The sequence below is a fragment of the Podarcis erhardii genome, assembly GCF_964252035.2.
Source record: "Podarcis erhardii genome assembly, chromosome: 13".
Lineage (NCBI taxonomy): Eukaryota > Metazoa > Chordata > Lepidosauria > Squamata > Lacertidae > Podarcis > Podarcis erhardii.
In genome coordinates, this window is record NC_138502.1 from 27,233,241 (window position 1) to 27,376,444 (window position 143,204).

The 143,204-nt window shown below is 44.6% G+C and overlaps 4 protein-coding genes and 1 long non-coding RNA gene across 11 annotated transcripts; 1 reads left to right on the forward strand and 4 right to left on the reverse strand.

The window, feature by feature from the left end:
- Window positions 1-696: 696 nt before the first annotated feature.
- On the reverse strand, window positions 697-60,228 carry IKZF3 (IKAROS family zinc finger 3). 6 transcript variants are annotated; one of them, XM_081837028.1, is made up of 9 exons: window positions 60,051-60,228; window positions 58,181-58,240; window positions 46,894-46,947; window positions 46,144-46,257; window positions 33,657-33,920; window positions 32,750-32,917; window positions 30,211-30,327; window positions 20,994-21,110; window positions 697-1,481 (listed from the first exon to the last, which is right to left on the reverse strand). In XM_081837028.1, the coding sequence occupies exons 2-9, from the start codon at window positions 58,185-58,187 to the stop codon at window positions 766-768; spliced, it is 1,557 nt and encodes a 518-aa protein (XP_081693154.1). In that variant the 5' UTR covers window positions 58,188-58,240; window positions 60,051-60,228; the 3' UTR covers window positions 697-765. The 6 variants fall into 6 exon arrangements, with proteins under 6 accessions (XP_081693154.1, XP_081693153.1, XP_081693155.1 ...); XM_081837027.1 differs by having other exon boundaries at window positions 58,181-58,245; XM_081837029.1 differs by lacking the exon at window positions 58,181-58,240.
- Window positions 60,229-60,283: 55 nt separating this feature from the next.
- Window positions 60,284-70,501, forward strand: ZPBP2 (zona pellucida binding protein 2). Of its 2 annotated transcripts, none has more exons than XM_081837051.1 (8): window positions 60,284-60,439; window positions 61,702-61,782; window positions 64,319-64,444; window positions 65,057-65,218; window positions 66,517-66,735; window positions 67,797-67,882; window positions 69,049-69,226; window positions 70,379-70,501. In XM_081837051.1, the coding sequence occupies exons 1-8, from the start codon at window positions 60,433-60,435 to the stop codon at window positions 70,474-70,476; spliced, it is 957 nt and encodes a 318-aa protein (XP_081693177.1). In that variant the 5' UTR covers window positions 60,284-60,432; the 3' UTR covers window positions 70,477-70,501. The 2 variants fall into 2 exon arrangements, with proteins under 2 accessions (XP_081693177.1, XP_081693176.1); XM_081837050.1 differs by having other exon boundaries at window positions 60,288-60,535.
- LOC309327656 (gasdermin-A3-like) lies at window positions 70,500-86,424 on the reverse strand. The gene is made up of 11 exons (XM_081837038.1): window positions 86,395-86,424; window positions 83,194-83,472; window positions 81,385-81,559; window positions 79,435-79,597; window positions 78,731-78,830; window positions 77,680-77,733; window positions 77,009-77,041; window positions 75,416-75,555; window positions 73,939-74,116; window positions 73,506-73,579; window positions 70,500-71,791 (listed from the first exon to the last, which is right to left on the reverse strand). Exons 2-11 carry the CDS (start codon window positions 83,402-83,404, stop codon window positions 71,558-71,560), a joined length of 1,362 nt encoding a protein of 453 aa, XP_081693164.1. The 5' UTR covers window positions 83,405-83,472; window positions 86,395-86,424; the 3' UTR covers window positions 70,500-71,557.
- A 19,233-nt stretch (window positions 86,425-105,657) lies between these two features.
- On the reverse strand, window positions 105,658-120,896 carry LRRC3C (leucine rich repeat containing 3C). The gene is made up of 2 exons (XM_081837063.1): window positions 119,081-120,896; window positions 105,658-107,617 (listed from the first exon to the last, which is right to left on the reverse strand). The coding sequence occupies exon 2, from the start codon at window positions 107,508-107,510 to the stop codon at window positions 106,728-106,730; it is 783 nt and encodes a 260-aa protein (XP_081693189.1). The 5' UTR covers window positions 107,511-107,617; window positions 119,081-120,896; the 3' UTR covers window positions 105,658-106,727.
- A 6,924-nt stretch (window positions 120,897-127,820) lies between these two features.
- On the reverse strand, window positions 127,821-130,765 carry LOC309327685. Its single transcript, XR_014150625.1, has 3 exons — window positions 130,722-130,765; window positions 129,899-129,985; window positions 127,821-128,825 (listed from the first exon to the last, which is right to left on the reverse strand). It is a non-coding gene; the product is annotated as an uncharacterized lncRNA (long non-coding RNA).
- Window positions 130,766-143,204: the final 12,439 nt, after the last annotated feature.

Sequence of the window (143,204 nt, forward strand, 5' to 3'; positions counted from 1 at the left end):
GCAACTCCCCCCGCCCCTGCAAATGTTTGGGCATGGAGCTTTTAAGTGCAGACCTGTGCCTGGAAGGAACAGGGAGAAAGGTAAGTGTAGATAAGCCCTCTTTTTCATTGCCAAGGCGCCAAGGGAAGAATGTGGGTTGGACTACTTTAGGAGGCCTGCCTTTGGGAAGGGAATCAATGGACTGAATGCCCTCTGACAGAAGACGCTCCCCACTCCCCTCAGGAAAACAGCGTGCTTGGGAGATGGCCTGCAATCTAGACTTGTTTCTGGCATGTTGATTTTCTAAATGCAAGGTGCTATTTTGCGTCCCTAGGGTGAACCAATCAAACATGTGATTCCCACAGGCAGGTGGGACATTTATATACCGCTTAATTTTTCACGTTTCTGGAGGGTGCTAAGGGTGATGTGACATCTGGGCTTGGGGCCTACAGATTCCTCACCTCTGGCCGAACCTTTTTTACAGCTGGTACAGAAAAATGTCAACGAAATCTCTCCACTTTTTTTTTTTTAAGGGTTTTAAAAATCTGACTACACTACAAATGTAAACTAGTCTTAAACTCCCCACATTCCTGGACAAGGAACCCTGAAGACTGTAGCTCCATGGAGTTAAGGAAATACCCACAACATCTTTACAAAGTTATAATTCCCCACCCACACACCCCAGGTTGTTTGGTAGAAATCACACAATACTCGAACTTGGTTTCGGACTGGTTTTAGGTTACGGTGCATGAATCTCCCCAGAAACTGATGGAAGAAGTTCTGCTCTCATTTCAGTCCCATTCTGTGCTCACCACGGACTATGTGGGAGGAGAACTCATATTTGTCATGGCTACGGTGGCCGCACAAATTACACTCGAAAGGGTCACGGAAGCCGTGGCATCCCATGTGGATGGTGAACATCACATAATCCAGGAAGAGGACACGGCAGTGGTCACATCGGTAGACCCCAATGGGTTCGCCTTCCTTGTTGAAGACTTTCAAGACGTCACGAGGACAAACGACGGGCGGCCTGAAGATCTCGTAGGATCTGGGGTGCTCCTTGTAGACCAGGAGCCCATTACGGGCCTGCAGAGGAGGAGGAGCCGCTTGGTTCTGGTGGTAGGCAAGACTCTGGTGCTCCTCTTGGTTGCTGTCTGAGTCTGTGGAATCTTGGCCACTGTTGTTTGGAGAAAGGCCTCTGTCGGAAGACGTAGCCTTGTCTCTCAGCTGGGCATGGCTCTTTTCCACTTCCTGCGGGTTGCCGTTGGGCACTTCAGAGCGGGTGAGCGCCAGGGGGTACAGGCTGCTGATCACGGGCACCATCTCCGAGGTCGGTGGTGCCGGGTTCTGCACAAGCGGGCGCAGGGCTTCTGCGCCAAGGTAACCCATGGAATTGTTGATGGTTTGTTGGTCCAGCAGGCATCCTTGCAACATGGCCTCCCTCTCCTTCTCGTACGCAAAGCTGGGGTTGTAATTCACTTCAAAGCTGGAGCGTTTCTCACCTGTGGGACAGAAGGATGCATGAGGACGTTACAGGGTAAAGTTCTAAAACCGCCTTACATTTATACTGTGGCAGCATAAAATACTTTTATAAATACATTTTGCGTACAAAAGCATCTCTGTGCCACCATGTTCTATTTTTTTTTTTATAAATATTTATTAAGGTTTTTAAATATAAATGCACACATAATAAACAATCTTACTTCTTTTACAACAATTTCATCACTTCTTTGGACTCCCTCACGTCTCCCGCTCCCATTTACATCGTTAAAATTTTTTTCCAAACAAATTATCAACTTGTTTACAATCTCATGTCCACTCATTCAAATATAATCTAGCACTTCTTCCAAAAAATTTTTATATTTTCTTTAGTCTCACTTATCATCAAATTTAAATCTAGTTTAGTGGTGGCCAGTTTTTTATAATCTAGCATCCTTCTTAACATTCAACCAAATTACAATGTTTTTGTAGATACATCTTAAATTTCTCCCAGTCTTCCTCCATCTTCTCTTCTCCCAGATCACGGATTCTGCCGGTCATCTCGGCCAGTTGCATATAGTCCATCAGCTGCATCTGCCACTCTTCCAGTGTGGGTAGATCTTGAGTTTTCCAGTTTTTTGCAATGAGAATCCTTGCTGCCGTTGTTGCATACATAAAAAATGTTCGATCCTTCTTTAACACCTTCTGGCCAACAATACCCAGAAGGAAGGCCTCTGGTTTCTTTGTGAAGGTATACTTAAATACCTTTTTCAGCTCATTATATATCATTTCCCAGAAGGCCTTCACCTTAGGGCATGTCCACCAGAGGTGAAAGAATGTTCCTTCATTTTCTCTGCATTTCCAACATTTATTATCAGACGAATGGTATATTTTGGCAAGTTTAACTGGGGTCATGTACCATCTATATATCATTTTCATTACATTTTCCTTCAGAGCATTACATGCGGTGAAGTTCAGCCCAGTGGTCCACAACCTTTCCCAGTCCTCAAACATAATGTTATGCCCAATGTCCTGTGCCCATTTTATCATAGCCGATTTAACCATTTCGTCTTGTGTATTCCATTTTAGCAGCAAGTTATACATTCTAGATAGTACCTTGGTCTTTGGTTCTAACAATTCTGTTTCTAACTTCGATTTCTCCACCTGGAACCCTAACTTTTTGTCATTTTTAAAAACTTCTTTAATCTGAGCATAATGTAACCAGTCTCGCACCTTATCCTTCATTTTCTCCAAACTCTGCAATTTCCAATTGTCTCAATCTTTTTCTAATATTTCCCAATATTTTGGCCATTTGGCCTCCATATTGGGTCTTTTTCGGGCCTTAGCCTCCAGAGGTGAAAGCCACCTTGGAGTTTTATTTTCCAATAAGTCTTTATATTTTGTCCAGACATTAAACACTGCTTTCCTGACAATATGGTTCTTAAAGGCCTTATTGATCTTAACTTTGTCATACCATAAGTATGCATGCCAACCAAAAGCATTGTTAAAACCTTCCAGGTCCAGTACGTCAGTGTCTTCGAGAAGTAGCCAATCTTTTAGCCAGCAGAAAGCTGCGGCTTCATAGTACAACTTTAAGTCTGGCAGGGCAAAGCCCCCTCTTTCTTTCGCATCTGTTAATATCTTAAACTTAATTCTGGGCTTTTTGCCCTGCCAGACAAATTTAGATATATCTTTCTGCCACTTCCGGAAGCACTCCGTTTTATCCACAATCTGTAATGTTTGAAACAAAAACAACATTTTTGGCAATACATTCATCTTAATAGCAGCAATTCGGCCTAACAAAGAAAGCTTCAATTTTGTCCAACTATCCAAGTCTCTCTTAATTTCAGACCAACATTTTTCATAGTTGTCCTTGAATAGACTCAGGTTTTTTGCTGTTATGTTTACCCCTAGGTACTTTACCTTTTTAACCATAGTTAATTCTGTTTCTCTCTGAAACCGTTCTGACTCTATATCTGTCAAATTTTTTCCCAGCACCTTGGTTTTCTGTTTGTTTAGTTTAAATCCCGCCACCCGACCAAAGTCCTGAATCAATTGTAATACTCTTTTCGTACTAGATTCTGGCTCCTGCAGGGTCAAAACTAGGTCATCTGCAAAAGCTTTAAGTTTGTATTGTTTCGCTCCGACCTGAATCCCTTCCACCAACCGGTCCCCTCTGATCATATTCAAGAGCACCTCCAGAACCGAGATAAATAACAAAGGGGAAATCGGGCAGTCTTGTCGCGTTCCTTTTTCAATTTTGAACTCTTCTGTAACCACATTGTTAACTATCAGTTTAGCCTTTTGTTCTGAATATATTGCATCAATCCCATTCTCAAACCCCCGTCCCACTCCCATTTCTTTCAAATTTCCCTTCATAAATTTCCAAGAAATGTTATCAAAGGCCTTCTCCGCATCTATAAAAATTAACACTGCTTTTGTATTTATGTCTGTTTGCAAAAGTTCCAAAATGTCAATAATGTTCCTAGTATTAGCAAACATATGTCTACCTGGGAGAAAGCCTGCCTGGTCTTTATGAATTACTTCATTAAGAACTCTTTTTAGTCTGCTTGCCAAAATGTCTGCAAATATTTTGTAATCCACATTCAGAAGGGAAATGGGACGATAGTTTTTGAGTTGTGTCTTTTCAGTTTCAGATTTTGGTATCAATGTGATAAAAGCTTCCTTCCACGATTCCGGCGCCTTCTTCCCTTCCATAATTTCATTACAAACCTCCATCATTGGTTGGATCAGATAGTCTTTTAATATCTTGTAATACTTGGAAGTCAGGCCATCTGGCCCTGGAGATTTGCCCAGTTGCATGTTCTGAATGGCTTGTTCAATCTCTTGTTGTGTTATTTTGTTGTTCAGGATTAATCTGTTTTTTTGTGACAACTTTGTTAGTCCATTTCTTTCCAAAAATTGTTTAATCTCAGCCTCATCTTGCGGCCCTTGAGTGTATAATTTTTTGAAGTATCTCTGGAAGCACTTTCTAATTTCCATGGGGTTCTGAATGTTTCTTCCTTCAATTTCTAGGTTTGTAACTGTATTTAATTTCTGTCTCTTCTTCAACTGCCAAGCAAGCAGTTTCCCACATTTATTCGCCGATTCAAAAGTTTTTTGTTTCATTAATTTAATCTTCCATTCTATTTCTTGGTTTATCAGTTTGGAATATTGTGCTTGGTATAGTTTAATTTCTCTCAGAATTGGCTGTGACTTCGGATTTGATCTTAATTTCTTCTCCAATTCTTTAATTTTCTGCAAGATCTTATCTTTCATTTCATTTTGTGTCCTTTTCTTTACGACGTTCTGTTGTATCAAGAACCCCCTCATCACAGCTTTGCTTGCGTCCCAGATAGTTCTTTTTTCCACCGTAGTGTTCATATTTATTTCGAAATAGTCCTTCAGAGTTTTTTGGGCCTTCTTAATAATCTCCTGGTCTCTAAACAAGCTATCGTTCATCTTCCATCTAAAGGAGCCGGTTGGCAAAAGTGTCATATCCATCTTCAGCGCGTTATGGTCGGAGCAGGTCTTTGGGCAGATTTCCACTTTTCTAACCTTGGGTGCCAGACCTCTAGTTATCCATATTTGGTCGATTCTTGTCCAAGTCAGCTGGGCTTCAGAGAAGAATGTTCCCTCTCTTCCCAGGGGGTTCTTAGTTCTCCAAATGTCAATCCAGTCCATATTGTCGGTCATTTCAAAAAAAGTCTTTGGTAGTCTGCCGTCTTTTGTAACATTTTGATTTTGTGACTTATCCATGTTAGTCGATACGACCCCATTCATGTCTCCCATCATAATGATGTTGTTGTAGTCCAGATAGTCCAGCATAATCTCATGCAACTTCTTATAAAATTCCGATTTCCCGTCATTTGGTGCATAAATTCCTAATATCAGAATCTTTTCTCCTTGATGTTGTATCTCAATTGCTAAGATTCTTCCATGTTCATCTTTAAATAAAAATTTAGGTGACAGGCTCTCTTTTGCATATATCACCACTCCTCGCTTCTTTACTCTATCCGAAGATATAAATTCTTGACCAAGTCTTTTGTTTATTAACACCTTTCTATGGAGCCTAGTCACATGTGTTTCTTGTAAGCAGATAATGTCCAATTGTTCTTTTTTTAGTATATAAAAATTTTTCCTCCTTTTTTCCGGGATGTTACAGCCATTAATGTTCCAACTCAAAAGTTGCAGAGACATCCTGAATAAATCTGGTTATTTTTCAAGGGGTGGTACCTTATTTGAAGGATCTTCAGGGTCCAAGGGTGCAGGTACCTCTGGTGTTTCAGGCCCTGGAAGTTGATCAATTCCTTTGTGAAGGTCCTCTCCGTATACGTTCAGAAATTTATCTCTATCTTCCAATGTTCTGATTTTGATCTTCTTCCCTCTAAAGGTAAAAGATAGTCCTTGAGGAAATTCCCACCTAAAGATGATTGAATTCTTCCTTAGTAATCTTGTCAACTCCAAGTAGTTAGATCTAAGATCTAACAGTTGTTTAGGAATATCCTTGTAGATCTCAATTCTTTTGTCCAGAATGTCCAGTGACTTTCCGTAGTGTAGGCCCAGAATCTTGTCCCTTTCCTCCTTTGACCTCAATGTTATCAAACAGTCTCTGGGCTTCTCTTTCTTTATAAGTCTTCCGAGCCTAAAAGCTGAAACAATTTTAAAATCCTTTTCCTCTAAGCTCCAAAATTTGGAGAATTCTTTGGTCAAAAACTCAGCTAGGTTGCCTTCTTCCACTTCTGGTATTGCTCTTATCCTTAAATTGCTCTCCCGGTTCCGCAGTTCAATCATAGATAGATAGGTCTGGTGTTCACCTACTTGTTTGCAGAGTGGTCTTACCTCTTGTTCTAAATTTTCAAGTTTTTGGCTGGTATCTTCAGCCAATTTCCGATTTTCCCCTGCAGCCTCCTTCAATTCTCCAATTGCTTGAGTATTCTGTGCAACTTGTCCAGATAATTTATTTAAACATTCTGTGTTCTGGTCAATTTTATATGTTTGCTCATCAGCCTTCTTGTCCAAAGATTCTACTTTCTTGTCCAAAGATTCTAATTTTTCAAAAATTTTCTCTAGAATAGCAGTGCTTGCCCCTGAGGCCATATCTTCCAATTGTAATTCCTCAGTTTCTCCCTCCCCTGCCCATGGCAGAGAGGCAGCTTCCTCCTCAGAAGGCAAAGTAGGCACAGATGATCTACGTGCCTGTGAGGCTGCGGTTAAAGTTATCAAAGTTGTTTGTTTAGTTCTTCCTCTCCTTCTTGCACCACTCATTCCAAGTTATCTAAAAGTCAAGGTCAAGCTGAGTTGTTCCCATGAGAAAGCAGCAGCCCAGATGGTAACAGTCAACAGAGGGCCGGGAAAAGGAAAGTAAAATACGAGTCACTGCTATAAGTCCCAAATCCTCTAGGGGGAGTTTAAAATATTTCAAGGAAGAGATCAATTTCAGTTAAAATAAAGTCAAATTTCTAAAGTCCAAGAACCTTCAATAAAAATTTTTTCAGCAGAGTTAGGGTTTAATACAGCAACAGTGTTTCTGGTGGTGCAAACTGGTAATCCAAATGCCTCAAAGTAGCAAGTTCAGACTCTCTCAGATTGTTTCAAAGTTCAGATTCAAAGTATCCAAACTGCAAACTGCAAACTGACAGCTCAATTTCTCAGGCAGCTCCAGCACCTGGGGTTTTTAGTTAAAATGTAGCTCCAAGAGAAGAAAGATATCCCCATGCAGCTAAAATTTATAAAGTCCAGTACATAAAATTGTTATTCCACTTGAGATAAAGTTCAATGGGTGCTCAGATCAAATAGTTTAAAAGGTCTCTCTTTGCCTCCACTCCTCCAGCTCTTTGCGTTCAAGTTCAACGGGAGCGGAAGACGGACTTCCTGTTTTTCGTCACTCCGCTTTCAGCCAAATTTAATGTTTTAAAGTTCCAAATTGCATACAGTCAATTATTTACTCACGGGTTGTTGTTTTCAAAGCAAAAATTTCAGGAAGAAAGGTCAGCGCTCACTGGCAACAGCTACGCGGCTTCACTCCGCCGATTGCGGAACGACCCTCAGCGCCGCAGCCTCCTCCACGATCCGGAGCCCCTTACGGGGTTCCTTCAACGTTTTGGGGGCCGCTACTGGCGCCCGCCGGGTCCCAGGACCGCAGGCTTCTGCCGCCTGCGGGTTTCCGTTGTGGGTCTCCGCTTTCGCCGTAGCGGACGACCCTTTCTCGAGCGGAGCTCCCTTCCCGGTTAGGAAAGGGCAGCCATTACCCTTCACGCCGCCTCCGGAAGTCTCTGTGCCACCATGTTCTAAAGTATCAGGGCAGTGCACAACATCACAATATAAGATACTATTAAAAACAATACATGGGGTATTGAGGCCCCACCCCTATTACAAATTCTACTCTGTCTCGACCTGCCCTGTTGCTTTCACTAGCATTCCCTAAACACTTTCAGGTCTAGCTTACGGATTATTTTATTATTTATTTATTGAATTTATATACCTGGAGGTCTCAGGGCGGTTCATGAAAAAGATCACAATATATAAAATCAAAATAAGAACAATATCCCAATAACACCCCACCCCAAAAAAGAGCCACATTTTAAAATGGTCTAGGGTGCCCATCAGGTCAACCAAAGGCCTGGTTAAAAAGGAATGTTTTTGCTTGGCACCTAAAGGTGTATAATGAAGGCACCAGGCGAACTTCCCTGGGGAGAGCATTCCACAGATGGGGAGCCACTGCAGAGAAGGCCTGTTCTCATGTTTCCACCCTCTGGACCTCTCAAGGAGGAGGCACATGAAGAAGGGCCTCAGAAGGTGATCTCAGGGTCTGCGTAGGTTCATATGGAAAGAGGCAGTCCTTGAGGTATTGCGGTCCTGAAACCTGCCTTTTTTAAATAGGATAAAACGGAAGCTGACATTTTCCAGCAGCTGAATTCTGCAGCCAGTTTCTGCACTTCTCTGGTAAAGTTATAGTACCATGGAATCCATTCAGCCTTGGCCATAAGGCAATGGAATTCTGCTGCCACAAGCAACATTTTCACACACAGCAGGCAATGGCGTTTTTCATATTAAAATCCTCTGTGCTTGAAGGATAGAAACCAGAATGTCAAACCCTTGAGATATTTATCACTGGCAGTACTATGACTCAAGGACCACGAAACTTGGCAGGCTGTTTCAGTGGATGGGTTTGAAACCAACCACTCACGTTTCTTTAGTAATGTGCTTGAGAACCCGCTGACAAGATTCTCTGTCAATCTTGTGATCCATCTGATAGATAAAAGGAATTTTAAAAAGAAAAAATCCCCCACAGAATGACATTTGTCTATGACTCAGATGCCAGTTCTAGAAAAGATGAATCAAAGAAAATTAGCCCCGTTTCTCAAGGGATGCTGAAAGTTTTCAGTTTCTTGTTTTGAACTCATGAATACGATTAACTAAGAAAATATCCAGCGTTAGGGCGGGCTCTGTGCAGGCAATAGGAAGACTTATAAATATTTGGTATATTGTATTGCAAGCCCCGGGAAGTTACTGTGTGTCTCTGTACATTCTGCAGAGATAAACTTTTGGGATTTTTGACTACGTGCTATCTGATGCAGCTTCCCACAAAGCAATTAAGAAGTTGGCCGAAGGCCAAGGAGACTGAGCAGAGGGAGTTATTCTTCCTAGAGATATGGGACCTTGGATACAACTCTGCTATTGGTTGAGGTCTCCATATAGGCATGATGACTCATGGCATTCCTTGCTGGATAGTTGGTTGGTCAGTGTGGTGTTCTGAGAGTCGTTTGGAGTTTGTTCAGTGAGAGAGTTAAGATCCGTGCCTGTATCCCGTACATAGTAACTTGTAAAGTCTGCTGTAAATAATAAACACCCCTAAGTAACCAAGTTACTGGTAGCAGCGTCTTGTTCCTGCCTCATCCTGCCTGCCTGCAACTGATTGCTTCTGAAAGTCTTTGTATGCTCTGCTATATTCAACTGGGTCTAGCTAAGATCCTGCAACAGGTTAAGGTTGCGAAACATCAATACAAACTGAATTCCTATATGAGAACTGCTAGTGCAGTCGTTGCAACTCTGTTTCAGGGATGGCGAGAAGATGCTGCCATTGCTACAATAGTGTTCTCATGGCTGTGCTTTACCTTTGGCACTTACAGAAGGTGCCACTGGGGGTGGGGAGCTATCCCTGGATCATCCCTGCCTTTGGTCATCCCAGCCATTAAGATCCAAAGCTTCTCCAATTCGCATGGCTCCCTCTCTTCATCTGCACAGTCCTGTCTTGGCTATTGCTTTTTCTTGGTACCATTTGAGGACGAGAGAATGTTGGGAATGCTGACTTTTTCTCTAAGATTGGATCCACAGTTCAAAACATCTTGATGTTTTTTAGCATTCTCTCTTAGAGGAAGCTTAAAACATTCTGTTCACCACACAACGAAGGCAGTTTGTCCTATCCGTATGAAACTTTCATGGTGAAATTACATGGTGAATAGGTATTTCTGGCCACAGTTCGGTGAAGAATGGCTAAGTTGCAACAGTTCAGCTATTTGCCTTGAAAAAATATATGCCCTGAAAAAATATATGCTTTGAAAAAATATATGCTATGTTTCTCCTTCTGGCTGTGGGAAAATGTATGCTTTGCATTTTAAAATGGACCTTACAACACATGTTTAGAATGGAGAAATATGAGGATTACCAACCATAAAGTATTTTATTTACCCAACCAGTAAATTTGCATTCTACTAGATAACCACTATTGTGTTTGAGGGGGGAAAGGAAAGTCTAGATTCCACCATGCTTTGCATATGACTCACTAGCCCTATCCTGGTTTGCTGTATTCCTCCAAGCACTGCACTGGCTTTGATACCGTTCAGCAGAATCAGTAATTCTGAATTACAACTTTGTAATGCTAAGGTGCTCTTGGATTCCTGCTTGATCCAAAATGCAAGGGTAGCTCCCCTCCCCCTTACATATAGCTTCGCTCTCTGGATATTCCAAATGAGTGCTCCTCCTCTCGTGAGTTAACACTAGGCCTGAGCCGAAGGGGGGCGAAGCTTTCAAAAGCTCTAAAAACACCTCCTGTTTGGGGGTTAGCACTGTGAGAGAGAAAAAAGTGTTTGTGGAATAGGGGTAGTCAGAAAAGGTTCACCTTTGGTATATAAGCAGAAAGCTGGTAGGGAAAGAGATAGCAGAGGGTGAAATATTTCCACCCTGTGGCAAACCCCAAACCGGAAATATTTGAGTCACTAAGTAAAAAATAGGACATATAGGAATTATGGTTTCCACCTGCTCATTTGTACCCAATCTGATCCACTTAATAGCACAGCGGCGGCTGCAGACACTCAAGGGTATTAATCACAGGTGGCAAACCACAAAGTGACCCAGAAAACACTGGCACAATTTCAAGTGTGATCAAGAACATGGAATTAAACGAAACAACAACCCACAATGCATACGCTTATAACATTGTTTTGGGCTGGTGTAGAGTTGTGGGTGTCATTTCAGCGATTTCACCCTCTCAATTAATGTTTTTAATTGACCTGGCCTTGTTCTATGAAGCTCATTGCCCTCCCTTGTTTCCCAACCAGGGACTGTGGGGCTTGAACAGAGAACTGTGGCCTACTCTCCACATCCAGCAGGGTGAGGGGCAGGAGTGAGAAAATCTGACTACCTCGGTTCCTCACATTTGCTCATTTTCCCAACCTTAAGTTCAATTCTCCACACTTCCATATATGTTTGCAATTTCTTAAAAAAATTAAAATGTCCTGAAAATCCACCAGCTTTTTAGTGCAATTTTCTCCTAATATGCACATTTCTGCAAAGCAATTTCTCTTCCTTTACATAATGCGTTTGCATCCTATTTTCACTAATATGGGCATTTCTATGCATGCTCCCGGTACATGCATTTTTGCACACATTACTTGGCCGCAGAACGGCATTGCAAAATTCAGCAAAGTGTACGTTTTTGAAAGGATGGCTGTGTTTCAGTTTGTGTGTTTGTTTCAGAAAGTGCAACTTAGGCTCCCTTTAAATGGATATTGGATTGTATTTCTCTCCCGTCCTAAGGTGGTAGCATGGCCTGTACCTCTTCAGAACTCCAGGTAGGAATGCCATTTTCCCCCAATATGTAACTCCATTTCCGTAAACTATCAGAGAAGTTGTGAGATCAGCCCAGCCTGCTTCTTCCAGTCCTAGTTTCTACTTGCAGAAAATGGTCCCCCCTTTGAAAATATGCATTTGAAAATATGGTCCCTTGCCTGTCTGGTGCTGTCTAAGATGGTACAGTCCAATTTAGTACCTCGGGGCTTTACTATTTCAAAGATGACAGTAACACCATCACGCCACTTGCTGTTCTGTCATTCCCTGGCAGCAAGGCAGGGCAACACACAGAGTAATGATGTCATCTCTCAATGTCTAATTAAGCGCCAAGTCGTAAGATCGTGAAATGGACTGTACTACTTGGAAGAGGTGAAGGTTGGTGAATGTGACCAGTGCCAGATTTATGTATAAGCTAAACGAGCTATAGCTTAGGGCCCCACTCTCTTGGGGCTCCCCCCAAAAATACTTCTTCTTAATTGTATTTCACTATTAATATACGTCTTCTTAATTGTATTCCAGTTCAACAATCACTTTGATAATATACATATTTTGTTATGTGCAAATGGACATATTAGGTCCATAAATTACCGTATAGCATATATTCAACATGAAAAACAGTGACAATTTGTTGCTGACAAAGGACAGCTGGACATATAAAGGGCCTCATTACCTTCAGTAGCTTAGGGCCTCATCAAACCTAAATCCGGCCCTGGGTGTGACATTTTTAAATGCTTCTGTAAGGAGGCAGAATCCTCCTCAGCAGAGGACTAGCAGAGCAGGAAATGAGTACTGCTAAAATGGTTCTCCGTATTTTAGCATGAGAAGAAACTCTGCCATCTGAAGATGCACAGCCTACCACCTCTTTCATATCGATTCAAGACTCTTTGGCTCCTTATTCCCACCATGCTTTGCTGTGAGTGTAGACCAGGCCCAAGTTCTACACCAGATAATCACCTCAGTTTCCCCCAGAGAACAAGCATAGGACCCAGAAATGGTTATCCATTAATATTATTGTCCAGTTCCTGGTATCTAACCCTCTGCTACTTGAGTTAATGCCTATGTCTGTGTTCCCCAACCCCGTGCCTTCTAGAAATTTTGACTACAGCTCCAACCAGCCACAGCCAGAGCATCTGGAGGGAACCAGATGGGGAAAGGATGATCTAAGTAGGAAGAGATCCAAACATCTTCCTCCAAGCAATTTTTCGCTCTAGTACTTAATGAAAAGTCAGCTTAAGGTCAGACAAGAGGCTCATGGGAGTGTGCCTTGGAGGATAACAGAGAGTGAGTCACTTTTAAAAAGTCACACTATATGAAACCCCACCGCATGGAGTAATTTAATTTTTTTAATTGACAACAACAACATAGCGTCAGAAAACAGTGCTGCGGTGACACCCGTGTTTCCTTCTTTCTTAACCCACTCTTCAAGAAACTGTTTGCCAACCTGTACCTTGCAGAAACTGTATCTTACCCCAATAAGGCAGGTGCAATCGCAGCTCAGTTCACATTGTTGAATTCCCCCCCCCCACAAAACACACACACAATCTTCCACGTGGGTACACAAGCATGTGAAGAAAAGCTAGGCCTCACACATCTCCCCTGACAGCCGGGGCCTTAAGATCTATGGGAGACGCCCTACTTACATTCCCACTAATGACAACAGTTTTTGGACAGCGTCATGGAACATGACATGACTCTGTTACGGCATCCCAGGTACAGAACTTGATGTTTGCTTTATATTGCTAGCTTTATGAGGGGAGGGGGTTATATGGACCCTTTGAATAGGAGGGTGGAATAAAAATTCAGTACTAATACCAATAATGTGACCAGGATTTTGCACACCTTGGTCCACGATCATGGCTGCTGGCAAAAGTGTACAAAGTTGCATGGGGAAATTCAGCTGTGTCAACTACTCCTTAGACGCTGCATTGCCTGATACCTCAAGCAGGTAATGTGTGCGACAAGTACATGTTTGTAAACACTTATTTCATCATACAGGTCCATTGCATTTGCCACTGGCTTCATCTCCCTACTGAGTGTGCACCTGTTGGCTCAGGTTTGCTGGTGTTTTAATTGGTGAAAAGGACTTTGTTTTCTTCGTTGAACACTACATAGCACCTGTACTTGTGCCTCTTCTTAAACATGCTGCACATGTTACACAACAGCAAACCTGAATTTGCTATTTGCTTATTGGGGAAGCAAGCTATGTTCAGTTCCAGCTCCTAGGTGATATACTCGACTAATAAATATGTTTTGCAAACTTGTGTTTGTCTTTTAAAAAGTTGAGAGGGGTAACTGTTTTCATCTGTTTCAGAAAATGCCGCAAAAATTCTTGAGGCGATTTAAGGACTATTAGATTTAAGCAGATCCATCTCTATGCAAAAAAAATGAAATGAAATGGACAGCAAAAGTGACAACGTTCAGAGCCCACTGCGAGAGCATTTCAGTTACCCCAAATGCTGTTGTGAAAGTCACAATCCTTTAAGAAAAGAGAGCATCTAGAGTAGGTATTAGAATTTATCAGGGAATATTTAAGAATTATATAAGATCATATTGTACCAATCACACCATATTAGCAGAAATTTAGTGATACTTGTAAACACAACAAATACCGTTTGTGGAGTAGACGGGAACAATATTAAAGAATATAAAACTGCGCGGAAAAAACAATGACAATATAATCAGCACAATGAGAATGATAGGAAGACTCGTTTTGTCAGAAGTCTTTTTTATCTAAGTGTTTAATTAAGTATTAATTAGGAAGATTAAGGTTTTTTTATGTACGCAAATTTGCTTTTTCTTCTTTATTTTTTCTGTATTTTCTTCTTTTCTTAATTGTTTTTTCTTTAATTTTTTTGGTAGTATGAGATTGTAAATTCTTTGTAAATTCTTTGTATAAGTGTGTATTTTAAATTAATAAAGATTATTTTTTTAAAAAAAGAATTTATCAGGGAATTAGATTTCATCCAGACTGAGGATTTCTTCTCCTCTTCAAATTTTCAATTCGTTTTAGTATTGCCAGGAAGATTGTGTTGTCACAAATTACTACTATAGATTAAGGTCAGTGTTCCTATCTTATACGCATTTGATCTTTGCACAGAAATATGGAAGAACTTCTGTGTCGATTTCATGGCCTTTTTAGCCATACCTCTTTAAGCAAGAAACCAAGTCTTTAATGTCATCAGTGCAGTCCTGTGAAAGACTTCACCAATGAAGATTCAGCAGGTGCCTTCTGTGCCAACTTTTAAACACCTGTTGCAAACTGTTCTATTCCACTAGTCCAGGCATATCCAGCTCCCAAGAGACTGTGATCTACTCCCAGTATGGAAAAAAACTGGCAGTGATCTACCCATTGGCATTGGAGGAAGGAATAGCGTGTGTGAGGTGGGTGGATTGCCCAGAATTGTTTAGCTTTTTTTAGGCGTGAAGTGCCCAGAGTTGAGCTTTTTGGGGGAGGATTGCACAGTTTTTTAGCCTTTCCCCCATGACTTTTTGTACACGATAAGGATCCCATGATCTACCAGGATCAGCCAGGGATCTACCAGTAGATCACAATCTACTGCTTGGACATCCCTGCACTAGTCCTATGCAGGCAGTTAAGAATACATCCTCTCACCGTGGTTAATAGGTGTTTTAAACTTTTTAATGGTTTTACTGCTGTAAACCACGTTGATATATTTTTTATGAAACAGGGCTATAGAAATTTTTTATATATAAATAAATAAGTAAAATGACATGAGTACTAGTCCATAAAAGTTTGTGATGCTTGATGTGTCAATTGTCATGATTAAAATGCATTTGTTGTATTATTTAGTAAGTTGGCAAGCTTAATAAAGCAGAAGAATATTTGACAACCTTGTAAGTCAATGGTTGTTTGAGGTATTTATGCTTATGATATGTACACATTCTTTATTGCATATAATGCTTTAAAAACATGTATCATTGCATTACCCATTTTTTTCTGTCTTGTCCTTCGATTTTAAGTTAACTGCTTTTGACCCAGATAGACTAAAAAATTAGCATAATAAATGAAAGCTTTGCAGTTTCAACTAGCAGCTTGTTTCAACTTGAAGATAAGAAGCCTTAGCAACTGCATCGCAACCACAGAGCAGAATGGATATATTTATTTGGGCTTGTGTGTATATGAATGGTTTTTGCTTACAGAGGCTGGAAGCAGCAAAACAAGGTTGGGGCTGGTGGATGTGAAGTGTGAAAATCAAGCCAAAACTGTGGTGCAAGCAATTTGGACTTTGCTAGCTAATATGGGGGGAGACTTGTGGCCTATGTATTGGGATTGTGTTTCCCAGCACGTGAAGCGGACAATATTGAGACATTTTTTGATACCTAGAACCTGTATTTTGGTAGTGTTGCTTTTGCAACCTTGTGGCGTTCTGGATCCTGTGGAACAGGACTTTGCCTTCCACCCCATGTCTCTATAAAAGCAGTTTTCTCGCTGTTTGAATTCGGAGAAGACTATCCAGCCAAACCCCAAGAGGCAACAGATGTCTGCAGCATCTCCTTCTCCCGTGCCTCACCTTTTCCTAGTTTTGCTTGCTAGAAGGATCCCTGGCCAGGATCCTTTGTGTGAGTATCATCCCACCCTTGACATATATATATATATATATATATGATCAGTCTATTTTGGTGGGATAACTGTTCCTATCAGGGAAGAGAGAGGGATGCCCTTCTCATGAGGGAGAGGGCACCCTAGCTGTGTAAAATTTGGGTAGGAAACAAAGCTTCTATTTTGTCAGGTGGTTTAGTCATACATCTTGCATTCCCTTGAAAATAAAGGTGCCAGGTTGTGTGTCTCAGGCCTGATCACTTTAGCTCACACAGCAAGGCTGTTGTTTGGGTCATAACACATTACATTTTTATGTGCCTTAACCAAGTGAAGCAGGCTCCTGTTAACAGGTCGTAAAAGCTCAAAGGGCGTATCTACAAAATTAACATACGTTGTTTTTATGTCAGTTGTCATGGCTTCCCCCAAAGAATTCTAGTTTGGTGAGGGGTCTGTGTCTCCTCAGTTAGACTTCTGTTCCTCCTCTCAAAGAACTACAGCCCCCAGAATTCCTTTGGGAGAGAAAATGACTTAAGCTTGTTTAAAATTTGTGCCATGTTCTCTCACGATACCTTGCCTTACTTGTCTGCAACTCTTGCCACCACTCCACCTTTTACTCCATGTACTGGGAATATTTATACTCTGGCTCTTCTGGGAGGGAAACCCGTGCTGTGGATGAGTCAAGAAATAAAAAGAGCCATTCATCCACAACCTTCCTTAAATGGTTGATTCCCACTTGCAGCCCGCCGCAGTACAGTGATACCTCAGGTTAAGTACTTAATTCGTTTCGGAGGTCCGTTCTTAACCTGAAACTGTTCTTAACCTGAAGCACCACTTTAGCTAATGGGGCCTCCTGCTGCCGCCACGCCGCTGGAGCATGGTTTCTGTTCTCATCCTGAAGCAAAGTTCTTAACCTGAAGCACTATTTCTGGGTTAGCGGAGTCTGTAACCTGAAGCGTATGTAACCTGAAGCTTATGTAACCCGAGGTACCACTGTAAAGTGCATTCCAACATTTCATTTTGACACGGAACATTTTTATTCTGCCCTTCCTCCAAGGAGCTCAGGCAGGGCTTCACCCATTTTATCCTCGGCAAAAGACAGCAAGGTAGATCAGGCTCAAAGCAAATAATGTACCAAGCTTTTATAGCAGAGCAGTGGTTAGAACCTGTTTTTTCTCTGCTCTATCACTTTGTTCACAACACACAATGGTCCTACTGAGTAGTTATTGCATATAAGCAATCTCGCAGCTGAACTCTGTGAACAAGCATGGATTGGTGGGTGAGTGAAGGGGCCCAAACCCTGTGAAACCCACCAATCCCAGTGACAAGTGAGCATCACCTGCTGCCTTCATAATCACAACCTGAGCTCAGGTAGTGCTGCTGGTTCGCAATGTAGGGAAAGGATCTTGTCCATCAAAGTTGTGCCGGCTGTAGGTGCAAAAGCTGCAAATCCCACACACCATTTTTGCACAGGTGACTACTGACTCCTGTTTGTAAATGTCAGAGAGAGCCTGCTGTGGTTACGGTGAACAAATGTTCCCCCTCTGCTTTTGCAGAGTCTGGGGTGGTTTGGAGAATTAAGGTCAACTTTATTTTTATTCAAGACATTAAAAGAGAGAAGATGGCAGTTAGTCTCAGGGCATTTGCAGCAAGATCAGATAAAAAAAATACAATAACAGAGAGATCTCGGCTTATAAAATTTGATTTTGAAGGAAGGCTCAAAAACGGTATTACACTAAATATACAAACTGGTACAGAGCCAGGAATTGAGGGAGCCGGCGTACAGCTTCCGGGTCATGTGGCCAGCATGACTAAGCCACTTCTGGTGAACCAGAGCAGCACATGTAAACATCGTTTACCTTCCCACCAGAGTGGTACCTATTTATCTACTTGCACTTTGACGTGCTTTCAAACTCCTAGGTGGGCAGGAGCAGGGACCAAGAAACGGGAGCTCACCCTGTCACGGCGATTCGAACCGCTGACCTTCTGATCAGCAAGCCCTAGGCTCTGTGGTATAACCCACAGCACCACCCACGTCCAATAAGAGGATACATGTGACTTAATAATTGTTCCCGTGAAGCTTACTGAGCGACCTTGGCCTGTCACTGCCTCTTAGCCTAATATACCTCGCAGGGCTGTTGTGAGGATAAAATGAGGAGAACCATGTACACCATTCTGAGCTTCTTGGAGAAAAAAGGTGGGATATAAATCCATAAAATATTTGGCTATGTTAAAGACATAGTATTAAAGGAAGATTGAACTGGTTCAGCATTTACTGACTGCCAGTAGAATAGTTATCTGTTATAACTGGAAGAAATCAAAGGCACCATCCATGTATAATTGGGTAATCAAAATTTGGGATATTGTTTACAAATACCTGTAATAATATAATTAAATAACAACAACGGACAAACTCACAAATATGGTAAGTGCCAGAGAAGGCAGACAATCAGGTGATTACATTTTTGAGGGGTGAAGAATTGAATGTCTTTATAATTTACTGGATTGATAAGGTCCAAGATATTGTAAAACTGTGTATACTGCTTGGACATTTATAACTTGATATTATTATATTATTACAGCAGCATTATCATAACAGAATTTTACTTTAAATTGTATTATTTAGATTCTCCTCTATTAAGTCTCTCTTCTTTTTTTTGTATATGGAATTCTCAATAAAAATTCTAGAAAAAAATAAAAATAAAATTATAGTAGGTTCATGCTTAACTTGAGCTTGAGGTAAAGAAGTAGAAGGGGAGTGTTTGGCCTCGGACATTTTTTACCTGAAACGAAAACACCCTGCTCTATTCCGAAACTCATTTAGAGAGAGAGAATGAATGATACACAAAGACAGGTTGAAGACAAGAAAACTGGGCGTCTTGGGGTCCAAAGGTACTGCTTTTATCGCGTAGTGTTAGAGACTCATAGAGATTGAAGGGGACCTTCCAAGAGTCATCTAGTCTAACCCCCTCCAATACAGGAATCTCTACTAAATCACCCATGGCATATGGCCTTCCAAGCTCTTAGTGTGCTGTGGGCTAAGTGTTGTTGTTTTTTAATAGCATGGAAACATGCAAGGTAACTTGCTAGCATCAGACAGCTGCTTAAGGCAGAGCTACAAGTGAATGGTTGAAAAGTTGGGGGACCAACCTTCAATTCAGTAAATCAACTAAAAGTTTAGTGAATTACTCCATGAATAACACTATTTTAATCAGTGAGCACAGGCGTTAAGTGCATGCTCGTTTATTAATTTCTTTTGCATCCCAGTATGATAGAAATCCAACACATCCTAAACAGCTTCATAAATAAACTATGCCCCTTCCCCCGGCCCAGTAATGTGGTAGTTTTTGTTGATAAACTGTTTTATCAATTTCTTTCAAAGGCTCCTAAACTGAGATTTTGATAATATGTGAATAGATGTAAATGCTAATAGACAAAATGAATCTGTTATTTGAAGATTTCCAGTTTTTCCACTTGTCTTTCAAATGTGTTTTCTTTTGCTCTTACAAATTGCAAACTGCATAAGCTCATTCTGCAAATTTTTGATAAGCATATCAAAAATATAACATTATAAAATATCTAGTAGAATTAAGTAGAATTAAAATATCAGTATTTAAAAACAACAACAGTATAAAGACTAGCAATACCAACAGTCGTTCCAATATTAACCGTACTAATATTTTATTATAAATAATGGATGGTATTCAAGTATGTTTTACTCAGAGAAGAACTACAGAAATTGAAATTAATGTTCAATGGGATTGCTCTGGGTAAAACTTAGTTAAATACTGCCCAATAGTACTAAGTAATATTAATCTTTCATGGGATAACTTGGCAAAGTAATTACTGGAAGAAGTTTATCAGAACCGTTCTCTGTATTTCATATTCAAAATATGTCAAAAACAGCAAAGCTAAAAGCTAAAGGAAACCGCTTCTATAAAGCCACCATTCATGTGTATGCCCTTTTTTGTTTTGTGCACCTATGTGCAAGTACAGGCAGAGAGGCACAAACATATCGGGTCCTCATCCGACACACAAATGCCCCAATTAATAGTATCCGTGCAATCAAAAACACAAAATGGGTTCAATCATAAAGTGGTATAATTAGCAGAGTAATCTAATCTGCAGGAGCCATCTTTAATTGGCAAGTGAAAATTTTAATTAGAGGGGCTGTGAATTAAGGGCACAATTGTTTATTATGCTTAACCCTATTTGATCCTTAGGTGTGGTTTCAATATGGAATGGAAAGGAAAATATTAAAACTGCAGTTCCCTTCTAGCAATTGTAAGTTGCTACCTGCTTACTGAGATTTTGGAAATATGCAACACAGTTAAAGTGGATCAATTTTTTTTTTAAAGTCAATCAATCAATCAATCAGTTATCAGGCCATCGGGCAGCTAAAATATCTTTCTGCGAAGAATATATGCTGTAACAAAGGCTGCATCCTGCCTTAGGGTAAGAATTATGTCTATTGCTTCATAGGTACTCATACACAAACCAGTAGCACAACCCCAAACTATGTGCCTCCTGAATCACAGCTCTCTGGGTTTGGGCTATATATTGGACCAGTACTGATCTCACTGGAAATCAATCCAATGCTCTCTTGAAGTCTCCAGAGTTCGAATCAGCAGCCTTAATAGCTTTCCTAGTCTTTTCAGGGAGAATCCTGCAAATGCACGTAAAACTGCCCACTTCATTGAAATGAAAGCGGGGAGAAGAGGAACAAACAGGCACCAACGAGCACTTCATCAGGGATCTGGTTGTGAACGCAACTTCCTGTACAAGGTACGCTACTAATTCCTGCACCAACATAAGCTTTCGAATCATCCCAGGCAGAACAAACATGTGAGTTCCTCACCAACACAACTCCAGTGCGATTTCATGATAAAAGCATGTTTTCTCTTACCAATGAATTTCTGAGGCATGGAACTCTTCCGTTTGGCCACGTTGCTCGCTAAGCGGTCCAGCACAAGGGCCCGTTCAGTTCCCATCTCGGATTTGATGTGCCTTCCCTCCACGCTTTCTGGATGAGGGAAAATGAAGAGAAAAATCAGGCTGAAAAGAGGGGAGAACGAAAAGAAAGGGAGGGAGAGAGGGAGAAAGAGAGAGAGAGAGAGATAGTAAAGAAGGGGAAAAGAGATAGTTGCCCTCAACACTTCAGCCAGGAAAGCTGAGTGGAACTTGTGGTAGAGTAGTTGTTTTCTTCTTGTTGTTCTCAAACCTCTGTTTCACCCCTGTGGTCAGCAGAGCTAAGGGGCAAAAACACCACACACACTGAAACCTTGCAATTTCTCAGACTCACAAAAGGGGAGCAAACAACCTAACGGAATTAACATCTTGATTGTACACTTCCTCTTGCTAATGAACAGTCTGGACCTTGTAGTTTGCGAAACGCAGAGGGGGACTTTGTCCCGCCCATCTTTCCATTTGATTTTGAGTAAGACTTGCAAGACACCTGCAGGCAGGCCCAGAACACATGAAAAGGCAAGTGCGAAAGGGGAGCGTTCAGCCCTTTGATGGATGTGCTAAGAAAAAAATGTGCTTTGATGGAACCACAACATCTTCACCCTTTGAAACATGCTTAGTTTATCATTAATATTAGCACTGTTAGAAACAGAATGCTTTATTGTGGAATGCTACTGTTCAGTGCTCCAGCCAGTCATAACCTCTCCGCAAGACACCATTCAATTCTCCCTCCCCATCACTTTTTACTCCCCAGCCCACCCAAACAGATACTTAGCATTCTGTGATCACTGAGCATGCTCACTGGGGGGGTTTGGGGGGGGGGGTTAGGGATGCTGATGTTATTTTAGCCTTCAAAGTTCCCCCTTCAAAGTACAAAATATTCTTTGTACTTCTGCAAATTCTGGGATTCCTCTAAGCATGAAAAGTCCTCTCTCTTATTTCTCAGAGGCCCTATTTTGGATACTATCCTGTTCAGAAGCAACTCGCCAGGTGGGGCAGAACCATTATGTTAGCTTCCTAGCAGGCAGGTTGCTATTGCTTTCCAGGAGGCAGGGAGTAGAGGGAGGCCAGTGCAGTGAAAACTTTCTGGCAGGAGTGCCAGATTGGCTTTGCCAGTGCGTTTTTTACTGCACCAACTTTCCTGCTGTTTCCACACTCCCTATCTCTCTCTGGGATGCAACAGCAACCCATCTGCTGGGAAACTAACATAAAAGCTCCACCCTACCCAGCAAACTGCCTCTGACCCTGTTGGCACTCAGCAACTGAGTTTGCTATTAGTGGGAGTGATCATTATTTATTAAATTATACAGAGCAACTGAGGTACATGACACATACTATTACATAAGGTGTGTGTGGTGGTGGGGGGGGAGTCTCTGCCTTGAGGAGTTTATAATCTAAAGAGGTGACAGCGAAGCAGAAGGGAGGGAGGGAGGGATGACAAGGAAAGAGTATGTATGCAAAATGGTCCATGTGGTGAGCCCCCTTTTTCAATGTGGCTGCATCATTCTTACACAGCCTCCCCCTTTGCCTGAGGCGTCACTATGGAAAAGAGGCTCCTATGCAGCTGCAACTCAAGAGCATCCTGATATGAGGTGCAAAGGGGTCGACGAAAAGCTTCACGACAAAGGACTTAGTGGAAGAATTGTGCTTTACAGAAGAAGGGCAAGACAAAGGCAGCACCTTGTGAGGGGAAGCAGGAGAGAATGGACAGTCTGCAGACATATCACACCTTCTGGTGGCCGAGGGCAGCAATGGTGGAAGAGTGAGAGTCATGGGCATCAATATATATAAGATATTTGGAGAGCAAAGCCCAGGAAGGCTTGGAAGACAAAGACTTAAACTGAAAGCAAGGAAGCAGTTATTCCAACGGATCTGTGATTTCTTTCTTTTTAAAAAACAAAAGCACACAAAACAATGCTTACTGGCTTACAAGGATCACAAACTCTGAAAAATGCTATAAAGAGAAAACAGCAAGGAAAGTTTCAATGCAGAAAAATCCCCTTTGTCACTATGTTATGTTAATAAAGCAAGACAGAACAACAACAATGAGTTAATTCTCTCCATCCCAATGGGAAGTAAAGGGTCCAGTTAGAGGACTGCTAATATTCTTAACGTTCTGTCTATAGATCTGGCCTTGTATCCAACAGGAATAAGTGGCTCACCAGGTGAGGCCGAGCCGCTACGCGAACTTCCTGGCAGGCGGGTCACCGTTGCTTACCAGGAGAGAGACGAGGCGTCGGGGTGTCAGCACAGTGCAAACACACTGGCAGAGTCAATCTGGCACTTCTGCCAGAAGATTTGCACTGCGCCACCCTCCCCACCGCCCTTCGCCTCTCCCTCCCACCTGCTAGCTTTGTGGCTCCACCCCACAGCAGCCTGGAGAAGAGATTTTCCAACTGTGTACTCTTCAGTTTGGAGCCATGTCACTATTTCTTGGAAGCTTACTGCTAGCTCTTTAATGAGATTGCTGGGATTAACAGGCAACTTTTCTGAGAGGCGTCTTGTTCTCAATGCATTTCTCCGCACAATATGTAGAAAGGAGAAAGTGCTGGGTGTGTTCTAGGTCACACAGACTTCATAGGGTAATAGTGGGTGGCTCTGATAGTACTGGCCACAACCTCACACAAACCTAGAAGATTTCTCAGAATTTTTATTTTTATTTTAAAAAGAGGAAGGACAAATTTGTGGCATCCTAAATACTCAAAAATACATTGTAGCTGCATAAACCCACTGCATCTGATGTTTTGGTGATCCCTGAAAGCTTATGTCACATTGAATGCAGGCCTTTTTTACAAGTGCATTTTTAAAAATTTATTTCCATTTAATTTTTTTGCAAAACAAATGAAGTAATAATAAAAATTCACAGTACCAAAAAATAAAATGAAATAAAATTCAGGTAATCCCTAGCAACATTTTAAATTGACCTGAAAGATGATTCACCTTCATGAATTCAGTGTCTCTATGAACCCATTTAGGGTTCATAGAGGTCTGTATCGGGGCACTGCCTTGAATTCCATGATGCCAGGTGATTGACAGATGGGTGGCTCCCGCCCACCTGTTAAAGCCGGCCTGTGGAGTGGGGGGGGGGATAATGATCTCGTCTGCCAAGCTGGAAAGGTTCCCCACCCCCGGGGATAATGTATGAAAATAAATACAGTGGTAACTTGGGTTAAGAACTTAATTCGTTCTGGAGGTCCGTTCTTAACCTGAAACTGTTCTTAACTGGAGGTACCACTTTAGCTAATGGGGTCTCCCGCTGCCGCCGCACAATTTCTGTTCTCATCCTGAAGCAAAGTTCTTAACCCGAGGTACTATTTCTGGGTTAGCGGAGTCTGTAACCAGAAGCGCCTGTATCCCGAGGTACCTCTGTAAATAAGGAATAAGAGCCCCTCTGAATAATATTGAAGGTTCCCCCTAATCCAGCATCCTTCTTTTAACAGCAGATGGCCACAAGGTCTCTCTGTGGCTTTTCCAGAGAGCATAAAATGATAACCTCTTTGAAATTTGTCCCAGAGGAAGGTTCCCATAATGAATAAAATGTGTGCTTAAATAAAATAACACAGCATTAACCACAAAGGCGTGATAGATGAAACTTGCAGCATTGTAAGTTAACCCTTTCGACAACTTGTTTTGACAACTTAGCTTCAAACTCACCTCAGGCATATTTGAATCGGCACTGAAATTAGTCACATACACACAAAAAGGGCCATAGGCAGATTACTTAATTTGCTTGCTTGCACTTTACACAGCATTTTGAAACTGAAGGCAGAGGGCCTTCAAAGCACTCCTGTCCCAAAACCGCAGTACAGAAATTAGTCAACATGGATGAGGGGGAGGGGGCCTGGTTAATCACTGCTGGGACTGTAACACGTTGAGGACTGTTGTCCTGATTGAAAAAAATACTGGCCTCAATAGGCAAGGTGTCGCACGTGCCACAATTCTGTGGAAGCACAGAAAGTGCACATTATGTGATTGCGGGCGCAAAATTCAGTTTCCTAAGAAACTCATGTTTCTGTCTTTCCTTTTTCGTTTGCTTTTTTGGAAAAAAAAGAAAGAAAGAACAGGTTTATAAACCTTATGGCTGGGGTGACTTAATGCAGCTTTTCTCAAAAAAGAATGTGGATTGCCTGATGCAGAATTTTAGCATAGGGTACAGCCTGGTCCAACCATTAGGTAGTGCAAGGCAGTTGCTTGAGGCAACAGATTCTGGGTGTCATGAAAGGGCAGCAAATTGTTTCATGTATTCTTATTGCATTTTTACTGTGAGGGAGAGGCACTTGGTGGATTTTCTGTCTCAGGTGCCAAAATGACATGCTTAGTCTTAGATACCATGCCCCTCATTTTTTGAGGGGGATCATGTGCTGTTCTGTCTTAGGCAGCAAAAAGTCTTGGGCCGGCCCTGGCTGCAGGGGCTGTGCATGTCAATACCCAGTGCCTCGCCTGTGAGCCTGGAGACCGATATAGCACAACGTGTAGAGTTATGCATAGGAGATTGGGTCATGGGGTGTGTGAGGATGCTCCCAGATGAAGGCTTATTATTGCAAATGGGTGTTGGCAACAGAGCTTTCTGGATTTCCCCCAGAAAGAGGAAATCTGAATTAAGCAGGGACGGGTAATATGGGCTTGCATTTTGACTCCTCTTCCATGCATACAGCTCACAATAAACACCTGTCTGGAAGCACCCTGAGGTTTTTTGCATACACATAAGAGTACGCTTCTGTACACATGTACAAGCTTGTTAGTGCAAATGGATTTCACTCTCTGGACTAGAGGGATAGTAAAGGGAGACTCAGGCTTCCCTAAAGAGTAAAAGTAAAGGGACCCCTGACCATTAGGTCCAGCCGTGGCCGACTCTGGGGTTGCGGCGCTCATCTCGCTGTATCGGCCGAGGGAGCCGGCGTACAGCTTCCGGGTCATGTGGCCAGCATGACTAAGCAGCTTCTGGCGAACCAGAGCAGCGCATGGAAATGCCGTTTACCTTCCCGCCGGAGCGGTACCTATTTATCTACTTGCACTTCATGGTTTTGAACTGCTAGGTTGGCAGGAGCAGGGACCGAGCAACGGGAGCTCACCCCGTCACAGGGATTCGAACCACCAACCTTCTTATCAGCAAGCCCAAGGCTCTGTGGTTTAACCCACAGCGCCACCCACCTCCCTCTGTCCCAGGCTTCCCTACAGATACATAAAAGAGGGAAATAGGAAAGCAGAGAGAGAGAATTTAAAGAACTTCTTGTGCACAACAGGAATGCTACTTAAAAACGGAACTTTCAGTGTCTATTTCTACATTCTAAGTGCATTTTCAGCCTTTGCTAATGCACAGGAGAAAGTGGGAGAGAAGAAGCATTTGTAATGCAAATGGTCATTCTGCCAATTGTAGATTTCACACATTGCAGAGCTGATGGCAGCAACAACTGCCTTAAGCCTCAGTGTGAAAACACCTCAGCAGCCTGAGCTCTAGGATAAGCGAGGCTAGGGTGTGCCTCTCCCTTCCTCCCTAAAACAACAGGGCTGTAAAAGTGCTATGCAACATCTTTCTGTTTTCAGTTTAAGGATGCGGGAGGCAGGAGGGCAAAAAATTAATTTGAAGCATGGCAGGGGAAATGGAGGAGAGAACACGTGAGCCAACATCCAAGTCTGGTTGTGTTTCGGGAATGGTGAGAAATAAAGACAAGATAGTACTGGGCTGTGTCACATGAAGAGACTATTCTGGGCTTTGAATAGTAGTTTGCTACTTGAAAGAACTTGCTAACAGTGCAATCCAAAAGTAAAAACTAGTGAAGTCAGTGGGGCTTACTCCCAGGTAAGTAGGGTTAGGATCTTCGCTGAAATGGTCAACCCGAGACTGGGCTGTACCAATCTGAACTACAACTGGCGGGGAGGGGGCAAGATAAACAAACAAACAAACAAACAAAAACCAAAATAAACGAAACCAAAATCCCTGAGTGTATTGTGAACTAGCAGAAGGCAAAACTAGAATCCTTCCCTCGGACACAGTAGCTTTATGCGTGTAGAGTTGTAGAGTTGTGCTTTTCTTTGTACGGATGCCACATCCACCTGCAACCTGCCTGGTGGAGATCATCACCTGAGTTGCAGCCAAACTTACATGCACAATCTGCAGCGCAGTAACACAACAGCTCTCTAACCATGAAATAATTTTAGCTGATTAAACTGTACTAAATGGCAGGCAATTAGTAAACTGATTGATTGATTGATTGATTGATTGATTGATTGCATTTAATTATATGTGAATATTAGCCCCCAAAAATTGATTTGTGACCACTATTCTCAGATCCACCAATTAAATGGGACCCAGTGACTAATCAAAGAAAAATCACACTACTAAGCAAGTCAATTAAAGTTTGTAGCCCAAACCTTTTTTAGTCTCAGTTTCATCATGGAAAATCTTCCAGGGGCAGCATGCCGGGGGGGGGGGGGGGAGAGAATCAAAGGCCAAAGTGGGGGGAGCAGCAGGTGTAACTCTTACGTTTACACAGCTATTTTTCAGCCATCTTTTTTTAAAAAATGGTTTTTTTCCTATGCACCCCCACTCCCCCAACATCTCCACACGGACAAGCAATAGGCATTATCAGAGCTCAAGGACACATTTCAGCCAGGCAGAGGTGCTCGAGGAAGGCATGGGTGAGGGGGTGTGGCTTGGGGAAAGCCCCCAGGGCCAGACAGAAAGACCTGGAGGGGCTCCATTCACACCTAGGAACAAGGCTCCCCACCCCAGATCTTATCACATGTGACATTAGCTTCCCCAGCCATTTACTTACTGAAGTGTTGCTGTGATGCCAAAGGTTGTACAATCTAAATGTGGAGTGGGGAAGGGACTGTCACAAAATGTTAATACAGATAATGTGAGGGAAGTGAAAGATCGGTTTCGATGGTGGTAAGGAGACCTCTTGTGTGGCCTAGGGACAGAAGGATCCCTGTACAGTGGTACCTCGGGTTAAGTACTTAATTCGTTCCGGAGGTCCGTTCTTAACCTGAAACTGTTCTTAACCTGAAGCACCACTTTAGCTAATGGGGCCTCCTGCTGCGCCGCCGGAGCACGATTTCTGTTCTCATCCTGAAGCACTATTTCTGGGTTAGTGGAGTCTGTAACCTGAAGCGTATGTAACCTGAAGCGTATGTAACCCGAGGTACCACTCTACTGCAAGTGAGCAGAGAAGGAGAGGGTAAAGGGGAAGCAGAAAGCAGAAAGCACCAACTTTTGGGGTGCTCTTATCCCTTCCCCAACCCCCCTCTCTCTCTCTTTCTCCTTTGGTCCTCTATTCTAGCAACGTAGCAACGGCATGCCTTTTCGGGCTGCAATTCAGGCTGTTCCCAACATGAGACTTCTGTCAGCCCAGGCCTTAACAGTTTCACATTTCTCACAGCGAGAGGGTTTGGTTAACATAACCTCAGAAGTGCTAAATGAGACCTGAATGAGCGGCCTTGCTTCCTGTCACACCAAATGATGTGGTCATTAGGGGAATGGAGTACGGAACAAGACAACTGATTAGTGGCCCGATAAGGATCTCTGATCAGGCATGGGAGTCACGTTTGAATTACAACGCTGCATGCAGGGTTTGGGGTATTAATTTTTTTTTCTTCCTTCCCAGCCATGTGGTCGCAAATGCTAACCTTTTCAATCAATGGCAAATTCCAGAGGAGCAGTCAAAACGCAGATGAGACGCCTCAGAGAAGACAAACACGGAGCAAAATCTCCCACACTCACTCCTCCGAGTAGTTCAAGCTAGATTCAGTACGCCCACAGATCCTCCCTGCTTGCAACAACCACGGTCGTTTCCCTTACACCCTCTAGTAACAAAAGGAGTACATACACACACACACACACACACACACACACACCTATCAATCTCTATCTATCTATCTATCTATCTATCTATACATATATATCCCTATACTGACATCAGTTGATCGTACCAATAAATCATCCTTTATGCCACCGTTTTTGAAATTTACCCAACATTTACTGGCAAGTTTTTGAAATTTACCCAACATTTACGAATTGCACCAAAAAGTTCAAGTGAAATTTAAAATGTTGAATGTGAGTTCATAAACATGTTGTTCTTTATTTGGGGCGGGGTGTTATTTATTATAAGCCGCAGCCTAATCAACCAATAAGATCTACAGTAAAAACAACAAGCGCGGCAGGAAATTCCATTACGAAAATTCAACGAATTAAAAAGCTTGGTAATAAAGCAAGCTTTAAACCGGCATTGTAAAGATAATCTAGAAGGTTCCAGCTGTGCTTCTGTGCAGAGTTGTGTTCCACCTTTAAGGTGCCACCACAGAAAAGGCCCTGAGCCTAAATGCCCATTTATTTTCAGACTACAATCCGATATATTTCCAATTGCAACTTCTCTGCTTAGCTCCTTGGCCACATCCAAGCCATACATTAAAAGCAAATTTATACCACATTAACAGCAAAAAATCCTGAGAACTGTTGTTTTTAACCCATCACAGAACTACAATTCCCAGGATTCTTTGGGGAGAGCCATGTGACCCATATGTGCTTTGAAGTGTATGGTGTGGCTGTGACCCTATAAATTGGGGTGGGTGTTGCCAGGAACTTCCCATCCACCTTGTACTGCAGAAGCAACAAACCGGAACGGCACAAGTTCTCTGTAATCGAAGTCATCTGAAACGGTTTACCTGAATGCGCAAAGATCCCAGGCAGCCCTTTAAAATGCCTTGAGACAACTGCTTTGCTTTCCACCCCATCCCTCCACCACTACCCTTGGCCTTCCAAGGGGACTGTGGGGTAAAACCAGGGGCCGGATTTGTACAACAGGTAGAGTGGATTAGAACTGGCTGAGGCTACTGGTGGAATGGCAGCTGTATCCTCTCCCACTGCCTTGTGGCATTTATATAGACTTTTTTTTGTATAAAAACATGCCTGAATATGTTATTTGAGATTGAATTCATTCCTGGTAATAGGATCTGTTTATAGCAACTATGCACAAAATTCGCCATGATGGAGGAAGGTCTACGTGCCCGAAATTATTTGATTCCCCAGAGCCACATGGATTTCCCTCGCAAAGGGAGGGAAACAATTCTTCATGGAACTCTGTTCCAGGATCTTCCCCTCCTCGATACTCCAACATAATTCAGAATTCTCTGCATCTAATTAATTTTGAGTGGCTCACCAGCTTCACCAAGGGTAGCGTTCTGCAGGTAAGTCCGACATCTCTCTTTGTGTTCTTCCAATGAGCTTCTTTGTTTGTAACTCCGTCCACAGAATTCGCACTTGAATGGTTTCTCCACTAGGAGGAATAAGCAAGCAAACAAAAGGACTGTTATCTTTCTGTTTGTGTACTGTGTTACTGACACATCAATTTTAATATGTAAACCAGTGGTTTAAAATCATTGCCTTGTACGGGTAGAGATTCAGGCCAAAATAATATCTGACCACAACCCAATAAAGATGGAACTGAAAGGTCTGGAAGAAGGTACTTTTAGATGGAGAACCTTGGGCAAAAGACTTTGGATATAATATACAGCTTGAAGAATGGGAAAGGTTGTGGAATGAAAGGATAAAATTTACAGCCTGTAATGCTTTGAAAGAGAATATGATGAAAATGATGTATAGATGGTATATTACACCAGTGAAATTAGCTAAAATGTATAAGACAAATAATAAATGTTGGAAATGTAAAGAAAAAGAAGGAACATTTTATCATATGTGGTGGGAATGTAAAAAAGTAAAGAACTTATGGGAAATGATATATAACGAGATGAAAAAGATGTTGAAATATACATTTTTTTAAAAACCAGAAACATTTTTACAGGATATTATAGGTCAGGCTATTAATAGGCAAGATGTTAAATTGTTTTTATATGCAACAACTGCAGCAAGAGTATTGTTAGCCCAGAAATGGAAACAAAAAGAAATTCCGACGAAAGAAGAATGGCAGACAAAATTAATGGACTATGCAGAATTGGACAAAATGACAGGAAGGATTTGAAACCTGCGGGACCAGAGATTTACAGAAGATTGGAAGAAGTATATGAGTTATTTGAAGAGCAACTGTAATCAACAAATGACGCTAGGAGGACTACAATAAGTTTTGTAAGGAAAAATATACGAAGTGTTACAAAGTAGAAAAAGATAGAGATATTGGTTATGAGTTTGAAATGTAATAGGGAAGATAAGAAATGCATACTGAGAGATTAGATTGGAAAATTTTCAGACAGGACTGATGGAAGTCAAAAATTTGAATAAGATGTAAAAGTATGTTTAATTATTCTTGAAAATGCTATGTTAAAAAAATGAATATTATATATATATATATATATATATATATATATATATAAAATAATTCCAGATACCCAATTGCGCAGTGGACTTAAATATTTGACAGTGACGTTGAATATTTCCCCTCCAATCCCAACTGTACCCATTTTGCAGTTGAAGGAAAATGCGGAAGAGCAAAGTGTGGGTCCATGGTCACCAACAAGATTTCTCTGTATGGCTCGTAGACGCCAGTCTCCCAAACCTCCCTTATCTGTCCACTTTCTTCTTGCCAACGGTACATAGTTCCTAATGTTCCAGGGCTCTATGGGAGCTTTTACCCCAGTCCTGCATTCTCCATGACTACTCCATGTCTCCGGCACCCATTCTGTCCTATTTTCTTCAGCCTTTCTGCCTAGCCCTTCTCATGCTTCATGTACACAGCTCCTGCTGTCCTTATGCACTTTGAAATTTCCTCAGAGCCTCCTCTCTCATTAGCCTCCTTTCGTCTCCCATCTTCTCTCTCAAATTTCCCTTCTCCTTTTAGCCTTTTAGCCTGCTCTGCACACATCCTTCAGCTATCTTGCTTGTATGGCTTTAAAAGAGGGGTAGTCAAATTCACAAAGGATAATAACAATGGCTGTTAGACATGATGGCTATGTATGTTCTACTTCCACTGTTGGAGGAAATTGAGATCGCTGCCCTGCAGCGGGTTAGACTAAATGACCCTCAGGATCCCTTCCAACTCTACAATTCTCTGATTCTATGATTCCACAAAACGGTGTGACTTCATCACAGTTTCCTAGATAAGTACGACACATCAGCATCAATGACTTTGATCAATCTTGTGTGGTTAGTTGACTCTCACGCACTATTTGGATGCAAAATTAATTACTCATGGCAAAGGGGGTGGTAAAGAGTTTGAAAGTCTGAAAGTGAAGAGGAAAAGGAACTGGAGCTGTTTGATGAGGGCAGGTGGGGGGGAGGGGGAAACTACCAGTTTTTCCCGTATATGAGATGCCCCCATGTATAAGACGCCCCCTAATTTTGGGGACCCCAAATTAAGAAAATGGGGGAAGATGGACCAAAGTTGCTGAACCTTTTTTCAGGAAGGATTGCCCAGATTTGTTGAACTTTTTTGGAGGGGAATGCCCCCAAAATCACACACACAAGTGCCGCACCAACAGCCAATCCTCAGCAACCCTTGACGCAGCCACCAATCAGCCACTCACTGTCGCACCAACAACCAATCCTAAGCAGCACCTGCAGCAGCAACCAATCACCCACCCGATCGCCGCTGACAAGCTCCTGCTCGCAGCTGCAACAAATTGCCTGTCCTGCATTTGCACTATCGGTGTATGAGACGCCCCCAATTTTTAACCTTATTTTAGAGTAAAAAAAAAAACCCTTGTCTTCTACACAGAAAAGTACGGTATTTTTTTGAAGTCACTTACCAGAATGTGTCCTTAAGTGACCAGTGAGCGCATCTCTCCTTTGACAGGCATAGCTGCAAAGGTGGCATTTGAATGGCTTTTCCCCGGTGTGAAGTTTAACATGGCGGAGAAGGTTGCCCTTCTGAGTAAACGAGGCCCCGCACTGGTTACACTGGAAAGGGCGCTCACCTTAAAAACACCATGGAAGGAGGAGGAAAAGGTATCACTTAAGTGCTATCATGCAGGCAGTATAGTCTCTATAGTAAAAACACAAATTATACATAATTCTGCCTGAAGGCTGCCAGGCAGGGCTTCAGATGCCACACCACCCAGCAGTGGCCAAAAGAGGGAACACAAGGGCCACCCCACAGACATAAAGTGTGTGTGTGTGTGTGTGTGTGTGTGTGTGTGTGTGTGTGTGTTGCTGGTGGTGGTAAGGTAACAGCCAAATAAGAGTGGCATTACCCTTTTTTTTGACAGTCACACCACACTCCTTCCCTGAATTAAACTTAGTGGCATTCTTCGCCAGGAATAGCAAGAGTCTTGTGGCAGCTTAAAGACTAGGTGTTGCGTGCAGCGTAATTCTTGCTTGAAGCAGATCCACTGAAATTGATGGACAGGACGACCAACTTAGAGGCATTCATTTCAGTGGGACCACTCTTTTTGTAATCACAATTTTTGGTTGGAAAACCGCACTGCAAAATTCAGATAAGTGCAACTCTTGAAGGACAGCTGTGTTTTGGTTCTCATGGTTTTTTTCCAGGAAGTGGCAATGTGATAAATTTGGCTTAAAATGTGGACTGAATCAAATTTCTCCCCCCAACTCAACTCCCCACTCAACTTGACACAGGGGTGGTAAACTTAGTGGGCCCAGATCAAATGCATTTATAACACCGGCCTTGCCTTAGAAAGGACTAAAAGTAATTACCAGTGTGGCTGCGTTTGTGAACCATCAAGACATTGAGGCTGACACAGCGCAATCCACAAATGTGGCAAATCAGCTTTCCACTAGATGGCCTGATGAGGTCGTACGGTCCGGAATGCCTCTCTAACTCGATGCTCTCATACTCTCCATACTCCTGCTGACAGTTATAAAGGCTCCCAGGCTCTCCTCGGTTTTCCATTGGTTCAGAATTCAAGACGCCATCTTCTTTTTCAGTGTATTCACCTTTGCCTTTAAGCAAGCCATCCTCTGGAGGGGTGGGTGCAGGGAAATGGAAGACAGGTCCCAAATGTGAGGAGATGGATAAAAATTGAGAATCCATAGAAAGAAGTTAGCCATGCTTCCCCCCCCCCCCAATTACAGACAAAAATAATGCAAAATGGTTTTTTCCTTAATTTTCTTGTTTGCCTTTTCCAGATCTTAAAAATTCTTTTTGGGGGGGGCGGGGCAGGGGGCAGATTGAATTCAAACTATTATAGGTTATAAGCCATTTAGACCAGGGGTGGGAATTTTGTTCATCTCCAGTTCTCATCAGCCCCAGACAGCACATTCAATGGTCTGTGATGATGGGACCTGGAGTCTGATAATCTGGAAAAGCAGTTTTCCCATCCCTGATTTAGGCCAGAGAAAACCATTTTTTAATGCCCACCCTCTTTCAATTCCCCACTGCCCACCCCATTCACAACTGCTCACAGTATGAAGAAACCAGAAAAAGAGAAGGAAAAATAGGAGATAGAGATGAAGGCAGGGCAGAGAAGAGAAACAACAACATGAAGACAAGATGGATCCATTCAAGATCCAGCAACTCAAGAGATGGCTCCCAGGTAAGATCAGGAGTATTTCATCACTGTTTCCTTGACGCTTAATTCTAATATTTCTTCCACCCACTGAGCAATCCATATCTCTATCTTATAAGCTGTCATTCTGGAGCCACTTCTGGGCTCACCTGAGGCCAGGAAGTGTTCTCGATTTCTGAGCAGCTGCAGGAGCAAGAAAACACTCAGCTCAATGAACTGCTAGAAATGCCAAAGGCAGCTGCTTGTGGCATTAGAGTCACCTCTGATTGAAAGTCTTTAAGCAGCAACCCATTGTACACAACCTTGCAATACCAGCTGGGTCGAAGGGATGGAGGCTACTTCTGTGTGCTGGCTTTTCATCACATGGCCCTAAAAATACTGGGGGAAAGCTCCACCGAGCACTTCAGAATTAGGTCTCTTTGAGTCTTGTTTGTTTTAACTAGAGGACATCCAGAACCAAAATGATCCAGGCACCAGGAATGGAATTTGCTATTTATCACAGGGACGAGGGCCAGATTTAGGTTTGATGCTACTGAAGGTAATGGGACCCTTTATATGTCCAGCTGTCCTTTGTCGACAACAAATTGTCACTGGGTTTTTTTGTGTGTGTGTTGAATATATGCTATATGGTAATTTATAGACCTAATAGGAGCCTACACAAAACAAAACACTGGTGTAGGTTTTATTTTATTTGTTTTTTATCTTATATTTTGGAAATGTACATCCAGGTTTTTTCCTTTAATTTTTTGGGGGGAGAGTGGGGCCCTAAGATATAGCCTGTTTAGCTTATACATAAATCCGGCACTGACAGGCATGGACCAATAGGAGTGTTGGTGGGAGTATGTGTATGGTACTTAACTCTTCCTCTGCCAGATATTGTTCCGTTCCAAAATCACCTCAAGGTGCCTGCTTCCCCTCTCAGGGCTGATGCATGTGAACCCTGAAGAAGGAAAATCAACTTGTGGGCAGGATCTGAGCCAGAATAGACGACAGGGAAAGCCCTCCCTCCCACATTCTCCTGAGACTGCTTGTCATTTTTTCTTTTTTTAAAGCCTCAACACTAAGACTTCATTAAACACATTTGTTTATAATGGATGAGTTGCCCTGAAACGCCTCATGCTTCATTTAAAAACAGCATCACACTGTAGCTGTAAAGGTAATATTTCTGTAGGTAGGGGAAAGCCCATTTCTCGCTCTATGGCCAGCAGAATGAATTAAGCAAAAAAAATGTAAACGATGCAGAATTACACGAAATAAGTCGTGCAAATTCAATTTACATAATATATACATGAGCACAGTTCAACTTCTCTATGAAATAAAATTTAATTTGCCCCCCCCCAGCGAAGAGTTACACGTAGCCCTTCCCATTGCATGCAAGTCTTTGAAAAGCTATGGGGAGTCTATGCAACTGGGACCTGAAAAAAATTAAATAACTAAATAAATGCTGCCGTGTAAAGTGTGTCTGTTCAGGTTCCCAATCATTTCATTTCTTTCCCTCCCAGTTTTCCATTCCCCTTCCTGTCGTTCTGTGCCCACTGAACACGTTCGGTCCTCATTGGACTGCTTTGGATTTTTGAGAAACCTGCCTAGAACACAAATCATGGTGGAAGCTCCATAAATAGGTCGTCTATTGGCTCATAGGATCATTTCCACATAAGGCAAGTATGGAGAAGCTGTGGACCTCTAGATATTGCTGAACCATAGTTCCTGTCAGGCCCACCAAGGCTTACCAATGGCCAGGGATGATGGGAATTGTAGTTCAGCAGCATCTGGAGGGCCAAAGGATCTGTGCTTAAGAGTTGCACATGGCCACTACCAGAGAACTGACTACTTTGGAAGCAGCTGGGAATATGACACAGTGCATCCATCACCACAACTGTCTTGAAACAAACAAACATGCAAAATCCTATGCATGTTTACTTGCTGGTAAGTTCCACTGTGTTCATTCAGTAGGGCACACTCCCATGTAAGTGGAAATAGGATCACAGTCTTAGTAACAATTGTGGAGTTTACCATTCATTGCCTTTCTGTAGCAAATGAAATTTGAGGGACTCCATAATAAATGCACATGCAGGACAGCTGGTATGTTGAGCTTGTTGAAGAAATCTTGGGTGGCCAGGAGTGGACTTTTGCATTAAATGATCATTTAATACAAAGGCCCAGTACTGGCCACCCAAGCTTTCTTCATGTCAGCAGCCCAGTTTAGATGTAAACGTTTTCTTCTTCCTATCATTGAGCAACTAGGAGTCAGAACAGGGGTCAGCAACCTAAGGTCATTCAACCGGCCCATGGACCTCCAGTTCGGAGCAGAGCAGGGACCGCCTTCCGTGATGCTGGCTGGCTTCCCATTGGCTGCAGGAAGCTCCTGCAGCCAATGGGAAGCTGCGCATGCCTCCTCCGCACCAGAAGGAGCACCAGAAATAGTGTTTGCGTGTGAGTGTGTGTGCACACACTCCAGCCCACCGCGGCATCTGCAGGACTGTGAACTGGCCCAAGCCACAAAAACTTTGCCGACCCCTGAGTCAGAAAGTCTTTGCCAGTGTACTGCAAACCACACAGAGAGATCTACCAGTAGATCCCAAACTATCTTCTGTCTGCCCCCAGCTCTATGGTTTGAGAAAAGTAGTGTGGGGAGTGAATGTATCAACTTCTGAAGATATGCTTTGATTGCAGAATATGGTTTCAGACATCCTCACTGGATATGCACAGTGACTACCTCTTGACTACCTCTTTGTATGGGTAGAGTTTACTAATCGTATGTGTTTGGTTGGGGAGCATCTGCATGTGTGGGGCCAAAGGAGAAGGATCTTGGCAGTTGGACGAAACCAGTCAAGGAGAAACAAGTTTTTGCAGCTGGCTGATAAGAAGGAGCCTTGAGGGAAAAAAGGCTAAGCTGTTGGTTTTTGGAAACCATACAGACCAGCACTGGGCACCTGGGTGCTTGCCTTCCTCCCAGTTTGCACAATGCAAATAAGTAGATGTCCTAAATAAGGGTAGGGAAATCTGCCAGTTTCAGTTTCTCTGGTTTCTAGTTTCTCCAATGTTAAGTTCTTTTCTCCACATTTCCACGTCACCCCTCAGGAAAAGTCATCGGCATTTTGCTATGAATTTATCCGAGCGCACACACATTTGTATACATATTTTTGCAAAGCAATTTCCCCTATAGTAACACATTTCTGTATATTGTTTTCACTAATATACACATTTTAATGATATTTTATCCCCAGCATATGCATTTTTGCACACATTTCTTGGCTGATGAACTGCATATGCAAAAACATCAGAGAAGTGCAAATTTCAAAGAGTGGCTCTGTTTGGATTGTACTGTTTTGGAAATGGCAAATTAGATAGGGTTGCCTTTAAATGCGAACTGAATACCCTGGCATCCCTAGTTACAAAATCACACTACACAAGTCCACAGCACTCTCCACTCCCAAGGAAACTGACTGTGCAAAAGGCTGACCCAGGTTGGGGAAGTGGAGACATGAACAATACAACTCACCTGCTTTGGGATTCTGCCTGTGGGAACCTCTTTGCAAGATTCTTACTGAAAATTCCTCCTAAAGAAAAATACCCGCCTTTTGCTTTTCCTTCAGGCCATCTGCCTCTGCGTAGTGCATCTCTCTGCCCCTGATTCACTTTTGATAAGGAACTGAAAGGATGCACCTGAGCCCTCCTGACTGAAGCCCCCGCCATGCTCTAGTGCTCGAAGGTTCCCCCAAGCAAAAGCTTGAGCGATTTTTCAGTTTGCACGTAGGTGCTTTCTAAAAAAGCATGACGGGAAACATGCAGACCAACATGCAGAAGGTGCAGAAAGCAGAAGCTGTGAGAAAAGAGCAGTTCGGTGACAAACCTTGTCTTCACTGGCAGGAGGTAAAGGGAAGAGAGAATAGCCCAGCCTTGCTCAGTGAGGCTTATATTTGTCTTGAAAAAGCAAGGCTTGATTTGAAAGCCTTTCACTTATGCCTGGCTATGGGTTAAGGCTGGCACGTCCAAAGTCCATTTCAGGGGCTTAATCTGCCAGTCGGTTTAATCTGGCCCCTGTGCCAGTTTATTTCCTGGGCGTAAAATCCCTGAAAAAAAAGCTCAACAATTTCAACCCTTAAAAAAGTCAACAACTTTGGTCGGCCCTCACGCATGTTCACTTCATCAAATCTGGCCCTCTTTGAAAAAAGTTTGGGCACCCCTGTTCCCTGTTAAGCTCACCAGGAGAGCTCTGCCTATTGAGAATTCCAAATATACCCTCCCCAACAGGCCAAGGAAGCTGGAGGGGACAGAAACCACACCCTTACCTATATATTAATTTACTCGGTAAGAAGTGTCACACAGTTCAATAGGATTTACTTCTGTGTAGACAAAGGGACACTGGAAGCTGCTTTATTCTATGTCAAACCACTGGTCCTTCTAGCTCTGTATTGTCTACACCAGGGTTAGCAAAGCGGTGCCCTCCAGGTGTTACTGGACTCTGTATTCCCATCATTCTCAGCAAACACAGCCAGAGATGATAGGAGTTGGAGTCTAACAACAGCTGCAGTGCACCATGTTAGCTACTCCAGTCTACACTGACTGGCAGCAGGCAAGGGATTCTCCCGACTCTGCCTGCAGATGCTGGGGACTGAAGCTGGGATATTCTGCATGTAAAGCAGATACTCTACTGCTGCGCTACAGCCCTTCCCAGTGCAGAGGTTTGCATTGTGAGGCTGCAATTCTAAGCACACTTAAATGGTGGTGAGTCCTATTGGAATCAGAGAGCCTTGCTGCCAAATAGATGTGTTTAAAATTGCACCGACAAAGACAGAGGAACTGCTGCCTGCCTTTATCTCTCACCATCTCTGTTCTTAACAGCTACTTGTATTTGCTCCTCACCTTTCCAACTTCCATTTTTTAACAAAAGTCACTAGGATGGTTCTGACTCATTCCGTTTATATCTGGACAACGACATCCATCATTCCTAACCAGGATGGTCAGGGATGATGGGAGTCAGTGCCGTAGCTATGGGGGGTATCCAATTTTTTGCCTCAGGTGAAACCTCCAGAGGGGCATCCTTGAGGCTCCCAGCCTGTGTACAAAAATGTGTGGGGTGGGTCTTTGACCCGGGTGAAATAAAGCCTTGTTTTGCCCCTGCTGGGAACTGGGATTCAGCAACAGCTAGGGATTCGTGGTTGGTCAAAGGCTTTGAAGGCATCACAGCATTTACACACTGAGACCACAATCTAGAGAACTGAATTTCCTCCCTCAGCCCACAGGAGACAGGCTGAAAAAAATGGAGGGGAATGTGGCACCACTGGCCACCTTTCTACAGCTGGTTAAGAATCTCTGTTTGACTCATCACTCCTTAGCATGAATCGTTCAAGTTGTTCCCACTCCCAAATCCTGGGTAAAACCAGTCACTGAAAAGGAGGGAAGATGAACAATGGAGGAAGGCCGCCAATGGTTCTGTGACCCCATCTAACCATCCCTGCCTGCTAGTATGTACATGTGGCTGTGGAGGGGAGGCTTAAAGTTAGGATTTGCAGCCATCAGAGCCTTTCACACGAGGAAGGCCTTTCACACGAGGAAGAGCCTTGCCACATGCTCAGGGCTGATTCATACATTGGTAGAGCAAGGCAGAAGCCGCTTCTCCGGGGTCCCTTCCCACTCCACTCCACCCTAATGTCAGCGTTTGAAAAACCGTGTCATTCCTTCCACCCATGGAGCTCTGACACATAACTGTTATGGGTGGAGCAGTGTAGGAAGAAAAAAACCAGAGGAAAACGTTACCTATGCTGTTGTGACAAGAGTGTGACTCAGGCCCCCGTCTTGTTAATGCCCCCTCAAGCTTTCCCCAAGACAAAGGGTACATCCACACTAGGTGTGGGTGGTAAATGTGTAATTCCCACTCTTCGTCCCATGAGGGGAAATTGACATGATGGAAGATGGGGCACATGTTGAAGGGTGGGAAGTTATGAGGCTTACTGTGAGAGAGAACAATGAGTGGGCAGTACTAACAATGAGTGGGCAATTGCCAATTCATTTCCGAGCACAATTCAAGGTGTTTAAAACCCTAAACAGAGTAAGACCCAAATACCTGAAAGATCGCTTCCTTCCCTACAGACTTTCTTGGGTGTTAAGATCAGCAGATTAGTCATTCTGTCACCCTCAGAAATTTAGCCAGGGTAGTCTGGGAGAGGGAGTCCTTTATGTCAGCTCCTAGGTCAGAGTTTTTCATGTTGGCGACACACTTTTTAGACATGCAACATTTCACGACACAGTAATTCAGTTTTACTAGCAGACCAGAGGTTAAATGAACCTATTTCCAGCCCCGAGAGGAGCACAACACACCCAAACACTGCAGCTGACACACTAATATGTCGCAACACACACTTTGGAAAGCTCTGTCCTAGGTTGCAGAATTCCCTCAGTTTCCATCATATGCTGAAGACAGACCTCTTTACCCTGGCTTTTGACACCTGATATATGTATTTTCAGAACTTACCCGATTCCTGTAATATAATTTGTTTTGACTGTTTTTAATTCTGAATTTTAAATTGTTGTAACCTACCCTTGGACCTCCTGGTGAACTGTGGGTGATAAATTGATTAACAACAACAACAAAAACAAAAACAAAAACTGAAACATGGGTTAAGAGGGGGATGACTTTGGATCTTGTCTTGTTTTTCATTTAAATAACTAATTTCTAGGGTGCTGCCTCAATGAACCCAGACAGGCGGTGAACACCTGGTGGAAATTTCACTTACTAAAAATACCAACCAAACTTTCCGAATTCCTTGGCAAGGACGAAGGCTTATTGCCAAAAAGCTGGCCTCTCTTAAAAGAAAATAAAAAGCAGGGGAGGGACAAAATAAGAAATAAGCAAACTAGCTGGGGGGGGATTAAAGAAAAGATATTCAAATATTGAGAACTTATGCTTCCATTGTGGGAGGTCTGAAGTAGGGATGGGGAAGAAACCCAGTTCAGTTCGCTCTGAAAAGGCAAATCTACCCAATTCGCACTTCCTGAAGCAATACGTGAACTGAAACAAAGTCATTCTTCGAAATAGGTACTTTTACAGCGTGCACAGAATGCATATATAATATTTAAAGAATGTTAAAATTGCATGGTATTAGGCAAAGCTTTATACATCAATGTGCATATGAGCAGAATCCCACATTAAATGCTGATAAATCTTCATGAGAATTTTTTTATAAAAAAAATTAAAAAAAAGAACTTGCAAGTGATGGGGGAACATGGAGAACTCAGCTTAATGTTTGAAAAATGAAAAACTGAGAAGAACAGCCTAGTTTGAAGGCGCCGGAAGCGATTTTGTCTCAGAAAATACGACCTATACTTGCAATGATTTTCAAATTCTGCACCCTCGGAGAATCCATTCCAGATGAAGTTGTCTGCTGACAAATCCTTGAACACCGTGGAGGGTTCTGGGCCACGTTCTCAGCACAGGTGGGGTTAAGGCATCCCAGGCCACTGGGACTAATTGCTGCCACACAAGAACCCCAAATGTACTCCAGAATATCCCCAGACACTTTGAAATATAAATGGTGCTGGTAGTGGCAGCAGCAGCAGCTGTTAAGCTATCTTCCATAGAAATTTGTCTCCCATTACTAGATCTGTTGGTGAGGTTCTTTGATAAGCCTATGAGGAACCCTAGGAGTCTTGGAAATGTAGCTTGAAAAACACAGCACAAGCCTATTAATACCACCAGTACTTCCATCCAAAGAACCCTGGGAATTATTCTAGGTGGAAAGTTACAGATAGGTAGCCGTGTTGGTCTGCCATAGTCAAAACAAAATAAAAAAAAATCCTTCCAGTAGCACCTTAAAGACCAACTAAGTTAGTTCTTGGTATGAGCTTTCGTGTGCATGCACACTTCTTCAGATACACAGTGTATCTGAAGAAGTGTGCATGCACACGAAAGCTCATACCAAGAACTAACTTAGTTGGTCTTTAAGGTGCTACTGGAAGGATTTTTTTTATTTTGTTTTGTCTAGGTGGAAAGGTTAGGGAACTCTAATAAAGAGTGCATGGAGAGCGTCTGGAGCTCTGTGTCTGTGTGGGCTAGACTGGGCTAGCATAATGCAGCTTCCCAAATTCTGATGTCTCACCTTCTTTAAGGGCCACACTTCAGCGTTTACAAAGTAACAAAAATTGGGCAAAATTCATTAAACAAATCTCTTTCTCTCTCTCTCTCGCTCCTGCCCCAAGACCCCACTGTGAAAGGAGGGACTTTAAAGTGCTTGGAGACAGGTAGCTGCCTTTTTGGGGAGCTCATATTATTCTATAAACAGCCTATATACATGGGCAAAGAGTTAATGCGCTGCATATTTTACCCATGTCATAACAACTCCTAGGCACGTTAGTTAATAAAACAAAGGAAGAAAACACAGAGAATTCACAGAGCCCTGCCTGACTTGTGAGTTTCAAATCAGAAACCACAATCAAAGGAAGACGGTGCCAATACAGTAAGTTTCAAGTTCCACAGCAAGTTCCACAGCAATACAGTAAGTTTCAAGTGTTTTTGAAATCCTTTATGAAATCCCCCGTTAAATGAGCCTCTGCAGAAAAGGACTTGCTGAAGTTGCTAGATACGCCTCTCCCCCTCCCAATTTTGTCCCACTAGCAGGACGAGGCAAGAGATGCGATATTCTGATAATAATAAAAAACACAGCACTTCCTTTTCTAGCACAGCCACACGTCTAAGGCGACGGCAGCTGGAACCTCAACCAAGAGAACTTTGGGTAGATGCTCCCATTTTGCTCCTGCCTTTTCTCTTGCTCTTTTCACAGACACCCATAAAACAAAACCGCAGCACGCCCACCGGCTTAAGGTCCAAGGTATCTTGCCCACACACCTTTCCCTATTTTGCACAAACACAAACAAACAAACTTACAGCGCTGACAAACCTCTAATTCAGGAGTTCATAACTTCACTAGCTGGGAATCCAGATTTGAAAATGGGACATACCTATACATGCAAATATATATAGGAGGTAAGAAGTTCCTGAACCCTGTGGCTTAAAAGCTCTCAGAGAGTAAAATTTCCAGTGGCAGCTGTGATGGAAAAGAGGACCTTTAATAGTTGTGCAGAAGAGTGGATTTTAGCTGGTGTAAATAAACTTGTCCTTGCTGGCACAAGGAAAGCACAAGACCAGTAACAATGCTGTGATAAAAGTTCAGAAGTGTCCAGAAGATCAGGGGTCATCCCATGACAGAGTTCAGAAGCGGCAGATCTTTTTCAGAAAAGGACCATTTGGGCCCTTGTGAAAGTACCCACCTGCTCCTGTGAGCAGGCCATGGACACAGCAGTTGATTGTAGACTCTGTGCTGCTCCTATGGCACCCACACAACATTGCCCTTGTCAAAATGCCTTCACGTATTTCCCTCCCCTCATTTAATCCAGAATTGCTGTTCCTGCATGTGTGAACATCACTGGGCACGGTTAACTGTTGTGGGAATGCACTCCCAATTCTGTGCACTGCTAAATGCCCAAGAGCACATTTATATAAAATATGGGTTGGCCTTTTGTTCCCGATAGTATATTCTATTAAACAAAACAGAACTTTTATTCCCTTTTTAGCTCAAACCCTATTTCTGGTAAGGCAGGTGATGTCACTCAGAGCCACTGCCATGGGAGGACTTAAAGGGGAAGTTCGCGATCTTCCTGATTATCTCCTTAGCCGCTTATCTCTGCACTTGGTGCAGACAGTTGCAGTCCTGCTAACTCCACAGATACAGCAGAGATAAAGGCAACGTTTCCGGACTAACTTCTGTTAGTGCAAAAGAAAAAAAGAAAAAGAAAGGTTTGTCTGGTATTAGGGATTGCTAATAGGCTTCACTGAGAAGGTGGGGGACAGTGGCAGGTCATATATGTTCCCCCCTCTGTCAAGTTAAGGTAAAGGTAAAGGACCCCTTGAAGGTTAAGTCCAGTCAAATATGACTATGGGGTTGCAGTGCTCATCTTGCTTTCAGGCTAAGGGAGCCAGCGTTTGTCCACAGACAACCTTCTGGGTCGTGTGGCCAGCATGACTAAACTGCTTCTGGCACAACAGAACACCGTGACGGAAACCAGCACGCATGAAAACGCCGTTTACCTTCCCGCCATAGCGGTACCTATTTATCTACTTGAACTGACGTGCTTTCAAACTGCTAGGTTGTCTGTCAAGACAGAAAGAAGGACAGACCTCCTGCAGTCCATGTGGCTGTAAGAGGCATGCAGAAGCAGGATTTCAGCAGCTGCAGCTTATCATATGCAATGGTGAGAAAAGCAACATTTGTTGAACTCCCTTTTTTATATTGCTACAGAAACCCTGGGCGAGTTCTCACTCGACTGGTGCCTAGGCTGTACCACTTCCACAGGAAAAAGGCTAGGCTAGAATTCTGCTCCTCAAAGGGCAACTTTTCTGTCGTGTTAGCTCTCTGCTACCACTCACAGCCAAAAGTGATACAGTCCAGGCAGACAGAATTAGGCTTATGTCTCAGAGGTGGCCCAATACATTTTGGTGCACCCCCTCCCACTTGGTTAGCAGCTCAATGGCAGAGTTTGCACGCAAAAGGTCCCAGGTTCACTCCTCAGCATCTCCAGGTAGGGATGGGAGATGCTCCTGTCTGAAAAACTGAAAGCCTCTGCCAGTCAGACATTTATCTACTTGCACTTTGATGTGCTTTCGAACTGCTAGGTTGGCAGGAGCTGGGACCAAACAACGGGAGCTCACCCTGTCGCAGGGATTCGAACCGCCGACCTTCTGATCGGCAAGTCCTAGGCTCTTACGTGGTGACAAAGCTCCGTCTACCTTGTTTTCCTGTCTCTGTGTTGTTGTACCCATAATGCCTTCTTGATTCTGCCCACTTGATCCTTCCCTCACTTTTTTTTTTGCTGTGGGGGAGAAATCTGATTAGGAACTTAACCCACCACCCAAACCCTAGAATGAAACTATTTCTAGAATGCCTTTGGCTGTGGAAGACTCAGTAATACATATCCCATAAACTTCAGCGCCGGGGTGGGGCTCTTGGTTTTGAAGTCTGATCTAGAGGTGAGAGAACTCTGAGACTGTACCTGTGACCACCTCCTTCTCTCCCCTCCCCCACACCATCACCCAAGTGGTAGAGAGGAGAGAGACAGCAGATCCCAGCAGATACAGAAGGGAAAGAGAGAAAGGAGCTGACACTTTCAAAATGGTTCCCAAGGATGTCAGGGAATTTTGAAGGTTAGTTGGCTTCATTATTTTAGTTGGCTCAATAGACTCAAGGATAGATGTTCAGCTACTATTCCCATCATCTGTGAACCTATGGCCATGCATGACAGGGATGATGGGAGTTGGAATCTAAGAAAACATCTGCTTCTTCCTGAATTACTGTATTTTTTGCTCTATAAGACTCACTTTTTCCCTCCTAAAAAGTAAGGGGAAATGTGTGTGCGTCTTATGGAGCGAATGCAGGCTGCACAGCTATCACAGAAGCCAGAACAGCAAGAGGGATTGCTGCTTTCACTGCGCAGCGATCCCTCTTGCTGTTCTGGCTTCTGAGATTCAGAATTTTTTTTCCTTGTTTTCCTCCTCCCAAAACTAGGTGTGTCTTGTAGTCTGGCGCGTCTTATAGAGCGAAAAATACGGTACCTATATTATTAATGGCAATTCTAGGTGGCATATGTTGTTTTAGTAGCTTTAATTCCAGTTTCCACTTTACCTTCTCTCCCTTCTCCATTAGTCAACTGATATTCCTTTGAGTCTTCACTGTTGTCCATGTTTTCAATTTCATGGGATGTGTTAGAATTGCCATCAGTCAAAACATCTGGAACATCTAGAAGGAGTTTTTAAAATATATTTATATATACGTGACTGAATTATAATGACGGTGAATCATTTAGACAGCAATTCAAATGTGCTTTAATACATTTTAGCTCATTGAGTAACAACGAAAGATGCTCTCAATGCTTGCATTTTACAGATTAGGGAAATTGAGACCGAGCAAGAAGAAGGCCACCTTAACAAGACTCTGTAAAGATGAGCTGAAATCTGGACTCTGGTTATAAACCCAACATGCAAGCGTTAGTAATATAGTTCAAATGCACTAGCATCAAATCATTAAAAACCTTCAAATTTTCAGGCATCAGTCTTGTGGGCTAAGGCCACATTGCAGACACGTAAGTATCCAACTTAATGTTAGACATCTTGGATCAAGTCTCTTGTTACATACCGTATTGGCCTGAATATAAGCCTCACTTTCCCCCAAAGTGCAGCTTATATTCACAACCTTACGGTATGCAGCCAGGAGTGGGGGGCAAACAGCGCCAGGAGAGCAGTTGGGTGAGGCTTATATTTGGGCCAATACAGTACTTATATGGTCATATGTGGGAAGTAAGAATCATCTTCAGGTTCCCAGGCTAGGAACTCTTTTAAGGATGGAGGAATGGGGGTGGGCATCACAGCACAGTACCTGTAGGCTCTGTTTGTTCCCGAGAATGGCTGAGGTCCATGCCAGCTGGTGAATCTGAAAAGAGGCCAAGAAAGAATTTAAATCTCTAAAGATTGCATAACGCTGTGACAATTCTGCAATGAGACTGGAAGGGCTGAACCTGGTCCAAAATCGTGTCATCCAAAACATACTCTTCGTGTGTGTGTGTGTGTGTGTGTGTGTGTGTGTGTTTTCAATTAAACAGAACAATCCATTAAATCCAAGAGGCGCATATAAAGAATGGAGACAAGACCTTCTCATTCCTTAAAACATGGGATATGTAGTCCAAGCATTATTACGCCTTTGCTTCACCCCTTATTAAACCACAACAAAACTACAAAATTAGACCATGGCAAATGGCCTTGGTCAGAAAAGAATATAAAAAAAAACCCTGAAGTGTTTTATGCAATTTATCACTTAAAAAAAAAAAAAAATCCTCTCAGGCTTGCCTCCAGCCTATCTTTCTGCTTCTCTCCTTTCAAACTTCCTTTAAAATCCTATGTTTCTGTAAATCGTTTGGCTTAAATAACAAATTTCTGAAGAAGAACAGACATGGGCATCTCGTAACATTCCTATTAATCAGCTTTATAACAATCAATCAATAGTATCTTAATATTTTCTCTTGAATTTTTGAATATAATGCTTTAATTTTCTGTTAATTATGTTGCTTTGAAAGTTATACTTTTATATTTGACTTCCTTCAGTAATGTTTTATTCTGGATTATTTTATTTGATGTTTTAATGCAGGTTGAAAACTGCTTTGAGGTTTTTCCTCCTTAAAAATATAAAACACTATAGAAATGAAGTGAATAATAACAATGATATCCAAATAATATCAATAAATGTTTGTTAGAGATGAAAGGCATTCAGATACAGACATCGTGCAAGATTTCGGTCCAGTTTATACATACAAACTTGTTGAGAGAAGCCCTAGATTCAGGATGGGGAATCTGTGGCCTTCCAGATGTTTTTGGTTCCAGTTCCCATTCTATATTCACTATGCAGATGGGTCTTGAGAGGCCAACAGCACCTGGAAGGCCACAGTTTCTCCATGCCTGACTGAGACAAAATCCAAGGGATGATAGTATATGACATTGCTCTCAATCCCAGAAATATTTTATTGGGGTGTTTAAAAGGAGTGGCAAAACCAGCAGAATTAAAACAACAATTCCATTCATTTGCTACTGCACTGATCTCTGGAAAACCTTGCAATTCCTCTTAATTTCAAAGTGGTTAAAAATTGGATGTAAACGCATCGCTAATTAACTTGTTTTTCAAGAAGCTACTCACTATCTCTTGAGTGATACTGATGCCTATTTTAAAAAGTTGCTGTGTTGATGACAAGGAATATCAGAAAGAGAGAGAGCTAGATAAAATTGCTTCGCAAGAGAAACAAAGATGAAGGTTGTGATCCTATACCAGCTGCTGGGAGTAAGGCCCACTGAGCACAAGTAGAGGATTGCCCTGTTAATTTGTATTGAAGACGGAGGTTTTCTGCACCCCTGGAATCTATGCATGCCTGATATAGGGTCTGGAATGTGAACTTTCCATTATTGGGTTGATTTGTTGCTGTGGCATATATAGCTGCCATTGCCTCTGGCATGAACAATTAAAACTTCACCTTGAAGAAGCTACTATTGAAATCAAGATAATAGGTTTATTGAAAGACTGTCTTTAAAGATAAATCTCTGGAATAATACTTTTGTAGATGAGGCACAACCTTTTTTCTCTGTTGTAGATGAGCCAATCCATTTATTCCGTGCCAGGGCAATTTAAAATTAGTCTCAATTAGATTATTTTTGGAATTGTAAATGTGTTAATTATGGGTGGCGTTCAAGTAGGGGTTTTTTCAGAACAGACCTCATATGGTATACAAAAACATGTAGTGCTTTTTTTTTGTAAAAAAAAACAAATTAGTTAATGAGATGTTGTGTGACTCATATCTTGATAAAAGTGTCATGGGTGCCAGCACAAAATGGCTGCCATGGGCAGTAAAAAATACAGTGGTGCCTCGCAAGACGAAAAGAATCCGTTCCGCGATTCTCTTCATCTAGCGCTTTTTTCGTCTTGCGAAGCAAGCCCATTGACGGCTTAGCGGATTAGCACTATTAGCGGTTTAGCGGCTTTTAGCGGCTTTTAGCGGCTTAGCGGATAAGCGGCTTAGCGGCTTAGCGGCTTAGAAAAAGGGGGGGAACCCCGCAGGAACTCGCAAGACATTTTCGTCTTGCGAAGCAAGCCCATAGGAAATTCGTTTTGCGAAGCACCTCCAAAACGTAAAACTCTTTCGTCTAGCGAGTTTTCCGTCTTGCGAGGCATTCGTCTTGCGGGGCACCACTGTAAATAAATTAAAAAGAGATGCCAGCACTCCATGTTGGTGAGTACTGCCACAAAAACAACACCGGACACATGTAAACAGTGAAGCCTGGTGGAAGTGAAATGCAAAAAAAACCTATTTATGGCAATTAAAATGAAAGCTCATACCAGGATTAGGTAACATGGTGCCCTCCAGATTTTGTGGACTACAACTCCCATCATATCCAGCAATTGGCCCTGCTGGCTAGGGCTGATGGGAATTATATTCCAAATTATCTGAGGGGCACCAGGTCCGCCAGTCCCGGCTTATACTCATTTGGCATACATTTACAGCGCAATCCTCTACCTGTCCAGGTACGTGTATCTATGATTCCAACAGGTACATGTGTACAAGATTGCAGTCTTCAGCTGTAATAAAATAGTCATAGGCTCTATGCTTGGCATTTTCTTACCCTCTGATCACACTGTTTGTATTTCTCTCTCAACACCTCTCTCAATACCTGCCAACTGCGGGTGAAGACTTCACACATCTGGAAGGAGACTGCAGTCCCCAAAATCTCCTACCATAATAAATGTGTCAAGTCTTTGAGGTGCCACAAGACTCCTCCTTGTTCGCACTTAATATAAACTTGCTCACATTGAAGGCCTTTATCCCCTTCACCTGCCTTCCTGTTCTGTCCCACAGAAACCCATTTCCTGTCAGCCCCTTTGTTCACACTCCTGTCTCCTCGGCACCGCCTGCCACATGATTTCCAACCTCTAGAGCAGCTCTCCGCCCCAGCTCAAAGCCAAAACCACCTTCTGCAAAAACCCTCCTGAATTCCTCCTTTAGCATCTCCTCGCCACCATCTGTCAAGGCCAGACCACATGGTTCATGAAAGTAACACATTTAACAGGGCAACTTTTTTAAAAAAAAAATAGCCATTGCGGAAAAAAAGGAGGTGACTCCAAAACAGCCGTCATTTGCCTGGGAGGCAGGGGGTGATATATTAGCTGCCTTCCTCCTGGGGAAAAGGTGGCTGGTGAGGGGAGGGGCGCAATTTCATCAGAAATATGCTGACCATAGAGGAAGGGGGAGGCTTAAATTCCCTCCTCGCACCCCATATCCTAGGCCCTATAATAACCCAACTGCTGCAACTGCTTTTGATTTGAATGGCATTCATGCAAGTAGTGGCCACATTGCCAATATGGCTTCCCAACGCTGCCAGTTACCAAGAGGGACTGCTGTGCCTTGCAAAGGATTCTGGGGCATGTTTCAGGATGCACAGAGTGCTAAGCCTGCCCTTTGGGGCACCACCAACGCTCTGCACTGATCCTGCACACCTTGAATGTTACCGAGAGGGCCTCACTGTCACCCTCTGCCAACAGAGAGTGCACAAAGCAGGAATCAATCAAACTTATTCCTGCTTTGAAGACAGGAGTGGCTGGTGCGCTCTGGTCCATGAGGTCACGAAGAGTCGGACACGACTAAACGACTAAACAACAACAATTCCTGCTTTCCCACTGTGAGCTGTTGGCTTTGGATTTGATTTTTTAAAAATTAGACAACTGGTTAGGGCCTAGGGGCATAGCTGTCAACTTTCAGATTTGAAAATAAGGGATCAGCAGCCTCACCTGTCCCAGGGACAGTCTACGGGATATCTAACAATCCAGGATAGCAGCGGGAAGCAGTGGGAAACGGTGCTGGAATAAGGGAATTTCCCGCAAAAAAAGGGAAGGTTGACAGCTATGCCTAGGGGGAACATGTCCAAGTATGGAGTCCAGCAGTCTGAGGTGAGGGGCTTGGGATGGGGGCAGAATATATATACCGCCACCACTGCGAGCGAGGCCTGTCATTTACTGGTTGGTTGGCAACCCTAGCTGAAAACTGCAGGGAAAGTTTATCAATGGTGCAGAGCCACCCTGCAAGCCGTTTGTCTGCCATGACATATCGCAAAACCCCTGATAAGCTGGCTGAGGAATACTGGCTGAAAACCACTTTTTGAGGGAGAGTAATCAAGCACGCATCTCTTCTAATGGTCTCTCTGCTTCTCTCTTTCTCCCTCCTTTGATCTCCTTATCTGAGAATCTGATGTCTGTTTAAAAAGAGAAAGAAACTTGGTCCTGGCTGTTACATAACTGCAAAACTTAGCTCACATGAAGCGGCAGGAAAGTGTTAACCGCTTCCCTTGCTTCACCACCAAGGTTTATGGAACACATATGGGGCCTCTGCAACATCCGAGTAGAAGAACTTTGATAGCAGAAGGCCTTTCCAGACCACTGCCATACACCACTCCTTAATTTTTTTCCTTCTTCCTGAAGATTAAAGTATTGCTTCTCGGATCTGACACCACATTATATGGTGGTGAGGGGACAGAGCAGTTCTGTTACCCAGTCTCTGTGTGTTTTCCTTTTCCTTTTTTGTTTTGTTTTGTTTTTGCTTTCTGACCAGTTGCTAGAAAATCAGATTAAAACTGCCCCTTAATGTTCAACAACAGGAGTAGAGAACTGGAAGCCATCCAAATTATGTTGGAATACAGTTCCCATCAGTCGCAGCCAACATGACCAATGGCCAGGTGTGTGTGTATTGTAGTCCAGCAACATCTAGATGACACAAGCTTCCCTGCCCACTTTTAGAAACAGCCTGCTCTGACCCAGGGCCAGGCCCACCCATGAGCCAAGGTGAGGCAACTATCTCAAGCATTGGGGACAGGCTCGTGCCTTACAGCATTCTGCTGTTAAGCTGCCAAAATATAAATAGACATGTAGTCCACCAATGCTATTCTCTGGGGGCAGTCATGCAGGCAGGAGTGGAACCACCGCAAAACAGTGCTCCCAACTCCTAACCCGCAGGACACCATGGTCAATAGTATAAAAACTGGATGAGGAATCTAACAGCAACAGTAGGGTTGCACTCCACTGCCTCGCCTTCAAGGGAGGTCATCTGTCAGGGTAACCAGGGCTGATTCTGTACCAAATGCAGACCTGAATCCAGAGTGGATATGGATCCAGATAATCTGTTTCCTCCAATAGTGCCTGCAGCTGAATCACCACCAACCTTGAAAGAACCTTACCCCAAGAGCGCATATTAGAGATGGATGGGGGTGGTAGCTGTGGAACATCTCAGAATCCAGTGAAGGCTTTTTCAGCAGCAGGAATACCACCATGTTCTTCAAGGCAGGTGAGACAACCCTTTGGTGCAAAGATGTGCTAACCACCCTCTGGACTCACCCCCACCCTGGAGTCAGCCCCCCACCCTGACTTACATGAACAAGTGAGGATGGGCAAGGGTGAGAGGGCAAGTGGTTGGGCAGATAGACAGAAGAACCTTGCCCACATCCTCAGGCCTCAATAGCTGGAACTGAACCCAGAGAATTGGACATGACGATAGCTGTCAACGTTTCCCTTTTTTTTAAGGGAAATTCCCTTATTCTGAATAGGATTCCTCACAAGAAAAGAGGAAAGTTGAAAGCTATGGATATGACAGTGTTCTGGATGTCTCACCAGAGACTATATTAGCATCCAGCAGTATCCAGGTCTGTATAAAAGTGAACCATTTTGCCCTATTTAACACTTCACAGCAGGCCTTGAATGGTTCCAGTGCCCCCACGGACAGTTGTCCAACATTAGAGAACCAAAATGCACAGGCTTGAGTTTTGTTCTTAAAACAACAACCTGTTAGTGAAATGGTGGGAGATCTACAAGTCTGCAGGAAAGAGGATTTATCTTGTCAAAGTTTTAAAGATAAGTGTTTGAAACAACATCCCTGAGCTGGCAGGTGTCAAGGAGTGGGGGGGGGGGCTAGATGTCACCCATGAATCACTAGTTGCTAATCTCTGCCTTAAATAATCAATTGTGGTTCTGTCACTTGCACTTGATTGACAGATTGCAAGGAAATGGAGCTTAATTTGAGTCGGAGCCCACCACAGATGCCCACCATCTATTACACAATGGTCTGAAGAACTTAATGCATTTGCACATACTTTTCATAAACACCAATTGGATACCGATTTGGACATTTGGGTAGCATCTATTGAGTTATATGAATAAACTAAAATGGACATATTGATAGTTATTGCATTGTTAATATGAGATGATTGGGGGGGTCCCCTTCCTCCGCTCCTTTTTCTTGAATTAATTCTTGCAGTTAAAAAAAAAAAACAAGAAAGGAAAAAGGACTCACCAGAGTTTAGCCCCCAAAGAGGTACTGAATGCAAACAATTGGTTCTGAAAAGTAGGATGTAGCAATAAATATAAAACAAATGTCTCTGAACATACGCAAAGTTCATTTCTCTTAACAGTGCATGACTATACCCAGGCCTCCGTGAGTCTGGCCATATATATGTGGGATTGAAGGGGATGAGCTTCTAGGCCAGAGGATGTGGGTTCAAAGAAGACTTGAACAGTGGTCAACCATCTCCAACCTGGAGTCCTCCAGATGTTTTGGAACTACAACTCCTGGCAGCCCAAACCAATGGCTGTGCTGACTGGAGATGATGGGAGTTGTAGTCCAAAATAATCAGGAGGGCACTAAATTAGAGAAGGCTGCTTTAGAAATTAAGCAAAACAACCTTGGAAGAATTAACACCATCTCAATAATAACAGAGAGCTTTTGAAGATAAACCAAAAAGAAAATGACTAGAAGCATTGAGATTTTAGAAAAAGGGATTCACCTGCTATCTACTTATCCAGGTTGGAAATCAAATATATCTTCCAACAATTCATAGATTAAAACTGAGCCTTTCATGTAAAAACAACAACAACCCATTCTCACACCCAAGAGTGATGCTCATGGGAACCCCCTCCCAAAATTGCACACTACTGAAGTCTCATCTGTTCTTGCTATTTATATATTTACTCTGCAAGCAGTGTGGTCTGCACTGCAGCACCTTCTGAAGCAGGGAATATTAGTAAACTGACCAGAGAATCCTACCAGCTCCTCAACTTTAGAATGTTCAATCTCACAATAGATCTGGCTGCCCTTATTACAAAGAGCAGCAAAACCCATTAAATCTGTTTATCTGGATAGAGAGTTTTCCAGATTTTGTCAGACTACAAATCCCATCAGCCCCAGACAGTGCCAGTCAATGGTCAGGTGATGGGAGTTGAAGTCGAGCAACATCTGAAGGGTTACAGGTTCCCAGCCTTGAAGCAAATGTATTTCCATTCATGGGCACTAAAATCATGACGCATTCCCCATTCTGAGAGTTAAGTTCTGGGGAGAGAGGCTGAATCCTAAAGAATTACAGCTCTAACAATGCACACTTAATATGTTTTTAAAAGTGTCATCTCCCAAAATCTCTCCAAATGATGAAATGGGGATGATACACAGGGACAGACAACAGACCACAGGGACTGTCCCTGGTAAAGAGAAATAGTTGGAGGTGTATATGAGTTCACTTCAATCTTGCACAAAAATCAAGCAAGCTTGTTTCAGGGGTACGAGATGACGGGACATCGCTAAAACATACATTTATTCCACTGTCTGCTCATATTTGATACTAAGGTTGTGATTTCATACTTTTGTAAACTGACACACTCATAGGCAATGCAAATAAAGAGGTCACATCTTATGCACAACTCAGCATTCACGAAATGAAAATATTGCCAATGCAGGATCCAGTGAAAACCAAAATCTGATTCCTGTGACCTATTGCTGTGTTTTTCAAAACATTTTCATTTTTATTTTTGTGAAGCTCCTGTGCCCTCAAAAGCTACGTTGGCATGCAGAAATTCACAAAATTCAGCTTTTCCTAGAATTGGAAATGGGGCAATGGTCAAGCCTCCCCCCCCCCCACGTTAACGTATTGACTGTTACAGAACTGTTTAAGTCACAACAGACCTCTCAGAAATTTTGTGTTCAAATGAAATGTCCTTCTGCAGCTATACAGAGGGGTCCAAGCTACGCAGCATGAAAAGTTCATACAGAAAATTCACTTTATCCGCTAAGGTAAGAAGGAAAAGAACAAAGAGGAACAATATGTGAAACAATGGCAAAGCCAAGCAATACCCACCCACGTGCCCTAGCTTAAAACCCTGTTTGATAACTATATATTATAAAGGCCAAACCATAGATCCAGCAAGAGAACTGGGTACAGAAACCCAGGTCATCTAAAAAGCAGTGAGGAGAGGACATAATTTTCAAAGAAGGATTGGCTGTGGAGAATGGTCACTTTCCCAGCCTGTAAAGGCCAACTGGGGGAAGCAAATCTCGAGTGCTAGTAGGTTGAAAAATAGTTGGAGGGGGGGACAACTCTGAGTGGGAAAGTACCCAGTGGGGAAAAGATTGAGCGTTCTTCCTCCAGGCCTCCCTGCCTCTTAGAATCTTCCCAACGTTGCTTTTCAACAAAGCAAAAAAGGAAACAGCTGAGGATTTGCTTCTGCACGATACAAGGAGGGTATTTTGCTTCTCTCAGTTTTTCAAGCCTTGCTAAAGCTGTGCCCAAAGAATAGGAGCCAGGGAGCAAATTGCTATTTCAGCATTCAGCTTTGGGAGGGGGCCATTAAGAGATGTGGAATGAGATTCACAGAAGGATTTAAAATCCTGCAAAGATGGGGATTTGGGAGGGGTGGTTCTGGGGAGAAGCAGTCCATTTTAAAACAGTATGTTCCAGTGAACATACTGTTGCCTGTTTTAAGCCTTCCCACTTTTTTGCAGGGTGGGTGGGCGCGACAACAAAGGAATTTGACCCTATGGCGTTCATAGCCACCGGCCTATGTAGTTGCTTATGGTAATAGTCGCTTGGCGTTTAGAACTAGTGAGGTGCTCCTGAGGAAGATTGCCAAGTAGTCTGAAATACAGTAGAACCCAAGGATTCCTTTCTCTGCCTTCCCTAAATGGAAACCAAGGAAAATTGGACAAAGTTTAAAAAGTTGGGAGCAACTTTTTGAGGAGCAGACCTCATGTTGAGACTTTCAGAGCGAGAGAGAATTACATGCTAGACCAATCACCCACAGAGCTAAATTAGGGTTGCCATATTTTGAAGAGCAAAAAAAAAAAAAAAAGGATGCTATGACGACTCTCGTTTTAAAGACCCCCTACTATATGTAGGCTATAGAAAGTGTGACTTCTTGCTTTTGACATTTAAAAACAAAGAATGAAAGAACGTGCTGGTGCCATTTTTCTGCTTGGCACTAAATTTCAGAGAGCAGAAATTTGGGTGTACAGAGAAAACATCACACCCTTTGAGCTGCATATCCTTCATCCAAATGGAATCCCCCCACACACAAAAAACACACCTGCTTTTATAGTGTAATACCCACTTGGCCAGAGAGGGACCTTATCACTGGATAAAGCACCTGGCAGAACCACCACATTTTAGCACTAAGCAAACATCTGCAGCTCAATCCTCATTTGTATTAACTCAGAAGAACACCCTCTGACTTCAAAGGGGCTTTCTTCTAAGTAAACATAGCTAGCATTGACGCCCCCCTAAGAAGTAACTATTTCTTGAAGATCATACTTGGCAGCTACAAATTCACTTGCCAATTTTTAATAAATAAATAAATAAATAATGAAATCTGCTTAGGAAGTGGCAGTTGTCAAATGAAAATATCTGATACAAAAGCCATCCCTTTACAGGTTACAATCAATATCCCAACCTCTTATTTGCTGGATGAAGAGTTCTTTGGAATTCAAAACGCAGAACGTTGGCCTGATGACAGATCAGTCATACCGATTTTATATCTCCTGGCAAAGTGCTTTGAATGCCAAGCAAAATTAACAATTAAACCCGTTTAAATTGTTAACAATTGCCAGATTAACATCTGAGACAAAACAACAAGCAACACTTGCAGTGTCACATCAAAAGCAAGAGACACTCCTTACAATCCACAAATGAGTGACCCTAGCAATTGTTACTTTACAAACAACCTGATCCTATGGATGTTCTGAAGCAAGCGTGCGCAAGATTGAAACCTCACTTTACTTTGTAAACCAATTTGGCTGAAATTTTGAAGTTTTGACCTATGAAATATGTATTGGACTGGTGTGCATATACCTCTTGGTATGTATGTATTCTGAGCATGTAGGGTGTGCATGCATGAACTAAAGAGAAACATAACATGTTTCTCTTTAAACAAATGGGAACAGGAGAAAGTAATTCCTAAAATATAGCCAGAGATCAACCTGCGCTGCAACCACCCTACCAGAAGAGTTCAGCTTTATATTGTACCCTTAAGATACTTTAAGGTTGTGATTCAGAAATCCACATCTTAGTAGCCAATAAAAAACAAACTAGGGTCTAGGAAAGAAAGTAGCACTTCATAAATCTTGCCATTCTAGAGCGTGTATTTTAAGGCGGTTCAGCACTTTAAAAAAAAAAAAAATTCTCGTTGCAAAATTCTAATGGAAGTAGAGAGGAAAACGAAGTAGAAAAGTCCAAGAAAACAATAGATATTTCACTGTCATTTTCACATAACAATTGGTGTCTGGGTAATGCTATTATCACAGAATTCCTTTGTGTTTGTGTGTGTTCTTTATTGTTGGAAGAGCGGGGTTCAGTAAAGAACTGTACAAAAGCTGTGAAACAGGAGAGACTGCATTGCTTGGTCGTCTGTTCTAAGTTCTCATCACGGCAAAGCGGTATTTGAAAAAAAGAAGAAGCAATAATTCCTAAGGGCAGAATCCTTTCCCTGCCCTAGTGTTTATTTCATTGTCCCACTTTGCACAGAAGCAGCACACCAGGACCCCACAGAGAGTGAGAGGTCAGTGCGCCTCCTATGTCCCTGGCATCCCTTTTGAAATTCTGTCCCGTGGTTCCCGGGAGCTTCTGTGGATGTGGATGTGTGTGGAGGAGGAGGAGGAAGAAGAAGACGAAGAAGAAGACGAAGACGAAGACGAAGAAGAAGAAGAAGAAGAAGAAGAAGATAGGAGATCAACTATGAAACTACTTGCACATGAAAATAAAATAAAGGAAAGGAAAGGAAACCAGGGTTTTGCTGAAAGAGAACTCGTCAGAATTGTATCATCTCTCACCTTCCATTTTGTTCTGCAGCAACTGCTCCAGATGCTTCTCTTCTGGGTCCTGGGATTCCTCTGGACTTTCAGAAAGAAAATAAGATTCCCAACCTGGCAGGCTTCTGCTTCAAAAGGGAGCTGTCTTGCATCGCAGCAATGACACTCAGGGCTTGTCAGGGAAGGACAGGAAATACTTGCATGTTGTGTAGGAACAGAGCGCCCCCAGGTGGTGGGGGGAGGTGGCAGATGTGGTGCAAAAACATAATAACGAGGCACAATTTTTTTAGTTGCTGTCACTCATTTGTTGGGGGGGGGCAGGAATCCAGCCGTCCTTCTCCTAGTTAAGGAACCATCGCTTCTCCAGTACTCAGACCACAGAGTATTGGTCTGGGAGGTCTTCTCCCCTAACTGTGCGTCTGTCAGCTGCTTCTCCCTGTTTGATTCAGATTACTTAAAACCATTGTAAACATTAGCAGTGCACTTCCGTGCACATTTATGCAGAAGTAAGCCACACTCTGTTCAATGGGACTTACTCCCAGCTCAGTTTGTATAGGAATGTGGCCTAAAGGTTACAAACACAATTTAGCCTAACAATCTTCACAGGGGTTGTTGTGAAGATGAAATGGGGAGGAGGATGAACATGGTTATGTACACCTTGAGATCCTTAGAAGATAAAGTATATTTCTATGGTATATAAATGAAATAAATAAATAAATAAATAAATAAAATGATTAAATAAAGCTAGTGAGGCCACAACTGACTGTTGATGGGCAACTTCAGGGCCCATCTTGCTCTCCTTTCATAGGGTTCTTTACCTTTTAGGGACATATTTTTCCAACTACTGTCCTCATCTCTTCAAAGATAATAATAATAATAATAATAATTTATTATTTATACCTCACCCATCTGGCTGGGTTTCCCCAGCCATTCAGGGAGGCTCCCAACAGAATATTAAAAACATAATAAAACATCAAACATTTAAAACTTCCCTAAACAGGGCTGCCTTCAGAGGTCTTCTAAAAATCAGGTAGTTGTTTATTTCCTTGACATCTGATGGAAGGGTGTTCCACAGGGTGGGTGCCACTACTGAGAAGGCCCTCTGCCTGCTTCCCTGTAACTTGGCTTCTTACAGCGAGGGAACCGCCAGAAGGCCCTCAGAGCTGGACCTCAGTGTTCAGGCTGAACGATGGGGGTGGAGACGCTCCTTCAGGTATACTGGGCCGAGGCCATTTAGGGCTTTAAAGGTCAGCACCAACACTTTGAATTGTGCTCAGAAACATACTGAATTATCTCCTCTTTGAAGTAGGGCACAAGACCAACCTATTCCTTTTTTAAAAAAAAATATTATTTATTTAACACAATTATTACAAAATATAAGCAAAATATTGCAAATACATACATATTTCAGATAAGCACACATATATAAATAAGAACAAAAGAGAAAAGAAGAAAAGAAGAAGAAAAAATAGAGAGAAAAAAGAAGAAGAAAAGTTGGTAGAATTTCTTCCAAATTTATTCTACAAATATCTCAATATGAAAATATTAATAAAATTTCATTCATTCACTTCCATTGCTTACACTGCACTTCCTATATACATTTTAAGCAAGATTGTATCTGTTATTCTGTATTATTCCCATACAATCTCACACAAATATTCTAATCAATAAGTTTTCTAAATCTTTCATAAATCTATTCTAAACACAACTAATACTTGACATTCAATCTTTGTCTACATAAATAGTCATTTAAACATTTCCATTGTTTCTGGATTATATTTTTTGGTTTTTGTCTTATCAAATCAGTCAACTTTGCTAATTCCAAGTATTCACATAATTTATTCAGCCATTCTTCTTTAGTTGGAACATAATTTCCTTTCCAAAGTCCAACCTATTCCTTAGGCCACCCTGAGTGGGCCAGTGGGACCTCAGTCACTCTCTGGAAAGGGAGCAGGCGAATGCCCACCCCATGCCTCCCCTACAAGCAAGGGGAGATGGGGCTGCGAGAGGCCAGGCTTTCCTCCAGAGATGCACATTTGCCATGACGGACTCTCATAAACCTTCAGAGAATCCCGAGGTTCTCCGGAACAACCGAGGCAGAACAGTAGCCATGGTTACTAGAAAGACAAGAGGACAAGTCTGTTGGCTTGACAGTTGGAACGCCGACTGGACGCAGGAGGGGTATCTCCCTTTGTTTCCCCCTTCTCCTCCCCTTATGGACAGAAGGCTGAGAGGGCCAGAGTAGCAGAAAAGGATGGACTCTCCATTGCACCATGCAAGGTGGCAGCGGTTGGTCGCCCCTTCCCTTGTACATCGCCCCCCACCTTCTCCTCACGATGGGGGTCATGCTGAATGCTCTCATGGCCTTGACCCAAGGTAACTGACATCCATTTTACAATGGATCGGCCAATGGCATGCAGGTCTGGGTACCGGGATTCCCCAGGGGGCAGGACCAATCGGCCAATGAGCATCGCTTGGGTCCGCCCCTTGGTGGTTCTCAGGCCTAGCCTTCTTGCAGAGGGTACAGAAACTTGGTGGGGTGGGAGGAACCATTACATATACAGTGGTACCTCTGGTTACGTACTTAATTCGTTCTGGAGGTCCATTCTTAACCTGAAACTGTTCTTAACCTGAAGCACCACTTTAGCTAATGGGGCCTCCTGCTGCCGCTGCGTCGCCACCACACGATTTCTGTTCTCATCCGGAAGCAAAGTTCGTAACCCGAGGTACTATTTCTGGGTTAGCGGAGTCTGTAACCTGAAGCGTATGTAACCTGAGGTACCACTGTAATTAAGTCTATTGCAAAAACAACCAAAATGGGTCTTGTTGCGGCACCTTAAAGATGGACCCATTTATTTTGGCAGGTTTTGTGGGCAATAAATCCTTCAAGGTGCTGGCTTATTTTATGCCCTTCAATCTGACTCATTCTCATTCGGCTGGAGCCAACTTGTGTGCCACATCAAGTATTTTGGGTAGAACGTTAGGGTGGCTTACCACGCAAATGCCATCTGATGAAATTCCCTCTTCCTACGCCATTCTGAGAGGTGTAGGAGGCCTGTCCTGTGTTTGCAGCTGGCCACATTCGCAGGGCTGGTGCAAGAGGTCCTGCTGCTTGCAGGAGATGCAGAGCCACTGCCCCCCCCCAGCACCATACAAGGACTTCCATCTGCTTCCTGCTCCTATTCCTATAGATGGTGTGGTCCTTCCAGAGTAAGGTAAGGTGGGTCATGTGGCCCCAAAGAGCACCAGATCCAGACCCTCTTCCGTCAGGCAAACCACCTACCAACATCTTCATTTTATTGGGATTGAACCTCACTTCATATTCAGACCCTACTATTCCTCCAGGTAGCTCAGGGCAGCTTACATTGCATTGTAATGTAATGCTTGTTATCTTCACAACAACTCTGTGAGGAAGGGTAGGCTGAGCATTGACTGGTCCTAGGTCATGGAGCAAGCTTTGTGTGAGTTGAGATTTAACCCCAGGTCTCTGTGGTTCAATCACATGTGCCCTAATCATTAAATAATTTTATTTTCCCCCACAGTCGAAAATGAAGTGGGCAAAGAACAGTATTCTGTTACGTCAGTTAAAAAGAATTACATTTATGGCAATACCCACCATAAAGGTAACATTTTATTTTTCCATTTCTAAAATTAAGATGGTGCATGGAATACAGTGTGTGTGTTGTTGTTGTTTACCAATGAAAGGAGCAGAGATAATTCTTAGAAGTTCAACAGGAGCATCGTATCCTGTTTGTGTCACTTTATTGAAAGAGGTCTAAACCACTGAGCCTCTTGGGCTTGCCAATCGGAAGGTCGGCGGTTCGAATCCCCGCGATGGGGTGAGCACTTCAAAAGTACACCAGTGGAAGTACCGTATTTTTCGCTCTATAACACGCACCTGACCATAACACGCACATCGTTTTTAGAGGAGGAAAACAAGGGAAAAAACATTCTGAATGAAACAGTGGATGTATCATTTTTGTGCTTCATGCTGTGGCCACAGACATGTGATCTGATGGTGAATTTGGGGTGACCCAATGCAAAAATCCTGAGAATCCCTGTGCATCCATGGTTTGTAACCACGTTTTTGCACCATTGCAGCCCCAGGCAACAGTGGGTGCGTGATTTTTGGGGGGCAGGCTGTAGCCATGGACATGCTATGTGCTCTGATGGTGAATTTGGGCTGACCCAATGCAAAGATCCTGAGGATCCATGTGGATCCATGGTTTGTAACCACGTTTTTGCACCATTGCAGCCCCAGGCAACAGTGGGTGTGTGATTTGGGGATGGCAGGCTGTAGCCATGGACATGCTATGTGATCTGATGGTGAATTTGGGGTGACCTAATGCAAAGATCCTGAGGATCCATGTAGATCCATGCTTTTTAACCACGTTTTGGCACCATTGCAGCCCCAGGCAACAGTGGGTGCGTGATTTTGGGGGGGCAGGCTGTAGCCATGGACATGCTATGTGCTCTGATGGTGAATTTGGGCTGACCCAATGCAAAGATCCTGAGGATCCATGTGGATCCATGCTTTTTAACCACGTTTTTGCACCATTGCAGCCCCAGGCAACAGTGGGTGCGTGATTTTTGGGGGGCAGGCTGTAGCCATGGACATGCTATGTGATCTGATGGTGAATTTGGGCTGACCCAATGCAAAGATCCTGAGGATCCATGTGGATCCATGCTTTTTAACCACCTTTTATTCACATGCTTTTTAGCCACCTTTTATTCACTGTCGCATAAGCACTACACTACAGCATGGCCATAAACTTGTACGTTCAACCACTTAAATATACACCCAATATGTAGCAATGGAGATTTATGTTATTGCTTTATAAATGAAAATTGTGTTTTATGAAAAGACTCTGTATTTTGTGAATTACCTAAGAGCCACCAATAGGGAGCTCTAGAATCTGACAGCTAACCAATTGGGTACTACCAAACAGCGACCCCATTGCTGAAAGCAGGTAACCAGCAGGGAACGCTTCAGATCAGCCTTTGCACTGTTGACTGAATACCCCCTGCTGTGCAGATAATGGAGAAAGCTCGTAAATTGTATCCCTTCTGGCATCCTGGCCAACTCTATTACGCTGTTGTAAACCCTGGTGCACCAGAAGCACAGAATAGCAACAAATAAAATCTGCTCATATGTCAGCAACTGATAAGACTTGTCAACTAGTTCTTCCATCGTCTTCCTAAATTATAAAGCTCCAAATTACAGGCCAAAAGAGAGCAGGTCTGGGAAGAGCGAGGCATACAATGGGCACCAGCAGTGAAGAGGCCCTGCTCCGTGTAGCTCCTGCCCTGTCATTTGATACAGTGCCCACTTGCCCTCCTTCTTGACATGGAATGCTCACTATTGGAGTCTCCAGGTCCACTACAAAGACCATAAGAAGGGAGAGCAGGGACCTTAAAGTTCTCAACAGCTGTTAAGCAAGCAAGCAAGCAAGCAAGCAAGCAAGCACAAAGGTCACCTTTGCCACAGTCAGGACGCCTATGTCCTGGGCAGGCCTGCACCCAATCTTGTTTTTGTAAAACCTTGTTTGTCCTCAGTAACCAAAATTATATTATCAGCATATACAAGCAGAAAAGTTGTTTTCCTTCATTTGCAAGGAATCGTACAAAACAAAGTGGCACTAATAAAAGAAAAGTTCCAGGGTGGCAACAGAAAGCAAACTAAAAATGCTTTTGCCATTCATCAAAAATATCCAGCAATATCAAGGTATAGGAAAACTGGTGCTATTAAGAGTAATTCTTCTAGTTGGTTAATTGGTTCAGGAACTTCCATGCACATGATATGTGATGCTAATTATTTCCGCCAAGATTTAAATGAACTAATCAGAGGCAGCTACAGGAGAGCTATGAGATTCAGGTGAGGGTCAGATGCCTTGTCAATCCCAGCAGGTATATAGGAGGATGACCCGGCCTGCGGCCTGCCCAGGCCACAAAAGGTTTACAAAGTTCAGTTATTGCAGAAGTTTTTCAGTATTAATTTTATGCATTTTTGCTTATAACACTTTTCCATTTTCTTTTAGTTGTGGGGGTGGGGGTGGGCCTCACAAGTGGAGTAGCCTAGGACCTCTCTTCATCTAAATCCGGCCCTTTATCTTTACTTATGCTCAGGATATGACCATTTTTCAACTTCTTCTTTTGCAGTGAATGTCTATGTCAAAGTTCACAGAGACAGCCCCTTTCTAGTGTGCATGGACTTGTCACTTTCACAAAGTGAAGTCATAGACCCCAACTACCTATGGATTGGGCCAGATGGACTGAACCTGAGACGTGAGTTACCTTTTTGGCAGAATCAGAAATCATAGAATTGTAGACTTGGAAGGGACCACGAGGGTCATTTAGTCCAACCCCCTGCGATAGAAAGGATCAATAGGCTTTCCAGCTCAACTCCCTCTTGAAGACAGGGCTACAAACTCACCCCCTCCACATGGAGAGATGGATTCACCCATACACCATAATGTGCCACAACTAGAGTGTCAGAGTAGCACAGAAATTAGGTGCTTGTCTGCTGGGATCCAAATAACTGTGTAACTACTTCCATTTGCCCAAGAGGGTATTGGGCTTGTGTTTCCTGACTTTCAGTTGCCCTGGCGCATGGCAAATCACTTTTGAAACTGACAGCTGGGAAATTATATCTCCTCTTAACCTTTTTTTGCTAAGTTAAACAGGCCCATTTATTTTGGTATCTGCGCTAATAGTGAATTCTAATGGTGGCAGCTGCCCCAGCACAGAAAGCAAAATTAGGATGCCATTTGCATGTATTGTAGGACCCCTCCCACCAGATCCTTTGCATGCCTGCAGCTGCCTTAGAGCACAGGTTCTCTAGGCTCATGTATGTTGCATGTCTGTTGACCTGGCTTTACCTTTCTTTCTTTCTTTTAGGGAAAAGTTATGTGAATCTCACAGCTACTGGAAAGTTGATGGTGCGCAGTTTTACGGAGCACATGTCTGGATCTTACACTTGCACACTTTCTTACAGAGTTTTACAGCCCGACATGAAAGGAGAACGAGAGATATTCAAGACATATAGGTTTATGGTGTATGGTAAGAGAAGCAAGTCCTGCCTTGTCTGTGCCCTCCTAACTCTTGCTCTAGGCCTTGCCTAATTCCTAAGCTCACAAACAGGACTGAATTAGGCTACTTTGAGCCTTCAAAACATACGAGAGAAGTTTGGATACTCAGAAATGCACCGTCCTCTAATGAGGACTCAACTGGGGTTGCCAGCTTTTCAGTTAGCTCCTACTCCTCTGCCTTTGACAGCAGCTAAATCTGCAGACACCATAGGTACTTTATCTCCATTATCTGGAAGGTGTTCCCTGTGCATCTTTTGACAGATCAACCTGTTATAAAAGGCACAAGAGCTGGCCAAGCCAACACCTCTCTCTCTCCCCCTCCCCCCCTCTCTCATACACAGAGAGGGGGGGGGCACAGGTACAGGTTTTCTGCACTTCTCTTTCTCTGCAATTAAACTGGGATTCTGCACTAATTGCTTATATGTAAGTGCCCCAGAGCACCTGTTTACTACTAATATGCAGAAACTGAGCTGGTTCACATGTCATACTAATCCACAGTTTAAATTATTTGTTATTATTTATTAAATTTGTATAGTGCCCTATACCTGCAGGTCTCAGGGCGCTTCACAGTTTTAATGCAAGGCGCATGAGTTGGAACAGACCTGAGCAAGCCTTGAGCTTGCATGCTCCTCTAATGTTTCTCCCCATCCAGCTTCCCAGATGATCCAGTCCTGGAGCCATGGTTCTGAGTAACTATAGTTGACTTAAACAAGCCAACCACTCAAGCCATGGTTTGAAGCTGGCTTGTTAATGCTAACCGCAGTACGTCAGTCGAAAAAAGGCCATGGTTAACTTAAACGTGAAGCTTTAAACTCCTCCTGGCTGTGCAAGAGAAGAGGAAAGGGTTAGCACATGAATGCTCATTCTAGCTCATGGACATTATACTAAACTACAGTTGTGCTAACATGACTGTTGTTCGTGGATTTTGTCCCAGGTGCCCTGCTTCTTCCCTGACTTTTAGTGGCCAAGGAAAGAAACTTTAAGTGAGAAAGAGAAACAGCAGCAGCACTACTGGTGTGGCTTACCTGGTGTCAGACTGTAGCCAATTCATAGATCACATCCCAAATACGTTGACCGAGGCCTGAAAACAATAGATTATCTTACACCATAAGCCTGAGAGAAAAGAGCCTGGGTCTTTTATTTTATGTACAAATCGTAGTTGCGGTAGGTGCTTTATAAATTGATAAATATGGTTAGCAACAACAGCAAATGATAGTGCATACCATTTAGAGTCACACACATTTCTCCTCTCACCCCCATCTTTTAAAGCATATCGGGAACCAGATTACACGTATCGAATGGCTGTTCACTTTACGACCAAAGAGTGCCGTCTAACAACAAATCATCAATTCTTTCAAGAGCTAAATAAGATCTTGAACAATCTGATTTCCCACCTGACGTGTCGTATCAGCGAAACGTCCTACAGATGCTTCTCTGTCAAGCGACCAAAACATGGGCTAGAAGACGAGCTGTTCATTGTTTTTCAAGGTAACAGAAGAGGGGTGGTTCTGTTTTGTCACCATGGCCTTTGGCCAACGGGAAACAGTGGTGGGATGATCCACATAGCGCTAGATATTTAGAGAGGATCTCTAAAGATCCATCAGAGGGATATTCTATCTCCAGTCTTAGCGCCAAACACCACAGCATTGAAATGTCAAATAGGCCCTCTGCCTGTTCTTTAAGAATAAAAGGGGAAAATGCTGCCTTTTGCTCTTAAACAGAAGGCAGAGGACTTATTTCCAATCTCAGTGTTATGTTGTTTGATGCTAAAATCAGAGATAAAAGATCCCCCTGACTGGCCTTTAGAGAGGTTCCCTAAAGGGCATTTTATCTCTTATCAGAAGAGAAAGTGCCCTGTCTTTCTAACAGTACATAAACTTCCTGAAGGGTCTCTTGCATACCTCCACTGAACTTCCTTGCAATATGCAGCCACCAGAGAGGGTTGGGTCTTGGTTCACATGGGCTCACACGGAGCAAAGTGAAAGCCCAAACGACATCATGAGAGCTGCTTGCAGCACAGAACATGCCCCAGAATTTGCTGCAAGGCCCTGGGGTTTAATGGCACAGAAATCAGTGGCAAAAGTCTTCTCACAAGATAGAAAGTTTGAAAGCCACTGCCATAGGCCAGGCCTTCTGTCGCTGTCCATGGTACTTGGTTATAGTATAACTGAAGCCACATTCCTTCTTCCTCTGTTGCTTGCTTCACCCATCACTTTAAGAGCTTAGGGTTTGGGGTTTATTTCCTCCCCCCCCCCTTCCTGGCCCAAAGATGGAGCTATAAGACATGTGTCTCCTGGATTGTCCGTCCTTTTCTAGTAACACTCCTAAACAAGGCAGATCTAATATAGCTTGAAAGAAGGCCGCCTTTGTGGCTGCAGTCCTAAGCAACCTTTCCTGGAAGCAAATTCCATTCCAATCGCCCAGGTTTAATTGTGAGTAAATAAGGCTTGGGAATGAGTGCAAAAATCCTGTCTTTGGTGATTCTTTAGGCACAATTAACAGAGAAATGACTTTTCATCAGCAGGCAGTTGTATTTCTTTGCCTTTTAGTGAGTCCATTTGCCCCTGGCTGGGAACTTACCTGTCGCAAGATGGCCTCTGACTGTGAAGATGTGACCAACAACCGTGTTCAAAAGGTCAGAGTTCTTTTTAAAAAAAAAATAATTCTGAACTGGAATATTCAACAGTTATACATTCCAAAATGCTAACAAGATAAGTGAGTTGGGAGAGAGGGAATAGAGGCTCAGAGCAGCTTACAAAGCATAAAATACCTTTCCCTACTCCTTGGCATATAGCCTCCTGTGTACACTAACAAGTCATAACTGGTCTCTCTTGCAGTGTCTTGGGTTCGAATTGCTCTCTAAGTTAGGTTTTTTGGGGTGGTGATAGGTAAGTGCCCCCTCTCCCCAACTGGCAGTGCTTGGATCACTAACTGTTCTGCACATCTCCTGCAGTTGTCCTTTTTTTTTTTTTTTTTTTTTTGGCTAACTGTTTTGAACGCTGTTTTGTGGTTATTCCATTAGGGTAAATGGGGCACTACCCCTTTAATCTCTTTTAATCTCTGCCAGCGCCTACCTGTCTGTCTCTTTACATGCATCCAGTTGAGGGGATGGCCCTGACTGTTGGTTTCAGCATTGCCCTGGCAGAACTCAGCAAGGAGCAGGGTGGGAACCAAACTAGAATTACTTGGCTCTTCCCATCATTGGCTCTGGTTCCACCTCCTCCTGGTCTCCCTGGCCTGCCCTACCAGTACCAAGGAGCACCCTCTACCATTAGCACATGCACAGTATTACTAAGAAGCATGGCTGCCATGACAGCCTAGTGAACAATGAGGCTGGCAGTGCCAACAGGAAAAGGAGGGGATAAACACTGGCTGGAGAAATTAAAGGGAGCAGCCATAACCTAGAGGCCAGGGTTCCTGCACCTTCGGTTTTTATCCTGAAGTGGGAGGGTGATTTCAGCAGATGCCGCTCCTCATGACATGCACTGCAGGGGCGTGAATACCTTCACATAGCCCATTGCTATCCTTTAAAAGTGCAGGGAGCAAACAACTTCAAATAGCATAGATGTTTGAACACTAGAGGGATCTTTTCAAATGTTAGTGCACAATTTATGGGGACTAAAATCTTGTTCCTTTATGTAATGAAGTGGGGAGAGAATGGTTGCTATAGAATGCACTGGCAAGGGCAAGGAAGTGAGAAGGAATAAGCCCCCCTTGTTACATGTAGGGAAATATATAACGTTGATGCATCCAGTCAACATGCATGTTGTTGTATTTTTCTGACTTAATTGTATGTTTTAGGCCCAGTCGCTCGTGGAAGAGTTCTTCCGTAGGCAGCAGTACATCATGAAACATGAGTTTCAGAATGCCCCTGCAATCCATTACATAGACCATAGTTTACAAGTCACTCGGCTGGACAGCTGCCGGCCAGGGTTTGGGAAAAACGGCATCGCCCACAGCGACTGTGCAAATTGCTGCGGTATTTGTTTTATTATCTATCTATCTGTTCCCACCACCCTCACCACCCTCCTCCAAAGCGTTTGGGATGGCACACATGGCTTTGGGAAGGTCACTCCCCATTTATTATCACAGCTCTGCAAGGTAGCTACTGAGGCTGAGAGAGGTTGGGCTCAGGTCACCCAGCAATGAAAGCCCACTTGATTTCTCCTATTAAATCAAGCGATATAAGGGCTCTTTGAGCACAGCTTTTTGAGGCTGAGAGAACACCCCTACGCAACCTCAAAAGCACAGAGGTGCAATTGCTCCTTTTAGAAACAGGGATGGGTGAATCTGTCTATTTTAGGTCAGTGCCACTTTGGCAAAAAACAACAACAACCCCAATTCGTTTCTGCAGCACATTGCCCAACCAAAAACCTCTCAAAATACTATTGAAATATTTATCCCAAAAGTATTTTTATTCCCTCTGCACACATGTACAGTGGTACCTCAGGTTAAGAACTTAATTTGTTCTGGAGGTCTGTTCTTAACCTGAAACTGTTCTTAACCTGAGGTACCACTTTAGCTAATGGGGCCTCCTGCTGCTGCCGCACGATTTCTGTTCTCATCCTGAAGCAAAATAGAACCAAGGTACTATTTCTGGGTTAGCGGAGTCTGTAACCTGAAGCGTCTGTAACCCGAGGTACCACTGTAAATACAAACAGTGTAGCGACATTTGGAGACAGGTGAAAGCAGAGGTGCCAGAATGGATTAAATTCATCAACCAAGGTACCCCTGCTATTTCTAATTCCCTTCCTGTGAAAATTGCTTTGCTTCCCACTGTCACTATTACAATGAGGATTTGATGTTAAAGATAACAAATGAGCACTGGAAGTTTGGCAGCAAAATAGTAACAATAAAAACAAACAAACCTGATGAATTTGTGGAATAAATGCAATGTCGCAAGATGGCCATTTGACAAATAACTTGGAATTGTAAATAAATGTTTTCCTTAATTGCAAAGGTTAGACAAATGATTGCAATGCTGTTGCACTTGGTCCTTTGTGCATATGTTTTGCATGTGTGTGCATGGAGAGGTAGATATATAATCTTGATTGTTGCAAGAATATCATGACTGATAACCCATTAGATGGCTTCATTTCCCCAATATGACATTTGCCCATTTGGTTCGCAGTGGCCTGTGACCCCGGGAGCTACAGCCCAAACAATGCAGTGGTCTGCCAGCCGTGTGCAAATATACGGATTAAAAACTACGGAGCAAAATCCTGCTAAATAAAAACAAAATGAGAAAAATGGAGAGTGAATCCTAAGACTTGTTATTTCACCGTTTTCTGCTCCAATCATGGGTTCAAACAAGAGTCAAAGAAAGACATGAAAATGATAGCACTGTATTTACTTCCACCATGGAATGTCTAGTAAATATACAATAAAATTAAGCACATAATTCATAATTCATAAGAAGATCTAACAATAAATAGCTAACAATAAATATGTGGAAACATAATACCAATAAAGCAAAACTAAGGCATCTCCCAAATTAAATATTGATCCCAACAAAAACACCTGAACGATACGAGTCTCTAGGCATCCTGAGTGTCTTAATAGTCACAATTTGTGACCCTCGTTTCAAGGGAATTTATTCCTAATTTTGAACTCAGCGGCTGAGAATTTGGCTCCTCCCACTTCCAACAGTGTATCGCCATACAGAAGCTGGACCACGAGGCTCTCCTGAAAAGTCTTAGGATAATCATAGTTTAGGGTTACACTCTAGTTGTTAAATAGCTGCAGTTTCCTGTGAAACAGGAAGCCTCCACATTTGTATTAATGTTACATGTGGCCTTTGGACCAAATACCCCTCCTAATAATGATGGTGATGATGATGTGATGATGATGATGATGATGATGTTATTTATATGCCGCCCACATGACTGGGTTGCCAAGCGGAAGAACCTTGTCAACAAATATTTCCAAGGTTCCTGCAAGAATCATGCATTTGATGATATGAAGACCTCATGTGCAATCTTGGTCTGGCATCTGGGCCATGTGGCTGGATTTCACAAAGACGCATCAGAAGATGGAAAACCATACAGGCTGGGATGGTAACTGGGATGGTAAACCACTCCCAAGCAGCCTTCTATCTATCACCCAATGCAAACCATTTGCTACTTCTTGTGGTCTTCCAATCGCTCCATTCCACAAGTGGAGAAGCAGGAAGCACCAGCCAATTCAGAACTGGAGGGTGGAAGCACTGAGTGCTGTACAGGGCTTTACACCTTAAGTCCTCAGCCCAGCTGACCCCCCCTTGCAACAGGGGGAAAGATTTGCCTTCTTAGGATCTGTTTTACTTCCTGCTTCACCCACTTAGGATCTGCAGGGCATACAAGCTGGAGTACAGAGCAGCCAGTTCTGAACGGGCTTCGTTGCTCCACAAACAGATGGTGGAGTCTTTCCCAGCTTCCAAATCCAGCCCACAGGTTTGCAGCATCTCAATGGCCAGGTGAATTTCTTCGTTCTTCAAGGAATGGTGTGGAATCTCGAAATCGCTGCCTTCGTCGCCAAAAAGAATCCACTCCAAAATGCCATCCATCTTTTGATGTAAGAGAGAGAGAGAGAGAGAGAGAGAGAGAGAGAGAGAGAGAGAGAGAGAGAGAGAGAATGGGACAAAATGAACGAAAGGGCCAATTTACACCTGCCCCTTCCTCTGGCATATGAGCAGTGCCTTCCTTGGGCACGCAAGTGCATGTAAACTGAGCGCTCACAGAGACAGCGGAGTACAATTCCTGGGATGAATTGCGGGAGAGGGCAGTAACTGAAGAAGACGTCAGAAAAGCCCTGCTGGACAAAAATCCTGTCTAGTCCAGCACCCTGTTTTCACAGTGGCCAACCAGATGCCTGTGGAAAGCCCCAAAGCAGAATTTTAGCACAAGAACACACTCCCATTTTGGATTATTAGTAACTGACATACTGCCTCAGCTACTGAGGTAATATAAAGGTAAAAGGTAAAGCACCCCTGGACGGTTAAGTCCAGTCAAAGGCGACTATGAGGTTGCGGCACTCATCTCGCTTTCAGGCTGAGGGAGCCAGTGTTTGTCCACAGACAGCTTTCCAAGTCATGTGGCCAGCAGGACTAAACTGCTTCTGGCACAACGGAACACCATGACGGAAGCCAGAGCACACGGAAACACCATTTACCTTCCTGCTGCAGGGGTACCTGTAATATATGAGGTAATATACAACCATAGGGACTAGTAGCCACTGATAAACTTCTCTTTAGTCTGTTCCCAGCCTGCTTTCTTGTTTCTTCACACATGCACACATGTTCACCTCACCGTAACTAGGGAGAAGTCACCTCCCCCAAACTCTGATTCAAAATACTCCAGAAAGATCTTTTACATTCTTCCTAACTGTTCCTTCCCCAATGAGGAAAGATCAACCATCTTGGGCAGAGTGGATGACCAAGAAAGAGACAGCCAGTGGCCATAACAAAATGTTAAAACTCTTAAGGGAAAATTGTCCTGATGTAAAGAGTGAGGGAAGAGCAAATGAATACCTCCCAGGCATAATAATAATAATAATAATAATAATAATAATAATAATAATAATTTATTATTTATACCCCGCCCATTGGGCTGAGTTTCCCCAGTCATTCTGGGCAGCTTCCAATCAAGTGTTAAAAACAATACAGCATTAAATATTAAAAACTTCCCTGAACAGGGCTGCCTTCAGATGTCTTTTAAAGAGAAGATAGCTGCTTATTTCCTTCACATCTGAAGGGAGGGCGTTCCACAGGGCGGGCGCCACTACCGAGAAGGCCCTCTGTCTGGTTCCCTGTAACCTCACTTCTCGCAATGAAGGAACTGCCAGAAGGCCCTCGGTGCTGGATCTGTGTCCGGGCTGAACGATGGGGGTGGAGACGCTCCTTCAGGTATACAGGACTGAGGCCATTTAGGGCTTTAAAGGTCAGCACCAACACTTTGAATTGTGCTCAGAAACATACTGAATAATCTCCTCTTTGAAGGAGGGCACAAGACCAACCTATTCCGGTGTTATGTGGTCCTGGCGGCCACTCCCAGTCACCAGTCTAGCTGCCGCATTCTGAATTAATTGTAGTTTCCGGGTCACCTTCAAAGGTAGCCCCATGTAGAGCGCATTGCAGTAGTCCAAGCAGGAGATAACTAGAGCATGCACCACTCTGGCAAGAGTGGTGCATGCTCTAGGCATGAATGTTTGGTATTGATCTTTTCTTTAAAATAATAATAATAATAAACTGCATGGAAGGAGTTAAGCCGGAAGGTCCTCACCATCTCCAGCTGCTGGGCCATTTTCTTCTTCTCCAGGATGGTATTCAGCAGTGGTAGCATCTCATAGTCCAGGTCTGTGAACACAAATCCCAAGACATGATGAATGGAGCAATACTGTCACATGTGGATGGTAGCATCTTTTACACACACATGTGCAAAGTTATCCAGAACAGACAGGTCTGGATGGATAGCTTAGAGCAGGCATAGGCAAACTCGGCCCTCCCAATGTTTTGGGACTACAGTTCCCATCATCTCTGACCATTGGTCCTGTTAGCTAGGGGTCATGGGAGTTGTAGTCCCAAAACATCGGGAGGGCCGAGTTTGCCTATGCCTGGCTTAGAGGCTTGCAAGGAAGGTGCAAAAACTATCCACCAACCCCTCTGGCTTTGGGGAAGCCAAGCAGACACACCCAACCGATAAGTGTTTTCCATACCATCTAGAGAAGAACAAAGGAAGTTGACTGGTCCCCAGAGATCTTGGTTTTTCACACACTCTGTGTCTTGAGAAATCCCTAAATAGGAAAGCAGCTTTTCCACAGAAGGTCGGTGTTCCTCATTCAGTGACTCAAGCATGGAGTGGTCGACACTGTTTCCTGCCATAGAAAGCTGCAGCTGATGGGAAATTATAGCAATTGGTCAGTCAACAAGGGTGAAAATGGATAGCTGCCACATATAGCAGAGCCCTTAGCTCCCAATGCCTTTCTTTTCTTTTCCCCCCAGAGCTGAGATGCATATTTGCTGCTAAGTTCCAATTAAGGACTTCTGGAAAGATAAGCAATGTGATTAGGTGCAGAGACTGAGTGGATAAGTTTGGGTAAAGCCAGGATCTTGGAACAGACAGGCTGGAAGCTCAAGAAAGAAGATACTTTGGTAGCAGCTTTCCGGAACAAGCGCTGAAACTGAAATAGACGTGGGAAGGGTACATACCTGCTGTGAAGAAGAACCTGTGGCCCTGCACGTGTTGCTTGACTCCAGCTCCCATCTGCCCCAGCTAGCATGGCCAATAGTTAGGAATGATAGGAGTTGTAGTCCAACAACATCTAGAGGCAGAGCCGGCCCAGCCAGTAAGCAGGGTGAGTGAGGCTGCTGCTTCAGATGGCAGATGCCCCCTGGTGGCATGCCAATGGGTGTCCCACCTGCCTGCCACCACCAGTGGTGGAGAAGCACCGCCACCAGCAGCACCGATTTTGGGCAAGATTGCATCCATCTGGGGCAAAATCTTACCCGAAATTTGCAAACCCTTCCCCCAAATCTGCGCAGATGATACTGCTTCTAGGCCATGAGCAGGTCAGTGGTGGCAGCAGGGCAAAGCGGCAGTTCCTGTTTTGTCTACAAGCCCCCCCCCAGCCCCCATCTGGTGGGTCACAGGTTCTCCATCCCTGGCATTTACAGATTTAGTCTATGTTCATACTAGGGTTTCCCAAGCTTGAGTCTCCAGCCGTTTGTGGACTACAGTGGTTCCTCGCAAGACGAAAATAATCCGTTCCGCGAGTCTCTTCGTCTAGCGGTTTTTTCGTCTTGCGAAGCATCCCTATTAGTGGCTTAGCGGCTTGGCGCTATTAGCGGCTTAGCGGCTTAGAAAAGGGGGGGGGGAGGGAAAAAACTCACAAGACTCGCAAGATGTTTTCGTCTTGCGAAGCAAGCCCATAGGGAAATTTGTCTTGCGAAGCGCCTCGAAAAACGGAAAACCCTTTCGTCTAGCGGGTTTTTCGTCTTGCGAGGCATTCGTCTTGCGGGGCACCACTGTACATCTCCCATCATCCCTAGCTAGCAGGACTAGCGGTCAGGGACGATGTGAACTGTAGTCCACAAACAGCTGGAGACCCAAGCTTGGGAAACCCTGGTCTACACCTACATGCAGCAGAATAGCACGGTATATGAGCTGTCGAGCAGCTGAGAAAAGTGACCAACCATCGACTGGACAGTGGGAGCGACTTCTCCGTCCTGCAGGAAAACTTCAAAGGATTCCAGAAGCTGCTTCTTCAAAGGCTGGCTCAAGAGTGCCAGCGGCTGATATGCCTCTTTGACAGCGTCTTTCACTTGCTGGACAGCTAAAGGTTGCAGTCAAGACGGTTAGCATGATTTGCACTACGGCGCTTCTGATAACACACAGGTTCAACAGGTTTGCCACCCCTGATCTAAACGAGGAGGTGGCTTTGCCTTTGAGGACTGAGGCTGGTTTATGATGGGCAATAGGCTCTTGGGTAAATAATCAGCCTCTCTGTTAAAAGTGCTTGTTGGGGCACATTGCTTAGATATTCCAGCGATACATAAATAGCTTAAATCAATAGTATGGCACTGAGTTTCAGAGGCAGCAGGAGCTAATTTCAGCTGGGTTCAGCTTTGAGAGGAGCAAGAGGAACATAGACCACACCTGGAGAACTGTGTCTAGTTCTGGGCACCACAATTAAAGAAGGATATTGACACGCTGGAACGTGTGCATTTGAGGGTGACCAAGATGATCAACGCAGGAATGGGTGGCACTGTGGGTTAAACCACAGAGCCTAGGGCTTGCCAATCAGAAGGTCGGCGGTTCAAATCCCCACAACGGGGTGAGCTCCCGTTGCTCAGTCCCTGCTCCTGCCAACCTAGCAGTTCGAAAGCACATCAAAGTACTAGTAGATAAATAGGTACCGCTCCGGCGGGAAGGTAAACGGCATTTCCGTGCGCTGCTCTGGTTCACCAGAAGCGGCTTAGTCATGCTGGCCACACAACCCGGAAGCTGTACGCTGGCTCCCTTGGCCAATAAAGCGAGGTGAGCGCCGCAACACCAGAGTCGGCCACCAGAGTCGGCCACAACTGGACCTAATGGTCAGGGGTCCCTTTACCTTTACCTTTGAAGATGATCAAAGATCTGGCAACCAAGCCTTAGGACCAATGGTTGAGGGAGGTGGGTATGTTTAGCACAGAGAAGAGGAGACTGAGAGGAGATGCAATAGACACCTCCCAATATCTAAGGAGCTGTCACTTGGAGGACGGAGCAAAGCTTGTTTTCTCCTGCTCTGGAGGTCAGGACCTGAACCAGGGGCTTCAAGTTACGGGGAAGGAGATTCCAATTAAGCATCAGGAAGAACTTTCTGATATTAAGAGCTTTTTGACAGTGGAGCATCCTCCCACGAGCAGTGGTGGACTCTCCTTCCTTGGAGGATTTTAAACAGAGGTTGGATGGTCACTTATCATGTATGACCTAGTTGAGATCCTTGCATTGCAGGGGGCTGGACTAGATGACCCCCGGGGTCCCTTCCAACCCTACAATTCTGTGATTCTACAATTTTTATGATACTGAGCCAGACCTACTGCCTACTACTGACTGGCAGTAGATCAGTTATTTCTCGTTCCTACCAGGAGATGCTGGGGACCGAACCTGGAACCTCCCGCATGGAAAACAGATGTTCTGCCACGGAGCTATGGAAGGAATTTGCTGGTCTCTGGTGGGTAGGATCTGCAGGATGGGGACAGGCAGAATCCAGGCGCGAAATCAGAAAGCAACAGAAGGCCACTTGCCTGTTAGTGAGGAGCCCAGCTCATCCTGGAATGCTAAAGGGAGAAGGAGAGAGAAATTAAAAAATATTGGCTTAAAAATACCCACTTGGAATTCATGTTAGCTAAAGCTGTGTTCACTGTGCACCCACTGCATTTCCAAGTGCTGGGTTCACACATCATCCAAAATGCATATGCACCCTGGACATTTTTAACAGAACACTACGGGTTGAGTCCCTGTTTCTCAAACCAGCTTCACACCAACTAGAGTCCGTAAGCTGTTCCTAATTCATCTCTAGCCAAGGTGTGAACACTTGGCACAGGGCAAAGACATCCCCACTCTGTTAAACCCCTCCCCGCTTCATGTGTGCATGAGCAGAAATGAATCTGACACTAACGAAGCCATGTTGATGTGAAGAGCTGGAGCGGAAAACACTGTGAAACCCACCAGGTGGGGGAAATTTAACTGTGCTGTGCGGTGCTAATGTAAGAACGCTAGTAATCTTTGCACACCTTTTCCTCTGTTCCCTCGCCTCCTTCTTGTCCTGCCTACTTTGGACATTCATACTGGAGCATTATCAAGACAGAGTCCTCTCTGTCTGTCTCTTTTTGTTTCACTTGCATTATTCCGCAAAGCGCCATACATTTTGAGTGCATTATGTGTAAATTATAAGTAACAACAGTCTCACACATACCATCATACGTGAGCGAGGAAACCAACTTTGTTTGAAGCCGCTGGCAGAGCAACACTGGAAAGAAAATGAAGCAATGATCAGGAAAGGATACAGAATCGAATTCTTCATGTCTTCCATGGTCTCAGAGTGATCCTGGGGCAACCTGCGGTGCTGAACTGTTTAACTACAGGTAGATGCCTCACACACCAGCTGTTATCACACCACCCAGCAAGCTCTCCAATTCCTGTGGTTCTGCACACTAACAGCATCACTGTTAGGGACTGGTCCAAAGAGGAGGAATGGTGAAGTCCGCCCCGCCCCCCGTTCCCCCTCCACTTCCTGGAGAAGAGGGAGACAGTATAGATTTAGAACAGTGGTTTGCAGAAGGTCATAGTTCAGAGGCTGCAGAGCGGAGAATCTGGGAAATATTGGGAGGGGAGCAGGAAGAAGAAGAAGCACTAGGGGAGAGACAGCTGACAGACTCAGTGTCTCTATAAAGCATTCTTGGACGCACACAAACTTCTAGGACCCGGCGTGCCTTGAGAGTAGTAGAACAGAAAGCTCAGTGGTAGAAAGCACAGATCAGCAGGCACAGGGGTGATGTAGAATAGGAGGGACTGAGGGGGTGGGACTTTACTTGAAGCAACGCCATTATCTAAGAGAGACCGCATTCCTTCATCTCTCTCTGTGAATACTGAATAAACTACTTGGTAAGAACTCTTCTTGTTTATCTGCTTCTTGGCATCCCACTTGACAATCATTTTCTCACTCTGTTGCAGGGTGAATTGACTCATGGGCAACCTGCTGGAAGCTTCATGCCACTAGTGGAAGGGGCGCTGATAGTCCTGACCATTTAAAAATGAGAGAGCTGCTCTCTAGATCATCAAGAGGGCAGAGACTTTGGAACCTCCAGGTGCTGGACTATAAGTCCCATCATGCTGTCCGGGGCTGAAAGGAATTGGAATCCAACAACTGGAGGGCCGTAGGTTCCCCATCCTGGCTCAAGATGCTTTCATATTCTTTCTGGAAGCTACACCCGTCTCAATCTGTACAGACAACTCTTTTCACTCACCCAGTTCTTCATCGTAGGTTTGGAGCTTCTCAACCGCATAGGCCAGCACTGTGCCCCGGGGGATCAGCATTGCATTCTTCTTCACTGTTGTGCTCAGGCCCTGTGCGCAGACAGTTATTGTTCTTGTGGTTATTATTATTATTATTATTATTATTATTATTATTATTATTATTTCAATTTGTATACTGCCCTTCATCTGAAGATCAAAGGGCAATAAAAATACGAAATGAGAACACAAAAGACATAGCAACAAGCACAACAAACCAATAACCCCCCTCTCACAAGCACTTATAAAAGGTCATAGATTAATTGTTTAATCAGCCAATTACCTGGTAACAACAACAACATTTTGTTTGTTTGTTTGTTGCCCACCCATCTGACTGGGTTACCCCAGCCTCTCTGGGCAGCTTCCAACTAAAAATAAAGGGACAAAACAACACATCAAAGATTAAAAGTTTCCCCAAACAGGGCTGCCTTCAGATGTCTACGAAAAAGCATCTGACAGGAGGGCATTTGACAGGACGGGTGCAACTACCTAGAGAAACTTTGTTGCCTGGCGCCTAAAGACCTGTAATGAAGGCACCAGGCGATCATCCCCGGGGAGAGCATTCCACAATTGGGGAGCCACCACAGAAATGTGGGTTGTGGGAGACAGAGAGAAAGAGAGAGAAGAGGGAGAAACCACAAAGCTAAAGGCTACAAACCTGTATCGTCAATATTTCCGCTGCTGTCACCGTTCCCTTGCCTCCTGCTTGGACAGTCTCCTCAATCAGAAGCGGCTCCATTATCTCGAAAGCCTCCGTCACAACGTAGAAATGCAGCTTAGGGTAGAGTTGCTGGAGAAGGCTGAGGGATGGCACCATTTTCCTGAAAGCAATGGGGAGGTATGTTGCAATGGCTCCTAAGCATTCAGGGTTCTAGCCGAGTGAGGAAAGAACGGGGGGGGGGCTTCTGCGCCCCTCGTGAGGGCCACTCTGGGGAGGGCTACAGAGCGAAAGGTTCCCAGCGATGTGGCACTTTTCCAGACACCACACCCGGATCCTGCCCAAGACAATTTGCTTGCTGAGGCAAAGGACAACATGGTGTGTCTCCCCGCCCGCTTTCTATGTGACCCTCCTGGCAGTTTCACTTCAAGACTAAAAGCAACATCTTAATGCGCATGCCTCCCCCACAGCTGCCCAGTCCACAACTGCACAATATTTGTTCCACCCCAGGCACCGCCAACCTCCGCTACACCACTGCTACCTGGATGCTCAGAAAGTTGAGGTTATTTTAATCTGTTTTAGTATTTTTATTATTTTAAAAGAGGGTTGTACTTTTTTTCTTGGTTTTATTGTTTTCCCTTTTTGTATACTGTTTTGATGGTTGGTTGTGTGTGTGTGTGTGTGTGTGTGTGTGTGTTTTACAATCAAGCAATGTATAATTTTTATGAAATGAATAAATGGCTAGCCTCCTGGAAAGTGAGGAGAGTGAGCATTCCAGAGACAAGGCAAGGATTGTAGCAGATTCTGCAAGGAGTGCATAACTCAAGTCCCAACTCAAGGAATCCTAACTCAAGGCTGCTTTCTTTCTTCTATCCTTGACTGCCCTCTAGTGGGAACTGTTGGGGCTGCAGTTAAGTCTTAAGCCCTCTTAGCAAAAACGGATTCTATTTGTACTGAACCGCTGTTGCAGCTTTTGCTTGTTCCCTTCCACGTGGAAACTTTCATCTTGTTTGCTTTCACCTTGCTTTGTCATTTAACGTTGGGTATGCCAGGTTGCAGGGACGCGGGTGGCGCTGTGGGTTAAACTACAGAGCCTAGGGCTTGCCGATCAGAAGGTTGGTGGTTCGAATCCCCGCGATGGGGTGAGCTCCCATTCCTCGGTCCCAGCTCCTGCCAACCTAGCAGTTCAAACGCATGCCAGTGCAAGTAGATAAATAGGTACTGCTCCAGTGGGAAGGTAAATGGCGTTTCCGTGTGCTGCTCTGGTTTCGCCAGAAGCAGCTTAGTCATGCTGGCCACATGACCCGGAAGCTGTACGCCGGCTCCCTCAGCCAATAAAGCGAGATGAGTGCCGCAACCCTGGAGTCGGTCACGACTGGACCTAATGGTCAGGGGTCCCTTTACCTTTACCTATGCCAGGTTGCAGTGAGAAATGGTGCTCCGTAGAGCTAGCTGCCCTCATAAGGACTGCCAGGCTATTCCTATTCTCTGATCCTTCCTGTTCAGAGGGAGCCTGGCACAGTCATGGTGTGAAAAGTTTCACTGAAAGACAGTTTACCCACTGCCTATTTGGTGAACATTTAAAGCACATGGCAATCCCCCAAATAAAACTTGGGAACTGTAGTTTGCTAAGGGTGCTGGGAACTGTAGCTCCATGAACTACAGTTCCCAAGGTTCTTTGCAGGGGCAATGTTCTTTAAATGCACAGTGTGGATGTGATAATGGATGTGGATGGATGTGGGCCTGATCCATTTCTCTGTCCTACTCTGCACCTCTTGGTGACACCCAATGTCAGCTTCCTGGAGCAGCTGCAGTCTCCTTTTGCTTTATGGTAGGGTTGACTGTGGTGCAAGAGAAGGCTCTCCATTTGCATAAACCAAAAAAAAGGCAATGGCCAACAAGCCTGGTCAACTTCTCCCCTTCCCAAACACCCTGCAAAGCCATGCTCACCACAGCTCCCTGGTGTCCACATAGGTTTTCCTCACAGCTACCAGAGAGGAAGACAAGCAGGCCGAGCCCAAGCCGCCGATATCCACTGCAGCAGTCTGTATCTTGAGGTTCAGTTTTGCTCCAGATTTGTGGCAGATGTTTGCAGAGAACAGAAGTGGTTCGGAGTGTTTCAGTTCTGGGGAAAGCACAGCAAAACCCCACATTCAAAACACTTCGGTCAGATTTATTTCTTTAACCACCACATTCCACTCCAGATGATTCTCAAAGAGGTTCACAATAATCAAATCATATGTACAGGCAGATGCTATCACCCTTCTTCTAATTACAGAGCCAGAACAGCAGGTTCTCTCGACGGCATTAAACTGTTCTACTTTGTGGCTCCTACCTCTGCTTCCTTGAAAGGGATCTGTATGTTACAACCAAACCCATTGGGTTGATGCAATCCATCCTCCCATTCTCTCCCCTCCTAATGCATTTTGTTTCCTTCCTTACTGGAAGAAGTTGCTTGGCAGGAGGGTGGAGCAGCTAGATGTGCTACCTTCCTAACAAGTGTGTCTTTGTTGCTTACCGGAATAGATATGGGGAAGAGTGATCTGCCGGGGGCAAGGTTAACATAGATCCTTTCTGCTCCCTGATGCCAAATACCTATGGTTTGCCATTATGTCTGAATTGGACAAACTATCCGTTGTGCATTCAGTGGTCTGTGTTTCCTGAGCCTGGACTAAGAATCCTGAGCCCCTGTGTTCTGATTCGAAACGTGATATCCAATCCCAGAACATTTCAGGTTTTGGACCTCTGCCATTGGTCCTTAAACTCTGAGTTATGATTTGCAGCTTGGAAGTTTAGACAGCCAATCGTGTTGGGAATGGGAGTGGCCCAGGCCTTCAGAAATGTATATAAGCAGTTGCTTTGCCCCTGTTGTCCAGTTCTGTTAATTCAGTAAAGGTTCTTGCTGCTATCACTTGTGTCTTGCCTCGTGGGAACCCACCTACACTTCACTATTGTTACTACAAACCACTTTCCATGCAAACCAGAACCGGGATCCGTAGTTCATATTGGGTATGTGAGTTTGAAGCACGGCCCGCTGAAGAGCTAAACTGCAAATCCAAACACCTTTTGCCACATTCCAGACACCCCAGCCATGAAATTCCAATGTCCATGGAGGGCTACTTCAAATGTGTGTGCATAGAAGTGTGAACACCTTCAGATGAGGCACACACAACTTTCCAGCCTAAACCCCAAACAGAGCCTACATAAGCCATGCGTAAGCAAATAGCAAATCTTCATTGCCTGTCTGGGACAAGAGCCTCTCCAGCTCTATGAGCCAGTGTGGTGTAGTGGTTAAGAGCGTTAGATTCATAATCTGGGGAACTGGGTTCGCTTCCCCGCTCCTCCACATGCAGCTGCTGGGTGACCTTGGGCCAGTCACACTTCTTTGAAGTCTCTCAGCCCCACTCACCTCACAGAGTGTTTGTTGTGGGGGAGGAAGGGAAAGGAGAATGTTAGCCGCTTTGAGACTCCTTCGGGTAGTGATAAAGCGGGATATCAAATCCAAACTACTACTACTTCTCTTCTTCTTCTTCTTCTTCTTCTTCTTCTTCTTCTTCTTCTTCTTCGATGCTCTGATTTGGCTTCACTTCTAGATCCCATTCCTGGGTTTCCCATCACAGTTGTTAAACAGGGGAAAACGTCTCCCCTAAGCTTTGGTATGCACCCTGGTCTGGACATGGTTTCTAGTAAGCCACTGTATTGCTCCTGGCCCCACAGACCCTAACAGATGCCTACTAAATTATACGAAAAACAACATACCTATTTCTACCTCTGCTCCTTTCTCGAGCACATCCACCAGCTTGAAAGGGCTTGGAGAATACTTCCGCGTATTCCAAGGAAACCTGGATTGCTCTTTAGTCACCAGAGAGAGAGGCTGGAAGCTATCGGTGAGTACCTGGCTAGTCACAGGTATCAGCCTCCTATCTGAGCCCAGCTCTTTTATAAGCTGCTTGGTCAGCCGCTTAAACATTTTTTTATCCCCACAGATTGGAAGACGCCGAGACACAACAGCAGGAAGGCAGAAAGGCAGTTCACAACCTGTAAGGAAGGAACCGAATTATTTTATTTTTATAAAAAAAAAAACAGGATAGCCAGTATGGTAAAATAGTTCGAGTATTGTATTACGACCTGGGAGGCTAAGGTGCAAGTCGGTGACTGTGACCCAATCATTGTCTCTCCCTTGAGCCTACCTCACAGGATAGTTGTGAGGGTTAGAATTGTGAGGGTAATATCTGCAGCATACATTTAAAACCCATGGCTCCCCTCCACACAAGAATCCCGGGAACTGTAGTTTACCCCTCACAGAGCTACAATTCTCAGTCCCCTTAGCAAACTATAGTTCCCAGGATTCTTTGAGGAAAACCAAATGCACAGTGTAAATATGACTGCTGTCCCATCCCCACGGTTGAAGTAAGCGTCAACTGCCATGGGGGGGCACCATTTTGTTTTTTTGCCTCACGCAGCAAAATATTTTAGGCTGGCCCTGGTGCTGTAATACCTGCAACTTTTCAATTCTCAGGGCACATCTGGTTCTTGGGAGCTCCTCAAATTGCAGCCCCAAGCTAGTATTTAAAGTTGACTGTGGAACTGGGCAGTGTGTTAGGCCTTAGGCTTTCAGAAAAAGAGTGAAAGAACGCTCTCCCAAACAGCATTTACAAACCATTTTGAAGCATTAAAAAAGGCTGTATTCTGAGGCCCAGGTTGAATGCAAAGTGGTTTTCCTCCCAGTATTTTTTTTCCTGTTAACTTTGAAGGAGTTTTAGTTGAAGAAAACCACTTCCTTAAGCGTGTGGTGATCACCTCACTTGCACATGCTGCCAGTGGTGAAATCTAAGGCTGGCAAAGTACTGAAGTGTCGCTGTTGTTTTATAGGCTGCCGTCCTGCTTGTAATTAAGTGATCACTCAACTGGTCTTTATTTATTTACAATATGTATAAACTGCCTTTCATTATCAAACTCCAGGGCAGGTTACAGAACACATTAAAGCAGCAATAAATTTAAACCGTAAATACAGCAAGCTACAACAGAAAAAAATAGACAGCATAGTGCTAACAGCTGAGTATGAAGATCAGCAAATGTGAAATAACTAAGGGCTTATCCACACTTACTGTGTCCAAACAGTTGCCCCTCCCCAAGAAAGCTTTCCTTGCAAAAAAAAAAAACCCTGCTCTTTGAAGCTGAACTGGAGCAAACATCAATTTGGGTTTTCTGTGGACTGACATTTGTTCTGATTGAGCTTTAAAGGGTGAGTTTTCAGGGGGAAAGCTCTGGAGCAAAAAGAAAAGGGGGGGGGCTTAACAACCCAGTTAGAAATTACTTTAGACAGTGAGAGGAGATGGAGGAAACACAGAATGGAAGCCAAAAGAAGAAGAATGAAGAACAAGGAGGAGGAGGAGGAGGATGAAGAGAAGGAGAAGAAAAAGAAGGGAGAAGGAGAGGGAGGAGGAGAAGGAGGAGATGGAGATAAAAAAAAATGAAAGGGGGTTATATTCCTCATTGCGATTGAAAGTAGATTCTGTGTCTGGAAACGTTGAAGGTGGAAGAGAGAGGGAAATCCCTAAAAGAGAGTCAGCAGAAAAAAATTAAAAGATCCAGCCCTAATATTAGGTAGAGGGAAGCAGTGGGTGCCTCACACCCTGTTCTGTGCCCCACTGAGCTCTCCTTGCTGCCTTGAGGTGAAGTGAAGGATGCTGCCCCATCATCTCCAATGTTGAATTACACTTCACCTTCTGTCAGGTTGGCTTCAGTACAAGGAAAGGAGCAGGCGCCATCTTGGCCTTTGCTTCAGGCAGCCAAATATGGGGCCAGCCCTGACCACCAGGTCACTGACAACGCAGAGAAGCATTTGTCAATTAAGAAAAGGTGTGGTTTTTCTTTCAAGCTGTCCATGTGCTGCAAAATGCGTACAGGCAACAAATCTGCCTGGGCTGGTCCTGTTTATAGGCTGATGTAAACACTAATACAGTGGTACCTCAGGTTACAGACGCTTCAGGTTACAGACTCCGCTAACCCAGATATAGTACCTCGGGTTAAGAACTTTACCTCAGAGTGAGAACAGAAATCATGCGCCAGCGGTGCAGCAGCAGCAGGAGGCCCCATTAGCTAAAGTGGTACCTCAGGTTAAGAACAGATTCAGGTTAAGAACAGGCCTCCAGAACGAATTAAGTTCTTAACCCGAGATACCACTGTAAGATAAAGGCTGATTTGGAAGAAAGCACATGAAATTCAAAAGGAAGGTAGTCACTTGCCTTAAAGGCTCACTTGCCTTTAACAGTCCCATCAGTCAGAGAAATTCAACAGGTGTAGCTTTCCTTGTTAAATTTCTGCCCGTCAGGTAACTCTGGCAGATGCACGAGCGCCGTCAATGAGAGAAAAGAGGAGTCTTGGCCCCAAGAGACACCATGAATTTGTTCAATCCAGCTGCCTTTTGAGTTTTTTTCTTTCTTACTTGCTTTTTTAATGCTTTAAAAATGACAGGCTAAAATGACATGCCTGCCAGCTTCACATTAAAAGCGAAAATGTGTGACTTGGCATGGGGGAATAAGGTTGGAAGTTAAAGAAGAGAGAGGGACCAGAATGAAAATACACAATTACTGACGTTTTAAAAAGTTATTTCAAACCAAGAGTGGTGAGGTAAGCTGGGAACGAGGATCGGATTGTTCTTGTTAAAAGTTTCGTTTATTCAGTGCACAGAGAAGCAAAAGGAAAGGGGGAGGGAAATACCGAGATATTTGCTAAAGATTTCCTGAGTTGCTGGATTATATCACATCAATAACTTTGAAATTAGTTATGATTTATCTTCAGCATTTTCAGAGGTGCAAAGAACCTGACTATCTTAGTTTCGCTCCCAGCTACCTGTGCTCCTTCCGGGTGTAAAAGTGAGGTGGGAGATTCTGGGATGTCATGAAGACATCAAAACAGGATTTCTTGGTTTCTTTCAGAAAATACTTTTTGACTTACCTGAATCCTGAAGCCTTCAGGTTTCTTCTTCTCCTCCTCCTCCTCCTCCTCCTCCTCCTCCTCCTCCTCCTTCTTCTTCTTCTTTAAAAGGGCTTCCTTGGTTGACAAGAGTAACTCTGGATTCAGCAAGGTCAACTGCAAGTTTCCTTCTCATGAGCTTGCCAACAACACTCTTAAAGGAATTATGAAGTGAACTGCTGGACGCTTCATTTTCTGCTAATAAAGGGAAGTTGGGCAACCTCTTTTTAACCCTCCTTATGAGTCACACAAACCGCTAGGTATTGGCATGTTCAACTGGCTAGAGATCAGATGAGTGATCAGTTGAGGTGAGAGGGTTCACATGTCCCACGACCTGCCTTGAAGTCGTGCCCTTTTACCTGTAGACAGAAATCCCAAACAAGTGAGGTAGAACGTATGGGTCTTCTGTAGTGACAGGAAAAACACTCTGCACATTCTCGGTAAAACTTAATTTCTTTATCATTGATTCGGTTGCCCTAGGGCTTAGCGCTGGCAATAAGCAGAGTGGGTTCGAATTAAAATGTCAAGAACCAGCGTAGGGAAATGGGTAATAAAAAGAACCCTACACAATTATTCATGATTATTACAACTGCTACTAGTACAAAATGTGGCAGAGTGGATATGCTCTGTTCCAGACCCTCCAAGTGTCCCTATTTTCCAGGGACTGTCTCGGATTTACAGAAGCTGGCCCCATTTCTGATTTGATCCCAGAAAGTCCCACTTTTTCTTAGAACGTCCCTGTTTTCATCAGAGAAATGTTGGAGGGTATGCTATTTCATTCCACTGTGATTCCTCCCAGTGGTCAGTCAGCATTCTGAACCATAGAATTTTATTTTATTTTTGTATAATTTATATTAAAAATTTGTTTTACACTTTAGAATATCCATTTAAACAACCTTAAAGTATCAGTGACTTCCCTTCTTCTCTTTCCATGGTTCATTTTGCATAGCATAAATCCCTGCATATTTTATATGAACTAAACCGTTCAGTATTCCATTATTACATCCATCAAAACTTATTTACACTGTTGAATTTATCTTAATGCTGCCCACATTTTCAAATGTACACAGTTTACCCCCATATATTCAATAAACGTTTTCCAATCTTCTTTAAACATTATGTTCTTCTCGTTCTCTTATTCTATATGTTAGGTCCGCAAGCTGTGCATATTCCATCAGTTTAAGTTGCCATTCTTCTTTGGCTGGGAATGAACCATAGAATTTTAGAGCTGGAAGGGACCATAGGGGTTAGCTAGTCCAAACTCCTGCAATGCAGAATTCTTTTTGCCCAACATGGGACTTGAACCCACAACCTCTCTTTAGGTTTTTTGTAATTTAGTAATTTATTGCAATTTAAAGAAAGTTGGCATTTGAAATTTAACAAAAATTTCCAAACTCCTTTTTTTTTTTAACACAATCCCACACAGGATAAATCGGTGGACATTGTCTCCCATCTTTGGTTTAAGGAAAGTTGACAATACCAGGCCAGGGATCAGAATAGACTATACCAATCTCATTCACATCTCTGGTCCGCCATGCATCAACTGTCTTTGTTGTCATACTTGTTCATGCGTCATCCATTAAGGGATGCGGGTGGCGCTGTGGTCTAAACCACTGAGCCTCTTGGGCTTGCCGATCAAAAGGTTGAAGGTTCAAATCCCCGCAACGGGGTGCTCTGTCCCAGCTCCTGCCAACCTAGCAGTTCAAACGCACGCCAGTGCAAGTAGATAAATAGGTACTGCTGCGGCAGGAAGGTAAATGGCGTTTCTGTGCGCTGCTCTGGTTTTGTCAGAAGCAGCTTAGTCATGCTGGCCACATGACCCGGAAGCTGTCTGTGGACAAACACCGGCTCCCTTGGCCTGAAAGCGAGATGAGCGCCACAACCCCATAGTTGCTTTTCACTGGACGTAACTGTCTGGGGGTCCTTTACCTTTTACCTTTACCATCCATTATAAGATTATGCAGGAGCGCAGTTCTTTCAGTTTGCACCGAGTGGGGTGAGAGAGTTGGGAATGCTGCCCAAAGTTTTTGCACCAATCCAGAAGCTATGGACAACAGCTGGCAAAGATGCACATACACTGAACATCCTAAATCACTCCCCTGGAGCAGATGGAGCACAACAGAAATGATCTGCCGCTCTTCACATGCTTCAAGCGTGCCATTTCCCTCTGGGAAGACACAGTATCAATCCTGTCTTCACAAACTGAGCGACTGTGTTGATAGTAGACTATGGTTAGCAGGCCATGCCCTGCATGAGGTTTCCGGCCTGAACTTCTCCTGCCAGTGGCGGCAGGTGAACTGGGGGTTGAGGCAGGTCCGGGCCGCCAATGTGTCAAGATGAGGCAGTCGCCTCAGGCAGCAGATCTAGCTTCTTCCATGCTCACCTGCTTCCACCATGGCTGCCTCTGTCATGGGGGGCAGGGGGCAGTGTCAGGGGCGATGTGGAAGAGAAGAAGGCATATGGCAGCTCATGTTGGAAGTATAGATTTCAAAAATGTCTTCTCTCTCTCTCTTGATTTTGCAAAAAAAAAAAAAAAGCTCAACTTTTGTGTCCAGATTTTCACTTTTTAAACTATGGCAACCCTAGTTACAGATAGGTAGCCGTGTTGGTCTGCCATAGTCAAAACAAAACAAATTCCTTCCAGTAGCACCTTAAAGACCAACTAAGTCAGTTCTTGGTATGAGCTTTCGTGTGCATGCACACTTCTTCAAATACACTGAAACAGAAGTTTCCAGACCCTTCTATATAGTGAGAAGGTGGGGAGGGGTATTACTCAGAAGGGTGGTGGGAATGGGTGATTGGCAGATAGCTGTGATGAGCCTGTTGACGACTCTTAACGACTGCAATAGGTCTTACAGGAAAAAGCAAGGGGTGAAAAGGTGAAAAATGGCTTTGTCATGTATAATGAGATAAGAATCCAAGGTCTTTGTTCAGACCAGGTTTCTCCATGGTTTTGAGTTTGGTGATAAGTTGTAATTCAGCAGCTTCTCTTTCCAGTCTATTTCTGAAATTCCTTTGTAGTAAAACAGCTACTTTGAGATCTTGTATAGAATGTCCTGGGAGATTGAAATGTTCTCCTACTGGTTTCTCTGTCTTGTGATTCCTGATGTCCGATTTATGTCCGTTTATTCTTTGGCGTAAGGTCTGGCCTGTTTGTCCAATATAGAGAGCTGAAGGACACTGTTGGCATTTTATGGCATACACAATGTTAGACGATGAGCAATTAAATAGTCCCGAGATGGTATGTGTGATGTTGTTGGGGCCAGTAATGGTGTTGTCCGGGTGTATGTGGCAGCAAAGTTGGCATCTGGGTTTATTGCAGGCTCTGGTGCCAGTGTCCGTGTTAGGTCTGGTTGTAGTATTATTGTGGGTTAGGAGTTGTTTAAGACTGGGTGGCTGTCTGTAGGCAATGAAAGGTCTTCCTCCCAGAGCTTGAGAAAGAGAACTGTCATTGTCCAGGAGAGGTTGCAGATCTCTGATGATGCGTTGTACTGTTTTAACTTGGGAGCTGTATGGCAACCCTAGTTTTGCCTGAAGTGGCCAAATGTCCCGGGCCAGCCCAGGGTTGAGGGGAAGATTTAATGCAAAGCTTTTCTTCCGTTCCATCTGCAAGAGAGTCTCTGATGAGATGCAAACTGTACAGTACATACTAAAATATGGAACCAGGGGCGAACGAAGGCATCGTGACACCTGGGGCAGGGTGTCGCAACCCTTTTCTCTAATTTAATTGTGTCAACTTAAGCTGCCACTCTTCTTTGGTTGGGACCTCGCTCGTTTTCCATTTTGGTGCTCACAAAACACGGGCCGCAGTAGTGGCATACATAAATAACCTTTTTTTGACACCTGGGAATTTCAGTCTGAATTATCTCCAACAGAAAGGACTCTGGGCTTTTTTGGGGAAAGTACTTTTGAACTTTTTTTCCCCAATTCATTATGGAAGATTTCCCAATACTCTTTGACCCTTTAACAGACATAACATATAGAATAAAAGAACAAGAAGAACATATGTTTAAAGAAGATTGGAAAACATTTATTGAATATATGGGAAATAACTGTGTACAGCTGAAAACGCTGGTAGCATTAAGATAAAATCGACAGTGTAAGTAAGTTATGATGGATGTAATAATGGAATACTGAATGGTACAGTTTCTTCTGTAAAATATGCAGGGTTTTTTGATATGTAAAATGAACCATGGAAAGAGAAGAAGGGAAGTCACTGATATTTCAAGGATGTAAAAATGAGTATTTAAAATTGTAAAACAGAAATTTAATAAAAATATATATACAAAAAAAACAACAACTTCAATCCCTCAATTCCACACCTGCAGCTCTTGAACAAAAGCCCTGGAAGCTACTGGCAAATCCCTACACTCAGCCTCATTTGCCCTTTACACGCTGTAACCATTCCCACATGACCTCAAAACGTAGTCAAACAACCAGTATAGATGGGCCCCTGAACACACTGGCGGAGGAAGGGGGGTGCAGTTGGTGCAGCCCACCCCGGGTGCCATCCCTGGGGGGGGAGACATCCCTGAGGGGGGGACTCTAGGAGGCTAGCCCCGCCCCTGGGTGCACAACATGTGCGCCGTTCTGGGTGCCAGAGCAGCTAGCTCCACCTCTGCCTGAACACGAAAATCTTGAATCCCCTTTAAGTACATGGGGGTAACCAAGCATAGGCGCCGACTCCATGGGGCCTGAGGGGGCCCGAGCCCCCTCAAAAATTCGTTTGGGGGGGCTTGGCCCCCCCAATAATTTAAGAAAATTATTAGTTATATTATGCTTTGTAAAATCACAAAATTATGTTGGTATTTTTTATTTTCCTTGTTTGACGATAGTTACCTTTTAAAATACATTCAGTAATGAGTTAAAACAAAGCCACTCCCGATCTAGAGAGGGGGTGGGGTTGCGGGCTCTCGACCCTTCAACAATCTCGCAGGGCTGGCGTCAGCCCCACGAGAAGCGGGGATTCCCCCTAGCTCATTAATATTCACCGCCCACGGCGGCAGCCAATCGGCTGCCGCAAAGGGCGGGCCCTCACAGGTTCACTTAAGGTCGGGGCAGCCCGGGGCTCGCCCCTTTCGTTCCCCCAGCAGCAGCGGTTTGGAGGTCTTGGGCCCCCCCAATATTTTTTATAAGTCGGCGCCCCTGTAACCAAGGGAGGGTGCAGTGGGGGCAGCTGCCCCCAGATCAAATAAAACAATAGAAATACTTAACTAACTGACCGATCACGTCGGTTCTGCCCTTCTCACTAACAAAAATCCTGGCTATGCCCATGTTTAAGAAACAGATCTAATATAGCCATATGGATTATATAGGCGCAGGTTTGGCTTAAGACAGAATGGCAAATCCTAAATCACGGCTAAAGGACCCGTGACAATTAGGTCCAGTTGCAAACGACTCTGGGGTTGCGGTGCTCATCTCACTTTATTGGCCGAGGGAGCCGGCGTACAGCTTCCGGGTCATGTGGCCAGCAGGACTAAGCCGCTTCTGGCGAACCAGAGCAGCGCACGGAAACGCCATTTACCTTCCCGCTGGAGCGGTACCTATGTATCTACTTGCACTTTGACGTGCTTTCGAACTGCTAGGTGGGCAGGAGCAGGGACCGAGCAACGGGAGCTCACCCCGTCGCAGGGATTCGAACCGCCGACCTTCTGATCGGCAAGCCCTAGGCTCTGTGGTTTAACCCACCATGCCAAATCACAGGCTAGAGGGGAACAGACTCAAAAGGACACTTCAGGCAAGGATTTTGAGTTCACCTCGGGTGGAATTTCCTCAGCACTTTACATGTGTTTTTTCAAAAATGCCCTGGAACTTGTATAACTCAGTCATGTTTACGCAAACTCCTGAGTGTAACCAGGAGCAGCACTATGTTCGGCTCTCCTATTTCCTAGAAACAAAAGTCTTTCCCTTTCCATCACTCCCTCTCCATGATACCTGACAATATATGGCGGGGTGTGGGTGTGGGTGTGGGTGGATAACTTGTCTTGTTCCTGTGGATATTTCTATGCTAATTGATTCTTCACGGGTGCCTTTTTTACATACCTTAAAGGAGAATTGATTCTATCCTTTTGTTTTTAAGAACATGCTGCTGCTATTGGTTCTCTGGCTCCGTTCCTGGTTTTTGCACAAGTTTTCTTTTAGACCTCACGAACCTGAAAGATTTATGTTCTTTGCACATTGCCACTGCCTCCTGCGAGGGGCAGGAGGGGAGAAAAGCTGGTTGTTGCCTTACCCCTAGTAATGCGTGTGTCATCTTAGGCAGCAGTCCTGTACAGTGGTACCTCGGGTTACATACACTTCAGTTTACATACGCTTCAGGTTACACACTCCGCTAACCCAGAAATAGGGTTAGGGTTAAGAACTTTGCTTCAGGATGAGAACAGAAATCGTGCTGTGGTGGTGTGGCGGCAGCGGGAGGCCCCATTAACTAAAGTGGTGCTTCAGGTTAAGAACAATTTCAGGTTAAGTACAGACCTCCAGAACGAATTAAGTACTTAACCCGAGGTACCACTGTATCTAGTTGGCCATCATGCCCACGTGTCCAAAGGACCATAAAGAGGGTTCGTGATCTGCCTTCCCACTCCCTTTTCATACACAACATCTCCCTGCCTGCTATTGCTGCTGTCTTCCAAAGAAAAGTTTTGTTTTCACTGGAACTGTCTGTGCACTGGAAAATGTCCTCCTCTTTGACTGTTTTAAACAACTTCTGGATCTGGCAACAGGTGGTTTTAAACGGAAACTGCTGTTATTTCCAAAGTCACATTTCAGGCCGTATTACGAGTAGATTCAGCGCTATTTTTCTAGAAAAGAGGTGCCAGAACTCACCACGGACACCTTCCTTGTTCTCTTATAATGGCAATGAACTAAGTACCGGCAAGTACCAGCTGGAAAAAGCCCTGCATAGATTATTTTGAAACATTCAAGGTTCAGCTGTCTGCTGTGCTGTTGCTGTGTTAAGTTTTGCCTTATTGTTTTATTGCTTCTTTACTGTTATGGCCCACCCCTGTTATGGCCCACCCACCTGTGCCTGTAAAAATGGTCTTAGTAAGTTGACAACTCTAAGCAGTGTAGCACCAAGGATAACTGTGCATCTGGCAAACTGATTGCGCTTTAACTCGGTTAAATTGGGGGTGGGGGGACTTGCATTCTGCTCTGCAAAGCTCAGAGTGTACCAGCCTTGGTGATAAGAAATAGTTCAGGCTTAGTAACTGCATAGCAGCCGGGACAGAACAGTCAAAATTTGTCTATGTTTCGTATCTGAATGGGTTATACACACACACACACACACACACACACACACACACAAGCAGACAGGGAAGGAACAAGCTGGAGGCTAACAACTCCAGAGTACAGAGAATTCCCCCACTTTATAGGCAACCCCCTATTTGCATGAGGGTTGTTTGTGGATCATAATGCGTGATGGTGCAGCACGCATCAGCCTGCTATGCCCTGCTATGCGCCACCCCCCATTCTGCCCCCTTTTCTGGCCACTTCTGGGTTGCCCTGATCAGATGTATGTAAATCGGTTGTTGCCAATATTTCATCTCTGTATTCATTTTTGCACAGTCATAGTTTTGCAGTCTGAAATCTGTGTATGAGCTTTACTAAACCTTTCTGGATAGAACAGATTCTCTTTAAGTATTGCATTCAGGGAAGTTTTTAATGTGTGACATTTTAATGTATTTTTAATCTTTGTTGGAAGCCGCCCAGAGTGGCTGGGGAAGCCCAGCCAGATGGGCGGGGTACAAATAAATTATTATTATTATTATTATTATTATTATTATTATTATTATTATTATTAATAATGCACAAACTTGTGTTCTCTTACTTTCCCCTAGTGCAACTGAACAGAATCGAGATAAGATATGACAATGCAGAACAAAACACTAGGATATCGGCCAAGCATCGTAATTACATTATATCCTGGCTCAGGAAGATAACAAAAATATCCACATACAGAACTGAAAGCCGACATGGGCAAGACCACTAATAACACAGAGCAGTGAGTCAGAAGACAAAGAAGACAGTGAAATACAGTTAGGTGTATGCACATATTATTAGAATGAAAGGATTAGAGTGGGCCAAAGGATCTCTGCGTAGCTTAAGAATGACAACAGCATGTTGGAACTACTTAGCGGTTCATTATACAAAACATCAACAGCAAACAACCTGCTCAGGATGGTAGAAGGATAGACAAATTTGTAACTGAAGCCATGCAAAGGTTGAGGGGAGAGTTGCTGACTCAACAGGGCTACCGCAAAGGAAGGAATTGTGCAATAAAATGGAGAACAGTCATTCTTTTTCCATGATGCAAAGGCTCTCGCAATTTTCTCAGCATTGCAAGTTGGCACCCTGAATAACCCTCAAAACTCAAGAACCCTGAAACACCCTGAGAATGTGATGAACCTTGGGGCAGTGATAAAGTTAGAGAATGGTCAGAAACAGGGAACACAACCCTCTGAACCCCAGCTCACCCCCAAACCCACTTGTCAGGTGCCAATTTCTAGTTTGGGGAGGGGGAAATCATTTTAACCTGATTTTGGTGCTTTGCATCCTGAAAGAAGTAATCCTTGGCTACTTCCCAACACAACAATTGTTGTTCTACTTCATTGAACAGAAAGCTTATATTGTGAAATAAGTCGCCTTCTACCTGATCATGTGAATGAACTAATATTAACCGAAGCCCTCAAAGTACCCGATGCATGAGAAGCAGTTGGGAATGACTTTCACTATACTGGTTTTTGATGGTGAGGGTTAAGCCAGCATGGGAGGAGTCACCATCGCAGGATCTCCAGGGATAGGACTGAAGTTTCTGCTTCAGGTGGCAGAATCATGGAGGCAGGTATGATTTATGATCAGGGGTTTCAGCCTCCATCTGCAAGGATCCCGCCACATTAGAGTTTTCACCTAAATAGGCATCTGGGGTTGTACCTTTTGAGTAGCTTCTGCCCAGATTGGGTTTGTTTTGAACCCCATGCCTGGGACAAATGATAAATTTAGCCAACAGAAACTAAGGCTGTCGTTCCAACTCCAGTACTCTCATTTTAAGGTTTATACATGTCAAAATAATTTATACTTTTTTATTGTTTACATGTGTAGCACACAATCAGTAGCCCAGAACTCGAGGCAATTCTGTGGTTTTATTTCTTATTCGTAATATACTTTTTCCCCCACCTTTTATTTTTAAGCTCTCCAAGCTTTCCCTGTTAAGTCTAAGAATATGAGCCAAACTAATCATCCCCTTTACATCCTTCATTTGTTAAAAGATAATGATAACCACTATTTCTGTTCTGGGCACAGTAAAGATATTTGTGATAAATTCTGCATCTAAGATTTCTTCTGCTCCCCACTACCTCTAGTATTTTCCAAAATGGCTTAATTCTAGGGCAACAGGATTCCCAGGACCACACATGGCCCTGAATAACTTAAGCAGTTTTGTCCAGTATACTTGAACTTTACCAAAATAGAGGTGCTGGCCATGTTAATATGCTCATATTGCAACACCCCTTTTCTTCTCATGTTACCTCAGCATACTCCTTCCTCCTCCCCCCACATTACTCATTGCTGAAGATCCTTCCCCTTCTGCAGGGTTCTGCATTTGTTTACTCTTCCACAGGGATGGGTGGGTTTGTCAAATTCCATTTCACTCTGTTTTCTAATCACAACTAAAGAACAACAACAAAGTTCCATTTGTCACATGCCCACATCTATTTGCAAATTCTTTTTTTAAAGCATCATCATGAAAATTCATCACCATTTTAGTGTGAAATTCTTCTAAAATACAATTTTTGTATGTAATTTTGCCTAATGTACACTTTAACTAGCAAATTTCCCCAATATAATGTATTTTTGTCTGTAGTTTTTCACTAATATATGTGCTCCCATTTATTGATTATTATCTCCTCTTTTTTCATTATCCTTATCACTTTCCTATTCACAAAAAGTCCATTTTGCTTTCTTATAGCAGATTCGGCATGCCAGAGTACCAAATTTGTGACTGAATCCATTCTGCAAAATACTGTATTGAAATTCTGGAGTTTATTAGAGATCAGGTTCTTGAGATCCAGGAAAGCGACTGAAGACTGAACTGTGATACACATGAGTCCCCACTGAAAAGATTGTCAAAAGGCATTTCAGAAGTTGAAATAGGGTCATTGACTTACCATGCAGGTCTTGTTATCCAAACACAATGCATTCTCAGGAAATCATTTGTTAGGCAAACGTTCACATAACAAGTTGATGGTTTCAATTGATTCCTATGGGGAAATTTCCACATCGTTCCTGACCACAGAATTTTGACCCCAAAGTGATGAAAAACCTCAGGCATAGGTTCTGAAACCTTGCAAAACCCTCTGAAACCTTGCCAAAAGCAAACAAGGAAGGGAAAAAATGCTCTCTTATTTGTTGAATCTCTCACCCTTCCCGCCCCCCACCATGGTTTCTGGTGAAACAGCTGACCAGCAGACCAGTAAAACACACAAAGTAAGACTTGTTTAAGGTCACTTATTTGTTTACAGTAATACACTGAGATCTGGCTGCTTGGATGTGTGCAGTGTGTCTAGTGAAGTTTGGGTACTAATTTCTCATGTATGGATAAGTGAATTTTGTATAACGAGCATTTGGGTAGTGGGAGCTGAGTGCATTTGAAAACTGGCAGTGCTGCTGATCATTAGGGTCAGTTTGGGGCATGTGCATCTATGGATAATACAAACTGCTCCCACAGCACAGCTGCAACCTCCTTGATTGAAAAGAAAACCGTCAGGTATTCCAGCCGTGTCTAGTCCACCATATTTACTTGATTTCAAGGGGGTAACATGATATATAGGTGGCTCTGAACATGACCTCGTTCACAAAAGCCCAACAAGCTTGTTATTGTTTTATTCATTCAGGGATAAGGTTGGATTACATGCTGGCACCCGAAAGTGGGATTATGGCATCTCATTTCTAAAAACCTCTGTCCTCCAAACTCAGCAGAAGTGGGATGCAAGGAATGGCTGTAGCTAAACAGAAGCTTTCAAAATGGTTTAGCTTCCAGGACCCACCAGGCCCCAATGAGAGTTCCTCTGAAGAGGAGGAGAAGCTGGGTCCTTCCTGAGGTGTCCTCTAGAAAAAAAGGTGGCCCTGGGGACTCCATAGCCCTGGAGGCACAACAGTACAGTGGTACCTTGGGTGACAGACGCTTCAGGTTACAGACTCTGCCAACCCAGAAATAGTACCTCGGGTTAAGAACTTTGCTTCAGGATGAGAACAGAAATTGTGTGGCAGCGGTAGGCCCCATTAGCTAAAGTGGTATCTCAGGTTAAGAACAGTTTCAGGTTAAGAATGGACCTCTGGAACGAATTAAGTTCTTAACCCAAGGTACCACTGGATACTGGATACTGGAACTGCAATGTTGAGGACATCTTTGCCCTTTGCTGGGTCCTTCATCCCAGCTCTGAACACACACACACACACACACACACACACACACACACACCCCTATCACTTCTGCCCTGTGTTCCCTAAGTTAGCCTGCTGCCCTGAAGTGTAGTAGCCAGTCAGGCTAGCTTCTGCACTTAGAACGGGAAGGGGGAGCACCATTTTGGCAGCAAAACGGGCAAGCCATGTGTCAGGGAACTGCCATCGGAGCCAGAGGGAGAAAGAGGGCTCCAGAGGGATTCCAGAGAGCGTCCCGGGATGAGGAGAAGCAGCCCATCTTCTGGGGAAGGAAATCAGCGTAGCACCAGTGGAGAAGGGGGGCAGATGGGGGAATCGGCGAGGCGGTCCCATGACTCCTCGCCGGGGACCAGCGGGGAGAGCATGGGTCCTCCGCTGCCCACACCCTCCTTGCACAGAAGGCTTCCGCGCAGGGAGAGTAGGCGGAGACTAGGCGTCAAAGAGCTTCTTTGCTGGAAGAAGTTCAAGAAACGCCCAGTGACGGATTCTGCCAGCGATTGAGACAGCCACGGGCAAGTGGCTGTCCGGACAGAAAAGGTTCACTCAGGCAACCCAGCCACGTGTGGCGCAGGTTTACGCACGAGCAACCCCTAGAACCATCACACCAGGCATGTACATCAGACATGACATGAGAACTCTAACTGGCTTTAAGAATGGTGCCACTATGGGAGTTTCCAGACATCCTGTTTATGCAGCATCCCGAATGCTTGCAAGAAGGTTATGACATTGGCTGTTAAGCATTCCTTCCAATTTCTCTGTGAGGCAGGTTAGATTTACGTTACGTCAAAACAAATGTGATCCCACATTTTCCTGTGCATTTTCCTCTTACTATCCTTAGGTAAAGGTAAAGGTAAAGGGACCCCTGACCGTTAGGTCTAGTCGCAGACGACTCTGGGGTTGCGGTACTCATCTCACTTTACTAGCCGAGGGAGCTGGCGTAAAGCTTCCGGGTCATGTGGCCAGCATGACTAAGCCGCTTCTGGTGAACCAGAGCAGCGCACAGAAATGCCGTTTACCTTCCCGCCGGAGCGGTACCTGTTTATCTACTTGCACTTTGACGTGCTTTTGAACTGCTAGGTGGGCAGGAGCAGGGACCAAGCAACAGGAGCTCACCCTGTCACGGGGATTCGAACCGCCAACCTTCTGATTGGCAAGCCCTAGGCTCTGTGATGTAGACCACTGCGCCAGCCGCGTCCCGTCTTGCTATCCTTATCTTAGGGCAAAGCAGGTTTGCTGTGCAAAACTTCCCAAAGAGCTATAATTGTGCCACCTCAATTTGCTGGTATGTGATTGAATTCCACCTAATAGCAACCTCATACCTCAGCTTCTGCTCTCCGTCTGTAATGTTGCAGGACGTAGCACTGACCTACCTTGCAGGGTTATTGCTAACATAAGTGAAGCATTTTGAACACTCGAAAATACCATATATGCTAAGTATTGCAATAATTAGGTTTAATTTCATAATCAAAACAATTAATGCTAAGCACTACTGCAGAACAGCCTGCCCTTTTCTGATGCCGTTGACAACCTTAATCTTACTTCAGCTATCAGATCAAGGGGAAAACAAAAAACCTTTTGGAAAAATTGAATACGTAGACGAATGCATGATTGGCTCTGAATATTTCCATACAACTGATAATCATCTTTATCAAGTTTTAGGCACCAGATGAAGGTGTTACCATTTACCTAGGATTTTAAAAAATGTTATCACATGATAATACCCTAGCCTGCTGCAGCGTTCCATCTTTTAGCTGGGAGAAGTAGGTTTTGTCCCTTTTTAATCATATTGCAGGATTGTCACTTTTAGTAAATAATGGTTGAATCTTTCGGTATTATTTTAAATGTTTGTGTTCTTGGGGGTTTTTCACAGCTGCGAACCACTAGTGTGCAATGAATAAGCATATATGCTAACACTAACGGTAATATTAACATTTCTGAAACTATGAAATCACGAGACTGGGCAACAATTAAGACCTTTAGCCACATTCAAAATACACTCACACTCCTGGGCACATGACCAGAGGATTCTTTGCTGCTGCTTCTCGTTCTATTTCCTCTTCTACTTCCTTCTTGAATGTTCCCATTTTTGGAAAAAATGTCACATTACACTCCGTTAACTGCTTCCTAGTACAAGGAGCAGAACATTTCTGTTCAGTTCAATCACCTTTCAACTGGTCCAACAACTGCATGGCGTCTGCCTCACCAGCCAGTGGAGAACCTTCCTTAGCTTTCTGGGCCATTGGCAGATGCTGCCTGCCAGCATGGGCATAGCCAGGGTTTTTGTTGGGGGGGGAAGAACCAATCAATTGGTCAGTTAATTAAGTATTTATGTTGTTTTACTTGATCTAGGAGGGGCAGCTGCCCCCTGCCCCCTCTTGGCTACCCAGACACCCATGTCTGCCAGTGATGGCTGGTGCCTGTTGAGACTGGTAGGGCCGGCCAAAGATGAAGACAGAGCCGATGAAAGGTGAAACCAACTAATTCGAGTTTCGCCCCCATCCTCCTCCCTGCTGAGGTCTACAAGAGCAAAGCGGGGAAGGAAGCAGACAGCTAGGACACTCCCTCCCTGAACTGGATATAAGTACAGTGGTACCTCGGGTTACAGACGCTTCAGGTTACAGACTCCGCCAACCCAGAAATAGTACCTCGGGTTAAGAACTTTGCTTCAGGATGAGAACAGAAATCGCGCGGCGGCAATGGGAGGCCCCATTAGCTAAAGTGGCACCTCAAGTTAAGAACAGTTTCAGGTTAAGAGCAGACCACCGGAACGAATAAAGTTCTCAACCCGAGGTACCACTGTAGTTAGGGAAGCAGGTAGGGGCTGGCTGAAGACAGAGTTTAGTGAGCAGTGCCCCATTTCCCACTATATTATTTTTGTTGTTGGGAAGTTGAGGAAAGAATGACGGAGAACAGGGAGGGAAGGACCACGGGGGTGAATGATGGGCATTTATCTGAGCTCTCGGCCCTTACTTTGGAGGGTAATTAGTTATGTCTGTGGCCAATTTTTGTGCTTAGCTTTCAGTGGGGTGGGTAAGATTTGTCCTTTTCATATGCAATTATGGACGAGCATTTTTGGTTCTTGTTTTATTGCAACTTTCCATCTAGTTTTTATTATTATTATTATTATTAAGTTTCTGTTCTTTTTTGTTAAGTCACTTTGAGACACTTTGGCGTAATACAGTAAAAATTAAATTTCTTGTCTCTGCATTGCAGGTTGCAGCTGGCTTTAAAATGTCTGAAGACTACTTTAATGAAAAAGTGGGGATAAGAACGGAGAATCTACTGGCATGCTTTTTTTTGTCCACACTTTCTTGATTTATAATCGTAGAATTGTAAAGTTAGAAGGGACCATAGGCCTAGTCCAAGCCCCTATAATGCAGGCTCAAATCCACAACTCTTGAGATGGAAGAGTCTCTACCGACTGAGCTATCTCCTGCTTGAAATCTATTACATTAGCATGAAATGTCCACAAATAGACACGAGATTGCCAGTGCAATCTTCTGACCTGAAGTGTGCGTGTGGTGTGCTTGTGAATCACCGTGTGAGGAAGTGGGGTGGGCTGAGATTTGCACTGAACCTCTGCAGAGATGACTGGAGATTTCTGTCAGGAGCAACCCAAGCAGCTCTTCTTCTGAAATATCACCTCCATCAGATGCCTCCTGCCCCCGAGGTGCTTCCATTCCGGCTGGTGAGGAGGACTAACATTTAACTTTTAAGAATTGGTTCCCAAGTTTGCTTTCTTCCACTTCCCAACCTCTTCCTTTTCCCTTGCGTGTCACATATCTTTTTGAGCTGTCAGCTTGCAGGCAAGGACTGTCCTGTTTTAAATTGATTGTATATTAAGTTGCACAGGGAGCATTTTCTGCTGAAGGGAGAGGTGTGCGAAGGCTCTAAATCAGGCCTGGAGCTCAAACCTCAGGCCTGGAGTTGAAATGCATTAAAAAAGCAGTGCTCCTCAAACTATCTGATGTGGAGGACCAGCAGTTATTTCCCCCAATGTGCTAGGGACTGGAACCATATTTGGTCCCTGACACGTTCCACCCAACCTGGGCTGTGGTGGAGATACTGTGTACCAGCAGCCATTGGTACAACACTTCCCCTCACACCCCATTGCAGAATACTCCCATAATAAAATGCCAATCTGGAAGGACCCTAGATAAAACCTTCAGCCTATCCAGCTCAGCATTTATCCCAGGATGGCTTACTTGTGACCCTCCAAATGTTGGAGGACTCCAACTCCCAACAGCCCCAGCCAGAATGCCCAATGGTCAGGGATAACAGGAGTCGGGCTTCAGCACCGTCTGAGAGCCAGTGTGGTGTAGTGGTTAAGAGCAGTAGACTCGTAATCTGGTGAACCAGGTTTGCTTCCCCGCTCCTCCACATGTAGCTGCTGGGTGACCTTGAGCTAGTCACACTTCTCTGAAGTCTCTCAGCCTCACTCACCTCAGTGTTTGTTGCGGGGGAGGAAGGGAAAGGAGAATGTTAGCCACTTTGAGACTCCTTAGGGTAGTGATAAAGCAGAATATCAAATCCAAACTCCTCCTCCTCCTCCTCTTCTTCTTCTCTGGAGGGAGACAAGTTCCCTTTCCCTGGGCTACAAACTGACAGAGGGCAGCTCTTCATGGTTTCGGACATTGTTATGGGCTAGCTGGATGCAGGAGACAGGCACCAGCTGAGGAACTCCCTAGAGAACCCCCAGGGGAAGAAGGCTCAGAGCCAGGGGATTGGTGGTGGGATGACGATGAGTGGTCCAAGGGAAAAGACTGGGGGGACGTGGTTTTGGAAGCTAGAAGGGTTTAGTGAGCAGGAAGAGTCTGTGGTAGAAAGCAGTTCAGACTTTGAGACTGAAGTGGAGGCTGGAGAGAAGAGTGGGGTCAAGAAGTGGATGAAGAACCCAGGGAGTCTGCTGCTGCTGCTGCAACCTCCTCCCTTCCCCACTAGTCTGAGAACGTGCAGAGAAATGAAAAGGGCAGAACAGAGATTAGTTGTGCAGTTTGAGACTATATGGGGAAAACCCGGGAGAGTAGTAGCCTTAGAGAGGGGTGGAGAGGACCTTCAGTCTTTGCAGCCGTGTCATTGGGGCAGGACCTGCTGGGAAGGGTTGCTGAGACCACTAGGCCTGAGCTGTATTTTGGTTTACTTGAACATCACCGGCATCAGTGACTTTTTACTTTAGTGCTGACCTAGTGCTGACCTGGATCTCACTCGAGCTTTGCCAGCCCTACCTGGATTGAACCCGTGGTCTCCTGCAAGCGAAACCCATGCTCTGCCCAAATGCCTTGAACCACCCCTGCACAGATCCCCCGTGCAACCCTTGTATGGAAAAGCACATTTTCAAAGACACATGCATGCACATAAAGCAGCCAAGCATCTTCCAATGTAGCCTGTTGAATTTTTGTTTATTTGCCTTTTTTCATGGGGAAAAACTGAAATAAATAACATTTGGAGGGGGGGGCGAAACAAAAAACAAAACAACCAGGAAAGGTTTTACTTATTACCAGAGTATTTCTTCCTTCCTTTTCTCCCCCTCTTCTTTGTGCGCATGTGTATAAGCTTTTTCCACGGCTGCTTTGGTTTTCCCAACGGCAGCTCTGGCCGGCTGCCAACGCTGCGGTGGAGGGGGGTCCTACTGCATACTGGGAATGTAGAGAAGAGGTACTGAGTTTGAAGAGGTCAAGGTATAAGGCTGCTGATCAACAGAGAAAGAGAGAGCGTGCGCATTAGAGTCTTCCTCCTCACCTCTTGGGCTCCCTCAATGCACGGTCACAGTGGAAGGTCAGTTGACTTCTGGGTCCTCCGCCGAGAAACATTCGGTGACCAGCTGCCCCTTTAAAGTCTGATGGTAGGCTATTGCAGTGCGTTCTCTCTCTTGATAAAAGAAGGCGTTTCGGCTTTTATTGGTAAAGGAAACGGAAGGAGGGACCTCTTGAAGAACAAGGGGAGTATTTTGCTACAAAGTAGGTGGGACTTGCAAAAAAATAATAATAAATGTCCCCCCACACACACACACAGAAAGGCCTGCCCTGGAACACCAGGCTGAAAAGCTCTGGAGGAGGATGTCTCTCAGTAAAGGGCACTTGAGAGAATGGCAGGTGGATGTGATCTCTATGTCTTGCCCGCACTTGGGCCAGAACAGAGTTATCGTATGGTCTAGAAACCTGGCAGGGCGTCATTCCCCCCCAAGCAGGAACCAGGTAGGCACATGAGGAATACAGGTGGATATCCAGGTCACATCTGCAGTCTGGAGTGGTGTGCCGCAGATGTGCCCCCTTGCCCACAGCTCTTTCAACACCCTCGAGGTTTGGAGCGAGTAGAAGTAACTCTCCCAAGCCCAGCATACCTCCCTAAGGTCCTCCTTAATTTACTTCTTCCAGCGTTTGGAATAGTCCAGACAAAACAACCCTTTGATGTGGCACATTGGTGTTGTATAAAAGGTGATGCAGTATTGGCTAGCAGGAGACATCAGATCGGATGATGCTTTCCACTGGCCCTGCGCGATCGACCGGGGCCAGTGCAGGCAATCCCCTTTTGATGCTCTCTTCACTCACAGGAGCGGTCCTCCCCATATGGGAACTGGCGGATCTCCGCTCCGAAATAAAGGTATTATTTCAGACCTCCACAGACCATGGAGGATGACGCAGCTGAGATCTGAGGTCTTGATGAAAACAAGGAGTTAAGGAGCTGGCAGATTTAGCGTACCAGCAAAACGATGAACAAAGCCACATTTTAATGACACTCGCTATAGAATCCCGGGCGTAATTTCGTATGATGGTTTAATTCATTGGCTGTTAGTTGCCCTGAGTTTCCAGACTGGAGGAAGGGCAGGTTATAAGGATCTTGGACAAAATAAATAAACTATTGAGTTCCACAAGTGGAGCTGAAAAAAAAGCATGTGCTCCATTTTTATCACTGTTGTTCACAACAAGCAGGCAACTTCTGTGAGTGAAGAAATAACAAAAGGGTGACATGTGAACTGTTCCCCGCCCCCGCCCCCGCCCCCTTTTGTTTTCCCGGGTTCATAGTTCTGGTTCTGAGAAATGGAAAGGTAACAGTACAATAAACCTTTGGAGCCCAGGTCAATTCTTGTCAAATTTGAGCCTAAAACTATTTTCGTTTTTTGAAAGGAAGAAAAAAAGTCTCAAAGAACATGACCCCGTGATTCTAGTCTATAGATGTGTCTTCTATTATCTCGTGCCTTACTACTGATCCAAGTATTTATGCTATTGATCCATAAGTCCATATGCATTTTCATTCTGATAACTGCCATGGCTCAACGTGAAGCATTCCAGCAAAATGGATATCCAGCTATTGCTACAGCACATATAAAAAAGTTGATCCGTTTGGAAAACCAGCGACGATATGCGTTCGGGTTTTTAAGATTATTATTCTTAAGTACATAAAACTTAGCAAAACGAAAATTGCAATGTTCCCTGTTTTTTTTGGGGGGGTGCTGATAAGATAGTATACATTTCTTGGTAATGTGGCATTTTGCCTATAGGTGCCAAAATAAATATTCTCAGCTACTTGTTGATGGTTCCCAGTTAGGAATTATTCTGTTTGGTGTCTGTTTTTTTAAATTATTTTATCAAAATGGCAAAACCTCTTGTGAATCATGGGAATTTTTTGGAGTCCTAGAATACTATAGTGATGATGCAGCCACTAGTTATAAGAGAAAACGGGTAAACACAACTACCCCTCAATCCAGTGGATGCAATCCACAGTAGAAATAGGTTTCCCTGGATGTGAATCTATCACATGGCAGGTGTGGAAAAGGCTGCTACAGAGTTGACAGGAGGGGGGAGGACAGCCTTCTGCTGGTCTGCCATCTCCTGGATTGAGGGCGTTCATTGTGCATGTTTTCTTTGTGTTCCTTGAGAGTTGGTGTGGGTACGATTCCTGCCCCCACCGCCACCCCCGAATTGCATGACTTGAGCTAGTTAAGATTTTTCCATCTCCCGGCAGGCCAGAGAAATAATCTTAACAGCAGCAAGAACTGTGAGAGAATGGCTTAAAAGTTCAAAACATTGATTCTCTCCCCCCCCCACTCCATGCTGAATGTTTTAATGGATTCCTGCAAAGAAGAAAATGATTAAAAGGGGTGGGGGGAAATCCCAATAAGAAGCATCTGACAGGGGAACTGGTGGTGCTATTAATGTGCGTTCAAAGAGAACATTCAGCACTAAGGGGACGCTGCAATTTGTTTCATCCTCTCTAATCTTGCACATTAATAACAGGCTCAAAACGCCTCCCAGCACTTGGTAATTACTGTATATTGTTCAGAGCTTTGGGGGCTTTCGTACTTCAGGCCTTGAAATACCCTCTAAAGTCCGGCGCACACTTACTGAGGAGTAAACAGCACTGAACCCAGTGGCACTTACTTCTGGGCAAATGTGCGCAGGATCTTAACAGCACACCTACAGCACTGAGCTTCGCCTGAGTCTCACTCCCAATCCTTCTGGAGCAGTGCATGATGGGAATATATCCCAGGATGCAGTTCTCCAGGTTTTTGGTACTCAATATCATGAGAGAAAGAGGTGGGTGGTTTTTTTGCAAAGTGTGTGTATGATGGAGTTTCTACGGCAGGGCTGAGAAGTAGCTGATTCAACCTGGCACTAACCCCTGCCTTGAAGTGTGCCGAGTAATTCAACCTTGACATGATTTTTGTTGCTCATTGCTCGAAAAGAAACTCTAAGGGAGGCCTTCTGTATAAGCAAGGCCCTGCCTCCCCAAGTCTTTTTGTTTGCTTAGTAACAGTCTCTTCAGCCATTGTGCATTCCAGCATCTAGTGGACACGATCCACATGAAGGAGATGTAGAATCTCTTTTATCTGCTTACGATTTTCTTGAGGATGCGGGGCAGAGGGAGGGTTTCGTTTTTGGTCACACCACAGTGCTAATCGTAGACGACTCTTCCGACTTCTTCTGCTTGCTGGGCAAGGACTTGAGATATTCTAGGTGCCGGCGGGCGTCTTCTTGGTTCTGCCGGACGTAGTAGATCAAGTACGAGATCACCATGGCGAACCAGCCGAACATGGTGACCAGCATGGCGATGTCTGTGGTCTTCTTGTAGATGTTGCAAAAGTCTATGTCCCCCACCAGTTGCAGAAAGGGCTTGCCGATGTGCTCCTTCCGGGCTGAGGCGTCGCAGATGATCCCGTCGGAGGTGCCGGCCACCAGCTCCACCCTCTCGACGAGCTGCTGGAGGGTGCAGTCGCAAAGCCAAGGGTTGCTGGAGAGGTTGGCTTTGGCTTTCAGCGCACTGAAGACATCCTTGTTGACAGACACCAACTTGTTTGAGGACAGGTCCAGAGCATGCAGGCTTTCTGACAATCCCCGGAAGGCCCCGACCTCCACGCGGCTGATGGCGTTGTGCGACAAGTCGAGTTCCACCAGAAGGGGCAGGTTCTGAAAGGCGTCGTTAGGCAGGAAAGAAATGTGGTTGTAATCCAGGTACAATTTGTTGGTGTCGTTGGGGATATCCCTCGGGATAACGGTGAGCTGGGCCTTGCTGCAGCGGAAGGTTTTGAAGCCGTCCTCGGTAGAAGGGTAGCAGCCCTTGGGGAAGGTGGTGGCGGAGTGGAAGCAAAAGGCTATCAGGACAAAACTCTGGAGGAGCAGCCACATGGCAACCGAGTGGTAGAGGAGCCAGTCCAAAAGAGGCATGGCGGGGCATCTGGGGAGCCACGGTGAAGCCGCTCGGTCATCAGTCGCTTGGTGGGCGTCCTTTGCCTCTGGGGGAGCCTCCGAGGCTGCGGCTCGGGGATCACTAACTGAAAAGACAGAGCAAGGGCAACACTGGAGCTGAGGCAACGTTTCGTCATCACAATGAAACACCACCACCACCAAAACAAAGTACAGTCGTACCTTGGAAGTCGAACGGAATCCGTTCTGGAAGTCCGTTCGACTTCCAAAACATTTGGAAACCCAAACACAGCTTCTGATTGGCTGCAGGAAGATCCTGCAGCCAATCAGAAGCCACGGAAGACTTGTTGGACGTTAGGGTTCCAAAGAACGTTCGCAAACCGGAACACTCCTGGGTTTGCGGCATTTGGGAGCCAAAACGTCCGAGTACCAAGGCGTTTGGGATCCAAGGTACAACTACATGTAGTCCTGGGGTTTTTGACATGGGTGCCCACCAGCGTTACAGTATATGAAAACGGCAGAGTTTGCCCCAAATGAGCAAGCTGTGGCCCTCCAGATATTCACAGAATTGTAGAGTTGGAAGGGACCCCAGGGGTCATCTAGTCCAAGCCCCTGCTGGACCCCAACTCCCATCAGCCCCAGCCAGCACGGCCCAAGGTCAGGGATGATGGGAGCTTTAGTCTAACGGCATTTAGAATTTGTTTTTATCAACACTGCAAAAAGGTTAAGATTAGGTGAACTGCAATAATAATCATGCGATGTTTATAAGGTTTTTTGTTTTGGTTTTTTACATGGGTGTTATTTTATTTTTCTTCTTCTCAAGTCTTATTTTACCCAGTGCTCTTATAAGGTAATTATATACCGTGTTTTTCCGTGTATAAGACGCCCCCATATATAAGTCCTCTTTTGGGGGACTCCAAATTAAGAAAACACCCCTCAGCACTACCCGTCTATAAGACGAGCCCCAATTTTAAACCTTATTTTTTGGTTTTAAAAAAACCTAGTCTTATACGCAGAAAAATACAGCACTTCTTATTTTTCAATAAAGTGTTTACACACACATACAGGGGTGTATCTCCACTGCAGACAAGATATCATAGTCATTACCAGTCCTGAAGGAAACCTGAGAGCTACAATTCTGGAAGCAAGGCTAAAGATCTGAAGTTACCAGAGCACCTTCACTGCAGTTCTCATAGGACATGGCATGAGACTGCTGGGCCAGAACAATGATCCACCTAGTTCCGCATCTTGTTCTCTCAGTGACCAACCAAATGCCTGTGAGAAGCCCACAAACAGGAACCTGAGTGCAAGAACACTCTCCTGTCCTGTGGTTTCCAGCAATCGGTATTCAGAAACACACTGCCTCCAACCAAGGAAGAAGAGCGTAGCTATCGTGTCTAGCAGCCGCTGGAGAGCCTTGTCCGCCATCACACTTGGTGACCACCACTACCTTCGGTGGGAGCAAATTCCATGGCTTAACTATGCATAGTGTGAAGTACTTTATCGCCCCCAACGTGCATCATTTTACCTCAGAAGGGTAAACAGAGGACTCTCCTCTGACCATCCCTTCAAACAGAGTATTGTCTTCTGAGAGGTAGGACACATGGCCACCTTCAAAGGTGAAATTAGAGGACAGCTTCTGCTGAAGACACCAAGGCACGGGCAGGCTGGGAGGGGAGGAGGTCTTCCCGCAAGGTCCCACACCATTTAGGGCTTTAAAGGACAGCACTTTAAACTGGGCTCAGAACTGAATAGGAAGTCCGCCATATTGAGGCCAGAGATCTTTGGAGCACTCCCTGCTCCGGCGCATCAATTGCCGGCTTGTGTCACTTTCTCATTTCCTCACCTAGTCATCTGAGCCACTGTTTCTGGATCATCAACAGCCGAGGGCACTGCTTGTCATCTGCTAAGTGGTGGAATCTGACACTCTGGTGTGGAATTTAGCCTCCCTGATCTTGCAAGAGACTTGCATTCAAATACACTTGTGTTCAATAAAGATCTTTTCCTTTTTTTAAAAAAAAAAAAAGCACACACAAAAAAAGGCACAATTCATTGCTGCTTGAACTTCCTTTTGTGATTAAGATCCTTGCATTTCTTTAAAAAAATGTTGGGGGTGTGCCAAGTTCTCAGGTCCAATTTCAATGTGGCACTGTTCATGCTGGGGTTTTAAAAAAACAAAACTTGTCTGAAGTCTCATGTGTCTAGGTGTTACATTTAAACTGGGTCACACCTGCACTTATAAGGAGCATAAGCACAACAGTGGCGTGGACCATGGAGTTGTGTTATAAACAATGAGCTTATAGGGTGATACTTTATACAATGTGCCCTATGAGCAGCAATTGTGTTATAAAAAAAAAAAAAATCCAGCACAGAGCTGCCCACAATAACTAGAAAATGGCCAGAAACAGTCCTGGAAGGAGAAAGCTGTTTTGGAATTTCCCACTCCCTCGCCTGGGCATGAGATCATCAACGTGTCTGTGTCAGAAATAAATAATAATAATAATAATAATAATAATAATAATAATAATAAATAATTTATTTATACCCCGACCCTGGGCAGCTCCCAACAGAATATTAAAAGCACAATAAAACATCAAACATTCAAAACTTCCCTAAACTGGCCTGACTTCAGATGTCTTCTAAAAGTCCGATAGTTGTTTATTTCCTTGATGTCTGATGGGAGGGCGTTCCACAGGGCGGGCATCACTACCAAGAAGGCCCTCTGCATGGTTCTCTGTAGCCTCACTTCTTGCAGTGAGGGAATTGCCAGAAGGCCCTCGGAGTTGGACCTCAGTGTCCAGGTTGAACAATGGGGGTGGAGACACTCCTTCAGGTATACAGGACCGAGGCAGTTTAGGGCTATAAAGGTCAACACCAACACTTTGAACTGTGCTCGGAAATGTACAGGAAGCCAATGCAGATCTTTCAGGACTGGTGTTGTGATCTTGGCACCCACTCCCAGTCACCAGTCTAGCTGCTGCATTCTGTTTTTCAGCGAATGGTAGACAGACAGGGGCTACGTACACACAACGTACATTGAAAGTTGAGTTGCCTCAGAAAGCATGTTGGGTTACAGGCTGTTCCCTTGGTGGTCCTGAGGTGAGCACAGTGGACTTTGGAGAATTAAAGCTATACCTCTACCTGTGTCTGACCTGTCTATTTGTAAGGAAATGCAAATACTACAAATACCATAAACTCCCTGTAACCTTTTGCTGGAGGTAAATGGTGAACCCAGGTGATTGCTACGTCCCCAGAACTTCTCACCAGCCAGGTGAGGCGAGCATGACAACATTGCTGTGAGATTGGGGGTCTGGGCAGGGCCAGAAGGACTACCTAAAGCTGGTCAGATCTGCTGGCCAGGCTCCAGACAGACAGACGTCTCCTTCTATTAAGGGAAGCTGCATTTTAAGGCGTCTGCATAAGAACTAACAGTCAGACAACTGCTTCCTGATATAGTGCCACTCTGGATGGTTCTGTATATGAAAAACCAATTAGAGAACGGGTCAGACTTCCCATTCCCAAATAGGATTAAAATGTAATCCAGGAGTGTGAAGAAAGACCGCCGTTTGAGTGAGACTAAAGAGGGAAAAGAAATAGAGAGCTGAGTTTGGGCTCTGTGAGCAGAGGCAGATTTGGGGCACTGCAACCAGTCCCCCCCTCCCCACACACACACAGGGTGCCAAGAGGATGCCTTCCTGCCTCCTTCCCAAAGCCTTGTTAGCGATTGCTCGGCTTTGGGAAGAAGACAGGGGGGCTCTAAGATGCGGCCAGAGCCTGGTGCCTCCTTCCCAAAGCCTGGCAAGGGCTGGGGCGTATCAAATTTTGACCTTGCACAAGGCCATACCAAGATCTTCCCTTGCTGTTAAAAGGTAAAGGTACCCCTGACCATTAGGTCCAGTTGTGGATGACTCGGGGGTTGCAGCGCTCATCTCACTCTATAGGCCAAGGGAGCCGACGTTTGTCCGCAGACAGCTTCCAGGTCATGTGGCCAGCATGACTAAGCCGCTTCTGGTGAACCAGAGCAGCACATGGAAACTCTGTTTTACCTTCCCGCCAGAGTGGTACTTATATATCTACTTGCACTTGATGTGCTTTCAAACTGCTAGGTTGGCAGGAGCTGGGACCGAGCAACGGGAGCTCACCCGATCGCCGGGATTTGAACTGCCGACCTTCAGATCGGCAAGCCCTAGGCTTTGTGGTTTAGACCACAGCGCCACCCACGTCCCTTTCCCCCCTGCTGGTACCTAACAGCATTTAGGGATAGTGGCTACATCTCTCTGGAAACCTGCTGTGGGATGCGAACTACAGACTTTGACCGTGTTTGTCATGGCCTCCACCTACATCTGCAGGCATGAATATAAAATGAAATACAGTAGTACCTTGGATCCCGAATGCCTTGCGAGTCGAACGTTTTGGCTCCCAAACGCTGTAAACCCAGAAGTGAGTGTTCCGGTTTGTGGACGTTCTTTGGAAACTGAACGTCCAGCGCGGGTTCCAATTGGCTGCAGAAACTTCCTGCAGCCAATCGGAAGCCGCGCCTTGGTTTCTGAACATTTTGGAAGTCAAATGGACTTCTGGAATGGATTCCATTCAACTTCCAAGGTACGACTGCATTACAAAGCCCCAATAAGCCTACAGTGACTGCCTCCTAAAGGGAACCAAACCTGGTCAGCACTGCTGGACATTCCCACTGCTAGGAGAAATGGGAATGTCCACAATAATATCTACAAAGAACCCCTTCCAATCCCAACAGATGACCTGAGATTGCTCGCTCAATGGAAGAGCTGCCTGCTCCTTTCGGCTATGAGAAATTGGGGGCAAATCATTTCTAGCCACCTCTCAGATAGAAGGCCATAGGCAGGACTGGCACTGAGGCAGACTATATTGGGAACAAGGGTGGGAGGAGACCAGGAGACCTCTTTTTGTCAAGAGGCTGCCATAGAGGCAGCATCGGAAGAGCTACTGAGGAGGTGCATACCCTTCAACATTTATCCGATGCAAATAGGGACATCCTATTCCATACCCTCCAACATTTCTCCAGTTAAAATATGGGCATCCAGGTGGCAGGTCTGGCTTCCAAGGAGCTATTGCTGTTACTGTGGCGGTGGCGGCAGCAGCAGGCAATGTGTTCCTCAGAGGCCAGATCTGCTGCCCCTGTGGATCCTCCTGCCTGAGGCAGCTGCCTCACCTTGCCTCATGTGTGGGCTGGCGCTGACCCCGTAGGTCACAGGCAAACAGCACCCTGAACTCAATGTCCTTTGGTGCCAGCCAAGTCACTACAAAAGCGTGCCAGTGTCAGCCGCCAGCAGTGTGCCCACGTGGTGTCAGCAAGCTGAGGTCACCCACGCGAAGTTCTGCAATAATGTTCTCCACCCAGTGTTGTCATTTAAAAATAGACTGCAACTGAGAAGGGAAAGACGTCGGGGAGGAGGGGACTAGCCGAGAAAGGAAACCTACTAGGAGAAGGCTTCAGACATGCTGGCATCAGATAAGCCCTTTTGTGCCCACATGTCAACATCAGCTTTCGCCCTGCAATGATTATGCAATGGCTTGGCACCATGCTCAGGGTGGAAACACCGCAAGGCATATCTGATGTGGAGCTGCCTCCTAATGCAGAACTTCTTCCATACTCGTCTCACATAACTACCGGGACCCAAATGGAAATGCTTCAGAATGGGTACAGCAGGCAAGTTGCGGCTGGAGAGCAAGCTTGCACCCACCCAAGCCATTGCTCTTAATGTATACAATACTCCGCATCAAGGGAGTTGTTCCTGTCTGCCTCAAGGGGGCAGTAGTGAACCAAGTCATAGAGAAGTCAAATTTCACCAAGAAGCCATTGGACCATGGACAACTATGGTCCAGTCTCTAAGCAGCCTCTCAACTTTCAAGGAGTTTGGGATGATACTGATGGTTTGGGTCCTTTCTAGTCTGGGTTCTGTCCCTTGGCTACCCTGGTGGATGGCATATGCCAGAGAATGTATCAGGGCAGTTAGACCTCTCAGATTTCTCTGTAGCTCTCAGTACCCTTGACCATGGTATCTTTCTAGGTTAAGGTTACCAGATGTCCCCGTTTCCCGGGGACAGTCTCCGGATTTACAAATCAGTCCCCATATAAAATCCATTGAAGTTGAAAAGTGTCCCCGGATGCATTGAAAAAAATCTGGTAACCTTATTCTAGGTCAGGATTAAGTTTAAAAGGTACAGTGGTACCTTGGGTTAAGTACTTAATTCGTACCAGAGGTCCGTTCTTAACCTGAAACTGTTCTTAACCTGAAGCACCACTTTAACTAATGGGGCCTCCTGCTGCCGCCACACCGCCGGAGCACAATTTCTGTTCTCACCCTGAAGCGAAGTTCTTAACCCGAGGTACTATTTCTGGGTTAGCGGAGTCTGTAACCTGAAGCGTATGTAACCTGAAGCATATGTAACCCGAGGTACCACTGTACTTTATTATAGCAATTCAGGTTCTTCATGGGCGGCCACTCCCAGAAGATGGTGTTGGGGAATGTTTGTTCCATGCTATGGCCATTGGCCTGTGGGCTTCCAGAGTGGCTTGATGTTCTACAGCTACATGACACGGCCAGGAGAAGTCACCTGCAGGTTTGGACTGCAGTGTCAACAGCATGGCTAAGGTGGCCTCAAAGTGGAATGGGATCGCACTGCAAAGCTGCCTAGCGCCTCCTGCACTCCACTTTAAGATTGTTATAAGCTACATATTTTGGGCTTCCAACACCATGCCTACATTTCAATTTCTCTCCATGTATCCCCACCCCACCCCATGCACTGTTTTTGCTTAATAAGCAACCTGAAGGAAAGTTCTGGAGAACTTGCTCTGTGATGCCTAGTAGCCATCGGCAGCCGTCTCCTCCATGAATTTGTCTGATCTTTTAAAGCCATCTAAACTGGTGGCCGTCACTACCTCTTGTGGGAGGGAATGCCACAGTTTAACTCTGCACTGTGTGAAAAAGAAGTATTTTCTTTCGTCTTCCAGCGTTCAGCTTCATTGGGTGGCCCCAAGTTCTAGCATTATGAGGGAGAAAAACTTGTCTCTGTCCATTTTCTCCACATAATTTTACTCTTATCATATCACCTCTTGTCTCCCTTTTCTCTAAAACTATTGTTTCCCAAACTTGGGTCTCCAGCTGGTTTTCGGACTACAGTTCCCATCACCCATGACCACTGGTCTTGCTAGCTAGGGATGATGGGAGTTGTAGTCCAAAAACAAGCTGGAGACCCAAGTTTGGGAAACACTGCTCTAAATTAAAGAACCCCTAGATGTTGTAACCTTTCCAAGGCTTTGACAGGCATTGTCTCGGATATTTCTGTGCTGTACTTTGCATTCATGAAAGTTAAAAGTACGTGGGGTTCCTCTTTTTCTAAAAAAAAGAGGGAAAGGAAGAAAATTATTATACTTAGGAAACAATGCCGTTCTTGCTGTGATCAAAACTCTGCTATCAGTGGAAGGATAGTCTTTCCAAATCTAGGATCAATAGGGCTTCTGCCTATTTCAAAAAGCCAATTATGCCTGGTGGGTTTTCTGAAAACGGTCCTCCAGCTCTGAGGAGCTATAAAAGGTCTTGAGCCTGTGTGTTTTATGAAGGTAATTTGGTCCGGATTTCCATGAAACGAGCCAAGCAAAGATGTTTGGGTCTTTCCCTCCCTTTCAAGCAAATGGGTCTTTTGCCAGGAAGGCAATCCCATTAAATGGTGAAAGGGATTCACTGAGTGTTTCCAGGCTCTGCAAATGACGAGTTGCTTTCCCTAAGAGAGCGAAGAGGGTTGGGAAAGCCCTGCTGGCAACAGATCGGCCAATTAAAGATTCAAAAGTACCGAGTTGCACTGCTTTGGAACAGAACGAGGAATGAAGTCACAAGGATGCAGCTTCAGCCGTTAAGGTGGGTTTCTGTCTAGGAAATGCTACCAGTCTCCTGATATACAGCCTTGCCTATACCTGTGGGCAAGACTTGTAGGCAAGGTTTCAGATCAACATCCCACAGACCAAAATCAGGATGCTCCTCCCCCCCCCCCCATCCTGAGCTCTCTTGAGCAATTGTTTGTTTGTTTGTTTCGTTACAGTGCTTTGGTGTGAGCCAGCTGACTTGCACCAGAGAGCCAAACCGGAAAAAAACCCTGGACATTTTGGGATCCAGTACAGAAGCCAAGATGGTCTTCTGTAATTCCGGGGTGTCTTGCTTAAATCGGGACTGTAGAGTGGCATGGGATCAGCCCACCCTCACAATAGCAAGGGCAGGCTTGGAAGGAACCTCCTCATCTGATGGACTGTGATGAGTCAGAGGTCACATTGTACTTCAATGCTAGCAGAACAGTGTCTTCAATTGCCCCTGAGGGCAGTAGGCTAGCTAATGGCACTGGGATAAGGCCATGTGGCACACATAGGTCTGAGCCTACAAAGCCTTGCTACTGTTCCCTGCCCCCCAGGTTCTGCTGCCTTCCTCTGCCTAGCGATAGGGCCGGCCCTGAACTAGAAGGCCTTCTCCACTGGGGCAACTGCACACATGGAATCTCCCTGCCAGGCAGGCTTACCTGGTGCCAAATTTGATATCCTTTTGACAACAGGTAAATAACTGTGCATTCAGCCAGACTTCCTAGCACAACTCCCAAGATTATTTCAATCTTGATGGTTTCTAGCAGTGCATCTGTTGTTCTAAAAAAATCACTTTACTCAGGTTTTACTATTCTGCATGATCTCAGTCTTTGCTCCAGACTGTTGCGAGTCACTCTTGAGAGTTGTCGCCTTAAATTAATGGACAAAAATATGTTTAGAATGAACAAACAAATAATTAACTGTACAGAAAAGTTCAGAACTTCCATCTTGGAAGTTAATTACAGCACGACCTTATGTATGTGTACTTAGGAGTTAAGTCCCATTGAATTAAATGGGGCTTACTCCCGGGTAAAGCTGGTGTAGGATGGCAGCTTTGACTACCGAATGAGCATTGGGTAACTTAGGTTTAAAGCACACGGCTGCCTCACACGTAATCCTGGGAACTGTAGCCTTTCAAGGGTGTTGGGAATCGTAGCTCTGTGAGGGGTCAACTACAGTTCCCGGGATTCTTTGCGGAACACCCTCTGCTGTACGGTGTAGATGTGGCCTTAAATAATAGGATGCCTAAGGTCACCGTGGAGTGTCCCTTGTTTAAGGTGCAAACACACACAAAAACACACACATTGTACCTGCAGGGTTGGCCCTGCCATTAGGCAGTGAGGTAACTGCCTCAGGCAGCAGCTGCTGGTGGGCAGCAGTATCAGGCTCCACCCCTCCCCACTGTTCCTCCTCTGCACGCTGGAGCCCTCCTCTTCTTGGAGCCCTGCTGGATCAGACCAAAGGCCCATCTAGTTCGGCACTCTCGGCACTTTCTTCTCACAGTGCCCAACCAGATGTCTATGGAAAGCTCACAAGACTTGAACGCAACAGAGCTCTCCCGTGCTGTGGGAAGAAGCACTTTAATTTTGCCTGCCCTGAATCTTCAGCTTCATTTGGGTTGTGTGTGTGCTGCCAACCAGGTCAGTCATGCACCCCAGACTACCCCATGGCCAGTAGCAAGATTCAACAACCAGCCGAATCATTTTCTGAACTTGGAATGGGAGGAAGCCATCTTGTCCTTTGCCTCAGGCAGCAAAATAACTTGAGCCACCTCTACAAGCATCATGCAGGAATTGTGACGTGCATGTTATTTTCCCAGCGAAGGTATGCAGTCCCAAAAGCCCGTCTAAGGAATGCCTTTATTCCCCCAGGGCACACCAGTATTTACAGGCAGATTGCACACCTCTGCCATTTTTTAAAATTAAAGGAAAACCCTAACTTCAGACAACACCTTAACTGCACATTTTGGTTCTCTAGAACGGAACAGTCTTGCGCACACCCCTTTTTTCTGTTTGCTGCTGTGGCTGCTGCCACCACACACACTCTTAAAGACAGGCATAATCAGCAGCCGTAAATTCCTATTCATTTTCCAGAAAAGGGAGAAAGAGGTCTGTCTGCATGTGTGCTTTCAAAGCAAACCTAGAATAATACTATCTTATATGACTATATGCAACCTGTGAAGGCCCATCCTTGCAAAGCAGCACATTAACAGTGAAGAGGGGATTTTTATTTATTTATTTTTTTGGCAGATGAGCGTGGCCAAAATCTGAATCAGAGTTGCACCATGTGATTGTACAAAATCTATCATACTAAGCTGCAATCAAGCTCTGGAGGCAGATAAAAACTACATTTTTTTCCAGGGGGAATTTAGCAATAATTTCGGGGTTGTTCATTTCCTGCAGTTTCCTTGATTTTTAAAGAAAGTGTGTGTGTGAGAGAGAGGGGGGGGGGAATCTTGATGCAGAGCCAGAGGAAATATCTACTACTATAAGATCTGAAGTAAGATATATGTACTAAGAAACGAGCTAGGGAACTAATTCGTTCTTCGTTTGTTAAGTGGAACTGAAACTTACAGAAGCATGAAAAATGCCAATTCCAAAATTCCTCATGAAAAGGATGCAGAGAGGCTTCAAGTACTAAAATCCACCATGAAAAATGGCATTGTCTAGATCCAGTTGCTGCATAGATTTACATTCAAGATGATCCCAGTGGTTTTTACACGCAGGCTAAGTTTCTCCCCCAAGACCAACGTCCTTATTTCCTCACCTTTTAAAACTTGTGCTTAAGGAATTGCAACCTCTTGCTTTTTTAATATATATTTTCCATGGTTTTATATACAGATATACACGATATAATGGTATGAAACGGAGAGCCACGAGAGGGCACCAAATCAGCGGCTTCATACCTAAAGCAAAGGGTCTTTCATTTCTCCCTCTCTCTCTTACACACTCACGCGCATATACACGTACACACACATGCACAACCCACCCAGGCAGAATGGGAGAACCAAGCTTCAGCTGAGTACAGAACAGGATTCTGCGTCGTGCCTGGGAGCCAAAATAAAGTGAGCTGTCGGATGCATGTCTAACCATGTACCTTGGGCAATGCAGCCGACCGCCTTACCTGGGGGAGCCGGGGGGTGGCGGGGCCACCACACACACCCCTTCCCCGCCCCTTCTGAAAACCCAGCTATTATTTTTATTATCACCCCCAGGCTTTCGGTTTGGAAAAGACCTTTGCAAACCGAATTTGCAAGCCAGTTTTAAATTTGCAATCCCCGTTCCTCTCTCCCGCACGAACGCTGAAGCGGAAGAGGTGTAACCAGGCTTCTGCAAGGCTGCAACCTTAACCGCGCACACTTTTGCCTGGGAGTAAGCCCCGCTGCACACAACGGGGCTTACTTCTGAGCAAGCATGCATATGGTGCACATTTGCCTTCTCTCTTAAAAAAATTAATATATAAAGATTTTGCATGGGAAGGGAAGGGGGGAATGAAACCAGAGACAACTTTCCGCGATGCAGGCAAAGTTGCAGCACACCATCTCTCCCTGCAACTCCGCTCCTCCTCCTCCTCCTCCGCGCGGGTCTCCGGATCTCGCTCCCGCTTCGCCCTTCTCGCCGGAGGAGCCATGGCTGAGCTCTCCCGCCCCGCTTCCCGCGCTCGCCTTCCTCCCGCTTCTAACCCGGAGGGCTGGGATCCGGCTCACCTTCCGCCGCTCGCCTCCCGCCGCTGGCCGTAGCTGCCCTCCGGAGCCCCGCAGCCCGAGGGGGGAAGCGGGAAAGGCGAGCCGCGGGGGGAGCCGACCGAATCCGCCACGATCCCCTTCCAAGCAACAGGCATTGCGGCTTTCCCCGCTCGGCTCCTCTCCCTTCTCCTCTTGCTCGCTCTCTTTTATCCCGTTAATCCGCAGCAGGCTCCGGAGCTTGCCTCTGAATCCGGAGCAGGAGACGACCCCGGCCTCTCTCTCGCGCAAGAGCTCCCATCACGCCAGGGCAGGACGCGTGAAGTTTGCCAGCTTCTTGCCGCCACGCGTGCGAGCCGGGAACGGGCGTGTGAGTGGGTTGGGTGCGCGCGCGGGCGGGCGGGCGCGGGTGCACCTTGGGCACCTAGAGCAGCCTCTGGCTAGCTGGGAAGAAATCGCAGGCAAAAATGAATTAAGGGGTGGGGGTGGGAGGGAAGTCACCGATCAGGGGCTCGATGCCCTCCCTGGTCTTTGTAATGTGCGAGTGCGTGCGCCTGCCTGCTCGTTTCCCTGCGCGCCGCTGTGCGTTTGAGCCGGCGAGGGCGAGGGTGGGTTCCCCGCTTCGTCGCTGAGAATGATAGCTCTCCTTTGGGGATTGAAAACCCCGCCTGGAAAGAGGAGTGTGCATATACACGCACAGCGCTCTGTGCAACCTGGAATGTTTGTTGTTTCAAGTTGGGAGGCAAGCAAAGACGCTCCCTGCTAGTTATTGGCTATTTCTTCCCCATCTTCCCGTTTCTACTGATATCCCAAAGTGGAGACACAAACCCTACTAAGTTAACAAGCAAAGCGGACCGCTTGGGAAACTCCGTACTGAAAAGGGACCCTGAGACAACGTGGCTTGCGTCTGATTTGCATGCAGAATTCCCCTGGTTCAATGAGCAGCATCTGCCGGTAGGGCTAGGAAAGACCCCCTTCCTGTAAAACACACACACCCGCGCGCAGAGCTGCTGCCTGCCCGTGTAGACAACACTGAGATAGATGGACCAGTGGGATAAGGCAGCACCCAATGTTCCTAAAGCATGCCTTTATTGGGATTGCCCACCATAAATGACCAAACGAGCCACAAGTCGCCCTTTAGTGATGCAAAGATGGTTTGAATGTGTGAAGAGAAAAACCAACCAAAATACTAGAAAGACAGGTGGGGAGGCTGACATTTGGACGTGGGACCTGAATAGTTGGTCTCTAGGAAGCTCCCCAACTGAGAGTGGGACTCTTGTGGACTCTGGTCAGCAGGAGATCACACCCAATTCACCCACAAACCTTCAGTTTTAGGGCCTAACTGCAGAAACTGTTAACCTCCCCCTCCCCAAATTGCCTTGAAGAGGTATGTTGGAGTGGGATCCAGCAGACAGATCCCAAACCAAAATGAGCACTCGGATCCCCGCAGCATTTAAAAATAGCCGCTTTCTGCAGCTTGCCATTTTGACAGGTCCTGGACTCCGATCGCATATCTTGTTTCCTTGAAGCTACCTTGAAACTAAGTACACCTCTGGGAACCGTTTTGGGCTGATCTTCCAGTCTAGCTGGCGGAGGAAGGGGGCCCATCTGAAGCAAGTTGTTTTGGCAGCGGCCGCAGAAACTAATAGACATCGATCATGGGAGACAAGGTTACAGGACTTGGAGCACAGGGGACGGGGAAAGTCATTTCCCAAACATTACTTTGCTGCAGCAAGTCGTCCCCGTCCCCCAGCATCTTTGCAATATTAGGAATGTGCTCAAGCTAAAAAATAAAATAATCATTTAAACTAACCCCCACTGAGAACATGGCCCAGCTTTTGATGTCTGATGCATTGTGTGTTCTTTTATATTCTGTTGGAAGCTGCCCAGAGTGGCTGGAGTACAAGCAATTAATAATTTTATTATTTTTATTATTACTATTACACCTGTCATGTTGTTGTGCTCTGGTGTCAACCAGTATTATAACAGCATTCTGGTGCCTGCACTGGTTTCCTGTTCTAGGCTCAAGCGAAACAATTGCTTTCAAGCCCATAGGGAAGGGATAACCCTCTTCTTTGTATGGCCAGTTAGGACACCGCCTTGCATCAAACTCACATATACTACCGTATTTTTTGCTCTATAAGACTCACTTTTTCCCTCCTAAAAAGTAAGGGGAAATGTGTGTGCGTCTTATGGAGTGAATGCAGGCTGCGCAGCTATCCCAGAAGCCAGAACAGCAAGAGGGATCGCTGCTTTCGCTGTGCAGTGATCCTCTTGCTGTTCTGGCTTCTGAGATTCAGAGTATTTTTTTTCTTGTTTCCCTCCTCCAAAAACTAGGTGCGTCTTGTGGTCTGGTGCGTCTTATAGAGCGAAAAATACGGTAATTTGTGTTAACAGCATGGATGCAGATTTAGAAATAATGACTGTGGTATGAACAGTGAAGGCGCTGTTCCCCAAGCCTACGTCTGCCCTCAGCCAGCCCCCACTTGCCTGCCTTCTTACTCGCATCCAGTCTAGGGGGAAGGGGTCCTTGTCTGCCAGCTTCTTCCACCTGAGTCCCAGTGTTGCCCTTGTAGAGACTCAGCAAGGAGGAGGATGGGGGACAGGGCTAGAATTAGCTCCACCTCTCATTGGCTCTGGGCTCTGGTTCCCCTGAGCATTCTGCATCCCTGCATTCTGCTCTGCCATTCTCAGTGGGCAGCGGCCACCGCAAAACGTGAATAGAAATAATAAAATCATAGAACTGTAGAGTTGGAAGGGACCCTGAGGGTCATTCTAGCCCAGGAGTCAGCAAACTTTTTCAGCAGGGGGCCAGTCCACTGCCCCTCAGACCTTGTGGGGGGCCGGACTATATGGGGGGGGGATGAATGGATTCCTATGCCCCACAAATAACCCAGAGATGCATTTTAAATAAAAGCACAGTTCTACTCATGTGAAACACCAGGCAGGCCCCACAAATAACCCAGAGGTGCATTTTAAATAAAAGGACACATTCTACTCCTGTAAAAACACACTGATTCTCGGACCATCTTCGGGCCATATTGAGAAGTCAGTTGGGCCAAATCCGGTCCCCAGGCCTTAGTTTGCCTACCCATGTTCTAGCCCAAACCCCTGCAACGCAGGAATATATGCAGTTGTTCGAACCTGCAACTTTGGCGTTATCAGCACCATGCTCTAACCAACTGAGTTGTCTGCGAAGCATCTCAACATAGCTGGAGAAGACTGTGGCCAGACTGTGACCTGCTGTGTTCCTTCTTTGGTTGTCCAGGTTGGGAGCAGTTGATGGGGACCCTCCAAGGTCCCTCCTGTCAGGGTTCTGGACTGGATAGCCTTTGAAACAGAGGATGCCTTCAAAGAGAGGACCACCCTCTAACTGCCTTTCAAATGCAGTATTGCCCTCTAAAGTAGAACATGCCACCATGCTACTGCTTCTATGTACCCGACAAATAACTTGTGGGAGCATGTGATCATTGAATTGTCGACTCGGAAGGGACCCAAGGGTCCTCTAGTCCAGCTCCCTGGAATGCAGGATCCTGCCCACAGCCATCCCTGGGTGAGCTCAAACCACCAACCTTCTGGTTAACAGCAAGACCCACTGACTCACTGTGCCACTAAAGCAATGTGGAAGCCTTTATGTTTCAAGCCCTAAAAACAGCTTGAGATTGGGCAATCTCCAGGACAGTCTCCTCTTGTATTGAACCTGTCCACACTCTGCAATCGCCAGGAAACTTTATTCCACCCAATGAGATGCAGAGGATGAGGGTTCGAGACGGAGCCTTTTATTTTATTTTTAGGAATGCCTGGTCTTTGGAACTCCCTGCCAAGGGAGCTTCAAGCAACTGAAAAATTGGTGTCTTGCACCAGACAATGTGATATAAAAGATGGAAGAGTCACCCATGCTCATTTAAAGGAGAAGAATCCAGATGCCTTGTTGTTCTTGTTGTTGTTGTTGTTGTTGTTGTTGTTGTTGTTGTTAGAGACGTAGGTGGCAGGAGAGATGCATTTCTGATATTTCTATTTCCCGCCTTGAGAATCCCAGTAGAGGGAAAGGAGAGCAAATATAGCACTCCTAGTTTGACTCCAGTGTTAGCTTTTGCTGAACAAATAGATCAGCTTCTGTGGCAACTACTTGTGAGCCACCTTTAAGATCAATTGTGCTCATGGGCATTAGCGACAGGGCCTTCTCAGTGGTGGCTCCAACCTTATGACACTGCTTTTCAAGAAAGATATGCATGGCTCCTTCATTTTCATTTTCAAGGAAGCCTTACAATACCATCAGTTTTGCTCATCTATCCAATGGGCTGGACTACAACTCCCATCATATATGGTCCCTTGGCCATGCCAGCTGTGGCTGATAGTAAATCCAGCAATAACCTGCTGGAGTTGCCATACAGTGGTACCTCAGGTTAAGTACTTAATTGGTTCTGGAGGTCTGTTCTTAACCTGAAGCACCACTTTAGCTAATGGGGCCTCCTGCTGCTGCCGTGCCACCGGAGCCCGATTTCTGTTCTCATCCTGAAGCAAAGTTCTTAACCCGAGGTAATATTTCTGGGTTAGCGGAGTCTGTAACCTGAAGCGTATGTAACCAGAGGTACCACTATATATTGAATTTTATTGACCTGGAAACTAGTTGATTTTTGAAGTTTGTTTGTAAACGATAACGTGCATCTGTTACTAAATGCAAGCCTCCTTGGGAAGCCTATAGTCTTGAAAGACTGGGTTAAGAAAAAGCTCTAAATCAGGGAAGGCACAAAAGAGAAGCAGCCGCGCGGAATTGAGCACCGTTTCTAGATTGATAGCAAAAGTAACCAAAATGGAAAAGTGGCCGCAAGAGGCTTGACTATCCAGGTCGGAGACATTTTTATTTGTCTGCAACTTTTTGAGAAGGAGAAAGAGCAACTCCTTCCTCCATACTCCAGAGATCCATTAATCACTTTTGCACATTCTTAAAACAGTAATGGCATATTTAACTTTTAGGGTGGCTGGTGCTGCTTGCTCTACTTCCTTTGGGTTGGTGTCCCGTCCCCCCCACGCTGCTCTGGGAACATGTGGGCAGGTATGTGTTTCAGCCACATTTTATTTATTCTTCAATATTTATATACCCACACAAGAGCAGAGGTTTCTGTGGGTGGTTTAGAAGTTCAAAAAAAAAAATTTAAAATGAAACCGTAAATTACAATATCAAAAGAAAATCTAATACAACGTAAAACCTGCCACTGAATTAGACTTTAAATTTAAAAAGAATTTAAAAAGCAGCAGGGCAGACATCAGTACAACAGCCCTAAAAAGTACTAGATAGATAGATAAATAGATAGATAGATAGATAGATAGATAGATAGATAGATAGATGATAGATTTGTGGGATTAAGCCTGTGGCAAGTAATGTGGCATGGCCCACACTACTGTTGTAGCACATGAGGCAAAAAGGTTTACATGTTACCAGAGCATTGCAAGAGATGGCGCAAGCCACAGTGAAGCAATATGGCAGGCAACCCCAGCCACACAACTGAGGCAATGTGTAGATCGGCCCCTCAAAGCAAACCAGCTGAAGGGTGAATAGGACAATGCGAGCCTGTGCAGGTCTACTCGGAGGTAAGTCCCGTTTAAATCAGTGGGGCTTACTCCCAGGTAAGTGAGTGCAGGATTGCAGCCTGAGGTTTTATAAATCTGTGAGTCATGTGTGGAGACAATGAGGAGCAGACACACGGCACTCACCTCAGAAAACCTGCGGACAGCTGTAAAAATTCATAGGCAGTAGAATTTTTAAGAACACAAGAAACGCATAATTGGTTTATAGAACCCATAAATGGCTTTTTAAAAGGATTAAACAGATAGATGATGAGCTTACGGGCAGCTACTAGCCACAAGAGCCAAATTCTCCAGCTCCGTTTTCAGAACTGGCAGGCAGTTCTAGGTGCCAGAGACAAGCAACAGGGAATGGCTATTGATTAACACCAGTGTGTGTGTGTGTGAGAGAGAGAGAGAGAGAGAGAGAGCGCTTCTGTTGAAAGCCTTCCCTTCAGTCTGTCTGAGTGGGAGTCTTAGGCCAAGAGAGTTCTTCCCGAACCACAATAACCTGCTGAGGGGCTTCTCTCTGGCAACTCTTCATACACAGAGTAATGCGTTCAAAAGTCTCCATGTTCAGCAAGGTGCCTCAGACAGCAAAAAGACATCTCGGCCTGCCCTGGACATAGCAAGCATGAAAGCAGGCCTGAAGGACTGCCTCTCCCCATATAAACCATCCAGGACTGTGTGTTCATTATCTAAGACCCCTTTTTTGTGTGCCTCCTCCATGTGAGGTCCGGAGGGTGGCAACATGAGAACAGGCCTTTTCTGCAGTGGCCCCCCGTTTCTGGAATGCTCTCCCCAGGGAGGTTCGCCTGGTGCCTTCATTATATACTTTTAGGAGCCAGGCAAAAATGCTCCTCTTCAACCAGGCCTCTGGCAGATAAATATTCTACAGCCTTTTAAATGTGTCTGTGGTAAGGGTGGTTATTGTTTGGCCGTTTTGTTTTACTTATTTACTTGTTTTTAATCCTGTCTTTTATTCTGTCAACCGCCCTGAGATCTTTTGATGAAGGGCAGTTTATAAATCTAACAAATAAGATAAAATAAATGAGGTACCTGGGTGGCTGGTGTAGCCTAGGGAGAGTCCTGAGGACCGGCCACAGAAGCCTGGAAGGGTACATTCTGTTTCCCTGCCCCAGGGCCTGAGGTTCTCTACCTTGGCTTCTCTGTGATAAAGGCCATTTGGAGGACTCTAGGGACCAATGCCATCTTTTCTGGCTGGTGCCTTTCACAGTTGCGTAACAGACTGGGATTCAATCAATGGGGCATTCCCCATTGCTCTCCCAAAATAGCTACTACGCCTGTTGGATTTCTGCCTGTTGTCCATACAGGAGACAACCCTGTTTTATGCATCTGGTGTAGACACCAGTCCACAAAAAAATCAATGCCATAATAAAATCTGATAGTCTTTAAGGTGGCACAAGACGTTTCATTACTCTTTGCGTAACAAGCTGGGCATGAACCCAAGGCCTGGCTCTGCCATTAGTACAATGTGAAAAAGCTTACTCTTCTTAGCGTCAGTACCTGTTCTGCTCCAATTGGCGATCTGGCCCCCGGAGATTAAGTGGGTTAGTTTTGCATTCACCTGCTGAGAGCATCTGTGCTTTAATTAAGCCTCATGTAGATGCATTGCAGAGACGGATGAGGGCTCTCACCACAAGCAGCCTCTGTTATGGCGCAAGGCATTCCTTCTTAAATTACACTGCCACATTTGTGTAGACAGCAGAATCAAGGCTCTCTCTTCAACTGGCCTCATTACCATACACGTTATATATGGGCCCAGCGCTTGTGCAGGGAACACCTGATGTTGTAACATTGTCAACAGTACGACCGGATGGGAGACCACTGGAGCTCCGCATAAATCCTTCTGAGTGTTACCAAACAAAGGTGGGATACAATAATAATAAACCATACATATATACATAAGGTCATGCTTCACTAATGGGGAGTCTTTTCCCCTATCCTGCTTCTAGGCACACATCCCTAAGTATTCACAGGTCTTCTGTTAGCAGAATCAAAGCTCTTGATTAGCTTGATTCGCGTGAGAGTCATTTTGGCAGTGTCAGTGGCTTGCCTGCCCCAATCATCAGCAACCCATGCTACACCACTGGCTGTCTTGCATGTTGTGTGTATGGTGATGCAAGGTCTGTGCTGTCTCTGCATTCAGAAGTCTATTGACTGTTTCTTTCTTTCTCTCTCTCTCTTGGTGTGCCATGTGGGTGCCTTTGTGCCAGCACATAGCAGTGGACTGCGGCAGTGTTTTAAGGGGTGTGTGTCTCTGGTTCACCTGCTGCTTTGGGGTTTTGTGGCAGTGTTTCCCCCTCTTCCCTTCCTGGCTGGCCATGTGCTGGAGACAGTGGCCAAATCTGCCCGTATAAATGTGACCGGGTCCAAGAAATAAGGCGAGCACAGGATTACTCTGGACGTACCTGGCAAAAGTAGCAGAAGAGAGCCGTTTGAAACTGCCCATATTTCTACAGAGTGATGGGGCAAGAGGCCAGGGCTGGCCCAAGACATTTCAGCTCCTGAGGCAAACCCCAATATGGGGAGCTGTGCTTTCCACCAGGGAAGAAGGAATGAGTGAAGATTGGCATCAGGAACAAGCAGTGACGGAGTGGGAGTGGGGAGAGAAAGATGAAACAAGGACCTGCTGCCCCGGGGACCCTGCCGCCTGAGGCCATCACCTCACCTGGCCTCATGGGTGGGCAGGAGACATTCCATGGACATTCTGCTGGCTTCTGAGGATGTTCTACACAGGCATTCCCTTGATCTTTTGACCAGAATCTCCTCTTTTTTAATTACTGTAAAGTGTGTGTGCGTGCACACACATTTTAATTATGGATTAAACTATGGCTTTTAATGGGATTACTTTATTGTGTATTTTAATTATGGATGCTCGTATTTTAATGTCTATGGAACGGGTTTTTGAACTTTGCAAACTATCTTGATCTTATATAAACAAACAAACAACAACAATAAAAATAACCCAGGCATTCTGCGGAATTGTGGGGATTTAAAAAGGCGATGACTGGTGACATGCAAATATAGAAGGGGCTTTCTATAAAGCACTGCCTTAAATCTGGAGCTGGTCCTGAACTGAACCTCACCCTCTGGTACTCCTCTGCAAAGATGGAAGAAATTCATGCAAACATCCAGCTCAGAATTCTGTCCGAATCAGAGGCTCGCACACTCCCGCCAACCTATAAAGCTTTCCAAATATCAAAGTATCACTTTACTTATTCCGGATTTCTCATTCTTTGCTGTACAAAGAATGCGGTACAATAAACCTTGACAGGTGCTGTAGAGTCAGCATTGTTAGAATCAGTACTATAGGCAGGTGTTTGGAGCAGGGGGAGAACTTAAAGGTTGTTATGACAGGTGGCAAGACAAAGGAAATGTCCTTGTTGTTCATCCTGACTGCTTTTGGATAAAAAGAGCCAATGCAATTCACAACAAACAATGCAATTCGGCAATTGCTCCATTGAACAAAGCAGACAAGTTCTTTGTAGGGTTCAGCGGAATAAAGCCTAGCAGCTGCTGCATTCGGGGATCAGATGTGTATTTCCACTCCTTTGTGTATCCTGAATCCAAAGTTCATAAGGAAGGGAAGCGAGTCACCTCTACCCGCAATCCATCGTCCAGTTATTTGCTGGAGCTGCTGTCCTGCCAGGAGAAGGGAGTGTAGAGTCTGCAAAATCCTCCAGGGGTCAGCATGCTTCAAGCCGCAGCTGCCTGCTGTCCCAAAAGAGCCATTCTCCTGTGTCACCCTGCCTTGGGGAGCCAAGAGTAACCTTCTCCCTTCCTCCTTGCATGGCAGGCTGCGAGACCAAAGAAGAATCAAGTAGGATGGGGCCCATCAAACTGACCAATGAACCAAGAGGAAAATCCAAGATGGCTGAGAGAACTGGGCAGGGGTGGTGGTGGAATGAGAACCGACTGAAGAGGCCTTCGGGCGCCTGCTCCCCTTCCGAGTCCAGAAACTGTCCAGAACCGGCAGTTGAATCTTACTTCAATGTTGGCAATAGACCAGCGTCCTCAACTGCACCCAAGGGCAGCAGGCTTGCTTTGTGGGTTCAAGCTGTGGCACGTGCCCCATACCTGCCCGCAGCACTGGGCAGCCATGAGTTCTACCTTACAGAGGACTGTTTGAAGGAGCTCCCCATTGGAAGGGCTGTCTGGTCTGAGGCTGGTTTAAAGAACCCTAAGAAGGAAGACCACATCGGAGGCGCTAAAGCAAACTCACCAGGTCACCTGTTTGCAGCTAATGCTGTAGATCACGTGCGTTGCCACTTTAAATTGTAATAGTTATGTCTACATTTGCATTTTCTTTTCCCTATAATTGTTATTAAATTTTCTGTTTTACATTTTAGGATATTCACTTAAACAACCATCTTCTCCTCCCATGGTTCATTTTGCATAACATAAATCCCTGCATATTTTACGTAAACTAAACCATTCAGTGTTCCATCACGTATTACATCCATCGAAACTTATGGTATTTACACTGTTTAATTTATCCTAATGCTGCCCACGTTTTCAAATGTGCACAGTTTTCCCCCATATATTCAATAAAAATCTTCCAATCTTCTTTAAACCTATGTTCTTCTTGTTCTCATATTCTATATGTTAGGTCTGCAAGCTGCGCATATTCCATCACTTTAGTTGTCATTCTTTAGTTGGGACTTTGCCCATTTTCCATTTGGGGACTAACAAAACACGGACCACAGTAGCGTCATACATAAATAACCTTTATGGACACCTGGGAATTTCCATCTGAATTACCCCCAACAAAAAGGACTCTGGTGTTTTTTTAAAGTCCTTTTAAACGTTTTTTTCAATTCATTATGAATTATTTCCCAATACTCTTTTACCCTTTTACAGGTCCACCAGATGTGATAGAATGTGCCCTCAGTCTCATTGCATCTCTACATTTCCATTTACACCTCTCATCTGCACAGCTGCCTCAAGCGAAAACACATTTAAGATGGACAGGGTTTGAGTCAAGGATCACTAGGAGGTAAACCTATTGTTATGATCTCAGAGGCCAGGCCTGGGACATGTGGACTGATCACAAAGACAGGTGGCCTCTGCCTCACCCACGTAGGGTCACAGCCACCCCCTTCCGCAGAAATGTCTCAGATGAAACAGAAACAAGGAGGCTTTCATCTAAGAGGAGATGTTTTTCAGAAAGGCTTGTATTCCTAATGCTTCTCCTATGAGAAATTAACTGCAGCAATTTCAGCTCTGCCTGTATTGTGTTACCCAACTCCTTACCTGCCCCCTTGATTCTACTCCAGGAGAGCTCCTGCTGCTGTAATTGACCTAGGTTAGGTTTCAAGAGTTTGATCTGGAGCTCCAGGTCTGCAAGGGAAGGAATTTAACTCTCAGAGGGAGAAGCTGGCAGAATACTTTCGGTTCAGAGTTTTCCCTGATTAATTTAGAGTGGCCACTTACATACATTGCCCGCCCCCCACAAAAAAAGATAAAAGAGGACACAGGTTTGCATATGTGCATTTATATGCATAGATGTGAAATTAAAAATAATTCCTGCAATTTCAATTACTGCAGGAACAAGTCCTGTTGAGAGGTGGTGTATAAGTTTAAAAGTGCAACCTTGTTTATCACAGCTATAGAATTGTAGAGTTGGGAGGGAGGGACTGCAAGGATCATCTAGCCCAACCATCTGCAATTCAGGAATCTTTCACCCAGCATGGAGTTCAAATCCACAACCCTGAGATAAAGAGTCTTATGTTCTACAGGCTGAGATATCCCTCACATACAGCACAATGTGTGCTGTATATAAGTACAGTAATGATGTTATCCACACAAGAAGAGCAGTGAGATTCTTCTTGCCTATACCACTTCAGACTGCAGGTGGGGACTTATGTGTCCTGACACTCCTACATGTGTATATATCCTTGAAGTTAACAAAATCCAATATACAGTTACAGATCTAGAGCTGGCAAATGTTAGAAATTAGTAAAATGGTAGAATTCAGCTGATACCCGGGGTACTGAAGGGAAAATACAGGCTGCAGCAGTTCTCCTGAACTGTGCAAAAAACACTGAAATTCCTAGGTTTACCCTAGCAAACTAACCTGGCCTGGCTAGTTGAGTGGTCAGTCTTGAACACACCAAAGACAGATCCTTAGGTTTGTGCAAAACAAGCGGTTGCCAAGGTGACCGGGGAGGGCATGGTGTTGCAGAAGAAAAATGTGTCCCTTTTAACACAGAGAAGGGGAGGGGCCCCTTAGCAAAGGTTATTGGGAGGGGGGGGAGGTGTCAGAACTGGAGCCAAGAGGCTGTGTCAGGCAGAACCATAGTATTGGCAGGCTGAGGCAGAGGTGTGCAGAATGCCTTGGGCTCCAATGCTGCCTTGCTGTGCGAAAGGAGCTCCTCTTGAGATACAATGCTGCAGACTCTCTTCCTCCACCTTGGCCCAGGTGTCCAGAGGTGCAAAATAAGCCCAGTCTCTGATAGCTTCCTTCCTGTCTTCTTTCTTGCACTCTGACTAGGGGCATGTCACTGCCTGTCAGCTTCTGCCTCCTTAGTCTTAGTGTTGCTCTTGTAGAATTCAGTTGGGAGGTGGATGGAGACAAATCCAGGATTAGTTGGCTCTGACTGTCATTGGCTCTGGCGCCACCTACTGTTCGCCTCCCTGTCTTCGGCCCTACCAGTGCCAACCCATCGCTACTAAACTCTGGAAACAGGGTGATCTCAGGAAGACTGTACCACTTGCCTAATCTGACCACATAAATCAGCTTAGTCCTATCATAGTTAAAGAGCGCTCCCTCATTTCAGAGCCTTGCACTGAGGGATAATGCTGTACAGCCACAGAGAGATGGAACATGGTAATTGAATTTATTTTATGCGTTTCTAAAAAAGCACGCTGCAAGCCTGTCATATTTCCATGCCCTTTGGCTGCACTAAGACACTAACCTATTTACTGGGCAGCTGCCCGAGATCTCGCCTCAATTAAGAAGAACAAAACTTGACACTTTTGAACAAAAGACTAAAGAGCAGGTCAGTTCAGCAAAAGGAGGGGCCTGTTTGTTGATGTCTTTGCCTGCAACGGCCTCCGGTCTCTTGTTAGATGTGTTCACTTTTCTTGCTTATTTTCAAGGTCTACAAGAGCTTACGCTCCGGAAGAAAAGGGGTGTGTATGCATGTTGTATCACCGCTGAGAAAAATGGCTCCACATTTACAAAATGCTTTGAAATGGGAGGAAGACAAGGGAGCAGAAGAGAAGGGGAAAATGGGATACCACACCTGTTTTTGGCTCTGGGCCTACCCATCAGCAGCCGCCAATACTCCCTGAGTACCACCTTTGACAGAAAAAAAGTGTTTCCCCCTGTCTGTTATATATAGTTAAGTCACTAGGTGGCACTGGACTTAGTTGTATTGAGGCGTACTCAAGGATTTCCTGTGTCTGAGTTTCCTGTATCTATCTGTTCTGAATGAAGAGTCAAAATCTGGGGGTTTTCCCAGGCATACCATTTGTAGCGCTATAGTTGTTAGGTTTGTGGTTTTCTTCCAGATTTTTCTGTATGCTTCCACATGACATTGTTATCATTTCATCACTATTCCAGAATATTGCCTTCATCATCAAACTGTTTTTTCCTCTTTTGTAAAAAAATTCTGAACCTTTGTGTGGTTCTCTTCTCACAGTGTGTGGAATATGTTTTGCGCAATTTCCCATTTTTATGTCAGGTGGGGAGGCTTGCGGTTTGAGCAACTTACGTTTCACACCATTTCCTCAACTTTTTTTTTCAAATGCGGCCTGTTATTGCATTCTCCAAAATGGTGGATAGCTCCGACTCACCCAGTGAACTCAAGGGGTTCCTGCTAGCTATTTTTTCCTAATCTTTGACTGGAACAGAATTCTGGAATTCTCCCTGCTCAAAAAAGAGACCCAAGTGAAAAGGGCTGTCAGGAACCTGTGCACATGCTCATAACTTGGACATTTGCTAGTTGCTGGAACAAGGGGGCAGAAGGGATGTAACACACCCTGTCATTGGTGTGTATGGAAGAAAGCTTAATCACCCTTTGAAAACCAGCAACAAGCAGCTGGTGCAGTGCTCCACTACTATTTTGCTCCAAAAAAACCCATCAGAACAGACAATAACTCCTCTCTTTCCCGACTGGGCTTCAAAAATCTTGTAGAGGTTTTTCAGCACATATTGAAAACAGAAAAGCTTATCTATAAATTACTCTAAGACCAAGATTGTGATTTTTGGCAGATACACTCCTAGGCATAGATGGTGCTTGGGTCATCCAGCTATAGAACAAACTCACTCATTTAGATACGTGGATATACTCTTTAATGAAACCCCATTGGACACTTGGCAGTCTGGAGGCAGTGAAAGTCAAAGCGCATAAAACCATAGGGGCATTGATGAGGGAGGGCAGCTGATTGAACCTGCCCTGAAAATATTTGGTAGCAAAGTTTATACTCAGGTGCTCTGTGGTATTGAAATACAGGGCTCTGGTCTCCATTACAGTTTTGGAAACTGCAGGTTTTTTCTCTCTCCAGAAGCTATAGCCTCTATCGTCAAGAATATCAGCAGTTCTTCTTCATACAGAATCTGGGTGGACAACAATTAAAACAAGAGCAGACTGCACTCCGTTAAATAATATTTTTTAAATTGCTACTATGCCTAATGAGCGCATTCCCGCTCTGTGCTATATGGAATTGGATGGAAAGCAGCTTGTCAAGATGTTTTAGACTATTATCATTTTCCAGAACTCAGCTCTGCTTTGACCTTGAAGAAGTGTCAACTAAGGGATTGTCTCTTCTGGATAGAATCCAGAAGGGACCTGCAACTAATTAGAAACACAATCCACTCCCCTTAGTATCCAGTCTTGAGAAAGAGCATTTTAGAGCTTGTTATGTGACCAAACTCTTATCAGCTTCCTTAAGAAATGCCTTTAAAAAGGGTAAAGGACCCCTGACAGTTAAGTCCAGTCGCAGGCGACTCTGGGGTTGCAGGGCTCATCTCGCTTTACAGGCTGAGGGAGCCAGCGTTTGTCCGCAAACAGTTTTTCCAGGTCATGTGGCCAGCATGACTAAGCGCAACGGAACACCAAAATAAGTTCACACAAGCAAGCAGGTACACTCCAACAGAAAAGGTCCAGTTTCTTTTGAGCGACAATAATAGCTTCTTTTTTTTTTTTTTAATTCTCTTTATTAAGTTTCATTCTTCACATACTCACAAAAAAATAAAACACAGAACATTAAATAAAAGGTAAAATGGCACCATCACAAAAAGAAAAAAGGGGACAGGTCAAAAAATAAAATAAAAAATAAAAATAAACATTAGACCAATACATATCACACACTATCTGACTTCCTTCCCTACTGATTTCGGATTTCTAATTTTTAAAATATCACTTTTACCGCTGATATTGGTTATTAGTTTGTACATCGAAAGTTTTATATAAGACCTGCTATAGTTGGTAGGTTTTTAAAATTAGTTTCTATGTATGCCATGAATTTAGTCCAGTCGTTATTCAACTTTGTATTCTTTTGATTTCTGATTCTCTGCGTCATTTTTGCCAATTCGACAAAGTCATATAGTTTTGTTTGCCACTCCCTCACGGTTGGTATATGCGTACTTTTCCAATTTTGAGCGATTAACATTCTGGCCGCTGCTGTTGAATATTGGAATAAAGTTTTATCTTCTTTCCTAATTTCCTCCCCAATCATACCTAATAAGAAGGCCTCTGGCTTTTTAGGGAACGTGTATCTAAATATTTTTTTAACTCATTATATATCATGTCCCAATTTTTTTTTATTTCCCCACAGAAAAGGTCCAGTTTCTTTTGAGCGACAATAATAGCTTCTTAACACAGAGAGTGGCAGCCTGGGCAGGCCAGGTCGTCCTCTTATATACCTGCTGGGATTGACAAGGCATCTGACCCTCACCTGAATCTCACAACTCTTCTGTAGCTGCCTCTGATTAGTTCATAGAATCATAGAATCATAGAGTTGGAAGAGACCACAAGGGCCATCGAGTCCAACCCCCTGCCAAGCAGGAAACACCATCAGAGCACTCCTGACATATGGTTGTCAAGCCTCTGCTTAAAGACCTCCAAAGAAGGAGACTCCACCACACTCCTTGGCAGCAAATTCCACTGTCGAACAGCTCTTACTGTCAGGAAGTTCTTCCTAATGTTTAGGTGGAATATTCTTTCTTGTAGTTTGGATCCATTGCTCCGTGTCCGCTTCTCTGGAGCAGCAGAAAACAACCTTTCTCCCTCCTCTATGTGACATCCTTTTATATATTTGAACATGGCTATCATATCACCCCTTAACCTCCTCTTCTCCAGGCTAAACATGCCCAGCTCCCGTAGCCGTTCCTCATAAGGCATCGTTTCCAGGCCTTTGACCATTTTGGTTGCCCTCCTCTGGACACGTTCCAGTTTGTCAGTGTCCTTCTTGAACTGTGGTGCCCAGAACTGGACACAGTACTCCAGGTGAGATCTGACCAGAGCAGAATACAGTGGCACTATTACTTCCCTTGATCTAGATGCTATACTCCTATTGATGCAGCCCAGAATTGCATTGGCTTTTTTAGCTGCCGCGTCACACTGTTGGCTCATGTCAAGCTTATGGTCAACCAAGACTCCTAGATCCTTTTCACATGTACTGCTCTCAAGCCAGGTGTCACCCATCTTGTATTTGTGCCTCTCATTTTTTTATTTTATTTTTGCCCAAGTGCAATACTTTACATTTCTCCCTGTTAAAATTCATCTTGTTTGTTTTGGCCCAGTTCTCTAATCTGTCAAGGTCGTTTTGAAGTGTGATCCTGTCCTCTGGGGTGTTAGCCACCCCTCCCAGTTTGGTGTCATCTGCAAATTTGATCAGGATGCCCTTGAGTCCATCATCCAAGTCGTTGAAAAAGATGTTGAATAAGACCGGGCCCAAGACAGAACCCTGTGGCACCCCACTAGTCACTCTTCTCCAGGATGAAGAGGAACCATTGATGAGCACCCTTTGGGTTCGGTCAGTCAGCCAGTTACAAATCCACTGAGTGGTAGCATAGTCAAGTCCACATTTTACCAGCTTCTTTACAAGAATATCATGGGGCACCCTGTCAAATGCCTTGCTGAAATCAAGGTAGGCTACATCCACTGCGTTCCCTTCATCTACCAGGCTTGTAATTCTGTCAAAAAACGAGATCAGGTTCGTCTGACATGACTTATTTTTCAGAAATCCATGCTGACTATTGGTAATCACAGCATTCCTTTCTAGGTGCTCACAGACTGTTTGCTTAATGATCTGCTCCAGAATCTTCCCTGGTATTGATGTCAGACTGACTGGGCGGTAATTATTTGGGTCCTCTCTTTTCCCCTTTTTGAAAAAAGGGACAACATTTGCCCTCCTCCAGTCTGCCGGGACTTCGCCTGTTCTCCAGGAATTCTCAAAGATGACTGCCAGTGGTTCTGAGATCACACCTGCCAGTTCTTTTAATACTCTTGGATGCAGTTCATCTGGCCCTGGAGACTTGAATACATCTAAACTAGCCAAGTATTCTTGTACTATCTCCTTAGTTATTCTTGGTTGTGTTTCCTCTGCTGAATCATTTGCTCCAAATTCTTTAGGTCGGGCATTGTTTTCTTTATCGGAGAATACTGAGGCAAAGAAGGCATTGAGGAGTTCAGCCCTTTCTGTGTCCCCTGTTTGCATTTCACCATCATTTAACTCTTGCGGTGAATAATTAGCATCACACATCATGTGCAAGGAAGTTGCCAAAGCAATTAACCAACTAGAAGGATTACTGTTAATAGCACCAGTTTTCCTATAACTTGATATTGCTGGATAGTTTTGATGAACTGCAAAAGCATTTTTAGTTTGCTTTCTGTTGCCACCCTGGAACTTTTCTTTATTAGTGCCACTTTGTTTTGTACGATTACTTGCAAATGAAGGAAAACAACTTTTCTGCTTGTATATGTTGATAATATAATTTTGGTTACTGAGGACAAACAAGGTTTTACAAAAACAAGATTGGGTGCAGGCCTGGCCAGGACATAGGCGTCCTGACTGTGACAAAGGTGACCTGTGTGCTTGCTTGCTTGCTTGCTTGCTTGATTAACAGCTATTGGGAACTTCAAGGTCCCTGCTCTCCCTTCTTATGGTCTTTGTACTGGGCCTGGAGACTCCAATAGAGAGCATTCCATGTCAAGAAGGAGGGCAAGTGGGCACTCTATCAAATGACAGGGCAGGAGCTACACGGAGCAGGGCCTCTTCACTGGTGGTGCCCATTGTATGCCTCACTCTTCCCAGACCTGCTCTCTTTTGGCCTGTATTTTGGAGCTTTATAATTTAGGAAGACCATGGAAGAACTGGTTGACAAGTCTTATCAGTTGCTGACATATGAGCAGATTTTATTTGCTGCTATTCTGTGCTTTTGGTGCACCAGGGTTTACACCAGCGTAATAGAGTTGGCCATGATGCCAAAAGGGATACAATTTATGAGCTTTCTCCATTATCTGCACAGCAGGGGGTGTTCAGTCAACAGTGCAAAGGCTGAGCTGAAGTGTTCCCTGCTGGTTACCTGCTTTCAGCAATAGGGGGTCGCTGTTTAGTAGTACCCAGTTGGTTAGCTGTCAGATTTTAGAGCTCCCTATTGGTGGCTCTTAGGTAATTCAAAAAATACAGAGTCCGTTCATAAAACACAGTGTTCATTCATAAAGCAGTATCATAAATCTCCATTGCTACATATTGGGTGTATATTTCAGCGGTTGAACATACAAGTTTATGGCCATGCTGTAGTGTAGTGCTTATGCAACTGTGAATAAAAGGTGGCTGGGCTCATTGTCTCAGGGTTTGGGGGGGGGATAGGTGACAAAACTGATTTCCAATAAGTGCCCCCCCTTTATAACAAGTCCTTTAACAAGTCCTTTAGTCATAACAAGTCCTTTAGTCTGTACTCTGAATGGTGACACCAGGGACCTAGAAGGTGCAGGGCTTGTCAGTCCAACCCCTGCACAGTCTCATCAGGGCTGACCTTAAGGCAATTGGAGCAATTGAGCCAAATTGTGCCCCGCGGGCCACTCCTAAGGGCAATCTAGATGGATTTTATTTATATCTATAAGATTTTGCAGACTTTGGCTGTGAAGTGGGGCCCTACCAAAAAAAAAAAATGCAAGTTGTGCCCCACTGCTTCAAACTGGGCCCCACTGGCTAGCCCTGAGGCTAATAGTTGCTGGGCCTGAGTTGCCCTGCCCTTGCATGAAGTCTTGGGTTTACAATTTTGGGAGAGGGGAGACTGCAGCACTGGGGAGCGGGCAGGCTGGCGAGGCCCCCTAGATTTAGAGGCCCTACTTAGCCTATACATAAATCCAGCACTGCCCCAACAGTATGGTGTCTGCAAAAAATCTCAGTAAATATTCCCTCAAAAATCCATGGTGCACTGGCTTGACCTCTTCCACATTGAGCGCACCCTCTTAAACATGCCCAGATGTCACTGGGTGCCAGACCGGACTCCCTTCCTCTCTGAAGAGGAGAGGTGCAAAGAGCTTCTTTTTCTGTGTGTGGTAGTAGTGCTGATGTAGATGCCATTTTCCCATTGAAGGGGAGGGTCCATTTTGTGGTCCTGCCTCGTTTTCCATTCGTCTTGGTGTGGCGGCCATTTTGTGTTATAGCCCACACACTGCCCGGTAGCTGTTTCCTGACTGGCACTCACACACTGCCCAGTAACCATTTTCTGACTGGCACTCACGGTACCTTCCTAAAATTCAAAATGTGCCATAGCCCTAAAATGGTTTGCAACCCCTGTCTTAAAAGTTGTTAGACAATTGTTTCTGGGGGCAGCATATTCCACAATCAGAGGAGGCCCTTTCTTCTCACCTAACCTCTGAAGATGGAGACACTTAAGAAGACCTTAAGGCGGGGTGGGAGTGGGGAACCCAGTCAGGTTCATATGTGAGCAGGAGACCCTTCAGAAACAGGGCTTCACAAACCAAATAATGAAAAAAGCTTATCTAGAATGGCAGCAAATTATTCTGCATGCAGCGATATGCGTGTTTCCCTACCAACAAGGGATGCAGATCGTACACTGCAGATTTATTTTTAGCTGCAACTACAGCAGAGCAATGGCAGCCCCAGGTGTTTCCTTTTCAGAGCCTTGTTAGGATTTCCCTCCATTCAGGCACTCGGCACTTTCCCACCAGGAGCTATTTTTAGAAATGTGCTGCCCTTTCTGGTGGTGCTGGTAGTGTGTGTGTGTGTGTGTGTGTGTGTGTGTGTGTGTAGGGGAGTGCTTAACGTTGTGGAGGGAGAGTAAGAAGCAAACTCATTGGGGAGAAACATGAAAAGCTTGCTTGATCTCCTCTTGGAAGAAAATCCCTCGTTTCCAGGCAACAGGGAAACACTGGGGTCGGGGAGCAGGGAGGGGGATATTGTTCTGAGATGCTTAAGCATTTCTGCGGAGTCTGAGCTTGGGGAGGTGAATCCCGTTTTGCAAGGAGGAGTTGCTTGCAAAGATAAGCTTTTAAATTGGAAAGCTTAAGGGTTGTTGTTTTTAAAAATATGCACAGATACACACACTCGGCGCCAGGGTTACACCCCCCCCCCCAAAAAATAATTCCATGCCTGGGAATGGAAAGTCTAAATAGCATCATCCCCCAAACACAGTAGCTAATCCAGCGGGAAGGTCTGCTGCACAACGCTTGCTTGAAGGAACAGAAGCTGCAGAAGAATACTACCACACCCCACGGGTCACGTTGTCTCCCCACCGCAACACTCAGTGTACACTCCCTTAGGTGACTGCCCCCCATTACCTAATACTAAGGCCAGCTTTGTTGAATTAAGAGGACTGTCAGGGACTGGCTGGATGAAGAGGAGCGGTGGGAGGCACCAGCCAGGGGAACCCCCAAGGAAACCCCCAGGGGACAAAGGCTCAGAGGCAGGGGATTGGTGGTGGGACACTGAGGAGAGGTCAGAGGGAAGAGAGTGGGGGAAAGGAGGTGCTGGATGCCGAAGGGGCAGCAGGGTTTAGTGAGCAGGAAGAGACGGTGACAGGGAGCAGTCCAGACTCCGAAGCTGAAGCAGACGAGGGGGGTCAAGAGGCTGCAGAATAATCCGGAGAGTCTTCCCTTTCCTGCTGCGACAAGCTCCCCTCTCCCCTGGTCTCCAAGAACATGTAGGATAATGAGGAGGGCAGAAAAACTCGGTTGACGTTTGCTCCAATTCAGCAGTAAAGAGTGTGGTTTCCCAGGGAAAGCAGCAGGACAAGTGGAAGTATGGAGGAGTCTAGAGGCAGCCTGAGATATAGTACAGTGATGGGATATACTGCCAGGTCAAAAATTATGAAATGGATATCACAATATGGATGTCAAACTGGTTTTGGGTGATATATCAATATATTGCCCAGCTCTACGCTGGACCATAGGTACATCGATAATAGGGAAATAGGTTTCCATATAGATCTTTAACATTCAATAAATATACTCAAGCATAATGTACAATTCAGCCTCAGTTGTTCTCCTCACAGTAAGAAAGCTGCAGCCTGTGATCCTGGGATCTCTGGGTCCCAGTAAAGGCCCCCACCGTGACACCCGAGTCCTGATAGGAAGTTTATTCCTGAGCCCAGACCACCACGTTTGTCTAGTGAATTCTGTTTGGGTTAGCGAGTCACAAATTGAACAGAGCTGGTCAGAAAGCTCCCCTTTCTCACGAAGATGAGGTCAGAAAGCTCTTTCCCATGGTGCTTGCTCTGAATGTCATCAATGGCTTTCCTTAGTGAGGAGTCCCTGTTCTTATGAAATAGTTCTCCAAGGAGGGATTAGAACGTGCCTTCCTTCCGTGAGAAGACCGTGGTCTTTCCGCTGTCGTGAGGGAAGGGAGAAAAAGGGTAAACTGCCTCCAGAAGTCACAAGGAAAGATCTTTCCTAAACACCAAAGTTATCCCAAAGCAGAATGCCAGGAAAAGAGGGGGAGAAAATGCCATTGTGCCCTTGTTCTGGCGTGGGCTCAAATCTCCTCTTACAATAGAGATTACGCGAGTCAAAAACAGTAGCTTTATGCAACTCCCAGGGTGCAGAATGGGTAACGTAGGCTGGTTATCCAAACACAAGGCGGCACAGGAAGCCATGTCAAAAGGCTGTAGTCACCAAATTTCCCTTTGAAGTAATGATGCCAGTGCCATTTTCCAATGGCAGCCAAAGGTTTTGGAGGTTAATATTAGGAAAATCAAAGGTATAACGAAGGTACACTGTTAGATTCTTTTATCGTTTTGTTAGGGTTTTTTAAAGAAGAAATTGGACTGGAAACAAAAAAAGGGAATTAATTCATTCTCTGTTAATGGCAGCCAAAGTTTTAGCTGCTCAGATTTGGAAAAAGGAAGAAGAACTGGGAAATCTTATGTTGCATGTTAACCTGGCCAAGTTAAATTACTGGAGAAAAAGTGAAGAAAATCAAAGAGAAATATTCAGGATGGGCTATTTTGATAATTAAAAAAATAATAATTTAAGAACAGTATAGATCTTAAACTGGATTGATTTCACAGAGTGTTAAGAATGAGGGGCTTGTTTTTTTATATATGGAACAAGGAATTTTATGGATTTAAGTGGATTTTTGTGTTTGACGTGAATTTATAGGTTTTGACAGCTGAATTATCTCTTGTCTCTGAATATTCTGGATGTTGTATCTATTGTGTTTATATGCTTTGTTAAAATTGAATTTAAAATAAAATAGTAAATACAATAAAATAGCAGCCATGGTTATCTCCAAAAACAAAATGGCGGAGCTGAAGTCACACCAGGCCATGAGCAGTCCTGAAAAATGCCTGATGTCTTAGGAATGAGCAGGTGGAAAGCCTGCTCTAAGACGGGCCACTCAGAATTGTCTGAGGCTCAAGCCTTGAATTCAGAAGCCAGGGCTTACCAACCAAGAGGGCTTAGGAGACTCAGCAAGCAGGAGCGTGGGTCAGAGTTGATTTGAGGGCCAAGCCAGAAGGTCAGATGCTAAACAACCATCAAGCACAACTTAACCAGTGAGCAGCAAACTTCTGTTGACCTGACAGATTCTCAGCAGTCTTTGGATCTCTTAAATTGTTTCCTACAAGGGTTGGCCAACAGGATCAAACTCTGGAGGCAGGGTATGCTTCAGAAAAACAACAACAACAAACAGAATAGCAGAGAGAGCTGTCTTTCAGGCCATTCCAATGGCACTGGAGAGAAAAATGGCTTCACCTCAGAGCGAGCAAAACCCAACAAAGGAAACCTGTACCTGCTGAACATCTCCAACACCTTGGCCTTACCTGTGACTATTCTCCAGCTTGTATGCTGGAGTAAACAAGCCCTCCCATCAGATGTCAAAGAAATAAACAACTATCTGATGTTTAGAAGACATCTGAAGACAGCCCTGTTTAGGGAAGTTTTTAATGTCTGATGTTTTAATGTATTTTTAATTTTTTGTTGGAAGCCGCCCAGAGTGGCTGGGGAAACCCAACCAGATGGGCGGGGTATACATCATAAATTATTATATTATTATTATTAGAAACAAACACACACCAAATACACCCACCCACCCCAGAGTCATATACAGAAGAAAAGCATTTCCCAGTCCCAATAGATCACAAGCAAAATATGAGAATACAAGAGGCAGTTTCACAGGTAGTGACACTTTAAAATGGGTGGGGGGTAAGTGTGTGTGTGTGTGTGTGTGTGTGTGTGTGTGTGTTTACATTTTCCATCGTGTCTGGAACTCAGATCCAAAAATGACATTGGAGCAGACACGCACACAAATGAAAGATGGAAACGTTTACACTGAATGGTACACTCAGTTTGATATGAGTGTTAAAGTCTGCATCTCTCTTCCACATCTGTGTACAGATTGTGTAAGGGCAGCTGAACGGGTGGAAGCTTCCAAAGTGTTTGCAGTCCCTTCTCAACAGAATGACAAGAGGAGGCAACTTCCCAGTTCCCCCAGCCTTTTCTCACAGGCACTGGTTCCTAATCCAGTACAACCAAGACCTCTTGGAAATAAAATGAAGTTATTTTTTCTAATGCAACTGAATGGACCAAACTAAGACAAGTGTTCCAGATGAGAACTTGGGAGATCAGGGTTCAAATCCCCCACTTGGCCATGACGAAACTCACTGGGTGACCTTGGGCCGGCCACTGCTTCTCAGCCGAACCTGTTGCGGGGATTAAATGAGGAGGAACAGCCATCTGTATCACCTTGAGCTCCTTGGAGGGGGGGGATAGGTGGGCTAGGGATGCAATAAATGAGACATTTCACTGGAACCATCTGTGTCTGCTAATGCCTGATATCTCCGGCTCTTTCCTCCAGCTGTGCATGGCATCCCAACCCCCCAAGTATTTAATCCTGCATTTCTCTCTCTCTCAAACAGCTCTGCTTAAAGAGGTCTCCCGGCTGCACAGGCACGCATCCATCAGCCTCTTCGATTTCCCATCCACTTTCTTCTGACAGGCTTGGGTTTCCCTCCCTGCAAAGGCAATCCTCTCTCTCTCTCTCTCTCCTGTTCCGCCTTCCTCAGACAGACCCTGAGCTTTGCATCGTTTTCCTGTTTAATTACAGTTAGCTTAAAACAAAAAACAAAAAGCAGTCCGTT

What these genes read in the sequence shown, in the direction of transcription:
- IKZF3 (XM_081837028.1), bottom strand. An exon ending in CGCTACCCTTGGTGAAGCTG is followed by an intron (nt 21,111 to 30,210) that starts GTGAGCCACTCA and finishes TCCCTCATCCAG; the next exon opens with AAAGCGTGGAGGGAAGGCAC. An exon ending in CATGCCTCAGAAATTCATTG is followed by an intron (nt 1,482 to 20,993) that starts GTAAGAGAAAAC and finishes TCTGTCCCACAG; the next exon opens with GTGAGAAACGCTCCAGCTTT.
- ZPBP2 (XM_081837050.1), top strand. Translation starts at nt 60,433, where the DNA reads ATGCAAGGTGGCAGCGGTTGGTCGCCCCTTCCCTTGTACATCGCCCCC. An exon ending in TGGCAATACCCACCATAAAG is followed by an intron (nt 61,783 to 64,318) that starts GTAACATTTTAT and finishes CTTCTTTTGCAG; the next exon opens with TGAATGTCTATGTCAAAGTT. An exon ending in GCTGTTCATTGTTTTTCAAG is followed by an intron (nt 66,736 to 67,796) that starts GTAACAGAAGAG and finishes TTTGCCTTTTAG; the next exon opens with TGAGTCCATTTGCCCCTGGC.
- LOC309327656 (XM_081837038.1), bottom strand. Translation starts at nt 83,404, where the DNA reads ATGTTTAAGCGGCTGACCAAGCAGCTTATAAAAGAGCTGGGCTCAGAT. An exon ending in CGGAAATATTGACGATACAG is followed by an intron (nt 78,831 to 79,434) that starts GTTTGTAGCCTT and finishes GTCTGCGCACAG; the next exon opens with GGCCTGAGCACAACAGTGAA. An exon ending in GCTGGGCTCCTCACTAACAG is followed by an intron (nt 75,556 to 77,008) that starts GCAAGTGGCCTT and finishes TGCAACCTTTAG; the next exon opens with CTGTCCAGCAAGTGAAAGAC.
- LRRC3C (XM_081837063.1), bottom strand. Translation starts at nt 107,510, where the DNA reads ATGCCTCTTTTGGACTGGCTCCTCTACCACTCGGTTGCCATGTGGCTG.